This window comes from Loxodonta africana, chromosome 19 (genome assembly GCF_030014295.1).
Source record: "Loxodonta africana isolate mLoxAfr1 chromosome 19, mLoxAfr1.hap2, whole genome shotgun sequence".
Classification (NCBI taxonomy): domain Eukaryota; kingdom Metazoa; phylum Chordata; class Mammalia; order Proboscidea; family Elephantidae; genus Loxodonta; species Loxodonta africana.
Genome location: NC_087360.1, coordinates 62,421,980 through 62,543,875, shown reverse-complemented (window position 1 = coordinate 62,543,875; position 121,896 = coordinate 62,421,980). Strand labels below are relative to the sequence as shown.

The following is a 121,896-nucleotide window of genomic DNA, read 5'->3' as shown; positions in this document are numbered from 1 at the left end:
CTGTTAATAGAACATTTATAAAGCAAATTTCTTTAGAAGAATTCAGATTTCCGCATGAAGATTTCACAGCATTCCAGTCCTGGGCTCTGGAGAAAAGGGGAGAGAGATGTTTTTCTCCCCATTCCTGCCCTTTCTGCCGCCTCCGCTCCCCACAGGCAGTTGCGGTGTAGGAAAGGGGAAAACATCAAAGTGATGTAATTCGTGACTCCAAGATGGTTACCATGGTGATTATCAGACATATTACGCTATCAGTAGGGCAAGAGCTTCTTTAATCCAGCCCTCAATCAAAGGTTTCCAAGGAAGTTAAGCCACAGACTAAAGCGTGTGGACAGGCAGAAAAACATCGATCTTTGGGCCACCCGGCACAGATGCTCCCTAAACTAAGCCCGATAGAGAGGTCATTTCACCGGTAGGAACGAGACCCTTGCTGTTTTCTGGGGCTGTTATAGTCAAGGACGGCCCGGCCCGCCCCCTCCCCCGAACTTGAGAGCTCATTGGTTGATGATGTCGTCACTCAGAATGACGGTGCCGGGTGAGAGGAAAAGAGGAGGAACCATAGAGACTTGGCCTTGGGCCCTTCTAGCTTTGAGAGAGGGGTGTTCGGGGAAGGGGTGGCGCTTGGGAAGGGGCTGGGAGGACTGAGGCGGCCGTTCAGGGGAGGACGGCCGAGGAGGTAGAGGTGGGCGGGCCAGGTCGTCAGGCTGTTGTAGCTTGGCGGACCTCGCCTGCCGTGCTTCTCCGGAGCTCGCTCCCGCCGTGTCCTGCTCCTCCTATCAAGCGCCCAGCTTTTCCGCCACCTTCCAGTTCCCCACTGCGCTCTTCTCAGCCCTTGACCTCGCCCGCTCGCCTGTCTTCCCACCCCCCACCCCCCAAGCTTTGGGGCTCAGCCTCCATTCTCCCTCCTCCCGTTCTTCGCTTCCTCCTTTCTCTTCCGTACTCTGCGCCCTGCTTCTCCCGTTTTCCTTCCATAAACGTGGGTCACCAACAAGGTTCTTAGTTCCGGTGCCTGTCCCACCTTCGCACCAAAAACACAAAGAACAACCCCCCACCCCGACCCCACAAACACGGCCCACCAACACACAACGTGCACAAGACCCCCAACAAAAGCCACTGACTGAGGATGCTGAGGGGACATTTTGCACGGTGTCATGAAGTGTCAAAAGCAAAGGTAACCCCGGGAGCCTGAGTTACTGCACTCAGGGCGTGTGAGCCCCGGGCCCGGCCGCCTGGGAAGTGGGAGCCACAGCGAAGGGCAGGAGCCAAAGCGCAGATTAACCTCTGGACCAGGTCTTGCCTCCCTCCAGCAGGAGACCACCCGTCGTTTGTCTGGGCCTCCCGCTCTTTCAGATGGTCTGAAGTTAATTTGAACCCGTGTTGATATTTCAGTTCGTGGTTGAGGTTTCCATGTAGAAGAGACCCTGGTACTCCTTTCCTAGCTGCACAAAAGCAGAGTTGACAGTATGAGATACTCAAGCTGCATGCTGCCCCTTGCTGAAAGTCATGGAGAACGGTTTTGGTGAAGTGTATTAAAAGTAGAAAACTCACTTTGGGCTCTTTGGAGAATCACTGGCACAAGAAACCGGTTTACCTCTACTTGAACCTATTAGTAGGTACTGTATATATCTTCAACCCTGGTAGTGTAGTGGTTAAGAGCTATGGCTGCTAACCAAAAGGTCGGCAGTTCAAATCCATCAGGCACTCCTTGGAAACCCTGTGGGGCAGTTCTCTGTCCTATAAGGTCACTATGAGTCAGAATCGGCTCAATGGCAGTGGGTTTCTTTCGGTGTACATCTTCACTGCTACATAAATGAGATTAGGGAGTACTTTGGATCTTTGGGGTTTGGGGCAGCTTGGCCAAGTATGGAAAAAAACTAATTGAAACAAATCTAGTATATTCACCTTCTACATGCAGTTTTAGACTACAAACAAGTGTGTCTTCCTCAGCTTCTTAAATACTTGACAACCATTCAAGCAAATTACTAGATAATGTTGACCAGAAATCGAAGTGCCTTTGAAGGCCAGATCATCAAACTAGAGATAATTTCCATATATTGGGATCTCAAAGTACCACTCTTAATTCCAGAGCTAAGAAAATATTATTCACCATTGTTGGAAATGAACTTGAGGGAGTTTTTGTACCTGGATAGAATATGCACATTTTTAATTCTTGCAATAGTTAAAAATACTTTAACCCTAATATCTTTATAATTGATGTATTTTCAAAATACTAAATTACTCCTTCTGCCTAGGTCCCTATGTTGACTAGTTGAGACAAATATAAATATGGTCTTCTACACTTGTAATACAGTCTTAGCTATTGCCCGAACAAGGTAAGTAGTGGAATTTTCTCTGCCATATTTATATGAACTTCACTTTTCTAGATGGAAAAGATATGTGTAAACGCATAGGCTTAGTATGTTGGTTTTTAGTTAGGAAGCTGACATTTTAACGTATTTGAACTTATCCAGCACTTTTTATATGCTTTACATGGTAGTGGAGCCCTGGTTGCACAGTGGGTAAGAGCTTAGCTGCTAACCAAAATGTTGACAGTTTGAATCCACCAGCCGCTCCTTGGAAACCCTATAGGGTCTCTATGAATCAGAATCGACTTCATGGCAACTGGTTTGGTTTTGGTTTTACATGGAAGCATAGAACTTTATGCTTTAAAACTTGGCGTATTGCATAAAGAACTTTGTAGATGTATGGTATAGGTAAGATGTAGTCTTAGAGTGACACCTTTATAATTGAGGAATGTTACATGAGTCCTTTAGATTAAAAAAGGGCTAAAATGGAGAGCAAACCAATCCTTGAACATTGACTGGCCCCATTAAGATCTGTTAAACCAAACCAAACCCGTTGCCGTCAAGTCAATTCCGACTCAGCAACCCTATAGGACAGAGTAGAACTGCCCCATAGAGTTTCCACGGAGCGCCATTTTGACAACTGCTGACATTTTGGTTAGCAGCTATAGCACTTAACCACTAAGCCACCAGGGTTTCCTTAAGATCTGTTGTCATCTATTTATTCAAAGGAATATTCACCCAGAACTTACTATGTGCCTGATACATTGTACATTCTAACTTTTAGCCATTCAAAGAGTGGTTCATTCTTGGAAGGCTTCAAAAACAATCTGAAGGAATGGAAAAGCTATCACTTTTCCAAAAGAAGTCTCTTTGCCAGTAACTTTTTTACCTACATGGATCTTAGTTTTATTTTGAAGCAATCTAACGTGCTAGTTGAACGGGCGAGTGATCGTAGGATGTTTCAGAGCTAGTATGTAGAGATCTATGGCTGGAGCGCCCAATTCTAATTCTTATTCCTAAAATTCTTGAGGAATTTTAGGTGAAGGGCATTTTAGCTGTAACTGCTTCTCATTGGAGGGGGAAGTGTAGGCACTGTATTATGTGATTGGTTAATCACCACTGGGACTATAAAATGTTTCATTAAAACATATTCCTTTTGTCAGTAGGGTGGCTGACAACACAAGTCTTTCACCTGTTCTATGACAGTCTATAGAGACAACACTTTCAAATAGAACCACTGGTGAAAAAATGTTTGCTTTTAGACTTTTAAATTAGTAGTTGCAGAGCTTCCAGCTTCTAATATAGTCATTTATTCTTATGAATTAACTTATTAATATTTATCATGGAATATATTATTCACCCACAGAGCATACTGACCTTCAACTGAGGTAAAAAGTCATATTTCACTCAATAATGAACATTGTGTGCTCTTAAATACAGGCTTAAAAACCAGTTTTATTTTAGTCAGCTATAATATTTCTTTAAGTTTGAAGTTTTTAATAGCATGTGCTCAACTCAGAGGATGTTGCTCTTTATTCCAGATTCCCTAGCCTTTTTGTCCATCCTACCTGTTCATCTTATTCCCCATCTCTTGCATATCTTCAATTGCCAGATTCCCATTTAAATAAAAGATTTATGAAGAACTGTGGAAGCAAGAAGTACTCCCATTCTAGCCAGTCAGGCAATAGAGTACTTGACTTACAAACTAGAATAATACAAAAGCTACACACATCAACATGCTGGCTTCAGGAGGTCCCTGGTAAACCTCAGCCAGAGCAAACCACAGAACAGCCACAGGTGACAAGCCCTCAGCCCACAAAAGAAACTGGCATGAAGATTAAGGAAGTAAAGCGATCTTATAGACAGATAATCCTGGATGAACTTAAATATTATTACAATGGATTCCACTTGCTTTGGATTGACACCAAAGTTGCTGCCAGAATGGTTTGGAGGCTGTTGCATGGACAGGTGCTGACCAGACGAGAGAGACGAAGGGTAGGCAAGAGTCATATTTGAGAAAGAAAATGTGAAGTTAAAATTAATTATTTGGGAGCCAAGTTTTAAACTCAACTTAAAAGTCATTTAAAAAATCCCAAAGTAGAAATACTAACTGCTGGTGAGAACCAGAGTTGATTACTGCGATTCTTACTTGTCTGCGACTGACTTACTATACAACTTTAGGCAAGATTTTTAAAATTTGTATATATTTGCCTATAGAATGGTTATAATTGTGTTTTCTAATCTCTCCAAGGATTTGTGCTTCTGAAGTACAAACCGTTGTTAATGTATTTTTAAAACCAATTGTAACATACTCTGTTGTTAAAGTATGCATCCCTAACTTGGGTGAAAGCAAAGAGATGCCAATAACATGTTTTGATTATCATAGATTTCCTTGAAGATATCCCATAAATATTACTTCAGAGCTATGGTAAAGCGGAAAACCCTGCCCTTCCATTTTAAAAAACAGCTGCAGAAGATCTGACTTGGCTTTTTAACACTTTAAGAACCCAAGGCAGGCCTTTTTGGGCTTTGCTGTGGCATGCCCTACAATAATGAGTATCGCATATGCATTTAATTCTTTAGCTGCTGAGAACTTGCGCTGATCTCTTCCGGCTGCTTCCATTTCTGGTGTTCATAATTGTACCCTTTATGGAATTCTTATTACCACTGTTTCTGAAACTCTTCCCAGAAATGTTGCCATCAACTTTTGAAAGTGAATCCAAGAAGGTATGTAGGCTATTTTAACTTTTGTATGTGTGGTAAAATATATATAATGTAAAATTTGCCATTTTGACCATTTTTGGCATGTAATTCAGTAGCATTTATTACATTCACAGTGTTGTGCAAGTATCACCACTATTTCTAAAACTTTTTTATTACCCCAAACAGAAAACTACATACCTATTAAGGAATAACTCCGCATTCCTCCTTCCTTCAGTCCCTGGTAACCTCTAATCTACTTTCTGTCTCTATACTTTTGTCTATTCTACATATTTCTTATAAGTGGACTCGTACAATATCTGTCCTTTTGTGTCTGGCTTATTTCACTTAGCATGTTTTCAAGGTTTATTCATGTTATATATAGCATGTATGAGAGCTTCATTCCTTTTTATAGCTGAATAATATTCCATTGTATGTATACCTTGGATTAACTTCTTTTTAGCCATTAAAAACATAAAGAAAATAAAAATGAACTGCTACTACTGTGACTAGTTGAATAGTAGGTATGACTTATTCAGCCAGACAGACTCTTCAGTGCTTATGAGTGTTCCATGAAAGAGAGCGCCCTCATTGAGCATGATGGTCACTGTGAAGGTGGTGGGCTAGAAAATAGAGGCAGCTCTTTCATTCTCTCCATTCTATGCCACTCTACTAGACGATAGTATGAAGGTATAAACAAAGCATTATGAGAAGACAAAGGCGGCAACTTTTAACTCAATACCAAAAAAAACAAAACTCGTTCCTGTCGATTTTGACTCAGTGACCCTATAGGACAGAGAAGAACTGCTCCATAGGGTTTCCAAGGCTTTGACTCTTTATGGAAGCAGATTGCCACATCTTTCTCCTGTGGAGTGTCTGGTGGGTTCAAACTGCTGACCTTTTGGTTAATAGTTGGGTGGTTAACTACTGCGCCACCAGGGCTCCTATTAATAAGTTTGGAAAATGTTTCACAGATAACACCACGCAGTGTGGGAAAGACCTTCTGCATAGAAAGAATAGTATTTAAAATGGTTTAATGGTATAAAAGAATATGATACAGTCAGAGACCATTGATTGGCTCATCGTAGTTGGAACAGGGGATCAATGGCAGATGAGATAAAATGATATATGTTGGGATCAGGTTGGAAAGCTTCTCCACCCTAAGGAATTTAGACAGCCTTTGGCAGTGGTGACTCATGGAACTTAAAATTTTAAGAAAGGGGGGTGGGGGTGATATGATTAGATGTGTGTTTTCGAAAAACAATTTTGCTGCCAGGAAGGATTGAAGAGGATAGAGCCAAGGCAGGGAAATCAAGTGGGATGCTAATTGCAATTCCTGATGTATAACTCATTGGTCTTACAAAATTCTATCATGCAATCTCCACCACCATTCCTATTAGCAAGGCCGCATTTTCCAACTACTGATTCTTTATTTTTGTTTCCAACTTCCACATTCCAGTCACCAGTAATTATAGTGCATCTTGATTGCAAGCATGATCAATTTCAGACTGCAGCAATTTTTGAAAATCTTCACTTTCTTCATCTTTGACACTCTTGGTTGGTGCATAAATGTGAATATTAGTTGTATTAACTGGTCTTCCTTATAGGCATGTGTATACTAATGTCAGGATTAGTATACACATGCCTATACCACTGTCAGGATTGTACTTCAGGATAGATCTGGAAATGTTCTTTTTGACAATGAATGTAATGTTGTTCCTCTTCAGCTTGTCATTCCAGCTGTAGTAGACCATATGATTGTTGACAACATCAGTACATTTCAGTTCACTAATACCTAGGATATCTGTCTTTAAGCATTATATTTCATTTTTTACAACTTTCAATTTTCCTTGATTCGTACTTCGTACATTCCACGTTCCATTATTACTGGATGTTTGGAGTGTTGCTTCTCATTTTGAGTTGTGCCACGTCAACAGATAAAGGTCCAGAAGTCTTTATTTGATCCACATCATTAAGGTGTTTTGTGCTCTGAGGAGACAGCTTTTCCCCGGTTGTATTTTGAGTGCCTTCCAACAATATTCTATTGTACGTATATTTTGTATTAACTTGTTTTTAACCATTAATCTTACAGCACTATGTTGAACAGTGTTCTTTTGTTATCTATAAGGTTTTCATTGGCTAATTTTCAGAACCAGATCGCCAGGCATTTTTCCTACTCTGCCTTAGTCTCAAAGTTCTGCTGAAACTTGTCCACTTGGGTGACCCTACTGGTATTTGAGATACCGATGGTATAGCTTCCAGCATCACAGTAACACGCAAGCCACCACAGAATGACAAACTGGAAATACTTTTTTCAACAACACAAATGATGATTATACACGTGGATGTCGCCGTGTGGTTTAAACAAGAATCAAATCAACTACATGTGTGGAAAGAGAAGATGCAGAAGCTCAGTATTTTCCATTAAGATAAAGCCAGGGACCGGCTGCAGGACAGACCATCAATTGCTCATATGCAAGTTCAAGGTGAAGCTGAAGAGCATCAAAGCAAGCCCAGGAGAGCCAAAGTACAACCCTGAATGAATACATCCCACCTGAATTTAGAAACCATCTCAAGAACAGATTTGATGCACTGAACACTAACGACCGATGACCAGATGAGTTGTAGGACATCATACATGAAGAAAGAAAAAGGTCATTAAAAAGACAGGAGAGAAAGAAAAAAAACAAAAGTAATGTTAGAAGAGACTCTGAAACTTGCTCTTGAGCTCAGCTAAAGTGAACAGAAGAAATGTTAAAGTAAAAGAACTGAACAGATTTAGAAGGGCAGCTTGAGAAGATAAGCTAAACTATTATAATGAAATGTGCAAAGACCTGAAATTAGAAAGGTAAAAGAAAACCAAAAGGTAAGAGCATGATCAGCATTTCTCAAATTGAAAAAATGGGAGAGAAAATTTAGACCTTGAGTTGCAGCATTGAAGGATCCTATGGGCAAAAAATTGAATGACGCAGAAAGCATCAAAAGAAGATGGTAGGAATACACAGAGTCACTGTACCAAAAAGAACTGGTCAATGTTCAGTCATTTCAGATCAAGAACCACTGGCACTGAAGGAAGAAGTACAAGCTACAATGAAGGGATTGGCAAAAAACAAGGCTTCGGGGACTGGTGGAATACCAGCTGAGATGCTTCAACAAACAGATGCAGTGCTGGAAGCGCTTACTCATCAATGTCAAGAAATTTGGAAGACCACTACCCAGCCAACCAACTGGAAGAGACCTATATTTATGCCCATTCCAAAGAAAGCCAGTCAAACAAAACATGGAAATTATCGAACAATATCCTTAATGTCACATGCCAACAAAATTTTGCTGAAGATAATTCAGAAACTACTGTAGCTGTATATATCGACAGGGAACTGCCAGAAGTTCAAGGCGAATTCAGAAGAGGACGTGAAAGGAGGGACATCATTGCTGGTGTCAAATGGATCTTGGCTGAAAGATGTTTACACAAAACAATTTGTGTATAAATTTTTGAATGAGAAGCTAATTTGAGCTGCAAACTTTCACCTAAAACCCCATAAAATTAAATAAAATAATGCATGGTTGGTTTAAAAAAAAGAGAGAGAGAGTGTTCCAGAACACTTAGTTGTGTTCCTCTGGATCCTATACTTAGATCAAGAGGCAATCGTTCAAACAGAACAAGGGAATACTGCATGATTTAAAATCAGAAAAGGTGTGCGGCAGAGTTGTATCCTTTCACCTTACTTATTCAGTCTGTATGCTGAGCAAATAATCCAAGAGGCTGAACTATTCGAAGAAAAACGTGCCAACAGGATTGGAGGAAGACTCATTAACAACTTGTAATATGCAGATGACACAACCTTGTTTGCCAAAAGTGATGATAACTCGAAGCACTTATTAATGAAGGTAAAAGATACAGCCTTCAGTATGGATTATATTTGAACATAAAAAAATGAAAATCCTTACAACTGGACCAATAAGCAACATCATGATAAGTGGCAAGGAATTTGAAGTTGTCCAAAATTTCGTTTTACTTGGATCCACAATCAATGCCCATGGAAGCAGCAGTCAAGAAATCAAACGCCATTGGGTAAATCTGCAAAAGACCTCTTGAAAGTGGTAAAAAGCAAAGATGTCACTTTGATGACTAAGGTGTGCCTGATCCAAGTCATGGTATTTTCAGTTGCCTCATATGCATGTGAAAGCTGGACAATGAAAAAGGAAGACTGAAGAAGAATTGATGTATTCAAATTGTGGTGTTGGCAAAAAATTTTGAATAGGCCATGGAGTGCCAGGAGAACAAACAAATCTGTCTTGGAAGAGGTACAACCAGAATGCTTCTTAAAAGTGAGGATGGTGAGAATTTGTCTCTCTTACTTTGGACATGTCATCAGGAGGGACATCATGCTTGGTAAAGTAGAGGGTCAGTGAAAAAGAGGGAAACCCTCAACAAGATGGAATGATACAGTGGCTGCAACAATGGACTCATACATAACAATGATTGTGAGGATGGTGTAGGACTGGATAGTGTTTGATTCTTTTATATATGGGTTTGCTATGAGTTGGAGTTGATTCCATGGCACCCAACAACAAACAACAAGCTATTGCAATAGTCCAAGGGAGAGAGAACAGAGCCTGAATTGTGAAAATGGCAGTAGGAGTAAAGCCTTAAAGATAGATTTGAGATGCATTTTAGAGTTAAAATCAAACTGCAATATTTAACTGCTTGGAAATGATTTCATTTACGTTTAAGATAATCAGGATCTAGAGTTAATACTGTGGCATTCCAAAGACAGAACTAGTGAATGCAGGAAGGTGGAGGTAGAGAAGAAGTGAATTATCTAAATATTACCTTTTATTCTCAGTACTACCCATTCCCCAAACATTGATAAATACATCATGGCCACAGTCTTAGACAACACTTTCTTGTTTTGTCCCATGGAGAGAGACAGAGAGAGACCAACTGTTCTGTTTGTGTCAGATGACTGTACTGTGCATTTCTCTTTTGTAGCACTTACCCATAATACTTCTATATTAATTTATGCAGTCACTAGGTTATCATTAGTTACTAGTGCTTGTCTCTCCCACTAGACTGGAAGTTCCATGAGAGCAGAAATTCTGATTTGTTTTGTTCATTTTACCCCCGGCACCTAGCACATGATAGATGCTCAAGAAATAAATGGATGGCTAGATGGATATAGATGAATGAAGTGGAGATGATTAAATGGGTTCTAACCATGGTATTGCCATTGTGTGATTTGACTGCGTCTTTTAAGATCTCTCTAAAATCAGTGATTTGTGTAATTGGCTGATCATGAAGATCTCCTGTGCAATTTAAAAAAAATTTAGATTCTCAAAAAAAAAAATTTTTTTTTTAATTGAAATTATACATTCTGCTCCTCTCTACTCCCAAGTCCTGACCACGGTTATTCTGAAAATGGTACCACAGTGCATTTCTGATGATGAGCAAGGATTAAGAAATACTGATCAAGACACCATCGTAAAAGTATACGTTGAACTCTGTAGTGCTTTGTTCAAATATCTGTTATACCACTGAATTCTAATTAATTGTGTCTGATTTCTACTTAAAATTTAAGCTGCCGTAGGGCAGAGATAATGTTCTACTTATCTTTGTTTACTGTAAAGCACAATCCAGGGCGACTCATAGCAGGGGTTGGCTTGACTAGGAGCTTAGAGAGTTTGAAGTAAATTCGAAGTCAGTATGTCATTCTAAACAATGACAAAGTCTCTCATTGAGGGGACACTTTGGATCTATCAAGTGTACTAGTGAGAACTAAAAAAGTAAGATTAAAAAGAGAAGTTGCGTATAGAGGCTACTTCTTTTTTTTTTTTTGCTTTGATTCTCACAAAACCCAATTAATTAGTCCTGAAAATAATATTAATACATGAAATAAGGAAGAGCAATAACATGGTCATGGTTATTTTTCTCCCATCCTTATCTACCAAGTTGCAATCGTGAAGGATTGATTAACTTTTCCTCTTCTGCTATCCAGGAAGAAAAACAGAAAAAGAAAATGGCTGCAAAATTGGAACTAGCAAAATTTCTTCAAGAAACAGTTACAGAAATGGCAAGGAGGAACAGAGCCAAGTTGGGAGATGCCTCTACACGGTTCTCATCCTACGTAAAACAGGTGTCGGTCTTCCATACAATACCAAACAACTTCTGGTTTGGGATGATATGAAAAAAATGTATATCATCATGGATTTTCCAGATTGTTCTCAAATCACTGAAGTTGCAAATATCTAAGTTATAAACATACAACATGATAAGTGTTATATTTGGGTAACCCACTGTAGAAGTTTGCAGAAAAGTCTGTCTTAAAGGAATTAATGTGTTAAAGACACTGGTAACTTCTTGAAAAGAACAGAAGAATGAGGGTCAGATTTTTGAACTACTTCCGATTTTTCAGGTGATTGAGGCTGACTTTAGGTAGATTTCTTTACTCCTCTTTGTAGTACAGGGTCCATTTCCAGACATCAGATAGTGTCCATAAATGCTTTGATGTCTCTTTCAAATAATCAACTGGGAAAGCTAAATTAAGTCGGAAACCTATTTTAATTAGCCTCTGTGTCCCACTGCTTAGGTCCAGACAGGCCACAAGCCCAGCACAAAGGAGATCGTTGGCTTTTCCAAGCTGTTTGAGGATGAGCTGACCCTGGAGCACTTAGATCGACCTCAGCTGGTCGCCCTTTGCAAACTGCTAGAATTGCAGGCCTTTGGAACCAACAATTTGCTCCGCTTTCAGCTCCTGATGAAACTGAAGTCTATAAAAGAAGATGATGAAGTAAGAGCTTGACTGTAACCACAGGGAATTAGCAAGGCGTTGGGGGATAATAAGGGTTGATTACCATAAGGTAGCTTTGAGATGAAGTACAGTATTTTCCGTTGGGTCTAAGTCATTGACAAGTTCTGGCAAAGTGAGTGGTTTAAACAACCATTATCATGACAACTTGAGCCCTGATTACTGATTTGAGGAGTTGTTTGGTGTTTTTTTTTTTTTTGGTGTACCCTGACCCATTTTATTGAGATATATGGATGTCTTAGCTGGGACTCATCTAAAGCAGTTCGGACCTGCTGGGAAGGAAGTAGCAGCTTAGTAGGTTCCTGCTGTTGCACTGTCAAGGTAGCAGCTTAGTAGGTTCCTGGCATTGCACTGTCAAGGGCAGTGCTCGACCCCCACACCTCTGCTCCCACAGAGCGGAGTAAATGTTCTGCTGGTTGAGTTGGCCTAGTAAGGAGGGGTGACAAAGCAGAATGCCAGGAGGAAAAGCAGAGCCGCGACATCTTATAGGAGAAGGGCACTGTATGGACTATAACTACTAATCAGACTCCATAAAAACATGGAAAGAATATTTTTTGAATCAGAATCAGCTGCTTTAAACCATTCTGCTTGAGGGAGCAGGTTTCCCAGAACTGAGAAAGCATGACTCCATCAACCCCGTTTCCATTTTGGTTGTTCTTTCATAACTTTGGAATAAACAATAGCAGTCTCAGAAGTATCATCGTTCCTGGTCACACCAAGCAAGCATTGTGTGAAAGTATTCATGAGGGAGTTTTGGGGTCCAGAGAGTTAGGGTCATCCCTGGGGTGGTGGTAGGGGGACTGTGGGGGAAGAACATTGGGACATATAACAGATGGTACCTGGAAAGTTTTTCTAGTGAAATGTTTTTCTAATGAATCCTAAAGCTGCCATGAAAGAGAAAAGGAGCAGAGATGTCACAACCAGGCAAAAAAATCAAGAGGGAAATAATTACTTTGGTGACAGAATGTGGAAGGAGTTTTGTAAGTACGTCTGATGTTATTAGGACCTGTCGGCAGGATTCCCTCCTCTCAGCTCCTAAGCTCCTACCTTTGGGAGTCTCTCTGTTTTGTAAGGCACCTGGCCTTTGCAGTGAGTGGTGCAGGGGACAAAGAGTCAAAGCACAAGACCCTGTATATCCCCTGGGTTTACTGGAACTTGGGGATCACTTGAAATTGGCGCCAACAGAGCCAACACCATTCCTTACATTTTTTTTTTTTCAGGTGATTGCCAAAGAAGGGGTGAGTGCCCTGAGTGTGTCAGAACTCCAGGCTGCCTGCAGGGCCCGAGGAATGAGGTCACTGGGTCTCACTGAGGAACAGCTGAGACAACAGCTCACAGAGGCAGGTGGCAGCTTTTTACTAGCGCTCTCTCCCCAACACTTGGCAGAACTCATTTTGTGATTTCTACTTGGCAAGCAAATCGTTTTCCCTAATTTGCCTTATTTAATTGAGCTACTGACCAAGCAGCAGTGTGGGTTGGTGTGCAGTTAGACACTGAAGAGGTGGATTGATTTTTCACATTGATCGGGGTGGAGCACCGTATTAGTTTTCTATGGCTGCATAACAGATTACTACCAATTTAGTGTCTTAACACAACACCCATTTATTAGCTCACAGTTCCATAGGTCAGAAGTACAGCCTGTGTTCGTTTCTGGAGGCTGCAGGGAAGAATCCACTTCCAAGTTCATTCAGGTTGGCTGAATTTAGTTCCTTGCAGCTGTAGGACTCAGGTCCCCGCTTCCTTGCTGGCTGTAAGCCCCATGCCCCTCTCTTTCCTAGAGAAGGCCTGCATTCCTTACCTGCTGTGGCCCTCAGCAAGGCCAGCAGTGAAGAACTTCCTACACGCCAAACCCCCCACATGCTTCAGATCTCTGACTTCCGTTTCTAACTCTAGATTTCAGTGGCTCATGTGATTAGGTGAGGCCCACGCAGATAATCTCCCTATCTTATGGTCAACTGATTTGGGACTTTAATTTAAAAAAACCCATTGCTATCGAGTTGATTCCAACTCATATTGACCCTGGAGGACAGAGTAGAACTGCTGCATAGGGTTTCCAGGGCTGTAGTCTTTAGGGAGGCAAACTGCCACATCTTCCTCCTGTGGAGCTGGCTGGTGAGTTCGAACCGCCGACCTTTCGGTTAGCACCTGAGTACTTTAACCACCGCACAATTACGTGTACAAAATCCCATCATAAACAGCACCTAGATTAGTGTTTAGGAGCCCTGGTGGCACAGTGGTTAAAGAGTTAGGTGGTTAATTCCAACTATGAGTTGAAATGGCAAGGGGTTGGGTTTTGTAGTTTTAGATTACTGTTTGGTTGAATAACTGGGAGAAGGTGTGTGTACACTAAGAACTGGAATCTTACGGCCATCTTAGCATTTGGCCTGCTATACTGTAAGGGTCTGGGCAAAATCTGAATGAATTCTTCTGGCTGGCTGAACCTTCCCACCCTAGTGGCCCACCCGGGGCTGCTTTCCCTATTGGTGTCCCAAATCAATGTAAAGTGTTTGTTCTGGTAACAGATGTTTAATATTTTCTCTCAAATAACATATTTGTATTTTAACTAAGAGCTTCATTGCTCTAAACCAAAGGAGTAACTCTTATTAAAATTCTCATTCCTGGCCCAGCCAGGGCAGGGGGCAGGGATGGGAGAGTAACAAAAAAAAATCTTATTCCTATAATTGTGAAAAGTGGTATAAAGTATACACAAATTATTTTGGAATAGGAGCCATTGTTGTGACTTTGAAACCATGTTGTGTAGCTGTTACCTCTTACACCAGGTTGGGAGAGGAAGGTATTGTAGAGGGAGGTACTTAAAATCATCCCTTTTCTGAAACAAAGTATAAAGTGGGTTCATGGTCATATTGTTAAATTGCTTTTTTGGAAAGGTATATCATTTTACAATCCCACTATGAAGGAGTGATGGAGCCCTGGCGGTGCAGTGGTTAAGGGTGCAGGCTTGTAACCAAAAGGTCAGCAGTTTGAATCCCCCAGCCGGTCCTTGGAAACCCTATGGGGCAGTTCTATTTTGTCTTATAGGGTCACTAAGAGTAGGAATTGACTTGATGGCAATGGATTTGGTTTAGTTTTGGATGGGGGAGTGAGAATACTAATCTGGCCAGATAATATCCAGTACTATGTATTATTATTCAAGAAATCCTGTATTAGGGTATGAGCAGACAGTTCATAGCAAGGAAAATTTAAAAATGGTAAACATTTGAAACATCTTAACCTTACTCATACTAAGTGGAATTAAAACTATGAGATGGCATGTTCACCTTTTAATACTGGCAAATAACAGTTTGATAAGAGTGTGAGAGTGTGGGGAGAAGGGTACTCAGGCATTGCTAGTAAAAATTTCCATGAAGAACAATTTGGCAGTAGTCACCCAAATTTAAAATTGCATATACTCTTTGGCTTCGCAATTTCATTTCTAGGAATTTATCCTATATTTTTGTACATGTGCAAAATGACACATCTAGAAGATTATTCATTGCAGCACTGTTAATAGTAGCCAAAAATTGATGAGTTTAAAGTTCATTTTTGTTGTCATTGGATGCCATTGAGTCAGTTCCAACTCATAGTGACCCTATAGGACAGAATAGAACTGCCCCCAGTGTTCCCAAGGCTGTAAATGTTTACGGAAGCAGGCTGCCAATCTTTCTCCTGTGGAGCAGGTTGGTGGTTCGAACCACGAACCTTTCAGTGAGCAGCCAAACACTTAATCATTGCGCCACCAATTATGGTATTTCCAAAAAGCAGAATCCTTTAATGATTTAAACATTAAAGATAAAAAGAAGGCAGTTCTACATGTACGGATAAGTATCCACCTCTAAGATATATATATATCAGTGAAAAAAAGCAAAGGACAAGACAGTGTGTGTATGTCACCTTTTGTAAAAAACCAAAACCAAACCCATTGCCATGGAGTCCATTCCAACTCAGTGACCCTATAGGACAGAGTAGAACTGACCCATAGAGTTTCCAAGGAGCGCCTGGTGGATTCTTTGAACCTTTTGGTTAGCAGCTGGAGCTCTTAACCACTACACTGCCAGGTTTCCCTTTGTGTGAAGACAGCTATATATACATATATATTTGTAAAAACACAGGATATCTCTGGAAAATTAGGAAATGGTACAAGGAACTAGTTGTGTCTAGGGAGAGAAAAAGTAGCTATAGGGGTAGAAGGCAGACTTGATTTTTATTGAATGTATTTTATTTACTTTTTGAATTTTACATCTTCTGCCTCTATTACTGATTTAAAAATGTTTTTAAAAATGTTTGAAAACTTCATTTTACTGTTTTTTTTTTTTTGTTATTAATGAGGCTGGTTTATTCTTTGTTTTCAGGGGTTTTTTTGCCTATGAAAAGACACTTAGCTACTTTGATCCAGAATTGGTCATACTCTAAGGAGTTCAAGGGTTTAATTGAACACCTCCCTCTCCAACTCTGAGTGACCCCACTGTGGTGAGGGAGGCTGCAGGGTACAGCCATGGGTGCAGAGGTCAGGAGGCTGGCATTCTCCTTGTCCTGACCTTAGCTATCAGCATGAACCCGGGGAAGCGTAACGTGAGGGGAGCAGTAGATGATTGTGGGTTTCTTCCAGCACTAACATTCTGTGATCCTGTCATGTTTTATTCCCCTTCCACTCTCCAGTGGCAGGACCTCCACCTGAAGGAGAATGTCCCTCCTTCTCTTTTGCTCCTATCACGTACTTTCTACCTCATAGACGTGAAGCCAAAGCCAATTGAGATACCCTCAAGTGTGGAGGTGAGTAACTGGGCTCATGTGAATCTGGATTTGGAATTTTGCCCAACGGTCTTTAAAAATCTTTTTTAAATTCCTAAAAGGAAATTAAAGCCACTCAGAATACCTCTAGCCATAGGACTGTTGAGGAGCTCTGGTGGCGCAGTGGGTAAGTGCTTGGCTGCTAACTGAAAGGTTGGTGGTTTGAACCCACCAGCTGCTCTGTAGGAGAAAGATGTGGCAGTTTGCTTTGGTAAAGATTACAGCCTTGGAAATTCAGTGGTGCAGTTCAGTTCTGTCCTACAGAGTTGCAATGAGTTGGACAGCAATGGGTTTAGAGCTGGGAGAACTCTGTTCCCCCGTTCTGGAGTTCATTTCAACCATTTAAAAAATGAATAAAAACAAAACACACAAACCCATTGCCATCAAGTCATTTCTGACTTTCATAGTAACTGCACTTTTTTGATGTCTTTTGTAGTAATTTTTTTTTTCATAGTAACAGCACTTCATAGAATTTTCAAGGTCAATAATCTTACAGAGGGAGCCATGGCAGTGCAGTGGTTAAAGTGCTCAGCTGCTAAGGATTTGAACCCTCTGTGGGAGAATGATGTGGCAATTTGCTTCTGTGAAGATTTACAGCCTTGGAAACCCTTGGGGGCACTTCTATAGGGGCGCTATGAGTCAGAATCAACTCGATTGCAGTGGGTTTCTACAGGGCTCTTACTTCCTTTAATTCCCCCTTGATTTAGGAATTTTGCCAGTAGGAGTCCAATTTATTCTCTTTATCTATCTGGTCTTCTTTAGCAAACTTTTTTTTTTTTTTTTTTACCTCTACTCCTTTTAGGCCAGACTGAATGGTTCCTGTTCTTTGATGTTTGTTTCATTATCCATATTCCTACTAATTTTTTAAGCAGCAAATGGCTAATCTGCAATGTAAACTTGTCTTCCTTTACGCATTTCCTTACTCATTTATTGCTTCTAACTCAGCAACTTTGTTTCTCCTGATTAGTTACTGATGAACCCAGCAGTGGCCCGTGCACCAGAGCATCTTGCTCTGGGCCCATCAGAAAGGGCCCACCACTCTAACTTTGACTCAGAAGTTCAGGAGTAAAAAATTATAGAAGGTGCTGTCCATTTGGTTTAGTAGATTAGACAAAGCACTTCAGGGTGAAGACTAATGATTTTTAATTTGTTATGCTTCTGAGTCCTTGGGCAAACCAAAGAAAACCATTTGAAGTCCAGCATGAAAATGTACTTCAGGAAACACCATCTTGCCTCCTCTTTCCAAATTTCTAGAGACTAGTCTGGATTTGGGCTTAGGCCAGGAGTGATTCTAGGGAGACCGGAGACAGTTTTGGAGCACAGACCATGTTTTAAGAGGCCGGCTAGTGGTTTCTCACTCTGATCAAACTCCTGGGTCCATTTAGGAACAGACCAAAGTTGTCATTTTTAGACTGCTCTCAGGAACAAGGAAATCTTGGATTAGCACAATGTCTCAGAGCCAAATTTGGGTTTCAGAGTTATTGTAGATGGGCGTAAACTCATCATCCAGATGTTGCTTTCTGGGTAAGAAAGACCTAGGTATTTAGGACAGAGTGACAAGCTCCTAGGCATGTTATTGCTTTTTCATCTGTGGTTTTAAAACTTCTCCATGTATCCGAACTGAGAACAAGGTGCACACCAGATTCTGTAAAGGATTTAGAGCATCAAATTGAAGATGCTATAATTTTGGATTTATGTAGCCTCTTTCCTTTCAAAGTATGAAAGGAATTACTTCAAAACGGCAGTAATATATATTTATTTTTCAAAGGTAATTAATATAATTCTTAAATATAGGTTAGCTGGCTATTCTAAAATGCCATTGCCCTCCCCCACTACTTTCCTCTCGCTGCAGGAGCTAGTAAGCAACACCTACCATCTTAATAAATTAGGCAAGTTTATTAAGTATTATCAGACACTAAAAATGATGTCAATTTTGACTAAGCTATGTCAATGCTATTAGAAACTAATAATTGAGAAATGGCAACTTTTTTTTTTTGAGACTATGAGAAAAGGACCAGAATTGGCAAGTCTGTGCTTGTTAATGACTGAGGATTTTAAATACTGTTATCTAATTACAGTGCAACTTTTGTACATAGGGTATCAAAAGATAAATAATACTAAGTTGCTAATTCAGGGACATAGTTCATGTTACTCATAAAGGGTGTAGTTGGAGGAGTTAGGGATTTAGTGGAAGGCAAATTGTGGTAAAAACACCGACAACCGTAGAAGTTACTGTTTCAGGAAGAGCAGAGAGCTTGTTATATGATCGTATAAACCATTTCTCTTTTTTTAGGTTCCAAAGTCTGATATTCCTGTAGGATCATCTGCTTCCCCTGAATCTAAAGAGAACACGATGGATTTTGTGCCTCAACTGAAGGAAACTAAGGTTAGAAAATGATTTTTCCTTTGGTGAGCTAAGTTAAAAAAATGAAAATAACAAACCTTCTGTCTTAACCCCATTTATGAAGCTGGATTTCAATAGAATAGCGTTCCTTTATATTTCTTGCACCGCTGGATTTGTTTCTATGAAAGCTCAACATTCGCCTATATGTAGATTCCAGATTTGGCCTTTATTCCTTGTCCCAGAATACGAAGTATTTGTTAAAAGCTCCTGGTAATCTTGGACGTGACTGTAGATCTAACACAGATTCTGCTGGAAATCAGTAATCCAACTCTCGGTTATGTTTAAGGATGAAGAATTTGTACAACTGCCTCCAGTTACCGCATCATCACCGGTAACACCACTGACACCCATCTCATTACCTAAAGAGTCCATCTCTTCTTCAAAAGAAACTGTGAGTATCTAAAAAGAAAATCCTTTCCCTCTAGTTATCTTTAAGGGTAGTGAGAATCCAGAATTATAACTACTGCAAAACACTGCAATTTTCCTTACTTCCAAACAGGAAGTTGTAGGCTGAAGTTTAGTCATCTGACAACCACTACACTTTTTTTTCCCTTAATTATCCAAAAATGAAAAGGGGGGAAAAAAAAAATCAACCAATGCAATTGTGTATCAAACTAAACATGTTAAGTCTTGAGGCTAATTACAATATAGGCAGGTCCTTATTTTCTTCTGTGCCAGATGGAAATAGTTTCCATATGTTGAGTATCTTACACAGGCTACTGATGTCAGGAAATACCAGCAGGAAAACATTTAAATCTTAGAAGAAATGCATGTAAATAAGAAATTACTTATCTGTCCACTCTTCCCATTTGGGTGAAGGAATTCGGGGGCAAGAGCAGAAAGCATGACACAAGTAAGCAGTAGGGGGTCACAGAGAGTGGAGCTGTGTAGTCCCTCTGCTGGTTCCTGAAGGACCCAAAATCTGTGCACACAGATGGGGTCAATACCCAGAAAATGATCCCAAGGCACACAGGGACCTTGTTTGCATGCATTTATTTTTATTACTAAGGTAACTTATAAACTCAGATTTGACTTTGTGCTTTGTCATTATTTTAAGAAAAACAAAAAGGGGGACCCCTAAAGAATGTATATAGTCCCTGAGTGGTGTAAACAGTGAATGCACTCAGCTGCTAATGGAAACATTGGAGGCCTCGGAAGAAAGGTCAGGGGATCTACTTCTGAAAAATTGGCCACTGAAAAGCTGATGCCATGAAGCACACAGTTTACTCTGACACACAGTGGGGTCGCCATGAGTTGCGATCAACCGTAATTTTTTTTTTTTTTAAGAATTTATTCATCTAATTGTAATCAGTACCTAAAGTCCTTATGTTTTAAACCTAGACACTCCAGGCCAACTCACAAAATACATCCCAGAACAGCAAGGCTAATTCAAAAGGAGCCTAAAGACCACTTGAGGATGAAGCTTACTCCAGCTTCCTGCCTACAGCAGTGGCGCCTTCATGAAGGACATCCCAGCTAAGACTGTGTCTGGTTTGAGATATGTGCTCAGCCATTTAGTCCTTGGAGCAATCCTTTGAGGCCTTGTCACCATGTAGCAGTGAGACCAAGTTCAGACCATTTAGAGAAACATAGTTGCAAAGTTCATTCCCTCTGTAACACTGTCACCTACTAAGCTTTACCTACTATACATGTATAAAGCCAGCCCTCCCCGCAATTGTTTTTGAACAGCTTCGTATTTGTGCACGTGTCCTTTAAGGGAGGAACGTTTTTACATAATGGAATCAGCTTGGCACCTTAGATACCTCTGCCTCCTCTGGCTTGGAATCCCAAGTAAGAACTTGGAAACTCCAAAAACCATTGTAAGAGCAGTTGACTAACCAACTTCTTTAGAGTGATTCACCAGTAGGCACAGTGCCCTGGAAACCAAGTACCTATGAGGCGGACGGATATCCTCTCCAGTAAAGCCTGGAAGTTTCTTGGAGGAGAAAATAGAGTTAAACAGACTGGCAATCAGAAACGTTTGGCAGCCAGTCGGCTGTTTGGACCTCCTTTCTTGGGCCCACGGAGGCTGCAGGAATCTGGGAGTCTGCCACTACACTAGCACATATGGCTTTCATTAGCCACCATTTTGCAAAGAAACGTAACTAAGGGTTTAAGTCTTAACCATTTGTTTGTGCTGGGTGTGTATTTTTCTGGTCTGTTTGTCTTTCACAAATAAGGCTAATTGTTAGTCATAGGGGTTGTTAAAGTCTGATTTAATCCCTGTGCCACCCAGTAACGAGTATTATGCTCAGATATTTATGTTCGGTGTTTTCAGTACCGTCAATACCGAAAAATGTAGCTGACCAACAGCTCCTTCTCTTGGGAAGAGGTTAGAAGGGAAAAGGTATTCCAGGCTGTGGGTGATGAAATTAGATTTCTTGCTGTGAAATTGAAAGCAGTTAGATGGGAGCTGATTAAACGAAGTGAAACGTATATCTGCCGTCTGGGATCACCTATGTGAGGACTGTCACCGGCACTTCACGGAGCAAATATGCACTTTAAAACGTTTCCTAAGTTGCTGCTCCATCAGGAGACAAGCCTCACCCTGGACTGCAAATGAACTCCTTTCTTGAGAGATGAATCCCTTCTAGGCAAACGCAGCACTCGATGGAGACTTGCCACTGGCCACGCAAGGCAATTCACGATAAATTTTCCTTTTCAAAATGATAGGGTGTTATTTTAATTAGTTCACATTTCAGGGGTTGAATGTAGAAAGGGATTAGCTAGTTAACTTGCTCAATCCTGTTTAACTGAATGATTCATACGTGCAGTTGGGCTGACCTACAGTTCTTTCGGGCTTTCCCTTTGAGCAGAGTGGGAACAGTTAGTCAGGTCAAGGAGTCCCCGGTCACTTTTGGCCCCAGTTGGCCTTCACCCTTTTTTGCTACATCTAGGTGTTTAAGGAAGTCCCGCGGTGGTACAAATGGTTAATGCACTCAACTACTTACCAAAAAGTTGCAAGTTCGAGCCCACACAGAGGCGCCTCGGAAGAAAGGCCTGGGGATCTACTTCTGAAAAATCAGCCATTGAAAACAGTTCTACTCTGACACAGGGCTGCCATGAGTTGGGATTGACTCAACAGCAGTTGGTACTGTTAGGCATGTAAGACACTTCACACACCTCTCTTCCCATTCTTAGGACAGCAGGTCAGAAAAGGCCAAGACATTTCCTTGTTCTCATCACTTAGGGCGCCTGGCTGCTGGATCCAACCCCATGCTGAAACATAGCTAGTGGTGTTCTGGTAAATGGTTGTTAACCATCAGCTCACCGAGGTGGTAGGGGAAGCCTGATTTGTCGAGTTTGTGGATTCATGATGTATATACTCCCACGGTGGCCAACTTCAGGAGCCCTGGCCGTGCAGTAGTTTACTGCTTGGCTGCTGATGGAGAGGTCAGTGGTTTGAACCCCCTAGCTGCTCCGCAAGAGAGAGACGTGGCCGTCTGCTTCCGTAAAGATTACAGCCTTGGAAGCCCTATGGGCAGTTCACCTGTATCCTGTAGGGTCACTATGAGTCGGAATTGACTCAACGGCAATGGGTTTGGTTTTGGTACGGCCGACTTTAAGCTACTAACCTGAAATCACTAACAGAGAGTTAGGAAGAAATGGGTACAAGTGGCTCTTGAGAGCTGGCTCCAGCACCCCTGACCCGTCTTCCTGGAGTAACAAAATGTGATTAAACCTTTAGTTCACTAAATGTATCGCTCCTGTGTGCCGAGATATGCATCTAGGAGGCAGTATGGTAACAATGGTCCTGAACACTGCCAAGTGCCAGCCTAGGAAGAACTTGCCCCAGACAGAGTCACCCTAAATATTTGGGTTCTTGGAGATGTTTTGTGGGCCTGGCTCTCATCAGCTGAGGGAATGGAAAGGTCTGCCAGGTTGCCTCAAAGCTTCCTCCTTTCCCTGGTTTCTGCTTCCTACAGATATACATATATCTCAGCTCTGCCAGCTGCTGATAAACTCATCGGTTATAATTATCAGGGGTACTCCGAAACCCAGCCTCAGTGATGTTAGACTTGGCCTGTGTCTCATACACAAAAGCATGGGGCTGATGGGGTGACACTACACTTATGGAGCTGCATTTATGCCGTGTCTAATTCTACACTTCAGTCATTACTAGTCATATTGGTGATGTCAATAAATGCAATATAATGCCCAAACCTGAGGCTAAAGATTACCCATTCACCAATGCACACCTGTAGGTAAGCTCAGACTAACTTTAAAGCAGGATGGCACAATACCTAATGTGACTGAGATCTTAGCCAGCTGGCTCCACCCAGTGGTGGCTGATAAACACAGCAACTTTATTATCACTGACGAGGTAGATGGCTTGCACCATCTGATGTTCAATCTTACTTACCTGAGATCGATACATTACATTAGCGGTGCCGAGGGACTGACAATCCCCAGCCCATGGCAATTAGACAAGACGGAAAGGAAGGCAGTATTGATGAATGCTTTGGTGATCCCGTCCCTAATCTTTTAACCCTCAGGAAACAAGACAGATTCAGTACCTTGACAGTACGATGTCTTCATTAGATAAACTGGATTCCTTTCCTCAAGAGACCCAATCTGGTCGTCTAAGTGAAATGGCCATTTCATTTTCTCTCAGGTCAATCTCACTGTCTTTTATTTGACAGCCAGTTTGGCCTCTGGGGAAATTCATGGGTGATTTGAGTAGTAACAGCAAGGACATCACTGTTACGATAACAGTGCCTTGTATTTCTCCAGCACCTCTCCCCAAGGAATATAAAGCCCTTTATAGATTCTCTACCCAGTCACACAACAGAGCTTCAAGGCAGGGCCAAGGCAGAAGTTATCATCACTATTTTACAAGGAAAGACACTTCTAGAAGGTCTCAAAGCAAATGGTTTTAAGAGCTGAAATGCATTTCCTGGCTCTGTTCACCAAATTTTCCTTTTTTAGACATAAATGCAAATCGTAATATGTTGACAGTTGCGTATATACAGAGAAACAAGGATAAGAATTTTACAATAGCGACCAACACTGCAGCTGCCAAAAATCACCTCGCTCAGAAAGGAAACTTAAAGCCGCGATCCCACTTTCCCTACAGATACGAAAGCCTGTTGGACTTTCTGTTGTATTCAGCAGTAATCCAGCAAGAGTCGCAAAAAGCAAGCTCTAAGTATAGAGGCCGAGTAGTAGTAGGTTGAGCCATGACAGTCAGGAGACAGAATCCATTCGTGAGTACAGTGACAACCAGCAGATGGCATAAGTCAATTTCCAAGTAGTCAAAAAACAAAAACATTCAGAGAATTTTTTTCCCCCCTTTCCTGAGGGATGGGGTGGAGTCTGTACAGGAAAAACTATAGGAAGCCAAGATCTGTGATAGTCCCAACAAATGCCTTCTGGTCACATGGATGTAGGAAGAATGCTCTGGGGGAGGACAACGCACACAGAGTAAGTTAGGAAAAAAGAAGCAAGGGGCCTGACGGGTAAAACAAGTCTTAGGTGACCAGTTTTTTCCCTTCCCTCACATTGAAGTACAGGCAAAACCACACCCACACAGAGGGGGTAGACACACATCTGGGTTTGAGTTTCTGCAGACCCTTGTTGAATAATCCTTAGCTTCCCTCTTAATCATTTGTTCTCTACCCCTTGGCTTTTAAAGGTAGGCCCCAGCATCGTCTGACCCCCCAGCCCCCACCCGACTCCAACAGTTTCCTATGAGGAAACAATCCGTTGCTGAGGGTGGCTGCAGCCTTGGCTCTCTGCCCAGCCCCTCTGGTACACTGACAGGAGGTTCCTGCCCATTGTGCAGATGTCTTCTTTTCCTGCCTTTCCATAAGGCTGGAGAGGTAGGAAGTCTGTCCTAGGGGGCTCGGTGCAGGACCTGAGAGGAGAGGAAGCGGTTAGAAGGAACCTGCAGGACCATCGTGCAGCGCCCTCTGCACAGACACAGCCCCAGGGCCCGTTTGTCTCCCTTGTTTTCAGCTGGCTTCCTCTCCCTTTTCACACAGCCCATATAAAAATGAAGCAGCAGCAATTTTTATTGAGGGACCTAAACTGAAAATAGGTTTAGAACATAATTTAAAAAAATAAAACAGCAAAAGTAGCAAAAAATATATGACCTTTTTAAAAACATTTTCCTTTTTTTTTTTTTTTTCCTCTTTTTTCTTTGTTTTTAATATATAGCGACTGATGCCTCCCGGCCACCAGGAGCATCTTACCCAATGGGTAAATCTCTGGCAACAACCCTTTTAAAAAGACATGTAAATATATACTCAGATTTATACACTTTGTGTTTTCTTCATAGCTATGTACAAAGCCCCCAGTATGGGGCTGGGCCCCAGGGCCACAACACTGCTCCCAGCCTTTGCCTCACCATCCTCTGGTACCAGGTATTTGGTCAGCAAAGCAAATTAGTATTGGAATTAATAAGCCACTGGCACCATCTATCTGGAGCAGAGGTCGCCTTCAATTGAGGCCCAAAGCACTGACCTCCCTACTGCTGTAGCCCTGAGGACAAGGCACCTGCCACCAGAATGCAGGGGGCTTATGGGTCAAAGTAAAATGGACAAAACCAACCAAGAAAGCTCAGTAAGCTCTCTCTTGCACGCCTTCTCATCTCCCACTCCCCATCCCTCCAGGCAGTGCTAGGTGGCAGGGAGGGGTCTTGGTCCAACATTTGGGAGGGAGTGAAGTGGCCATCAGCAAGTACCTGCCACTCTGCTCCTCCCTCTCCCAAGCAGGTTGAGAGGAAGAGGAGGAGGAGAGGGGAGCTCAGTGGGGTGAAGGCAGACCACACAGGAAGGCCTCAAGTAGGCAGCTGGCTCATGCCAGCAGGGCAAGGAAAACAGGAAAGGCAGTGAGTCCAGCAGGGAGTGGTTGGTGAGGGTTACAGTTGATGATGGAATCCGGGGATGGGGACAGGTGGGGTGGTAGTCAGCGTCGTTTGAGTCCGCCATTGGCAAGCTGGGCTGGATGTCGGGGCAGACAGGGCTCCTCAGGCAACGGCTCGTGAGAGAAGACAGAATCCTCCCCTGAGGAACAGGTAGAGCTTCGGGTGTCGGGAAAGCTGGGAGAGTATTGGTCCAGGGGCATTGACAAGTCCAGATACTCCTGGGACAGGAGAAAAAAGGGTGATGGATTAAGCATTCTTCCTGCAACGGTATCGACCCAGAGCTGTACCTAAGGAAAATGGGAACACTGAAAGGTTCAACAAGAAAAGATGAGATTTGATGACGACCTTGAGGTCTAGGCTGAGATAGCCTTACCTGATTGGAAGTCAAGGCCACAATGCGGTCCAGGTCTTCCACCAGCTGCTTGAAGGTAGGTCTTTGAGAGGGTACTGCGTGCCAGCAGTCCCGCATCATCATATACCTGTGGCGGGATTGTAAGCAGGGCAAGGAAAGATGTAAGTAGATAGGTTAAAGAATTTATGGTGGAGGGTTTATGGAAGAAGTGACAAGAAGAGCTGTTTTATCTACATAATTGTGGTTCTGCCCCCACCAAACACCCCTTTTTCCCTCTACGCATCAGTCAAACCGGTTCTTCTCCCCATGCCCTGCCCGAGACCTCAGATACCATCTCACGCTTACAGCTCATTGGTGCAGTTACTGGGCTTGTCCATACGATGACCCTCCTTCAGCAGCTTGAAAAGCTCCTCCACAGGCACACCAGGATATGGGGAGCCACCCAGAGTGAAGATTTCCCACAGAAGCACCCCGAAGGACCACCTGTGGATACACACAGAGTCACTGGATCCATGGGCACAGAACTAGGCCAACCTATAGTCTTTTCCATCTGTCCTTCACCAGCAGGTCAGATCCTCATCCCAAACCTCCCTTCTCCCAACGTAAGTCCTTTCTTCGAAGGGGAACATTATGAAGTGCTGGAGAACAGAACCTTTCTGCAGCTGGAAGCAAAGTAAATGGATACATAAAAAAGGTTTTCTTTCAAGGGGGAATGCAGGACTCTATTGTGCTGGATATTCTCTGTCCTAAGTATTCCTGGCAATTGTTAGTTCACACTCACACATCACTCTGGTGGGTGTAGATCCGGTCAAACAATGCCTCAGGCGCCATCCACTTCACTGGCAGTCGGCCCTGCAAGCGGCACAGGGGAGAATGGAGATGGTTTGGCCAGTGGAACGACGGTCCTGGAAGGTCAGGGACAAGTAGGGGCACAGGGGGATGGAACTTGGTAATGGGGGGGATGCCCATTTTCAGCTTATCCTACCACACCATGTCTCAGGTAAATAACCCGCACTGGGTTACAGCGGAGAGATCTAAGTGGGAGAAAGCCTAGTGGAGGAGAGAGAGCGCCGGCAGGGGACAAGAGCACAGTGGTCTTGTCAGCACTTACATTGGTCGTCTTTTTATAGTAGTCAATGTGGTGAATGTCCCTGGCTAGGCCAAAGTCAGCAATCTTCATCACATTGTCCTCTGTCACCAGGACATTCCTGGCGGCCAGGTCTCGGTGTATGCACTGTGGGGTGAGGAAGGGAGAGATGGGAGAGAGGAGTGGGATGTGGGTGAGGGGCCGCAAGGCTTTAGGGCCTGACAGCCCTAAGCATGCACTATGACCCAGTGGTCAGGGTCACTCTCTACTCCAGTACTCATTATGCAGCTGGCCGGCAGACCTAATTCACGGGTCTTCTCCTTCCACACAAGACGCTGGCTCCTGAACATTCCATCTCCCTCCTGGAATGTCTGCTTGCCCTCAACCACTTTGGACTCCTCCCAGATCCCGGCTTCTCAATCACTTCAGGGAACCCTCTATCTGCCTCCTTACTTGGAACTCCCAACTCTAAGCTTTTTTTAGGTGAATTTATTTAATGTAATATTATACTTACGTTCTTTTTTAAAATAATTTATTTTAAAGTAACTTATTTGTTGTTGAGAATATAAACAGAACAAACCAATTCAACAGTTTCTACATGTATAATTTAGTGACACTGATTACATTCTTCGAGTTGTACAACCATTCTCATCTTCCTTTTCTGAGTTGTTCCTCTACAATTAACATAAACTCACTGCCCCAAAGTTTCCAATCTAATCTTCAAGTTGCCGTTGTCAATTTGATCCTATATAGATAGACCTCAGAAGAGCACAATGCTCAAGGCAGACATTCTTCTCAAGTTAAACTAAACTGTTGGGGTTCAACCAGCCTCAGCAGCTCCAGAAAATCTGGATTTCATGAGAATTTGAAATTCCGTTCTGTATTTCCCCCTTTTGATCAGGATTCTTCTATAGAATCCTTGATCAAAATGTTCAGTAATGGCAGTTAGGCACCATCCAGTTCATCTGGTCCCATGGCAAAGAAGGCAGTTGTTCACGGAGGTGACTCTTAGTACTTGGATTCACACTGCGGAAGGCTGAACTTTCACCCGTATGTTTAGTTTGCACAGGTAGGTATGTACTCTCAAGTCCTGGCTCCCCAGGCACAGCATAAGCACTCCAGGTTGGGGCACAAACAAAGCCACCGTTTACTAAGCTCCAAAAGCTGTACTTAATATTTTCATAGACTTGATTTCATTTTATTCCCATAACAATTCTATGGCACAGGCGGTACTATTCTTATTTTATATTTGAAGAAATGTAAACTGCCCAAGGCTACATAGAAAGTGGCATTAGGCAGATGGGAATGTAATTCGGTCCAAGCCCAAGACCACTAGGCTACCCTGGCTTTACTGACTGAGGTTCCCAGAGTACCTAAAGCAGCACCTGTACTTAGTGTTCAAGTCTACAACTCGATCAAAGGATTCAAAGTCAGAAGCTGGAGGACTGGGAAAGCTCTGGTCCCACCCAGACTTCATCCAGGGGAGCCTTTAGGTTCCACACCTTCTTAGAGGCAAGATACTCCATGCCTCGGGCCACCTGATAGGCACAGGATACCAGGTCCTTGGAGGAGAGCTGCTCCTCTGGGTTGTGGCTGGGGTTGTAACAGTATTCCAGCCCAGGAGGCCTTCGGGCCTGCAGATATTCCCGTAGGTTGCCCTTGGAGGCATATTCTACAATGACGTACAAAGGACCTGGGCAGCACAGGAATGAAGAGACCATTAGGGCAGGCAGGCAGGTAGGCAGGTTTAGCTTCACCTCAGGGAACCTATAACCCCCACTGCACACCATGCATTTGCTCTATACTCTTAACCCCTTCTTTTCTGGACCAGGATTCATTCTAGTACCCAAAGAAAGTCAGGAAGATAATTCTTCCCAACATAGTCCAGAGAGTTCCCAAGCAAAGTTGGGGGAACTTACCTGGATACAGTACACACCTGTTCACATCTACATACTGTGTGTGTAAATCTAAATGCCTGTAGTCTCAGTTGACACCAACAGGCATCAGCCCAGACCCCTATAAATACATTTGTCTCCTGTTAAACCAGCCTCTTTCCTTAACTCCCTTCCCTAAGTGTGGCTAACAGACGCCTCATCACTGTTACCCCCAGGTGGGAACACCCCCAGATTTGCTCCGAATCTTCTCCCTGACAGGTCCTATTGTTTGAACATGAAGCCCAGGTTCCTGTCTCAGACCTCACCCCAGATGGGCTGGGAACGCTAGCCTGGCCCATACCGTCTTGCGTGCAGGCCCCCAGCAGGTTGATGATGTTCTTGTGCTTGCCAATCATCTTCATCATCTCCATTTCTGAGATCAGGTCTGACAGGTCTTTCTCTGTTGCGTCCGCTTTACACACAAACCAGAGAAGGGGATGAGACTCATTTACTTGCGAAGGGAGGGAGGTGGTAGAAAAGCCAAAGGAGAGGAGGGAGGGCGTATGCCCTCTTTCCTTGGGACTTGCTTCTCTCCTCCCCACTTCCATGCAACTTCATTTTCCCTTCCCTCTTATGGGAGCAGCTGTTGGAATATGTGCCAATGAGTGGGGCAGAGAATATGGTGAGAAAAATCAGCTAGCAATGGGACCTAGAATAAATATCTGACCACAACCCAAGTTGACACCAAAGGAAACAAAATAAGACTATGGCAACCTCAGAGCGCAGAATGCCACCTCCATCCCCAGGTATCCCTAAATGGGCAGTGTAGCTGGTGTACACAATGGAAGAACACCAGAGAGGGTCCTCTTCTTGGCCTGAGGCCCACCATTTGCTTGGAAAGGGAAGGGATTGTTCTTGCAAGGACAGAAACATCACTCACACTTCAACATCTTCACAGCCACTTTGGTCACACGGTTGGGTTTGTCCTTGTCCAGCCCGATGGCTTCAGCCAACACCACCTGTCCAAAGCAGCCCTCTCCCAGGGGTTTGCCTAGAACCAGTCTTTTGGAGAAACAGAGAGTGGCATAAGTTGGGGCTGGCACAGTTCAGTTCTTCAGAGGATATTCTATCTCCGCCTCTCCATATTTCGCCCGACTTGAGAACACAAAGTGGGAATTATTTCTGGAGCCATCTCATGTACCTTCACTCCTTAGAAGGGCTTAGTACACACAATTTCCACAGTTAAAGTAACTACAGAGGGATTTTCTCAAATAAGTTGGCATTAGAGCACTACCTGTCTCGAGGGAGCTCCCAGCGAGGGTCTTCAGGAAGCTCATATTCAGAGACCCCAGCCAGCATGGGGGTTCCGCTGGAGGAGAGACGCGAGGGCCGAACCAGCAGAACCCCAGAGTTCATGGATGCACTGGAGTCAGCTGACACCTACAGGAGAGAGTGGGGTCACCTTTCTAGCAGGGAGAGGGGAGAAAGTGGCGGCACATTCTTTCCCATTCCTAGCAGGGGCTTTTCACCAACAGCAGAGGTATGTTTCCATGTATTTGCTGTTTCTTTCCCAACCCAGAGTAGTAGTAGAAGGACCTAAGGTCAGAAGACCTGAGTTCTGGAACTGACTCATTTCTGCCACCGACTAGTCTTTCTGGGCCTCAGTTTACTCACCTTTAAAACGAACAGACTAAATGATTGCTGAGCGCCTCTTCCAGCTTGGCATTTTATAACTTATCATTCCAGTAACTCTAGTCTTGTCCCAATTCTTTGGGAAAACCCTGCCTCAAATTATGGATTCCTAACTCCCCAAAGCACCTTCCAGAATCAGCAGTGTTCTGAGTGAGTGTTCACTTCTTTCACAGGCTTTCACCTGGTGTATCATTTCCTTCAATGAGGAGAGGGTGGGCACAAGCATAAAGAGGACAGGTATTCTGGGACCCAACTCAGGTCCTCTCCTCTGTCTACATCTTTGCACCTCTCACCAGCCCTCAGGGAGAGTTCAGATGCACACTATCAGTTCAGTCCAGGTGGGGCTTTCTCCCAGTCCATATGCCAGCGAGCAGGGGACTTCACAGTTAGAGCGTGCTGAGAGTACAGAACCCAGGGGCTAGAAGAACTGACTCTGGAACACTTAGCTCAGGAAGGTCCACTGACCCAGAAGCCACCCAACAAAGCCCAAAGTGGTAGGCTTGGGTCCGTGGGGAGGACAGGGAGCTAGAGGGCCCTAGAGAAGCCCCTGGAGGAGGCCCAGGGGAGAAGGCGGTGCAGAGTGTGCAAACCCCCCATCTACTTTCTGTTACCTGTCTGCGCAGAGGGATGCTCTTGGCCAGCTTATGCACGGCCATCTGGCTATGGAAGTCGCTCTTCTTGGTGCCACTCTTCATCTTGTAAATGATGACAGACCCCACCATGCAGGAGATGAGGAAGGCCCCCGTACAATAGATGATGATCTCCAGATACAGGGGCGAGGTCATCACTGCCGGTCTCTCCTCCAGGGCTGAGTCAGTGTGAACAAAGTGTTAGCAGGTTCCAGGGATCCAGACTACTACGGCACCAGCTCCATAAGAAAAGCAATACCCATCGAACCCCCTCCCCTGGGAATTTTTAGGGCAGAACCAAGGCAGGTCCTAGCTTGGACTGGGATTCTGGCACTGAGAGGATCAGGCGTCCTGTGATCTCTAAGGCTTCCTTATCCTGACTGAAGCCCAGCAGGAGGGATGAATTAGCCACAAGGAGCCCTCCTTGCTCAGCTGAACTGCTGGGCTAGGTACCCTGCAGGGGAGAACTGAGGCTTCACTTGAAAACCTCTCTGTCTCCTCATGGAAAGATGTCCCTTCTCTACATAGCCTCAGCGTTGTGTACAAACACCTATCACATGGGGATAGTCAGCTTAAAGTCTTCTGACCCTGACGGCCTATGAGTTTCTTGAAGGCAGGGATGGCACTTGGTTATGTCTATATGCCACAGCGCCTGGCACACAGTGGCACTTACAGAATGAGAACAAATGGAGGGAAATGGCCTGTCCTGAGTTTCCCACCTTCCGTTCATCATCATAAGTAAATATTTACACCTATCCAAACCACAAGCAAAACCTATTTAATTTCCAAATATGTCTGGACTGCTCTAGATGAAAAAAATAAGCTTTTCTGTGGTTCTTAAGAATTCTACTCACAGATCCTAACTCCTAAAATTTAAGAATTGAATGGGGGTAGAGATGAAGTCTTAACTCCTAAAACTTATGAAGGAAATGTGTGTGTGGGGGGGGTGCGGGGGATAGGGGCATGGGGCTTGTTTTATTCTCTTCTCCCACCTCCTATTTAGAATTCATCCTCATTCCCATCAGAAGCCACCTCAGTTCAATACATTCTTCCCTTCAACATGAGATGGTTGGAAGGGTTTACATCTCAGCACACACAGCAACCAGCTTCTTCGCAGAACGTTCTTTGCCCCAGCACGTGAATGCCCCTCTGCCCTCCTTGCGTCTCCTCCCACTCCTCCCCTTTCAAACCTATCAGCCTGTCAGAGGCAGGCACTCCTGGGAGTTCCCCAGAGAGGCAAAAGGGATGACCCCAGACTCAGCCTGAAAGAGAACTTCCCACAGCCTGACAAGGAGACAACAGAGCTGATAACAGCGAGAAGTGTTTCTGTTTTTTTGGTCCCTCCCACCCCCCATGTCGAGAAACAAAGACAACTGGTTGGGAAGCACAGACGAGACAAGGACAAGGACAATGACAAAAACAGAACTCTTCTCTGCCTCAAGTAGGGGCATTATCAGACCCTGTCAGGCAAGCAGGGCAGAGGGGGAGAGAGAGGGGAAGAGAATAGGGCGGTGTCGTCACTAACAAGAACAGAACAGCACCCAGATCCACATGCAGGATGCTCACAAGGCAGCACCAAAGAGCTCTGACCCCGCGGTCACCATCCCACCACCCTGAGCAGGCCACAGGCTCCTTCCTTCCCAGCCCAACACACACACCTTCCCTCTTGGCAGAGCAAGAACATCAGTCATCAAAGAGGATAAACTGCAGCATCGTCAAGCCCTCTGCTACCGCCCTGAGGCAGGCTTTGCTTCTAACAGCTAAGGCTCACCTGTCTAGGTAAACCTCTCCTCCTCCAAAATGGGAGGGTAGGCTAGGGCTGTTCCTTGCAAGCAGCAAGCCTCTCTTACTGAGTGTCTATATTCGGTTAGAGAAGGAGTGTGGTCTTTTCTAAGATTCTTGGGGTTGGCCAAAAGGATCAGACGGTTTCACTCCGTCCTCAGTACCAATCAGATGAGGGAAGGCTGCTGGACCCAAGGATGGAAGGAGGCCGCCCAGAGGAAAGCCAGCTGCAGGTTAAATCCAGGTCCCATGCATGCATTGCATTGGCCAGGGGAGAGCCAGATGCAGGTATACAGGTGGGAGGCCTCCATGCTCCTGCAAAACTAAGAAAGCTCCTGTGTTGGCCGAGAGGGTTCAGCCCTCAAGGTTGGACAAAACGATGGAGCAGGACGGGGCAGGGAGCCATCTGCTGGTCCATGAAACCCATTCCTCTACCTCCCCCAGCTCTGTGTCTCCTTGGCCCCGCAATGCATGCTCCCCCCGTGCCCATAGCGAGGGCAGGACACCGAGAGGAGAAATACAGTGTATACCTTCCAGAACGGTCAACCATGCAGAGTGATGGGAGAGTCCGATAGAGTTACCCGCCAAGCATGTATACTCCCCCGCGTCCTCAAAGGAGACATTCCTTAAGTGAAGCACTTCCATCTCTTTGTCGGTGGTATTAACTCCGGCAGTCTAGAAGAGACAACGGAAGCAAAATGGACAAGCACAGGACATGAGACCTCTAAGAGACAGAGAAAGGGAGGAAGAAAAGAAGGCGGGAGAAATCAGAGGAAGCAATGTTCCCCAGCGTCTCCTTTGCAAAAACGGACAAACAAAAACCACCAGGCAGCGAGACCTGTTATAGGAAGAGGGTGAGACCCTGAGGGAGGACCTCCGGCAGACCTGAGAAGAGGATGGCTGGTTATGACCCTTCACCACCAGACGCTGCAGCCCCTGGCCCATCCAAGCATGCGGGCAGTGGGCAGCATGGAGAAATGGGGCCCGGCGGGTGGGGGGCTGTTTGGTTTCAGGTGAAGAGAGTCAGAGGGCACACACAGGAGGGGTGGGAGGGGGCTACAGCCACACACACACACACACACACATACACACATACCCCCTGATCCTTTCTCTTGTCCACCACTCAAACTAGCAAGACTGTATACCCATGGGCATGCACGCATACGCATACACACACACACACACACACAAACACACACAGCCAAGGAACACACATAAGGCACAGAGGGAGCCAGCAGAAACCAACATAGTACCAAACCAAACCAGCCTCCCAGGCCAGGCATTTTTCCATGGCTCTGGGCACTAAAGATATAGTAGGATAACAGGGAGGGTTCGGCGCTGGCTTCCCCACCTGCCCCGGCAGCCGGGGAGCCTAAATCAAATTCCCAGCAGAGGGCCCCGTCCATCTCCCCATTACCTTTTGCCACTGGTCTGGTGACAGTGAGCCACGCAGACTGGTTAGCTTCACCAATATAATTGGAAACCTTACACACATACTCCCCGCTCTGGGCCTCTGTCACATTGAACAGGGTCAGCACCTCCGCATCCGAGCTATTAATCCCCGAATGCTAGAACAAACCAACGACACACCAGTCAATTGGGCAGACACTGAGATGCGGCCATACTTTGCTCCCAGGTAACTTTAAGGCAGGCCCAGGGAGCCTTAAATTTAAATGTCAGGCAAGGGAGACATTAAGTGAGATTTGGCGTCTTTTCCTTTTTAGTAGGACAAAACAAGTGTACTTCAAAAGTCCAAAAACTTTTGACTGAAAAAAAAAAAAAAAGCACTACCCCAAATCCAATGTTCTGTTAGTGTTGTACCCACTCCTCTGGGGCTAGGGCAGGCACTGTGAGTGAAGAGCGTGGCCATGGCCCAAGGCCACAGCCCCATTTTCTACAGAGCAGTTTCAGCACCCGTAGCGAAAACAAGGGATGGCCAGTAAATCTTGGGGACAGGCACACCAGGGGAGGATGAGGTCTAACTCTGGGACAAGGAGGTAAACCACTTTCCCAGCTCCTGCTTACTTCCTGTTAAAAGATCCACTGGAGATTTAGGCAATTACCTTCCCTGGGTTAATGGAGCATTCAGGGACAGTGAGAGTCTGGGAGTGAGAGGAAAAAGGAAGAGAAGGCCATTACTCTTGACCCTGCTTAGAATTTATATGTGGCATTTGCTTTTCCAACTTCACCTAACTATGCCTTTATTATGCACCCCACCTGCCAGAAGGAACATAATTCAGGAAGCAGGGCAGAGGCTAGGAAAAGTTTACCGGAAAGGTCTTGATCCTGGGCTACAAAAAGGCTGGCGCCCAAATGTTTTCCTGGAGTAGTTGACCCCAAAACCCCAGCAAAGTCACTCTCAAAGCTCCTTAGGAACCAGCATCGCACTGCCCACCCCCCACTCCTCTGTTCCCGTCTCACTTCCGCTTTGTGTCTCAGTCACTAGTCCTGGGGAATGTGGCCAGGCCCCTATGAAGATGGAGTGTGCTGACAGGTAAGGGATGTATCCCATTGCAGGCACTGTGCCTGACCCCTGGACTTGAGCCCTCCTTCCCAGCAGACTGGTCCGTGGAGACTGAGACCTGGATTACCTTTAAGATCTGGACGTAAGGCAGGTTGTCCGGACCGATCTTACTCCCATTCACCTCGATGTGCTTTAGCCACTGGATGTGGGGCTGTGGGTCACTGTACACCTTACACATGAACTCCACATTGCTGCCCAGGGCCACTGTCTTGTTGGCAGGCAACCCTGCCTGCAGTATGGGCCGGTGAGGGGACCGCTCTGTGGAGGAAGGGAGATGAGAAGCTCGTCAGACCCTGCCGTGGCCAGGCCTTGGCTGGGGAACAAAGACCACTCACTAAAAGAAAGTACTCCCACACCTAGCTCATCTGACTGAGCCTCTGAACGAGGCCCTCTGCCTTCCCCATTATGGGCAGTGCACTTCCCAGCACCCCTGCTGAGCCCTGATCCCACGAACCTGAGCTGGGAGAAGAGACTGGTCTTCCCCGGACCCTCCTCTCCTCAGGCCCTGCACAGCTAGTAGGAACCCCCTCCCCAAGGCAGTGCATCCATTTACAGGAATGAGAAGTCTCTCTTGCCTTAATGGAGATCCCTATAACTCAGCCATGCTGCCAGGCCCCAGCACGGCCTACCTCTTAACTAAAATAACAGAGTCACTTAGACTTTTCCTGATCAAAGTGTGGTCCAGGAGCACCAGTATTGCCCAAGGAACTCGAAAGGAATGCAAAATCTCAGGTCCCATCCCAGACCTACTGGACCACAATCTTTCTGGTTTTTTTTTTTTTTTTAATGATCCAAGACAGAATGCTATAGTGAAATTCTTTAAAATTTCCAGCTAATGAGAATCAGAAGGGCTAGGAGGAATGGGCTACTGTACTACCACTAAGAAGCCTGATGCTCTTCCCAGTGTTTCCTGTGATGCCCTGGGGTCAGCACAGGCTTGGAGTTCTCATTAACACATGTCTGACCTCTCTGAGCTTCCGCTTGCTCTTCCATACAGTTGGGATAATAGCGCCTACCTTGCAAGAGTGCCGTAAGAATTGCGTACTGTTGGAATTTTATGCTAAATTTAACTTCACTATTCCAGTTACCTTTCAGGAGAGAATATCAACAGTACCTTCCATTTTACAGTGTACAAATAGCTCATAACTTAATTTTACAGAAAAGAAACCAGGGGCTATCAAGTTGACTCTGACTCATGACGGCCCCATATATATCAGAGTAGAACTGTGCTCCATGGGGTTTCCAATGGCTGATTTTTCAGAAATAGATTGGCAGGCTTATCTCCTGAGGTGCCCCTGGTGGGCTTGAACCCACCAACCTTCTGGTTAGCAGCCAAGCACATTAACTGTACCACCCAGGGACTCCCGCAGGAAAGTGAGGCTCAAAAGGGGGAAGTGGCCTGCTCAAGACAACAAAGCAAATAAGTGCCGTGACGTTATCCCAAAGTAAACCTGGAAGCCATGGCTGCTCCTAACTAAACACCCCTGTTCTCTCTCCTCTAAGCTCTTTACTCCTGTGGCCTCTGCATTCTTACCCACAACGTCGAGTTGGTAGGTGTGGTTAATGCTGCCGTACTCATTCTCCACAATGCAGGTGTAGTTGCCTTTATCAGAGGGCACCACGGAATCCATTATGATGCTCCAGGTGGCATAACGGACCTGAGGGGGGAAATGCCAAGGGCTCCATTGAGGGTCTGGAGGAAAATGTAGGTAGAACCCACATGGTGTTGTTAGCACCTCCAAATCTGAGCACAGCAGCATATGACCCCAAACTTCAGAAAGTTAGCCAAACGAGGCACAGTGAGTTCTACCCTCAACCCATTTACAATCAGAAAGAACACATCAGGTGCACTGACGGGTGGGAGGAACTCTGGAAGTTTTCACCACGGCATTCAAGGCCACCCATGACCTGGACACAAGGTGCCTTTTACAAACTCTCCCAAATACACTAGGAAATTTCCCCGCTCTGTATTTCTGTACCTGAAATGATTCCTGCCAAGATTCTGGTCCTGTCTGCCCTTGCAATCTCATTCAAAAACCATCTCCTCCGGTCCGATCTCTGGTTAGAATCATTTTCATATTTCCCTCTGTACTTCTAACGTCCTGTCTGTATCTCTACTGAAGAATTTACTACAGCCAGCTTTTTATGAGAGTTGCACTTGTACATATTTGCCCTTCTATTAGACTAGAAATTCTTTATGGCCAGCAACGTTGTCTTGTACCATCCATAGCACAGTGCCCCACAGTCACCTTTCAGGAGGGATTATTAACAGTACCTTCCATTTTTACAGTGTACAAATAGCTGTGAGACTTATTACCCTCTCATCCTCATAACTCAACTCTATTTTACAGCCAAACAAGCATTCATTTAAAATATTTCCCCATTCTTTTCTGATGTCTCCTGTTCTTCTTGCATATGACTGTTGAGAAAAGAGCCAGGTGAGATGAGAAAGAAACAGAGACTATAAGCATAATCAGAGACGCCGAAGAAGGGGTTACAATGAAGCCGTTCTTCCTACAAATTTAGATGGGCAAAAGACATGGAGAGACAATTCACACTCAGGAGATGAAAATGGCTTGAAAATTTCAGCTTCATTAATAAGCAAAGGACCCCTGGTGGCACAGTGGTTAAGTGCTCGGCTGCTAACCAAAATGTCAGTTGTTCAAACTCACCAGCCATTCTGTGGGAGAAAGATGTGACAGTCCGTTTCTGTAAATATTTATCACCTTGCAAACCCTATGGGGCAGTTCTACTCTGTCCTACAGGGTCACTATGAGTTAGAATTGACTTCAACAGCATCAGGTTTGGGTTTTTTGGTTTGTTTAATAAACAAAATAATGCACATAAGAGAACAATGAGATACTATCAAACTTGCTAGCAAAGGTATAACGAGCACGTCATTTTCATACTCTGCTCTGGGAGAGTGAGTTAACTTTCAGGAAATTTTTGTGTAACATGCATCAAGGGCTTCAAAAATGCTTAGCCACTTAATCTAGTAATGTCACCTCTAGCAACCTGTCCTAAGAAAAAACATTTAAAAACACTGACAAGGATGTAAGTACAAAGATAGTCACTGCAACATTATTCACGACAGTGAAAAACCAGAAAATAGCTCATATTGTAAAACTGTTAATTCAATTATGGGATATCTTTATCATGGAATATTATGCAGCCATGAAAAATTATCTTTCAGATACATGGCAAAAGACTCATAATGTTAGCAAATGACATATGCATAATGTGATTAATGATGTAAAAACCATATACATAGGACAAAGGATTTTTTATATTTAAAAACATTTATATTTAAAATTTGTCTATAATGTCTTACTTGCATAGCCAGCAAACATTATTTGAAACAATTAAAGGCATACACTGAGGAAGCTCTAACTCAGCTTCTCCTGTTCCTCTTATTCCAACTTCTATATGTACACACATACCTTATAGCCTCCAATCCTGTGGTCAGGTTTGAATTCTTTGCCATTTTTCAACCAGCGCAGTGTGGGGTTAGGGGTCCCACTGGAAGGGCATTTGAACTTCACTGTCTTGGCAGCTGGCACTGCATGCAACTTCTTTTCCATCTTTTCTGGGGAAGTCCAATATGGAGCCACGGCTGTCCGGGGGGAAGCCAAGAGACAGGCAGAGAAGGCTGGTCAGGCTCCAGAGCCAGGATTCAGGCCAGGACCTGGAAGTGCCTCGCCCACCTGCCCAACACCTGTGCCCAGTGCCGTAACATCCAGAGGGACCACACAGTCAAGCAACATGACCAGCATTGCTCTCCTCTGTTGTTCTCCAAACCAAAGTCTAAGCCTCCCCTTCTCTCTCAAACCCAACACCCAGGCCCGGAGGGCAGTAAGGTAGGAAACAGTGTCTCACGCATACGGTTTGGTTTGGTGTTATCTGTCTCTTTCTCCTCTGAAGAGGAGTCATCATCATCGTCGTCGTCCTCCGAGGAGGGGAGAGCATCTATGGAAAGAAGATGGGGACACTGATGTATCTCCAAGGGAAAGGAGCTCTCTAGATTTCCATCCGTACCAACAACCACCCCATAAAAGGCCAGTCCAGTTATGAATGAACAGACTGACAGACTGACCCCAGTCCCACTTTTCCCTAAGTGACTGTCTCTGGGTGGGATAAAAACTGTTGTAAGAGCTGTAAGCTCCTCTACTTGTCTCCATCCCTACCCTACTCCATTCACTGTCCCTCTCGGCCCAGAAGCCTTTGCACGGCTCAGTTTCATCAGGGTCAGCTGTTCCTTGGTCATTTAATTCCACTCTGGATTCAGAGCCTCTCTCCCAACTCATAGTACCACCTGGATGCTTGAGGTCTCAGAACGAGCAGCCAGGCAATTTGTATCTTTCTTTGACCTGCCAACCACTGGGTAACCCAGGCAGAATTCTTCTAGCAGGTACTTGTTTTTAAAGTTTAGGAGCTGTCCTTTCCCAGAGCAGACAGGGAGCCTACCACACACTCTGCAGCTGCCAACACCTCTTCCCAACAAGCACCCACCCCTTTTAATAAATGGAAAGCAAAAAAGAGGCTCGACACACACTGTGGTCACCAACGAGGGTTCACGCCAGATCTTTTTCCAGCCCTTGCTAGTGCTTTTGGGGGGTTGGGAGGGAAATAAAGAAGCCATGTCCCTAAGTTAGGGGCCGGTTCTACATGATGCCTGAGGGAAGGACAGTTAGCCCACACCCCTGAGATGCACAAATGGCACGGAGAAAATTTCACTTTTTCTTTAATCCTACGCTTGTGAAAATCTAACTCCTGCACCTAAAAGTGGTAGCTTCGCAAAGTCACAGGGCTCCAAGGGTTCCCTAGCTTCCTTAACACAGCTCCGCAAGCTAGAGGACAGATGTGTTCCATCAAGCTTGTAGATATGGCGGTGCACCTGGATCCTCCCTCATCATAGAAGGGACCTCACCACATGTTCTGGGACTCTAATCACTAAGCTGAGTACCAAGTCCAAATGGCAAGGAATGACAGGATGGGAGCTGGCTGAGACCTCGTCAACCTGGAGATCTGGGTAGGCTGTGGTGGAGAAATTTCCAGGGTCTTCGTGCCCCTAAGAGCAGTAGCAATCACCTCCGAGACAGACCTTGGCAGCCCCAGATCTCTGCACAGGGGTCTGTTCCACTGGGTCTCACCCCTCTGAGAGCTAAGCCACGCGGCGGGCAGGGAGCAATGTTAGTGGGCAGCAGTTTCTGAAGCAGAGTGGGGGCAGCTCATGGAGGGGGAGGAGGTACACTTCGCCCTGAGACTAGCAGAGAGGGCTCGAGGGATGGAAGGAGAGGGTGAGGGCAGGGCTTTGCTACCAACCTGAGACATTGACGGAGAAGTAGGTGGTGTCGCTGCCCGAGGGGCTGCTGGTCACGCAAGCGTAGAGGCCAGAGTCGGCGGGCACGGAATCCCGCACCTCTACCTCCTCCCCCGTGATGCGGGTACGGTTGCTTTCCACCAGCTGTACCCCGTCCCGCAGCCAGTTGATGCTCTGTACATCGTCCCGCAGCCGACAGCGAAGCTGCAGCAGGTCACCAGGGTGGACCAGGAAGGACTCCACTTCCACAGGGGCTCCCCAGGGCTGAGCTGCAGCCACCCACAGGGGCCGGGAAGAGGAAGCAAAAGAGGGAAAAGGGAGGTCGGGAAAGGGAGGGAGGGGAGAGACAAAGGGGATTACACTAGCCACACGGAGCTGCAACGGCCCAGCCCGTTCACTGGGGCTACAGAGCTGGAGGTGGGAACTGGAATATGGGTCAGTTGGAAAACGGCCAGCTGCCTGGGAACCCCTGCGTCGTCTTCTCCACCCCACCCCTCCAAAGGTCAAAGGAAGAAAGAGGCAAAAGTTAGGAAGCAGCTGCAGCAGCATTAAGCGGTTCACATTTCCTTTCCCTCCATCTATGGGCGCAAGGTCGGCCCTCCCAAGGACTTCTTTATGTCGAGTTGCCCCCTCTCCACACACTCAGTGCTTTGCCAAGAACGGCCACTTCCCAGAGGACACCCCGTTTCCCTTTGGCTAGGTCAGCCGCACACCTTGCCCTAGTAACTGTTGAACATACCCGGCCACTCTAAAATCCAACAGCTCCCATCCAAGAGGAGAGAAGGCAACTTGTCAACCAGGGGCTCCGAGTTCAAGATTCAGTGAGGGTGGGGGTCTGGCCCCCAGCAAGTCAGATGCACATGTAGGAGAGACAGCCCAAGGAGAGGTCAGCTCGGGGGAACCTCCAGCTAACAGGTGTCAGGCCAGAGGATTCAGGGCTTTTGACTATGTTAGGAACGTAGGCCTGCAGCTGCCACAAAACCCACACTTGCTCTGGCAGCATAAGCTGTTGTACACAAAGCTCCTTTCTACTCAACTCATCCCACTGCCTGGGCTCACCCTCTCACTCTCCCCCTCCACCACCCTGTCCCACACATCGCATCAGCTCCCCTTTTGGCCCCCACAGCAGTGCTGGGCCGGCCCCAGGTCATCCATGGCTCATGAGATCTGTCCAGGAGTCTCCACTAGGAGCAGTGACTCCTTTCACACACCCACCCCTTTCAGGACCAGCAACTTCTCCCCTGTGCTAACAAGGTACACCTTTGAGTTCACCATCCTGGGCTGTTACACGTCTCTTGAATACCCCCTCTTTACTAACAAGGGGGCCATCAGTTTCCAACTCCTTTTGGGGCATCCACATGTGCTCCTGGCACCTTCAACCAACTGTCTACCTCCCACCCAAAGAACAAACATGGCACCACTCACATCGACTGCCTGACCATCTCTACCCCTTATTTCTCACCAAAGGTTCGCTAGCTCACCTGGAGCTACTTACCAGGTCCCTGAAGCACGGGGCTCTGAGACACATGCTCCCACTCACCCTTGGCTCTGACTCACAGCTGCTCCTTCTGCCTGCAGGGCCCACACTTGTCTTTGCCTATCTCCACTCTGCTCCACTCCTCAGCCTGGCTGGTAACTCCTTCTGGAAGCCTGTCTGGCTCCTGTCAGGGTTAGGTGGCCTTCTACTGCACTTATCACATTAAAGGATAGTCCCCCTCAGCATACCCAGTTCAGAGGGCTGGGGCATGTCCTATAGACCTTCACATCCCAAGCACCTAGTACAATGCCTGGCACACAAGAGATGCTGAACAAATGTCTGCTAAATAAATGGCATGTGCACAATCATACCATGCCTTCATTGTCTTCCTTTCTAAACTCCCTTTTCTCCTTTGCCACCCTCAATTTAATGAATGTCCTTCTGAAGTGCTAAACGGGTTTCAGCTAGAAATATTACCAAAAAAAAAAAGTGTCCTGAGCATCAGTGAGCACTAGGGACTAATGGTGATTTTCCTTTGAAGGACCTTGGGGGCCACGAGGAGTGGGCACAGCTGTGTGGCCAAGGCCACAGGCCCTGGCCTACTTCAACCCAAGGGCTCTATCTTAAATACTGGGCCATCAAAAAGGGGGTGCTGCTTTAAGTTTGGAAGCCACTTGGCAAGGACACTTTGTTTTTGTGAATCTAATCTGGTCACGGGGAACACCGCAAAGGTGAATAGACCACGCAACTGATTAAAAATAAGCTTTTGTGGGTCTTAAAAAAGTTATTCTTTCCATTTTTAATGGTTTGTGGTTTTGTCAAAAGAAGGTAGGAGAAAAGTGGTTCAGACTCAACCCTTAAGGAAAACAGCAGACACTCCTATTGATCAAGTCTCATTGCCCTCAAATGACCTCACTAATTAAATATTTTGCAGCTCGTGATCAGTACCAGCCATTGGTCAAACAGTAAACTCAAATTCTTGGTCTCTAGCATCATACAGCCTATTTCAACAGGTCCCAGAAACAAAAAATATCTCCCAAAGACAAAGAAGTCACCAGGTGAACACCCTTCCCCAAGAGAAGACAGCACAGGGACCTGGCCCTGCTGAGACTCTTGCTAGCTGACTTGGATCCTGCCTGTACCAACCAGAACTTGGAAGCAAAACTCTTCTACACAGTCACTGAACTGTACGTGTAGAAACTGTTGGATGGGTGCATGCTTTGCTTTTTATATTTTCACAAAAATAAACATTAAAAAAAAAAAAACAAAACTTTTCACATGATCTATAAAAAGTCTCAAGACCCAGTTTTCTTTTCTCCCAAAGTAATCATTTAGACAGACCCCAGTTTGCTTCCAAATGTATCTCATGTTTCCTCATCCTCCCTGTCTTAGTCATCTAGTGCTGCTATAACAAAAATACCACAAGTAGATGGCTTTAACAAAGAGAAATTTATTCTCTCACAGTCTAGGAGGCTAAAAGTCCAAATTCAGGGCGTCAGCTGCAGGGAGAAGGCTTTCTCTCTCTGTCTGCTCTGAAGGAAGGTCCTTGTCATCAATGTTCCACTGGACCAGGAACTTTTCAGCACAGGGACCCTGGGACATGCTCTGCTCCTGACACTGCTTTCTTGATGGTATAAGGTTCCCATCTCTCTGCTTGCTTCTCTATTTTCTATCTCAAAGGAGATTGACTTAAAACACAATCTAATCTTGTAGACTGAGTCCTGCCTCATTAACATAACTACTGTTAATCCCACCTCATTAACATCACAGAGGTAGGATTTACAACATATAGGAAAACCATATCAGATGACAAAATGGTGGACAATCACATAATACCGGGAATCATGGCCTAGCCAAGTTGAAACACATTTTTGGGGGACACAATTCAATCCATAACACTCCCCATTCCCAATGTTCCCTTAGGATAGCCTCCTCAATGGTCTCCCTGCCACTGGAGTTCAAACAGCCTGATCCCACACCCTTGGCATGCTTTGTCACATTATTCTCCTGACTGAGATCCTATACTGTATATAGGATATGATCCACATCCCCGTTAGGCTCTCCACATCTGCTCCCACCTTCTCCATCCAACCTTCTCCCTACTGGGAGCCTTCTACTCTCGCCTGGCAGCTCTCCTCACTATGTCCTGCCTCTATACAACAAAAGCTGACTTCTGCTGAAGACCACCAGCCATCTTTCTAGAGTCCCACACCCGAGACGACTCAAAGTAGCAAGATACATCAAAAACTTCCAAAAAGTCTTCTCTTTGCACTAGCATCTCTACCCTAATTCTCTGTAAAACAGTCACTTTTGAACCACACAAATTTGCAATTACATACCATCTTGTATTGATTCTCTTTTTAAAGGTCTTTAATGAGATAATTCACATACCATAAAATTCACCCATTTAAAGTACAGAATTCAATGGTTTTTAGTATATTCAAAGTTGTACATCACCACAATCTAACTTTAGAACATTTCTATCACCCTAAAAAGAAGCTCTGTACCCCAATCCCCCAATCCTCCCAGCCTAGGCAACCTCTAATTTACTTCCTATTTCTACAGATTTGCCTATTACAGATGTTTCATATAAATGGAAAATACAATATGTTGTCTTCTGTGATTGCCTTCTATCATGTAGCATATTGTTTCCAAGGTTTATCTATGTTCAGCATGTATCAGTACTTTGTTCCTTCATATTATCAAATAATATTCTATTGTATGGATATGCCACATTGTCTTCATCCATTCACTGGTTGATGGACTCATTAGGTGTATTGTTTCTCAACTATCAAAAGTGTCCATGCCCTTACAATGAAATACCATCTTAACCCATCTAAAATGGCACTGATAGAAAAAACAAATAGCAACAAGTGTTGGCAAGGATGTGGGGAAATTAGAAGCCTTATCAATTGCTGGTGGGACTGTAAAATGGTACAACCAGTATGGAAAACGGTATGAGGTTTTTCTCAAAAAAAACTAGAAACAGAACTACCCTATGATCCACCAATTCCACTCCTAGGGATAAATTCCAGAGACCAAAAAAATTAATGATACACACAGACAGATGCACACCTGTTTACAGATGCTTTATTCACAATAGCAAATAAATGGAAACAACTGAAGTGCCACTCAACAGATAAATGCATAAGCAAATTGTGGTACATACACACAATGGAATATTACATAACCGTAAAGAACAATGAATCTGCGAAACATATAACATGGATGGACCTGGAGGGCGTAATGCTAAGTGAAATAAGTCAAGCATATAAGGACAAATATTGCATGATCCCTCTTTTATAAGAAAGATAAATAAATAGAATAGGTAAATATAGAGTGCCCCAAGAATAGATAAACATAGAGACCAGAGTTCACTGGTGGTTTAGGCCATAAAGACTTATTATTTTTGGTGATGGGAAAAGTGGCACTGAATGTAGGTGTAATGAGCACAGTACAATCAATATAAAAATGAGTGTTTGAGGACGTATGGATGGGTATAGGCATACTGGCATACAAATAAGTACAGGTATACACATAGGTGAAAACAAGAAGTATCAAATACAAATATGTAGGTACAGGCCCATATATTCATTGAAGACACAAATATGGACACTTCTCAAACATAACCAAACACCTTCCATGATTGGTTTTCTGGGTTTGAAGGCTTAGGACCATAATCGTATGGGACAACTCAGTCAACTGGCATAATACAGTTCATAAGAATCATGATCTGCATCTTAGTGAAGCGAGTAGTGTCTGGGGTCTTAAGAGCCGTGAGCGGCCATCTAAGACACAAATACAGGTCTCTACTTGCCAGAAGCAAGACAGTGAGAAGGATAACCAAAAGCTCAGAGAAGAAACAGGTCTACCGAGCCACAGCCTCATCTACCACCACTGACTGTTCTGACCAGGGTCAACAGTTGGTCCCAGATAGACTAGGAGAAAAATACGGAGCAAAACTCAAATTCTTATTTTAAATAAATAAATAAATAAAAAGGCCAGATAAACTGGAACAGTAGAAAACAAAGGACTCCCTGAGACTATGGCCCTGAAACTCTCTTTAAACCTAGAACCGAGCCTATCCCGAGATCACCTTTTAGCAAAATAGCAGAGTGGCACGCACAATTAAGGATATTACCTGTAAGATCAGTGCTCTACTTAAAAACCATCTATATGAGATCAAAGGAAACCCTGGTGGCGTAGTGGTTAAGTGCTACAGCTGCTAACCAAAGGGTCGGCAGTTCGAATCCTCCAGGCACTCGTTGGAAACCCTATGGGGCAGTTCTACCCTGTTCTATAGAGTCGCTATGAGTCGGAATCGACTTGACAGCACTGGGTTTGGTTTTTGGTATGAGACCAAAAGGTCAACAACTACCAAAAACAAAGACGAGGAGATAAGGGCGCTGGGAAATTAAAGTACTGGAAATGGAACAAACAGAACACAAAGAGAACGTCGACACGTTGAGATAAATATAACTAATGTCACTGAACAATTCATGTGGAAATTGTCAAATGGGTACCTAACTTGCTGTGTAAACTTTCACCAAAAACTCAATAAAATATATTAAAAAAAGAAGTGTTCATATCTTGTCTCTTCTAAGGAAATAAAAAGCAACTTAGAGTAGAATTCCCTATTATAACTTTCCCATAGTGCCTAACAATGTCAGAAACAGAAAATATTCAAGAGGTCTTGAATGGAATTTAGCATCTGGCAAAGACTAGTTTCTAGAGGAATGAAAAATCGGCCTAGGGCTCTTGGCTTATAGCGGATTTTTTTTCACTGCTAATAGTGCTCTGGAAACCCTGGTGGCTTAGTGGTGAAGTGCTATGGCTCTTGGTTGTGTGTGTCAGATTCTCCCTCAACAAAGCAGGAATAACAATGACACTTTCTTCTAGGAGGTGATTTGAAAGTAACCAACTGCTTTCTTGTTTACTGTGTCCTGCCCTTTGTGTCACTGCCCTCAATAGCAGTCCTGACATTGGGAGTCCTATGTGAGGCAGGCTGATTCCAGAGCCTCCCTACTCACTGTTAGCCTTCAACAACCAACTCACTCTCTCCATTCTCTCTTGGTCTTTCCAGTGACCTCCCCCCACCCCCATTTATGTCCTTATTGGAAATGCTCTTGCATCTCTAGATCCGTGTCCTCTGAGTTGCCCTCTCTCTTGCCTCCTGGTCAAGGCCAATGGGCTGGGGCTATACGTGAGCTGACACCTTTGTTGGGCTGTAGTCAACACAGATGGTCGTGAAAGATGAAGAAAAGAAAGACAGTTTATTGCTCTGTCACTTGAAACCAACATTCCAACTCTTAGAGAACCTGATTAATTGAAACCAGGTACAAAGGTAGTCCTTAGTATGTAAAACAAGGATGCTGAGAGGGAAGTGGCAAGCCAAAACGCTTGCTTTAGCTTGCTTTATGAACCTTGTTTCCTGAGAGATGAGGTAGGGAACGGAGGTTGTAGGACATTTGGTATCTGGATTCCATGACGACTTAGCCTGAGGCTGAACATGTTTGGCTGTGAATCAGATTATGACCTTCACTATTACAGGCTCTGGGTGCAATGTGTTAAACATGTAGTATGGAGAACAAAGTGCACTGCGTGTTTCCATGCCCACAGTATACAGTCACCATTACCAATACCAGGAGTGGGCAAGTTAGAGCAAGGGTGTGACTTGAATATCCTTAGAGGATTTGGGCCATCCAAACTCATTTTCTTCAACTACTTGGACAACCCTCCAGGACACAAGAGAGAACAAAGGCCCCTGCTTAGCTGCCTGGATCTCAGAGACTGAGGAGGCATCTGGCGCTGTCGTTCTGGGGCAGGCCTGGAGGCAATGTAGAAGACAGGGAGACTGCAGAAACGTTATTCAGGCTGGGTCGAGTAAGTGCTTCAGGAAAAAAAAAAAAAAACCAAACCTGTTGAGTCGATTTTTACTCATAGCAACCCTATAGGACAGAGTAGAACTGCCCCTTAGGGTTTCCAAGGAGCAGCTGGTGGATTCAAACTGCCAACCTTTTGGTTAGCAGCTGAGCTCTTAACCACTGAGCCACCAGGGCTCCAGTCCCTCCCTCAGTGGTAGCGAAGTGGTATATTCACTGATCCCATCCTGCTTCTCTAACAGAGCTTCTCTACATGCTCAGGGGCAATTAAGAGCAGATTGAGGATCATATTTTTAGTAATCCTCAAGGAAGCAGCTAGAAACGACAGACAGAGAGGCATAAGGGTTGGTGTCATTTCCCATTTTGCTCCTAAGGCTAGGAACATAATTAATGTTAATGAATCTCTAATGACTCCTGCTCCCTTCCCACTTTCCCCCCAAATACCACAGCTCTGTAACCTCCAACAAGCCAACAGGTGTGGTGTTTTGCTTATGGCAGGGCTGGCCAGATGTCTCCCACCGTCATCCATCAGGCAGTTCTGCCCCCGGGACATCAGATCAGATGCAAGTTCTTGATTCCAAATCTCTGTTTTCTGCCAGCCATGGGCACTGCGCAGGGTGGGCGAATGGGGCCTTGAGGAGGCCTAAACCAACACAAACGTTGGTATTCTTACAAGAAGACAAGACCTCAGTTCCCAAAACTCCAAGGAGAAGATGGGGGACTTTCTTAAAAAATATCTACCATTAAGTGCCTATGTGAACCCTTGTCACTGCGTAAAAAGAAACTGGTCAAAGAAATGAGCAGAAGACATGCCCTGAACTAACCAAGGTGATAGGATTTACCTAACACCTTGATATGTACTGGAGCCCCAGTGGTGCAGTGGTTAAGAGCTCAGCTGCTAACAAAGGAGGTCAGCAGCTCAAATTCACCAGCCACTGCTTGGAAACCCTATGAGGCAGTTCTACTCTGTCCTTTGGGGTTGCTATGAGTTGGAATTGACTTGACAGCAATGGGTTTGTTTGTTTTTGATATATACTAAGCCCTTTATATTACAACATGTGACAACTAGAGAAGGCTATGAGAACCAAGTACTAATGGCATGGGAGGAGGGGAGCAAACGCAGGTGTGATGTATGCTGACCTCAAAGCACACATGTGTGAAACATGTATGTGTGATTTGAACATTCAAGCTCAAGTTGTAAACAATTAAAAACTGACAAATAACTTCTCTGGCATAAACAACTTCTAATCTTATCAGCCACTACCTTTATGTAGACAGAGGCTTTGTTGTGATACGGTGTGGTGTGACACAGAGCTTAGTTTACCTATGGTAAGAAACCTTTAATGTGCACCCCTGTTTATAAACCTATGACGTGAGTTACCCTGATGTGATGTGAGCTGGGTACCCCGGATGGAACGCTTACCACGCAAGACCAGAGGGACTAAACCACATAAAAAAAAAAAGCCCTGGGCTTTTGCTCTTCCAACAAGAGAGAGCTAGTTAGAGGCAGAATGACACTGTCAGTCGAATCTCTGCCAGAGACGCTGCCCACTGCCACAGCTGCCTTCAGACTCCACTATGAGGGACCTCCACCGAGGATGAGCTGCTGGTCAAGGCTTCCTCCTGAGATGGCTCATTAACGCTAAACGACTGAAGGCTGCAGATTCGGATGTCAATTATTGGACTAACTTACCCTACCTGATTCTCCAGGTCTAAAGGAATGTCTTCGGGTCTTACCTGTGTGCTGTGCCACGAATACCATGCCACAGACGAAATGAGTGTATGCATGATAAATCTGAACATTTCTCTACTTTTTAAAATAAGATCTCACAAGGCAATGGATTTAGATTGGGAATGACAATTGTGGAGTAAGGGGCATAAAAGAATAAGGTGCTCACGAGCAGGTTGTTTGTGCCTTGGGATGAGCCGGAGTGAGCTATGAGGCCAGACTATATGGCCTGCTTGGAGCAAAATGTTCATGGTAGAAAAAAATTAGATCAATAATGATTTCAACTTGTCAGGTGGGAAATGGAACACTAAAGAAACCCCAGGCAACACAACTCTGCAGAGAGAATGAATGCAAGCCATTCATGCCACATGCACAAATATACCTCAAAATGTATTCTGAAATATCACTTCACTGGCCGATCCTGTAACAGCCAATTTGGTCTGGAAGTTATCCATCCCCAAACCTCACAACTTAACATGAACCCAGTGAAGAATAACAACATATTTGTATAGCACTTTGCAATATACTGTTTGCCTTCCCATATATTATCTTGGGATCCTTTAACAACTCTGTCAACGGCAATATATAATGGCCAATATTTATAGCATGCTTACTATGGCCCATAAAAATGTGCAAGAACACAGACTATCTCATTTAATCCTCACTGCAACCCTATGAGGTTGATACAACTGTTATCTCTGCCTTACAGAGGAGGAAGATTACTATGTGCCAAGCATTGGTTTAATCGTCACAATGACCCTGTGAAGTAGGTACTATTATTATGTCCATTTTATGCAGAGGAAACTGAGGCACAAAGAGGTTGAGTATTTGTTCAAGACTGCATACCTAGTAAGTAAGGGACAGAGTTGGGATTTAAACCCAGGTGGCCCTGGTTCTCCAGAATTCACCCACATCCAGAGTCCAGCTCTACCGCATTGAAAGGCAGCGTCTACCTTCACTGTGTCTTTGCAGTCCTTGACTTCCAAAAAGTGATCCGAACCTCTATGTTCAGCCCACTGATCCTACCTATTGACACACATATCTTCTACTTCCTTGCATGGGATTCTGACGTTGGTTGCTTTGGCTTTATCCTTCCTCTTTCACACTTTCAATGTCCTCAGCACCATAGCTCATATCACAACCACTATCTTCGAAAATAGTACTTTTAACTTATAGATGTACATCCATGCTCATCTGCCCTTTCAAGTTTAAGCAGGTATGACTGTCCACACTTGGCAGGTGGAGAAATGGGATGAGGGGTGCACTGTCATAGTGGTAGACTCAGAACTAGTGATAATGCCCTACTTCGTAGAGTACTTTATACTTTATGAGGCATGTTTATTTGTGCTCATGTTATTCATGTTCACTCCCATTTAAAGATGAGAAAATGGAAAGTGAGAGATTTCTCCCAAAGTCACAAAACAGGGGTCAGCATTGGCCCTAAACTCTGGGTTTGCTGGGTCCTGGGTCCCTCCGAAGTGTCTCGCTGCTCACCCAGCAGTCGTCCATCAAGCACTGTGACAGCACAGCAGAACAGTGAAGAGGGGACGCATTCAAGGTACCTGTAGCGCTGTCTCAGCCAGAGGTAGGTAACACAACCCCTCCCTTCCTGAGTCCTGGGCTCAATCATCGCATCAGTCACCTGACACCTCTCTTCTCAAACCCCTCACCCTAGATTACAGTTTACAGCTGATGACCCCTGATGACCCCTGCTTGACTCCACTGAGAAGATTAAGAACATTAAGCACAGGGGCTGGTCAATGCTCCTCTCAGGCCAGCTCTCTTTATCATGCATCCTCTGAGAGATCCCAGCTCTCAAACCCTGAGCCCTCCATATCACTGCTCTGCATGCCATCCCCTCACACTCTTCTTCGAGAGCCTCCTCCTCCAGAACCTGGAGCTTCTCAAGCTCCCCTCCCCCTCCTTGTCTTTTTAATCTCCTGGTCCCACTTCTTCAGCCAAGCCAATACCCTCATTGCCTTGTACATTTTGCTTCCTCCCTTCCAAGAGACTTCCCTTCTCCTAAATTGTCCTTCTCTCCCTCGTCTCTCCAGGAAGCAACCATTTCCATCACTTTCCTTCACCTCAAAACTCACTCCTCTGAGACTTCCTCAACTACATTCTTCACCCCACTCTTATTGTGTCTTTTTTTAGACTTACAAATTTTCATGGTTTTCTGTTGTACTTATTCAGGTTGATCCATAAGCGTATGTCTTATCTACCTTCCAAGACCAGGAATGGTGGTGTCAGCTACATGTCTCTACTTTAAAGTTGCTTGAATAACCTGCCCCCAGCAAAATCTGGATATCAGTCCTTAACATGATGTCCCTGGGTAGAGATTCCTGCCATCTCTATTAAATCCTTTTGATTTTCGATTTCTGGGTTAAGAAAATTAGGGAAAAATGGCCTTCCTCTTAGGTAACATGGGGGAACTGGTGGTCTTCGAATGTTTACAGTCTTGGCACAAACTCCCCAGAGATAAATGAGAGGGCAATTGTGGGTGGGGGAGGAACTCAGGGTGGCTTTGAAAGCAACTTAAAAGGAACACAGAACAGCACAGCGGGGCTCCGGGAGCCCTCTGCGGAGGTTTTTTATTACGTTATTTTGCCTTTGAAATGGAACTGAAAACTTACTTTAGTCTGGCAAGGCCAGGCCAGAGGTGGTAATCTCACCGAAATCCTGAGTAAGAACTATCATCCGACAAGGGCTGGGGTGTGGAGAAGGGGCCCTAAAGATATGTCATTTACTGAACTAACGGGGTCCCCAAGAAACAAGGTAAGCTGCAGAAATGGGGAGCAAAAGTATATGTGGTGGGGGAGACAGGGACACAAAATCAATTAGCAGGGTCTGACACCCTCATCCAGCAGCATTCACCAGCGCCCCCATGCAAGGGATTTGGAGTATAGGGTTTTTTTTTTTTTAAATAGAAAAAGGGGAAAAAGTGGGAAGGGGCATTTTGCATGCAAATGGACTACTGCCAGAAGAGCCCATTAAAATGTAAAAAGTCCACATTCAGCCTGACAAAATGGTGCAAACTGCTGTGTTTGCCAGAGGGGCAGTAATAAAGCTCACAACAAAGGGGGCCAGGGAACAATGGCGGGCTGAATGGCCTCTGTCAGCAGGTCCTCTCACGCGTTGCCATGGGGACCCCACCAGGGCTTACTAAAGGTATTTCCTGAGGAGAAAGGCACTGCACACATGCCCAGGCAGCCTGGCTAATCCTGACAGGAAGCCATCGCCATTCAGCAGCACAGGGGCTTGGGGCTGGAGTTTTGTTTTGTTTTTATTAAAAAAAGATTTCAGTCTTTTGTGTGTCCCCCCTCGTCACTGTAATTTAGTGCAGAGCTGCCTGTGCTGGCCAATGTCGCAGCCAGGGCCTTGGGCCCACCCCGCGACCCCCCAAAAACAGCTCCCCTGTACCTGAACAGGAGGAGGGCCCAGCTGCCCTCTGCTGTGAGGAGGAAGCAGGCAGAACCCCACTTGGGAGACACAGGCTGAGAGGTCCCCCCGACCCCGTCCCAGGGAGCTTTGTGTAACTCTTAAAACGGCCAGTGGAGAGAGGGTGAGGGGTAACAAAGGGTCAAAATCGAGTCTGGGGTTCAAGCCTCTGGGCTCAGGTTCCAATTGATGCCTCCTCCGTACCTATACCTTGTCCCTAGGGATTCTTCCCTTTCCCCCTTAAATCAGCACCAGTGTCCCCCGCCCCCAACTCTCACAACTGGGACAGTGGAGCAGGCACAGGCTGGGAAAGAGGACAGTAATTAAGTGATTAACAAAGGAATTTGCCCAAGATTGTTTTAAAAGAAACTCCCCTTCACCCCAACTGTTTACTGGCATACGGGGGAACAGAACAGAAAACAAAACTCTGACTACATCCACATCTCCAAACTCTTCTTAACGTACTTTGTTCCCTCCCTCCTACCTCACTAGGAAGAATTGCTCTGGGAAGAGGAAAGTCACTAAAAACACACAGGAAGCTGAGAGTCCACTCATTCAAAACGAGCAAAGGTAGATGCCCTCCAGCTACTGGGGAGAGTGGTCTAAGCTCACAGTTCCTAGAAGTTGCTGTCACCATTTCACTTCAGGCTCCAGGAAGAATCCGGCCTTAGATTCAGGGAATAAAGCCAACAACACAGCTGGCTGGCCGTGGAGACAGAAACTCCTGACAACTGCCCCCTAGGACACAGTTTAGGGTAAATTAACATTTCCTGAGCAACTTATGTGTGGAAGGAGCCATTTCCAGTGAAAAATGAATGAGGCTCAGGTTGGTAAAGATTTCTACCCAGGTTTGTATGTTTGCAAAGCCCATCATCTTGCATCTAGACCTCCCCCTAAAAACGCTTTGAACCTAGCAGTTTGACAGGATAATGGAGAGTAAAACTGACAGTATTTCTGAAGCATTAAGACTGTGCCAGAAATTTTCCTGGATACCAGGGCAGCTTCTCAGGCCATATTACCAAAAACCAAACCAATTGCTGTCGAGTCCTGGAGTGGAATATGGAGTCCACTCTGGGTGGACTGGAATGGCCAGTTTTTCGGTTAGCTGCCCAGCGTGTTAACCATCTGCACTATCCAGGGCCATAGTACTAAACCAACCCAATCCACTGCCATCCAGTCATTCTGACTCACAGCAAACCTGTAGGGCAAAGAAGAACTGTCCCATAATGTTTCCAAGGCCGTAATCTTTAAGGAAGCAGACTACAGCATTTTCTCCCATGGAGTGGCTGGTGGGTTTGAACCACCGACCTTTCGGTTAGCAGTTGAGCGCTTAACCACTGCGCCACCAGGGCTCAGGCCATAGTAAGTGGGTCCTCTTTTGGGCAAAGGAGCAGGAGGAGCCTCTTCTCCGACGGCAAGCCCTCAGAAGGAATCCAAACTCAGTAAGGACCACTTATATGGGCCGTAAACTCGGAGGATGCAGACACTCATTGGGGAGGACGGGGGCGGGCTTCTGCCTTTATTAAAAATCACGTCCTAAACTCAAAGCAAGAGTAGAACTGGTCGCCAAAAGTCCCAACGCATACTGTAAGTAACAACATCTTCCACTAAGCTGTAAGGGAAGAGTTGGGCCAACTAGTTGGTGTGTGTGTGCACGCGCGGGCGCGCAAGGGTCCCGGCTAGAAGGGGCTCAGACCCTCCCACCACAAGCCCGCAGCGCAGGCCTCCCAGCCATGTGTCTGCAGCTGCGACCTGTCATGCACTTCCTGGTCTGGGTTCTGTAATGGAAAGATCATTAAGAGTGGGGGAGGGAGGAGAGGGAGATGAATCGACAGCGCAGAGGTAACCCCGGGCTCCCACTCTCCGCTGTGCTCTGACCTTAAAGTCCGGTCAGGTTCCTTAAAGAAAAGAATGCGTTGCCCTTCCCCCCACTCGCGCCCCTCCTTCGGCCTCTCAGCTTGTTTGGGGAAGGAAACACCGGCAACCAAGAGGAAAAAAGTCGCCGCCCCTAAACTTGCTGATGAATTAGTAGAGGCCTCAGCTGTTTTCAGATTTTGCTTTTTGGCCCTCAAAACCGCAGTGGATACTTAAGAGTACAATTCACTGGGTCTCTAAGCCTTGTCCCCTTCCTGTTCTGCTCTCATCGCTGAAATTGGGGGGGCTTGGTCACAGCACCCCTGTGAAAGGAAGGCTGGCCCACCCATTGCAGAGTGGGGAAAAGAATAGGGTCTTCATAAAGTTACATTCAAGAAATGTCCCTTGTTTTTACTTTACGAGAATAAAAGCGATAAAACATCCGTTTAAAATGAAACGGTAATGGTACTGGGTAATGTTTTTTATTTGTTTTAATATTCTTACTTGGCCCAAAATAAGTTATATAAATCCTATGTAGGTTCCAAAAAATGTTCTGGAAATTTTACTGACGCATCAAATCTAAAATTCTGACCACTGGTCTATTCCATAGATTTACAGGATAGCAAGGATCCAGAAAGTTGTTGGTTTATAATCCATCCATCTGACTACCACTTATTCATTCACTCTCTCACTTTCACACACACTATGCAAGTTGAGCATTTAGTCCCATGTGTTTTTTTTAAAGTTAGAGATTTTTCTACCTGAGATGGTATACTTCTCAGCTCTCAGGTAAAGAGTAGGTGGAGGAAGCTGGACGAGCTGCTTGGAGGAAGCTAATGGACATATCTATCTAAGACTTTGCTCAGACCACCTGGGGAGTAACTGTCCTCCAGAATTCTCACCTTCCATCCAGGAGACCCAGGCTCCATTCCTGACCGATGCACCTTAGGCGTGTAACCACCACCTGTCAGTGGAGGCTTGCGTGTTGCTCTGATGCTGAACAGGTTTCAGCAGAGCTTCCAGTCCAAGACAGACTGGGAAGAAGGGACTGGCGATCTACTTCTGAAAATCAGCCAGTGAAAACCCTAGGGATCACAATGGTTTGGGCCAGTTCACAACTGGGATGGTGCAGGACCAGGCAGTGTTTCATTCTGTTAAGCCTGGGGCTGCATGAGTTGGGGGCTGAAGGGGAAAGCGCACACTCTATCACAGCTAAGAACAACTCTCAGCAATGTCAACATTCCAAATGTCCTAAGGGAAAGCAGTCTAGTTTGAGGTCCTGCCCCAAACTCTTGCTTGAGCCACAGGTGGCTATAACTGGCTAGGTGCAGGTAAAAGAGATTCTGAGTGGAAATCAGGAGGCTCGGGTCTGGTTTCATTTGCCTTCCACTAACTGTGTGATCCCGGACAAGTCACCTCCCCTCTCAGGCCTCAGCTTCATCAAATGTGAAGTGGGAAAGCTGTCCGACTTGACAGAATCTAAGTCCCTTCCATTTCTAACCATTTACATTCCATGTATCGACTGGGCCACTAGATCAAGGGGCACCACTCACTGACACTGCCTGGCAGCACAGAGCTCCCTCTATTGTGGGGGAAAAGAAGAGCCCTCAATTTACCTTTCCTTAAAAGAGGGCATTTTGTTTTGGCTTCAGAGGCACGACCACCAGCACCTTCAACAAATGCTTCCCTCCTTCATTCCTTCTCCCTGGCCATAAGAAGCTTCAGAATGGCAAAGAAGGAACAGCCAAAAGGGTGTGGCTGGCAGAAAGCTGTGAACCCATGTATTTTTAAAGGACTTATTTTACTGTCCTTTTTTGATGCTCATGATATATTATCCCATGAGATTTAGCCAGGCAAATAAATTTTAAAAGTGGATATTTTCACCACAATTAAAAAAAAAAAAAAAAGTGGATTGGGAGTTTGAGGGTAGTAGAGAACAGCTAGCACTCAACTACTAGCTGAAAGTTTAGCAGTTTAAACCCACCCAGAGGTACTGTGTAAGAAAGGCCTGGCGATCTGCTTCTAAAAGGTCACAGCCCTTGAAAGCCTTGGAAACTCTAAGGAGTACTTCTACTCCGCACACATGGGGTGGCCATGGGTTGGAATCGACAATAACAACATGAGACAGACTAAAATTATAAAACAAACGCTGCTTGCAAATGTATACCCTTCAGGCAAATAAGGATAAAACTTCTGAATGGCAAAGAGAGAAGTTCACTCACTAGTTAATACGGGGACCCAACTCTCTTCTAAGGTTCAAAAGGTAATTCCTAAAACCTAAGGAAAATAAACCTTAATTCCAAAAGTAAACTCTGAAGTTTGGCAATAAAGGACCAGAGATTTCTGAAAGCAGAAGGCCCCTTCCACAGAGCTGGAGAGCTAATCAGCATTCCAAAGGTAGTGATAATTGACTTAAAGCCTGAAGCTACAGTACAGCAAGCAGGGCGTTCCAGGAAGTGTCTCCTTCCTTCCAAGGAAAGCTTTTAGACCGTGTTCCCACTCTCTGTCTTTCTCCTTTTCCTCCCCCATACCTCCAAGGCAAACTGACTCAGCTCGCTCCCATCTCCCGGCTTATTTTGTCTTCCTCTCCCTCCCTCCAACCAGTTGCCATCAAGTCGCTTCCTACTGCCGTACCTCAGAGTAGAACTGTGCTCCATAGTTTTCAAGGGTTGATCTTTCAGAAGCAAATCACAAGGCCTTTCTTCCAAGGCCTTGGGTAGACTTGAACCGCCAACCTTCAGGCTAGCAGCCAAGCACATTAACTGTTTGCACCACCCAAGCACCACTGTTTCTAGTCTCTTTGATATTCCTCTTTCTCCCCACTCCTAGTATATGGGTTAGAGTTGTAGTATTGGTTACCATAGACAGGATTCTGGACACTAGCTCCCTTGTTCATTAGCTGTTTAACCTTGGCAAGGTTTTTTTTTGTTTTGTTTTTAACCCCTCTGAGCCATTTCCTAACTGTTAAATGGGAATATGGTAATAATACCTATCTTCGTGGGGTGAGAATCTGTATCAGAGGTTCTCAAAGTGTGGTCCTTGGATGGGCAGCAACAGCATCCTTTGGGAACTTGTTAAAACTATAATGCCTGGGCCCTACCTCAGCATCAAAAGCTCTGGGACTGGAGCCCAGCAGTTAGCATTTTAACAAGCCCATGAGGTAATGCTGTTGATGTTTAGGTGCTGTTGAGTTCGTTCCAACTCATAGCAATCCTATGTACAACAGAATAAAACCCTGCCCAGTCCTGCGCCATCCTCACAATCATTGCTATGTCTGAGCCCACTGTTGCAGCCAGTGTCAATCCATCTCCTCGAGGGTCTTGGTCTTCCTCTTTTTCACTGACCATCTACTTTACCAAGCATGCTGTCCTTCTCCAGGGACTGATCCCTCCTGATAACATGTCCAATGTATATGAGACAAAGTCTCGCCATCCTTGCTTCCAAGGAGCACTCTGGCTATACTTCTTCCACGACAGATTTGTTTGTTCTTGACAGTTCATGCGATATTCAATATTCTTTGCCAACATTATAATCCAAAGGCATCAGTTCTTCAGTTTTCCTTATTCATTGTCCAGCTTTCACATGCATATGAGGCAATTGAATATACCATGGCTGGGGCAGGTGTACCTTAGTCCTCGAAGTGACATCTTTGCTTTATTTATAACACTTTAAAGAGGTCTTTTGTAGCAGATTTGCCCAAGGAAATATGTCATTTGATTTCTTGACTGCCATTTCCATGGGTGCTGGTTGTGGATCCAAGTAAAATGAAATCCTTGACAACTTCAATATTTCCTCCATTTATCATACTGTTGCTTATTGGTCCAGTTGTGAGGATTTTTGCTTGCTTTATGTTGAGGTGTAACCTATAATGAAGTCTTTGATCTTCATCAGGAAGTGTTTCAAGTCCTCTTCGCTTTCAGCAAGCAAGGTTATGTCATCTGCATATGGCCGGTTGTGAGGTGTAACCTATAATGAAGTCTTTGATCTTCATCAGTAAGTGTTTCAAGTCCTTCACTTTCAGCAAGCAAGGCTGTGTCATCTGCATATGGCCGGTTGTTAATGAGTCTTCCTCCAATCCTGATGCTCAGCCCTTCTTCACAAAGTCCCTGAATGGGCAGCATCAGGGTGATGTTCATGCTGCTAAATCTGAATGGACTCTATGGCAACAGGTTTGTTTTGTTTTGTGTTTGAGCTTGAATCCTAGCTCCACCCCTCACTATGACCTTAGATAAATTACTTAACCTCTGTTTCCTCATTAATATGGAAATAAAACCTATGGTCATGGGATTGTCCTAAAGATATTAAGAATGTAAAGTGTGTACTTATTACTATTTTTAAAAACATTTATGCGGGGGGAATTTTTATTGGTACAATTGTTCTGGCTGGTAATTTGGTTCCATGAAAACTTTTAAAATGTAAATACTCTTAGATCAAGGAGTAAATTTTACTTGTAAAAGTATGTTTGCAGCATTAGCTAATGTGTGGTAGCAATAACCATTCTCACCTACCTTCTTACCTGATGACACGGTGGAATTACTACTGAAAAGGGTTGTATTCCTAGTCTCCTTTTTTAAAACTAGAAATTTAGGTGTCTCTTTTCAAAAAGAAAATGGATTGTTGCTTATCTGTGCATGTGCGCATTCATTTAGTTAAAAAGCATTAATTGAGCACCTACTATATACCAGACACTATTCTAGGCGTTGGCATGAATAAAAGACAAAACAAAGCCCCTGCCTTCATGGCACATATGTACCAGTGGAGGCCCACATCCGATGGTCAGTTTGTCCCCCGGCTTTGGGGAACAGACCATCCCCTGTGGCTTCAGATGTTCTTATAATCAGGGTTTAATGTCCTTCTTTGATGCAATCTTCAGATGACTCTTCTTAAATGAGTCATGTAAGATATTTGTGTATCTCCAGTGACAGTAACATTGACCAGGCCTGGGCCTACCCTGTGGTAAGGGTGGAAGCAGGAATGGTATTTGTCCTGGGCCTCACATTCAAGAGGGGCCTCTAAGAATTTTGATGTTTTCTCCGAAACGATTAACAGATAGTCACTGAGAGAACTGAAAGAAAACATTTACCAAACAACTTTCAATCTGTGTTCTGTTCCTGGGGCATACTACAGATGGTATGTGAGAAATTAATAAATATATTTAAAATCCTGTAATTATTCTATGACTAGCCTAATTATACTGTTACATATACTTTTTGTTAAGAGCATTAATTCGTCAGATGTAAAACACTAAGAAGACCAAAATTTCAGAACCTTCCCCTTTTTTCCCTACTTTTTGGTAATATACCAGTAGCCTCAAAAAAATGATAAATGACTTTGGCCTCTCTCAGCCTTTCTGATATGTTTATTTCCCATTCATCAGACATTGCTGGACCACAACCATTTTAGAAGCCATTTCGGTGGCTTCCATCTGCAGGCCATACCAGTACATTGTAGAATAGATGTGACCTACAAAGTAAACTCAGGCGTGGTGTCTTACACTTTGGAGACTTTTGATCCTAGATCTTCTCCAAGTAGGAGTTCTCCGGTTAGAGCAGAAAAGGCAATTTCAGTGAAGTTTTTCTTCTACTGATGATTCTAGGCAGCTCCCAGACCTGTGGCCAATGCATAATCTGATAGTAAAGAGCAGAATGTCACACAAGAAATGACATAAAGCAAGCATCTGTACCTTCCTGTACCTCAAATCACACAAACGTACATACCATCCCAGAAAGGGAGGTGCAGCCAGATTCCTATGAGATAAAGGAGACTGGCCCAACAATGTTTAAATTCCAATGTTGGCCTGTCTGAACTGTGGGGAAACTCACTTTGATATGAAGAGGTAGTGCCACACAGTGGATAAAAGTACTGAAGTTAAGCCCTGGTGGCGTGGTGGTTAAAACTCGGCTGCTAACCAAAGGGTCGGCAGTTCAAATCCACCAGCCACTCCTTGGAAACCCCATGGGGCAGTTTTACTCTGTCTTATATATAACCCTGGTGGTGTAGTGGTTAAGTGCTATGGCTGCTAACCAAAAGGTCGGCAGTTCAAATTCACCAGGTGCTCCTTAGAAACCGTGGGGCAGTTCTACTCTGTCCTGTAGGGTCACTATGAGTCAGAATTGACTTGATGGCAATGGGTTTTTATAGGGTTCCTATGAGTAAGAATCAACTGTAGGGCAAGAGGTTTGTTTCGTTTTTGAGCTTGAATCCTAGCTCCACCCCTAACTGACTATACAGCCTTCGATAAGTTATTTAACTCCTGGAACCTCGGTTTCCTCATGAATATGGAAATAAAACCTATGGTCATGGGGTTGTTCTAAAGGTATTAAGAATGTAAAGCGTGCAGATGTGGTGATTTTTAAAAAAAATTTATTGTGCTTTAAGTGAAAGTTCACAAATCAAGTCAGTCTCTCATACAAAAATGTATATACACCTTGCTATACACTCCTAGTTGCTCTCCCCCTAATGAGACAGCACACTCCTTCCCTCCACTCTATTTTCAGGTCTATTCAGCCAGCTTCTGACCCCCTCTGCCCTCTCATCTCCCCTCCAGACAGGAGATGCCAACATAGTCTCATGTATCTACTTGATCCAAGAAGCTCACTCTTCACCAGTATCATTTTCTATCCCATAGTCCAGTCCAATCCCTGTCTGAAGAGTTGGCTTTGGGCTAACAGAAGATTTGGGGACCATGACCTCCAGGGTCCTTCTAGTCTCAGTCAGACCATTAAGTCTGGTCTTTTTACGAGAATCTGGGGTCTGCATCCCACTGCTCTCCTGCTCCCTCAGGGGTTCTCTGTTGTGTTCCCTGTCAGGTCGGTCATCGGTTGTAGCCAGGTACCATCTAGTTCTTCTGGTCTCAGGATGAGGTAGTCTCTGGTTTATGTGGTCCTTTCTGTCTCTTGGGCTCATAATTACCTTGTGTCTTTGGTGTTCTTCATTCTCCTTTGCTCCAGGTGGGTTGAGACCCATTGATGCATCTTAGATGGCCGCTTGCTAGCATTTAAGACCCCAGAAGCCACTTTCCAAAGTAGGATGCAGAAAGTTTTCTTAAGAGATTTTATTATGCCAATTGACTTAGATGTCCCCTGAAACCATGGTCCCCAAAGCCCCACCCCTACTTACGCTGGCCTTTGAAGCGTTCAGTTTATTCAGGAAACTTCTTTGCTTTTAGTTTTCCAGTTGTGCTGACCTTGCCTGTATTGTGTTGTCCTTCCCTTCACCTAAAATAATTCTTATCTACTATGTAATTAGTAAACACCCTTCTCCCTCCCTCCTTCCCCCTTTTCATAACCATATTTTCTTCTCTGTTTAAACTATTTCTAGAGTTCTTATAGCAGTGGTCTTTGTAGACAATATTTGTCCTTTTGCAACTGACTAATTTCACTCAGCATAATCCCTTCCAGATAAGTCCATGTTATGAAATGTTTCACGGATACATCATTGTTCTTTATCGATGCATAGTATTCTATTGTTTGAATGTACCATAGTTTATTTATCCATTCATCCACTGATGGGCACCTTGGTTGGTTCCGAATTTATTATTATTTTTAAAAACTTTTATTGGTATAATTGTTCTGGCAGGTAATCTGGTACCATGAATCAAAGCTTTTAAAATGCCAATACTCTTAGGTAAATGAGTAAATTTTATTTGTACAAGTATGTTTGCTGCAGTGAAAACTACTGAAAATAACCTAAATGCCTCAAAGTAGAAAAAAAAAAAACTGGGTAAATAGAGAATGCTCACCCATACAATGGAATACTATTAGGCAATATGAAAAAGATTTCTCTGCCTGGCAATCAACACACTTAAGTTACAGTATACACAGCAGAAGGTTATCAGTATATACAGTATAAACTCCATTTTTTTAAAAGTTGAATTTATATAAATGCAAGAAAAACTCTAGAAGAATAGATTCAGTTAATAGTGATTATCTTTGAATAAAGATAATAATAAAAGTTAGTCTCTTTGAAACTCTTAATGGGAATATAAGAATTTTTTCTTCCTCTGCTTATGGGTCTATATTTTCTAAATTTTCTAAGATGAACCCAGATTCTATATCAAAATAATAATGTTTTAAAGGAACAATAAAATGTTTTTTCTGATCGCATTGTTCTGGTAGAAGAACCAAAAAACTCATTGCCGTCAAGTCAATTCTGACTCATAGCGACTCTATAAGAGTAGAACTGCCCCATACGGTTTCCAAAGAGCGCCCGGTGGATCTGAACTTTTGGTTAGCAGCCGTATCTCTCAACCACTACGCTACCAGGGTTTCCGGTGAAAGAAGCTGGTATATATAAAACACATGTAAAAACCTCATATAAAGTTAGGCAAAGTAAGGGCTAGATTAGAAAGTTAAAAAGAAAAAGTGATTAATTTGGAGACAGAGGAAAGCTTCAAGTGGGAGGTGGCTCGTAAGCTAAGCCTCAAAGAATGGGTAGGAATTACCAAAAGTGAAAAGGATAGAGGCGGACATTTTGGGTTAAGAACCAGGATAAACAGTGGTCCTACATGAAAGGAAAAAAGTCTGGTGTGACCAGATGAATGAATGAATAGTGAAGGGAACATTAGCCAGAGGCCAGCTTTTGAGCCTGGAGAAAACCGAGGAAGGGCTAAGCTCTGAATTCCACTTTTGTTTGTTGTGTATCTATTTGAAACTTCAGTGTCGATGCTTTTCCACCTCTTTCCCTGACCAAGCTTATAACCACTAAGTCCATTCCTTGCCAAACTCATTGACCCTCTCACCCACTTTAGCCTCAATGCGCCTACACATCCAGGGCCTGGGAAACACAGACGCAGTCATCGGCAGGGCTCACTGCCCCGACGTTCACCTCGCTTTACACAACCCATCCCAGGAGGTTTGGCTGAGCCACAACATGTGGAGTAAGGAGACAGCACTGAGTTTCAAGCTCTGCCAGAGCTGATCCTTCTCAGTGCCTGGAACTGGACAGACCCCTCACCCCAGCATTCCCCAGTTAGTGGGGCACAAGCCTTTAAATGAAATAACCAGGCACCTTGTTTGGCAACAGAAAGGTGGGTCAAGAACCAGGAGAGGGGAACTCTGAGGGTGGAAGCTCAACATCTTGGTGCTGTATTGGAATCACTAAGAGGCAACAAGCCTACCACAGGAGTTTAGGCAACTGTCCCCCTACTTGGCTGTTACTAGCTGGAAATCAGAGCAAGTTCCAGGATCAGGAGCAGCCCAGACTCCAGAAGGCTTCTCCTAAGAAGCTGAACCAGTTTGAGACTTACCCCAGGTCCTTGAGAGGCCAGGTAGGGCCGTGAACTCTCACCTAAACCACTCAGGCCCCGGGGTGGGGGCTGGGACGGGCAGAGGGAAGAGACCATTTGTGGTAAGACTGTGAACGAGAGCCATCTCTCCAGAATGAATAGCAAGGCCAAGGCAGCTGAATCCAGGAGATCAGCAGAGCCAGAGCAGCTGGGCTTTCCCTGGTCAGCAGGGAAACAGTTGTCTCATTTCCAGGCTTCAGGGAAGGAAGAAAGAGGCAAAGGTGGTGTCCACAGGGTGAGCTGAGCTCCCAGCGGCCCCAGAGGAACGAGGCAATGTAAAAACAGGGCGCAGCTGCTGGTCAGGCTCTCTGACCCCAGGCTTCGGCCTCCCGTATAATGACTCCCCACACTCACTTCTCCCAAAGCCATCCATCACCAGCCCAGACACAAGCCATCACTCACTGCTTCTGGCCTGACCAGGAGCAAGCACCCCAGCTGAGCCCTGCTGACCCACCTCCAGGCTGGGGCCACAGGCTCCAAAAGAAGCCCTGACACTCTCTCCAGTTCCTGCCCACCCTGGCCTGGGTCTCCTGGCCTCCAGGTAGTCACAGAAACCAGGTGACAGAATCATGGCCAGGTTTTTTTTTTTTTTTTTTTTTAATAATTTGGGTACCCTCCCTTCCCCCACTCTCTGCAAGCACTCTGGACAGCCATTTGTTCTTCCCTGAGAAATTCCTCCTCCATGACTTCGGGGAGCTGGCTGGCAAAGCCAGAGTGGAAAATCAGTGAAGCTAATGGTGTAGCAATGCAGAAGCCAGAGCCAAGAACGCAGCCCTGGAGTGGCTTTGCTGCACGGCCCCAGTGTGGTCAAGCAGGACACGTGGGCCCTTCCTTCACATGCGGAGATGTGGGTCCCTCCTGCCCCCACCCAGCCCTGGAACACTTGCAAACACACCCCTCCCAAAGGCACTCTAACCACCCCTCTCTCCGGTGAGAGATCTGGGACAGAGCGGGTCCTCTGGGGAAACCTGGTAGCAAAGCACCCTCCAGACTTCTTCCGGCCTAAATCCTCTGTCCCTGTTCTCAAGTGGGTCATTCAACATCACCTTTTGCTCAACGTAATTCCACTCACCTTGTGGCAGAGGGTGAAGACACTCCTCTTACCATCATCCAGTGTGAATGAGAAGCAAACAGTTCTTCACAGGAAGGAATTACGTTGGGGGGAGAGGTGCACTCCTGCACAGGACACTGGTCCTCAGGCCAGGCCAATTGGCTGTAGCCAGCAGGCTCACGGCATGTCAGGTGCTGGTAGTGGGACACCTTCTGGTACCGATTTGAGGCTCCACTGAAGCCAGACTGAAATGCCTATCCCACTGGACTGAAGAAAAGGAGCCCTGGTGGCATAATGGTTAAGCACTCAGCTAACCAAAAGGTCAGCAATTCAAACTCACCAGCCGCTCTGTGGGGGAAAGATGTGGCAGTCTGCTTCTGTGAAGATTACAGCCTTGAAATCCTATGGGGCAGTTCTACTGTGTCCCACAGGGTCACTATGAGTCAGAACTGACTCAAGGGCAACAGGGTTTGGGCTGAAGGCAGCTGCAGGACCCCCATGGGGGAGCTGGCTGTCTGGGACAGCCAAGACCCTATAACTTGAGGCCGCGGCAATGCCTCTGGCACCACTCGTGGCCTCTTCCCCACGGGCGCAGGTTTCTGCAGAACACAAAGCCCTGCTTTGTGGTGCACGGCATCCAGGGGGCTTGCAGCCAGAAATGGAAACGTGCGGCTTTTCCATTAAGTGTAACCTCTCCCCCTTCAACCGGCCACCACACTCCTTCAAATCTGGGTGGGTGGGAGGAGCTGTAAAACCCCAGCCCATTAAATCGTTTATTAGTTGCCGGTTTCTGAGCATGCAGTTAAGTATTTTGAGACTGCCAGTCTCACATACTATCCCCCCCCCACCATGGGGTCTGGAGTGTCTAACGTACAATACTGCTGTAGAGGGGGCGGGACCCCACCTCTAACTTTAACAAGTGGCCTTGCAGGCCGTTTTGAATTCATACACTTGCCATCCCCCAAGGCTTCTTCTAAAAGAAAAAATATATGAAAACACCCTCCCTGAGATCAACATTTCTTTCAAGTTGGTGCTTATCTTTTTTAAGGGCATTCTACCCCTTGGCCCATGACCCGACTTACTTGTATCCACACAATCCCCTCCCCCTCCAAGCCTTATCTGAAAGAAGCTTCCAAAAACCAAAACCCAGTGCAGTCTAGTCAATTCCAACTCATAGAAACAAGCTTAGATTCTGTTAAGATCCCAAACTAGAGAAGGGAAAGGAGAGGGAGAAAGAGAAGGAGGCTGGTTTTCCTGGAACCCTTATTAAATAAACTTTCCAAGAGAGCAAGAAACTCCAGGCCCCTCCCCAATCCCTCAGGAGTGTCTGCAAACTGCTAGCATTGCATTAAACTGGGGGAGGGGCTTCCGACACACTACAGTGAAGTTTTTTTAAAGGGGAAAATCTCTCTGAGTGTGAGCAGAGTTTTTGGTAGTTTTCTTTAAACTTGTTGATAAAACCTTTATACATAAATTATACTCTTTTTTGAGAACAGTAGTAGCAGTATGATTTAATAATTGGCAGGGCCAAGCTCATACAGTAACACTTAACATTTGTAAGACAGCTTATATTTTACCAGTACCGGCTACCACTGAGTCGATTCAGACTCACAGTGACCCCATGTGCTGTCTCAGGAAAATGTACCAAACAACCGCCATTTATTGCTCACTGACTATACACCAGACAGGGTCCTAAGAGCTTTGCATACATTATCTCATTTGAGATTCACAGTGACCTAGTGAGCAGAGGTATTCATTATCTCTATGTTTTATAGAGAGGCCAAGGAACTTTCCAAGGAGCCAACAGTAGGTAAAAAGTGGAGCCAGAATCAAAACTAAGGCAGTTGAAGGAAAACATGCCTACGAAGACTTGAACGTGCGTGTTCAGTGCAGTTTTATTCGTAATAGTCAAAGTGGTTAGGCGAATGGACGTAAAGATCTAGATACATCCATACAAGAGACTGCTACTCAGCAATGAGAAGTAACAGACTGACACAGGCAACCACATGCGTGAATTGCAAAAACATTATGTTGAGCAAAAGAAGTGAGACACAAAAGAGAACATGCTGGACGATTCCATTTATATGAAATTCTAGAACAGGCAAAACTAATCTATAGTGATATAAAATAGGTTGGTGGCTGCCTTGGGCCAGCAGTGAGGAACATTACCTGAAAAGAGGCATGAGGGAAGTTTTTGGGGTGATAGAAATGTTCTATATCTGGATTGGGGTGATGTGTGGGGTGTGTGCATTTGTCCCAACGCATCAAACTGTACGTTTAAAACTGGTACATTTTATAGTAGATAAATTATACCTCAATTAAGTTGATTTAAAAAAATCCAGGCAATCTAACTTCAGTCTTTACTGCTACACAGCTACCTCTCCTAGTCCTTCCCTCCTAGGCTTGGAGCCTGTACTTTGTCCTCATCATGACCTTCAATTCAGCTCCCTGGCTCCACCTTCCACACGTGGGTCACTGCTTCTGGCTTCCTTTTCCTTTCTGGATCCACAACCAGCCACTTAACTGACCTCCTCCACCCACTACCACCACCTAGAATATGCTCCTCAGCCTGCTACCTCCCCTTCCTGCTTACGAGTGCCTGCCCTAGATCTATACTGTTCACTTTCTCTACCCTCTGTTCTTGGGCTGCAAAAGATTTTGTTGGATAAAAAATAATAATTTAGGGCTCATCATAAACTCATATTCTCAACTCTTATCCATTTACACAGTGGCTGTAGTCTCACCCCATCTTGTCTTTGTCCCTACAGTCACCCAGAGTCGACGTGCAACCTTCTTAAACCTCTAGATTCAGTTTCTAGAAAACTCTATTATTTTTTTCTCTCCCCTTTCCTCGTGGCCCCCACCCTATTTCATATCCTCACTTCCTCTAGCTGGACATTCAAAACAACCTTCTAATTCATCTTTCTGGAAACAGTGGTAGTAGCAGTAACTATACAACTAACACTATACTCCTAAGGGCTTTATCCGGGTTATCTCCTTTAATCCTTTACTATTGTTCCCATTTTACACATGAGCGAACTAAGGTGTAATGTGTTCAAGTAAACTGTCAAAGCAAGTAAAGCAGCTATTAAGTGGCAGGGCCGGATTCAAACACAGGTGCCTCTGACTCCTTCCTCCCGCCCACTCAAATTCAGCTGCCAGATTAATTTTCTGAAAAGATGAATCACATCACTAACTGTAAAACTTTTTCATGTTTCCCAGCATCTTCCCATTTAAGTACAGTTTCCTTAGCAGGGCCTTAAGGACTTTCATATGCTAACTCAATCCAACTTTTCCAACCATCATTTCCCAGAACTACTCACCTCACCAGGCAAGTGCTCTCCACACACCTTACACATCGTGCCTCAGTGCCCTCACTCAATATGTTCCACCTGAGATACCCTTAATTTCCCTCTTCCAAATCCCTTCCCATCCTTCAAGACCCACGTTCCTGCTTGACCCTGTATTTTGTTATAACTCTGCTATATAGTTTAAACCCAGTCTACTTTTAGTTACGTCTGTGCTTGTCTCTCCCTTACCTGATTGTAAGCTCCCTGTGGGGGAGAGACAGTCTCTCCTTGCTTTGAGTCTCCAGCATGTTCTAGCTCAGGTGTTGCCTTATTTATTCAGTTACTGAATAAAACATTAATCTGCTTACTTCACTCTTTGTACCTTCTGGCAAGTCTCACACACCCTTTCTTCCCCACCACCACACAAGTGGACACATTTTCTCACTCACCATTCATCTTTTAATTAAGGTTCTGCCATCCAAGACTGATGGACGGCCCTTTATACACAGCCACCATGTCACATGCACACCCGAGCCTTTTACCCACTGCCTGCCAACCTTCTCTAAGTGACCAGCCAAGGAATCACAAGTCACGCTGCATCTGGCAGTAGAAATGCCCAAATACCAATTCTCAAAGATCCTTGAAAGCCACCAGGTATGCAGTACCTGTAATCGCCATGAGGTGCTTTCTCAATTCAAGCAAGTTCCATAAGCAGCAGGACAAGTCCTTCCTGTTACTAATAATCCCTCTGAATTTTCAACACCAGCTCCCATACCCCAGTGTGCTCCCAGTTCTCAGTCTCTGGGAAATACCACAAACAGTACAAATCCAAAGAAAACCACTTAGCAGACCCCCAAACAGTACCCATGAGACATGGTCAAGGAGGGCAAAACAGCAGGCTCCTGGCCATAACTGCTGACTGTTACATGTGTCTTTAGAACCATTTTCTAGAACCCAGAGGCCCTTATCAAGCCCCACATCCCACAACGTCCCCTGTAGTCTGGTCCAAGTTCTAAATTCGTTTTCATAGGTCACTCACTTCCCATTCTACTCCGCAATCCCATTTTATACATCACCTAGGTTATGGAGCCAGTTCTAGGGTCCCAGCCAGGAGCTCTTTTCTCAGGAAGAGAAATGCATAAAACCCACCCCGAGCCTGTCATCTCTGGCAAATGGCTGTCAGCAGCCTTCATGAACCCAACCTTGATGAATTTGGTTATGTTTGTAACCAGATCCAAGCCAGCTTAGATGGCTTGAGAGTGTTTCCACCTGAAATGGAGCTTTCCCAGTGACCATATCACCTCTGTTCAACGCACCCTGTTTCTGAGGTCTAGAGTCTGGGCTGGCCCTCAGCCCATGCCTTACCTTGTTCAGGCAAGGTTGGGGCCGGCCTGGCAGTACACAGTGTGGCTGTGACCAGCACAGCCCAGAAGAGGAGGCACTTCCAGCTCCACATCCCAGTTCTGCAGTTAGAGGTTGGTGACAAGGCTCCACACCTCCATGGGGACTCCACCTGGAGCTCGATCCTCCTTCTCAAGCTGACTCTGGGGAAAGAGAACACCAAAAAGTTAGGAGGGTCTGGGCGGGAGGGGAGGCAAGAAGTAAGGAAGGCAAATCAGGTCACATTGCCACCTGACCAGAAAGATGCTTAAAATACTAATGTACCCCTTTAGGCAAAAGAAAACAGCTAGGATCCTACCCAAATGTTGAATTAAAGGTTACAGGTCTTAATTAGACAAAACCAACCAACCAGTTGCTACAGAGTCAGTTCCAACTCACGGCGATCCCATGTGTGTCAGAGTAGACCTGACTCCATAGGGTTTTCAATGGTTGATATTTTGGACTCAAACTGCCAGCCTTTCATTAGCAGCCAAGTGCATGAACTGTGTGCGCCATCAAAGGACTCCTGATTAGACCAAGAGGTGCTTTAATTCAATTCTACAACTATTTATTGATTGTAGACTATGTACAAGCCCTGCTGGGAAAATCCTCACGAAGTTCTCCAAAGGGTAAGGTATAAGGAAAACAAGTTAGAAGGAAAATGAAGGGCCTCATCAGAGTCCTAAGTAGCTCTGCCACTGTGTGAACCATCTGAGTTATTCAGAGAACCAACTTCCTGGAACATGCACTAATGCAGTGATTCACAAAATATGCTGGGATCTCAGGGGACAAGTATGCTGGTGCCTCCACCAGTCTTAGGACTTCACTCAGTCTTGGACAAGTTAATTAATCTCTTTGGTGAGGAGGAAAAGAGATAAAGAATTATGGAAAGAGCCAAGGACCAGGAAATGGAAGGCGTTGGTTCTAGCCTCAGTTTGGACTCAAGTAGCTGTGTGACTCAAATAAGATGCTGAACTTCTCTGGGCCTATGCCATGAGGAAGTTGAAACAAACGATCCCCAGGGTTCTTTTTACCTATGAAACGATATGAATCACAAGGATCTCTAGTTCTATCAGCCTCCCTAACAGATGGACCCTCACTACTTAAAAGAGCCTCAAAGTGTGGAACCCTGAGGCGGATTTAGTTCTCCTCCCTGATGCTGAAAGGTGACAGCTGATATGGGGCAGAAATGAGTTCAGAAGGGCGAGAGGGTCCTACTGAAGAGTCAAGGGCTCTTACAAGGGCTGACTCAAAGGTGGCTCATGCCAGCCCCAGTTAGAAGCACAGACTCTACAGCTCTTCACCCTTCTCAGGGCTGGAGTGGTAAAAGTTTAAATTCCTTGGGGTCTTAAAGAACAGATCATTGCTTCTAAACATTTACCAAGTGACCAGACATTCTGGGCACTGTTCGGGCTACGCGGGGGTGACCACCTCTGTCTTCCGGGTGGCTTTTGTCCTTAATGCTCTAGGGAACCATCTGAGTTATTCAGAGAATCCACTTCCAGGGTCTATGTCCTAATGTGCTGCATTAGCCCTGCCTCCCCGAGCCAGGCTGGGCCCCTCGCGAGTGGCAGCAAACCCCATGGATTCCTGGCTCTGTCCACATGTGCTCACTAGCAGGCGTGTGCAGGCACAACCACTAGCTCCCTCCCAAGGAGTACGAATTTTTTTTTTCAAATCAAAGGAGAAATAAACATTTCTCTTTTGTTTTTCTAAATTTAGGAAAAGGGCTGGAAGGACAGAATGGAACTCATGTTTACTGAATACTGACTATGTGCCAAGCATGTACTACGACTATTTATAACTATAAAATTTCCTTTATCCTCCACGACAGACTTACGTGGCGTAGGACTAATTATGAGGTGGACTTGACAGCAATGGGTTTGGATTTTTTTTTTAATTTAAGCAATGTAGAAACTGAGACTCAGTGAGGTGAAATAGTTAGTTCAAAGACATGCAGCTCAGAAGCCAACACAACTAACTCTCTTCACCCAGGTTTTCAGGCGCTAGAAGACACACCAAAAAAACAAACCAAACCCGCTGCCATCAGGTCAATTCTGACTCATAGCAAACCTACGGAACAGGGTAGAACTGCCCCACAGAGTTTCCAAGGAGCTCCTGGTGGATTCGAACTGCTGACGTTTTGGTTAGCAGCTGTAGCACTTAGCTGCTAGGCCACCAGGGTTTCCGCTAGAGGACAGGGTGGGTGGGAGGAAACACATAAGGGATTCATCAAAACCTGGCTCTATCTGACTCAAACTCATTTTTTTTCCAAAGGACATCCCTGTGCCATGAAGAAACCGGGTAAACAAGAGACAAACGAGGCGTAACTCTTGGAACATGAGTTATCTATTCTCAATTCTTTTGATTGAAAGAAAGAACCCCAGAAGCAGATCACAGCCATGCCGCCTAGGACATGAGATGGGGCACAGCCCCAGGCCTGGAGTAGAAGTGATGCTCGTGAAGGACACCCCTAAACCACATGCCCCCATCTAACTATATCCCAAAGGTACACTGTGCTGTGCAGGCCCGTTACCCACAGAGGGGCCGCAGGTTAAGAGAAACTAAGCACCACAGGAAGTACCAGAGTTAAAGATGAGTTTCTAGTATCCAACAGGAAAGGGTGGTATCATCCTTAGATGATTAAGCTTGCTTTCAAATGTACCAGATAAGCAGCTTCCACAGCCACTCGGTCACTCTGTCCCCTGACGAACCCGCCCACCACCTCAGAGGCACACTGCCCTGTTTAGCTCTGTGATCCACGCGCTTCAAACTAATCTGGCAGCTTCCCTCCGACTCATTCTCAAAAAGGTACAAAAGTCTCCTCCTCTGCTATAACTTAACCTCTCTGGGCCCTAAGTTTCCCATCTGGAAAACAAAAGGTGGTGAGAAAACTCAGCATCCTGGGTTTTTTTCTGGAGGCACCAACTCCTGGAATAAGAAGGTAAGTGGGTACACACTCCATTCCACAACCCTGCAGAAAACACAACTCACACAAGCAGCTACTCCACATACTATCTGGAACCCTGGGGATTGCCACCTTCTCCTTTACCTTCTTCTCATTTTACTAATTAATAAATTCTTTAAATTCCCTTCGGGATAGTCTCCTTCCTTCACTGCTTGACAGATGTGACCTGTAGCCTCACAGGTGTACCCAGCAGCTTCCTCAGAAACCCTGCCATGGCTCTACCCTCAGTCTCTCCAGTATCAGTCAGGTCTCCAGAGACATGCAGCCCAACTCCACCTGGGTGCAGAGGTCCTCTCTGGGGAGTGGAGGGGGTAAAAAGACATCTCCATTTCCCACTCATCTCAGGCAGCTAAAATATTTGCCCAGCCTATTTGCATATCACAGGTGGTCATGAATATCAAACGGGTCATTTGGGTCTAAGTGCCTGCTCTTCCCTAAGAACTAATTCAATATAAGATGGGGATTGTATCTGCTGAGAAAGCAGAGGCTAGGCCATATGACCTTGCATCTCTCCCTAATTCTATGACATAAGATTCTATGACAATAAGATCTCCTTATCCAAAAATGATGTAAGGGAAATTAGCTGATGAGTTCAGGGCAAGCCTCTTTCTGTTCTCTGAAGAAAGTAACAAATGAATTATTGCTCTTCCATTTATGAGCCTTCCACCCTAGGACAAGTCACTGAACCTATCTGAGCCTCAGTTTCCCACCTGTTGGCAGGGGCCAGAATATTTGCCCAGCCTACATCACAGGTGGTTATGAAGATTAAATGGGCAGCCTGGGTGTAACTGCCTACTCTCTCCTCTCTAAAGTACTAATCAAATGTAAAGAATTATAAATGTGCTTTGGGCCACTCCCTAATAGCACTCTCTAGAGATTTTGGTAATTGGTGGCAGAAGGACATGTACTTCCCTTCCCAAAGGTATTTCTCACCATTCTTAGTTGTCAGGTGCTGTCAAATTGGTTCCAACTCATAGTGACCCTACGTTCAACAGACTGGAACACTGCCTGGTCCTGCACCATCCTCATAATCATTGTTATGCTTGAGCCCATTGTTGTAGCCACTGTATCAATCCATCTTGTTGAGGGTCTTCCTCTCTTTCAAAAATGAAAGGCTGGTCCCTCCTGATAACATGTTCAAAGCACATGAGATCAAGTCTCACCATCCTCACTTCTAAGGAGCATTCTGGCTATACTTCTTCCAAGACAGATTTCTCACTATCCACCTTCACAACCTGTACTGTAGACCTAACTGTCCCACTTGGGACCACTAGCCACATGCAGCTATTGAGCACTTGAAGTATGGCTAGTTGGAATTGATAGGGTTGCTACAAGGTGGAATTGACTCAATGGCAACAGGTATGGCTTTTGATTTGTCAATGTAAAAAACCCATTGAATTCTGAAAACTTGACATTTTAAAAAAAGAATGTAAAGTATCTCATTATAATTTTTTTATATTGACTGTATGTTCACACTGGTCACCAGGAGTAGAAATTGATTCAACTGCAACTAACAACAAACATGTTCCAATGATAAGCTTTTTGATATACTGGGTTGTTGTTGTTAGGTGCCATCCAGTTGGTTCCAACTCACAGCGACCCTATGTACAACAGAACAAAACACTGCCCGGTACACTGCCCGGTCCAGCGCCATCCTCACAACTGTTGCTATATTTGAGCCCATTGTCGCAGCCGCTGGGTCAATACATCTCATTGAGGGTCTTCCTCTTTTTTGCTGACCCTGTACTTTACCAAGCATGATGTCCTTCTCCAGGGACTGATTCTTCCTGATGATATGTCCAAAGTATGTGAGACGCAGTCTCGCTTTCCTTGCTTCTGAGGAGCATTATATGCCTATATTTCTTCCAAGGGAGATTTATTTGTCCTTTTGGCAGTCCATGGTATATTCAATATTCTTTGCCAACGCCATAATTCAAAGGTATCAACTCTTCTTTGGTCTAGCTTCCACATGCACATGAGGCAACCGAAAACACCATGGCTTGGGTCAGGCACCCCTTAGTCTTCAAGGTGACATCTTTGCTTTTTAACACTTTAAAATAGTTTTTTGCAGCAGATTTGCCCAATGCAACGCATCATTTGATTTCTTGACTGCTGCTTCCATGGGTGCTGATTGAGGATTCAAGTAAAATGAAACTCTTGACAACTTCAATCTTTTTTCCATTTATCATGATGCTGCTTATTGGTCCAATTGTGAGGATTTTTGTTTTCTTTATGTTGAGGCGTAATCCATACTGAAGGTTATGATCTTTGATCTTCATCAGTAAGCGCTTTAAGTCCTCTTCACTTTCAGCAAGCATGGTTGTGTCATCTGCATATCGCAGGTTATTGATGAGTCTTCCTCCAATCCTGATGTCCTGTCCTTCTTCATATAGTCCAGCTTCTTGGATTATTTGCTCAGCACACAGATCGAGTAAGTATGGTGAAAAGATATGACCCCGACACACACCTTTCCTGACTTTAAACCACCCAATATCCCCCTGTTCTGTTGGAACGACTGCCTCTTGGTCTAAGTACAGGTTCCTCATGAGCACAATTAAGTCTTTTGGAATTCCCATTCTTCCCAATGTTATCCATAATTTATTATGATCCACACAGTCGAATGCCTTTGCACAGTCAATAAAACGCAAGTAAACATCTTTCTGGCATTCTCTATTTTCAGCGAGGATCCATCTGATATCAGCAATGATATCCCCGGCTTCACATCCTCTTCTGAATCCGGCTTGAATTTCTGGCAGTTCCCTGTCGAGGTTCTGCTGCAGCCACTTTTGAATGATCTTCAGCAAAATTTTACTGGCGTGTGATATTGGGTCAAGTCAAGTATATTATGAAAATCTAAAAAGTTAAAGGATAGGTTTTACCTGTTTCTTTTCAATTAATTTTAAACATGGCTACCAGAAAATTTTAAATGACATGTGGCTCACATTACATTTCTATTGGACAGCACAGCCCTAGACAACATCCATGCCTCTGCACAAGTGTTTCTTCTTTGCTCTTCATCTTCAATGGACCAAGTCTTTCCTATTCCTCTGAGCTCCACCTAAAGAAGCCACCTTTTCCACAAGCCTTTCTTGAACCTTCTGGCTGGAGGATCTCACTCCTCTGAAAGTACAAAACAGATTACCAACCCCTCACACGTGGCGCTCATTATTTCATCTTGTTATTTATGTACCCCCCCCCTTCTTCATGGGACTGCAAGTTCCCTGAGGGCAGGGTCTGTACCTGACTGATCTTCGTTAATCAGCATCTAATATGTACACAGTAACCAAACCAAATCAGCTCCTGTGGAGTTGATTCAGGTTCACGGTGATCCCAAGTATTTCAGAGTAGAGCTGTGTCTCAAAGTTTCTAATGGCTGTGGTTTTTGGGAAGCAGGCCACCAGGCCTTTCTTCTGAGGCATCTCTGGGCGGATTCAAGCTATCTTTCTGTTAGTAGCTGAATGCTTAACCATTTGCCCCACCACCCTATTTGTTAACTGGATGATGAAGAGATATATAAAAAGGAAAAAAAAAGAACAACACTGATACAGTCTTCCAGAAAAGAGGTTGAGAAAGAAAAGCACAGCCAGTATTCCTCAATTAGTCAGCCAAACTCTGTAGTACAAGGAATACCAACCGGGAAATTTTTTTAGATGTCTTGATTCCTCCAAATTGTGGAAGTAACACCAAAACATTAACTCCCTTTAGATGGGAATGAAACTTACTTCTTAACAGAAATAAATGGTCACTGTTGGGAGTGGCAGGACAAGTACTTCACAAACATTTGAAAAAAGTTATGCAGCTCAGCTTGCAAAATTTTAGTTGGCCCAAGGAAAACTAATTTTTATTTTATTTTATTTTAATTTTGAGTCTCTCTAAGAAAGTGTCCAAATATCTTTGGGAGTGAAAGGTATATAACAAATCAGTAATAATAAGTGAAACACTAGCAGCTCCACCATAATCTAGGAAACCTTGCTAGAGAAGACAGGATATGCTAGTGGAACATCACCAGCCGTGGAGTTGAACATATAGGTGAGTGTTATTTACTGGAGTGGAAGAGCAAACACAACCTCTTCAATTGCATGGGGGAGGAATGGAGGAGAGATGGATTAAGAATTTCTGTTTAAGTTGATATAACTTTGGGGAGGAAAATAAATATCTCAGCCAAAGTCCTGGTATTTAATCCTCTCTGAAAACAGCAGAATCTTCTCTAAAGCTCTACATCTGGACTCTAATGAGAGTCCAGATGTATTTGGACCTTTTACAGAGCTCTTCGGAAGACCAGTTCCCAAGAGGAAATTAAACTCATCTGAAGTGATCAGAGGCCGTTTCAGAACAAAACTTTTGAATCCATTCTATTCTATCTCTTTTCCCCCATCAGCCAACAGGCTCCAACTTTCCAAGGGAGCTCTTTAACTCACTCTCTATCCAACAGCAATATTGATGAGAGACATTAAAAATGGAGGCAAGAAGAAAGTACTCAGAGAAGTGGGCTGCTGAAACCCCAAGCTCCCGAGAGCAAATCTCCCATCTTACGAGTTTTGTTTCAGGTCAATATCCAAAGCAACCAACCAAAAAGCACACAACTAAAAGCAAAGCCCCATGGATTTTCCTTGGTCTCCATGGCTGGAGTCTGCCTACCTATTGCTCAATTCAATTTTTCTGCTCTCTTGATTTCACCAGGAATAAAGCTAGCCCAGGATTAGGGCCTCCTAGATATAGTCTTATCTTTTCCCCTACATTGGGTGGGACAATAGCATCTTAGATGCTCCTTCTTCATTTCTTCTTGTGCCTTTGCTTCACTTGTTATTCAAAGGGCGCCTGACAAAACTTTCTAACATCCTCGATGGCCAGAGGCCAAGGAAAATAAACACCCTAAGACTGTGTACTTTGGGACCAAAGGAAATGAGAGGGTATCCTATCCACTTTGGCCCATGGTCCCATTATGAAAACTGCCGGCATCATAAAAGCAGGCAGTGAATACACGTGTCCAAGTCATTCTCCACCCGGATGGTGCTCATTAAAAAGCTGACACTCAGCTATGACTAAGAGTAAATGCAACATATTTCAAGGAGCTCCTCACTGATGTAGTACACAAACATCCCAGCTGGAACCAGGCCCCAGCAGCCTCCCCAGTTCCGAACACCCAGAACACCCAGCACTCCGAAGGTCAGCGGCAGCCCTGGAGCCTCTCCCAACCAACTGGGGAGAAATGTGTAAACAAGTCATTAGAAAGGCCACCAGGACAGACAGTCTGCAGTGACAGAGTTTGCTCTCTCTGGTCACTGAAAGGAAGAGAGATGACCCAGGCTTGGGGGTAATTAGCTAGACCCAGGCACATCCCACGGGACCCTGCTACTTAGCTTTTAAACTAGCCTCAGAGAGGAAACTGGGATATTGGCCCAGGGGGGGAAATGGCTACTTTCTGCTAAACCTTCTCAAGGCTAAGGTTCTACAATTTAAACAGTATTCCAAAAAAAGCACGGGTCCGGAGGTGCACAGGGCATAGCACATCTGGGAGGGAAACAGTCACCTTAATTACCATGTCTAGAGAAAGTGCGATTTCATTACAGCCTCCAAAACTACCGCCCAAAGAAGGAAACCAGAGAAGTGTTTTCAATTTGAAAGAGACTGCAAGGGAGAGGGCGAGAGAGACCAATTCTTCCCACCTTCTCTCAAGTTTGGACCAGAAGGTGCTTTCCTGCCTCAAAGGCTGTTACAAAAGGACAACTCAACAATCCAACCCCGGCTTTCAAACCTGTAGCCTGTAGCCGTAGCCGTTATTTATTTAAATGGTCAAGTGCCCCACTTTCGTTTCCGGGGGCTGCAGCCCAAATAACTCCTTGAAAACACACAGGGAGCGCCTCTAGCAGCAGCAGTCCCACCGCCTTCGCACGCCCCCACCCTCGGCCACTGGACACTGAGTGCAAAAGGGACGTGTGACTGCCATCGCTGGGGCAGCCCCAGACCGGCTTCTCGGAGGGACCGCGGGCTCCGGACAGGGGCAGACAGTTTCGCAGCTCCAGCGATAACTGAAGGAAGCAGACAGCAATGCTTTGGTTCCAGAAACTTCCATCAGGGCCAATCTTGGGTCAGACCCACGGCCAAAGAGGCCTTCTCTGGCAGATGAACCATTCGTAAGTGCCACCCCCCAAAACCTTGGCCCCATCTCCCACGACGTCTCTTTTTTCTACACAATCTAGAAAGCATCCCAACCATCACCAACGGCTGAAACTAAAGAACGTGGGATCCAAGTCAACTTTCTTTTCTCCCCGAATCCCACCTCATTCTCAAGTCTCTAGAAATTTTAAGGGCGGAGGTGGCAAGAACGTGTTGAAGAGTCCTAATTTTCATTTGGGGGAGGGGAGGAAGAAGGATGGTAATAATGTGGCTTCGGTGTACCCGTGTGGGGTGAAACGGAACCAGATGCGGCTGCTACATCTGGAAAACGGAAAAAGGAAAAAAAAAAAAAGTGTTGCGGGAGAAAGACACCGCAGAACTGTTTTTTGTTTTGTTTTGTTTTTAAAGGGCTAATAGCTCTGGGCCCAGAAAGGACATATCGGTTTCCCTCCCACTCCACCCCATCACCCCAAAAAGAGGTGCCTGGCTGCCTTCTCATGGTGTGTTGTATGAGCCCCACCTAAAACGTCAATAAATTCCTCTGCAAAAAAGGGTTCTAGCCCCCCTTCTCCCCACCCCAAACATAACGTGAGGGGGCAGCGGGGAGCAGAGGGGTCTGGGCCAGAAAAGTCACAGGCATCGCTACGGAGTGAACCTCACAAGACAAAACCCTCATCCCTTCCCCCACCTCCAAGAACTAGATAGGAAGTAAACGTTCCCCTCTTCCCCCCATATGGGATGTAACATCACCCGCTGGGTGCGCTCCCCTTCCCCAAACTAAGTAGAAGATAACCTCCTCTGGAAAGAGGAATTCCTTCCTCGCCCTTCGCTAAAGCAGATTCAGCCATTTGGTGACGACACCTCCTTAAAACCTATTCGAAGAGAAGCGATCCTGCCCCCTCCCCTTCCTTCCCTCTTCAAGGCCTTACCCACCCACCCCCAACTCCGACCCCAGGCTTTCCCGGAGGAAGAAAAGGACTTAGAAATAGCACAGATTTTTAGCGTTCAGTCCAAGGCTACCTGCTGGATTGGGGTGAGTCACCAGGAAGGGACCAAAATGAGATGGAGTGGAATGCAACGCACGCACACACACTCACGCACACACACACACACACCCCACCTCGCTGCCCACTCCCGCCCTCCTCCCGGGTCGAGCAGCCCCAGGGCCGCCGCAGCCTCGGCCCTGGCCCTGGCCCTGGCCCTGGCCCTCTCCGGACTCACCGCCGCGCCGCCGCCGCCGCCTCGCCAGTTCCAAAGCACAAGTTGGCGGAAAAGTTGAGCAGCAGCAGGAGCGGCGGGACCAGCGCGGGGAGGGGGCGCAGAAGGCGACGCGGGCGGAGGGGGAGACAAAAGAGGGGCGCAGAGCCCAGAGGTGGGGGGGCGGGTAACGAGTGGAGGGAGGCGCCGGACCCGACTGGGCTACAGTGGGGGGAAGCGCGCAGCCAGCAAGCTCCAGCGCCGGGGGCCGCTCGGGACGCCGAGCCCGCCCCGGATCTGGGGGCGCCGTGGCTCTTACCTCACTCGGCGCTGCGGTTCCGCCTCTGGAGAGTCTGCCGTGGCTTGTGCGGGCGGGCGGGTGCCGGCGTCCCCCGCTCCGGCCCGCCGCCCCCGGGCACCGCTCGGATTCTCGCCGGGCCGCAAGAAACCCGCGGCCGGCGCTTGGCTCCCGGTGGCGCTCGGTGCTCGGCGCCTCCAGCCCGGGCGGGAACAATGGAGCCGAAGCTGGTGCCCCGGAGGCGGGGAGGGGGGAGGGCTCCTGTCCGCCGCCCGGGGTCTCCAGACCCTACGCCCCCCCTCCGCCGAACCGGGCGGCAGTGGCTCACGCTTCTTGCAGCCCGGGCTCCATCGCCCTGCGGGGGCCGCGGCGTGCCCGACTGCAGCACTGGTACGGTGCGACCTGCGGAGCGCCCCCTCGGACCGGAGAAAAGTCCTCGGTCTCGGCTGCTTTTCCAGCTGCGGCGCGAGCTCGCCGCTGGGGTAGGCGAGGTCGCCGCAATGCGCTAAGCAGAGTCTCGGTGCTGTCCGGACGTTGCCGCCCCGCTCCGGGCACGGCCCGGGTTCCTCCGGCGCTGCGGCTGGACCGGGGCTCCCACTCTTGCTCGCCGCCGCCGGCTGCCGAGTCCTCCGCACCAGTGCCCGCAGGAGCGCTCCGAGCGCTGTGCGCCGGCGAGGCGCGAGGGCTCTCACACTCCCACACCCCGCTAGTCCCACCTCCTCCTCCGCCCCCTGCAGCTGCCTGCTGGGCCTTGTAGTTCTCAGCCGCAGCCCCGGAGAAGGGGGCAGCGGGACTGAGCTGGCCGGCACTCCTGCCTTCCTTTTCTGAAGTCTGGTTTCCTTTGGCGCCCGCGCCCTTCCAGCTGAGCATGGGGAGTAAGGCGCCCGTATTTCAGGCTATGGGCAGACTGGCAGTTTGGGGAGTGAGGTGGTTTGACGGGATAGCCCTGAAGTTGTCCCTGACAGCATAGGTTTTGGAGTCTGAATGTGTGACTTGGGGAAATGATTTACTCACTCTAACTCTCGATTTTCCCATCTGTAAAAGGGGAAATAATAACAGTACTTTACATATAGAGCTGAGCATTAAATGAGATGTAGGTTTTGAGCTAGGAATCCTGGTGATACAGTGGTTACGCGCTCAGTTGCTAACTGAAAGGTCGGCGCTTCGAACCCACCAGCCGCTCCGCGCAGGCTGCTTCTGTAAAGCCGAGAAAACCCTACGGGACAGTTCTACTCAGTCCTATAGGGCCACTCCAAGTCAGAATCAACTTGATGGCAAGGGGTTTGGTTTTAAGTTTAGAGCCTAGGACATAGCTGTGTGCACATAGTTAACACTCAATAAATACAAAACTTTTTTTTTTAATTCATGTGAAGGTCAATCCCCGCCTTCCCTTCAATCTCACTTTCCCCAATCACTTCCCTTCGGTTTTGTGGCCCACGGGAAGTTGGCCCTGTAAACTCTACAGCGCCATTCTTGGGCCTGCTGGGAATGTTAGAAAGCAAAAAATGAGTGTTGTTTTGGAAATTAATCAGAGCTCACCCATGCCGCACCCTGCATTGCTGTAAGGAACCCCAGAAAAGGTGGCTAAAACGTTCTTTCCCTTGGGTTCTGCAACAGAGTGATACAATCTGCTGTGTGCCCTCAAGTCGCTTCCAACTCATAGTGACCCTATAGGATGGAGTAGAACAGCCCTATAGGGTTTCCAAAGCTATAATCTTTTACGGAAGCAGACTGCCACATCTTTCTCCTGCGGAGTTGCTGGTGAGTTCAAACTGTCGACCTTTTGGTTAGCAGCCGAACGCTTAACCAATTCTGCCACCAGGACTCCTTTGGTATTATCTAGTAGTTGCCTAATCCAAATGTACATGAGTTCTCTGAGGAACTTTTAAAAATATAAATTATTGGACCTACTCAGAGGCTCCAAGGAGTCAGGAATCTGTATGTTTTTCTGAGGCTCCCATGGTGCCTGTGATGTGAGGCCAGGTTTGGGGGCCACTGGGAGGGTGGAAGGTAGGCCTTATTGGGTATGAAGGAGACCTGATTTCAGGTCCTCCACTTGTGAACTATTTGAGCTTGGGCAAGTCAGGTGTCTGAAAAAAATGAGACAGAGGTATCTGTCGGGACTCCTTCACAAGGTTGTCACGAAAATCAAATAAAATAATGACAGTCAGGGCACCCAAAGTGTTACACAAATAGAAATAACTACGTAAGTTAATGGCAGGGCCTGTTCTCTCACCTCCACTCCACCCCAATCCACAAGGTCATTAAAGGTTCGGATATAGAGCGAGATTGGGCTTCCCAAACAAAGGAATGAGTCCCTAGGTTATTTCTCCATTTGACCAGCAGGTGAAAGAATAGTGACCAACACAACATCATCTACATAGTAAAAAAAAAAAATTAGGCACTCAATAAATGTGTACTGACTGACCGAAGAGTAAATATTCAGTACATATTTGTTAAATAAATGAATAAATCAAAAACTAAATGGCAGGAAAGCACCTATTGGTGGAATAAATGGACTTCAGCCATTGTTTACAGGTTTTTCACCCCTTCATCCCTTCAGCCCTCCAGCTCCTGGACAGGTTACATTTACTTTTCCATATAAGCTGTCCACCCATTAGTCCTTTGGCTTTTAAAATAATGCTCATCCATTTGTAAGAAGGCCAAACTCACACTCCTCTCCACTCAGAGACACCTCCTTTGCCGTTCCCAGCCCCATTCAATCCTTGGCACTCCTACTGACCTTCCGGTATAACCCACTCATTTGATACTTAAAATAGCCTTTGTTAGTTGTCTTTTTTTTTTTTTTTTTTTTACTCTGTGTTCTGTCTAGCTAGCTTCTGAACTGTTCTAGAGCAAGGATCCCTTTTATGTATCAAGTCTAGCTTAGGAGTCTGTACTCAGGAGACTTTTTATACATATTTGTTGTTGCTGGACTTGATGAGGGTAACAAATCTGGGTTAGCACAAGAGGAAATACAATTTGAGGGAATATGATCGAGAAGATAAGTCATGGAAAATCCAGAATTTAATATTAACACACAACTACTATTTTCCCACTTTATCCCTGAAAGAGAGAGTATCATCCTTCCTCCTTATGATTCTTTTAAAACAAACAAACAAAAAAAAGCTCATGAGATTTTAAATCGAGCTCTTTTTTTTTTTCTTTCATTTTAATTTGGAAGCGTTTGGGGAGTGCTTTGAACCCAAAAGAGGAGGCTGAAGAATGAGTCCTGGATTTAAACAGAATGATCTAGATGTCTTGTCTGATTGGTGTTGAGGCACATAGGCCTGCTGCCCAACAAATTCCTCTACAGTTTTAGCAAGAAACCAAAATGAAGCAAGTAGCCAACTTGATAGCTCTCTCTCCCCGAGTTTTTAGGGGAACAGTCAGATACGGCTGGAAGGAATGGAGGTGAAGAATCCAGAAACTAATGGAGGGATACACTGACCGCAGACAGGGCTCCTGAATAATTGAGAGCTGACTGCTTTTATCATTCTGGTCCCGCTCCTCATCCGTGCCACTCCCCTCCTTCTCTTTCTGAAATGCAGACCCTGCACTTCAGTCCCAGGAAGAAAGGCCCCGGGCCAGTGGAGGAGAGCATCCCCAGGGCCGCTTGAACCGCTCCAGGCAGCACGGGTCAGACAGCAGCTCTGCCCGCCTGTCCTGCACTGAGGGTTCCTGGCACCTTGCCTCCCCACACAGAAATGTAATCTTCCCTCTGAGATAACAAAGAGCTGGGAGGGTCAGGGAGGATTTGTAGGCCCCTTGCCCTGCCAGCTAGATGTCTGAGGGGGAGACAAAAGGCCCTCACGCTCGAGGACCTGATAACCAGTTGGGGGCCTGTTGCCTCCCGGATCTGAGGCGGGAGGGGAACGGTGCTGAATGAAACCAAGGGAAAGAGAGCTCTCCCCAAAGCCTGTTCAGTTCTCTTTGTTTGGGAACACTTGCAGAAAATCCCTCCCGTCTTCTTCAGGCTACTTGTGTCCTCGAAGTTCTTCCACCGAGAGGTAGTTCTCCTCTCTCGCCATACTCCCACTGTCCCAATGCACCCCTGCTCCGAGTTTGGTTATTTCATTAGGCTCCAGCAGCCCCCATCAGGGATGAGCACCCTACTACACCGGGTGGGTACTGCAGAGTGAAGACCTCACCACTAAGGAGGTGGGGGGAGGCCAGGGACATCTGTACTGGGCGAGGTTGGGCCATGGTTCTGCTCTAGCCCAAGGCTAGAGGTTCCTTAGACAGGTTGGCAACTGGCAGGCTCAGCTCTGAGAGCGGGTTGCAGAAGGGGATTCAGGAGGAGGGGACTGTCTGTGTTTTCCCTAAGAAGTGGATCATTCACAGGTCCCTGGGAGCAGGTGGGCGGCAAAGGCTTTTGCCCCAGGCCCCTGGAGTTAGGGAGCAGCCGTCAGTTACCATCTGGCCACCATTTGGTGACCCCTGGCTGTTCCTAGCACAGCTTCAGCATGTCAGGGAAGGGAGGGTCTTGTTTGGCTTGGTGTTTTTGTAAATAACATTTCACTCTCTCCTACCAACTGGAAGCGGGAAGCGGAGCCAGCAACAGCAGCAGTTCAGCTTGTCTGATCCTAATGGTACATTTACTCACCAAGCATGGGGAGGGGGAACACTTGTTGTGTGTCAGGCACTGTGCTGGGCACAATAGATCCAAACATGTAAGAGACAAGGGCACCATCTCAAGGAGGTCTTGTTGGAGAAACCAAATGTTATAGGTAGTGCCACCCAGATGCACGTGCAGGGTTTTCTGGGAGGAGAGGTCAGGAGGCCTGGTGGAAAAGGAGATGGCTCAGGGGAAGTGGTGTCTGAATCCTAAAGGATGACAAATGATGTGAAAATCTACAAACTCATCTTGGATAACTGAGGAAGGCAAGACTAGAGAGGAGTCCCTGGGTGGTGCAAACACTTAACATGCTCTGCTGCTAACCAAAAGGTTGGAGGTTCAAGTCCAGCCAGAGGCTCCTTGGAAGAAAGTTCTACTGTGACACACATGGGGTCGTCATGAGTTGAAATCAACTGGAAGGCAACTGACTTTAAGACTAGAGAGTACGTGTGGAGGGATTGAAGCTTCTGAGTTGTCTTCCTCTGAAAGGATGAACTTGGTCTCTGGAGTCAAACAGATTCTGGGTATCAATTCTGATTCTGCTTCTTCATACTGACTATGTGATCTATGGCAAGTTACTTAACTCCTCTCAGTTTCCTGGATGGTGAAACGAGGATAACAATAGTTCTGAATTAAAGTTCTGAATTAATCAAAGAATTAAATGAGATAATGCATGTAACACACTTGGCACAGTGACTGGCACATAGATTTTAAGTGCTCAATAAGTGGTAGCCAGTTGTTATTTTTTAGCCCAAGAACGTTGCTTTGGCCCGAGAGACCTTGTCTGGAACCTATTTTCCAGTTGTCTTTGTGGTTTTACTATCCATTCACTCCCTTGGATTCTTTGTCCCCAGAAGCCTGTGACAGAAAAGGGTGTATTTTCCCACTTAGTGTCCCTCTTCCTTGCTGCCCCCCAAGATAAGTAGTCCCTGTTGTTGTAGATTTTACTAGGAAACAAGAACACATATGGAGAGGCTAACAAGGTTTATACAACCTCAGCAAATCTTTACAGCCATGATCTTCAATCTAGGATTTGGAATCCCTTCAGAATGCTAACTACAAGCGAGTGCTGCATTTTTGTCTTCTGCTTTTCTTCAGTGCTCCCCAAACTCCCCTCCTTCTGACCCCACACTTCTTCCACTGAAAGCCACTCATTCATAGGCTGAGGACTGGAGAGGTGATGGAGGCAGTGACAGCCCAGTGGAGAATTTGCATTTCTGAGGATCCCCGGGAAAGGGAGGGGGACCCAGTTCCTTAGGTTTCTGCTCTGCCTTGGGATGAAGATCAAAGTGTCAGGGATAAACTTGGATGGTTGAGGACTCAACTTTGAAGTGGATTCCATCCAAGGATATGCTAACAAGGTTGCAGATGACCTCTCCTGGGTTGTTAAGAACTTTTGGTGATATTGAGGGTGGAATCAGAAAGGAAGGCAATTTAAAAGTAGACAGTGTTCTCCCATTTAAGTTAAAAAGAAAAAAAAAGATATATGCATTTTAAAAGACTGGAGGATACTGCTATTGGTGAAGGTGTGGGAAAATGAGCACTTAAAACCACTGTGGGTGGGAGTGTTGATTGGGGGCCATTTGATAACATTTATAAAAATTTTAAAGGTACTCTTTGACCCTACAATTCTTCTAGGAGTTTATTATACAGATGTCCATATATATGTACGGAAGGACTGTACATAAAAGGATAAGGATCGCAGCTTTGTTTGTGGTTGTAAAACACTGGAAACGAAGGTCCATCATCTGACCAGTCCATAGAGGACTTGGTGAAGTAAATCATGGTGCCTCCGTAAATGCAATACTGTGCAACAAGATATCTATCTGTATAAATATGGAGCAATCGTCAAGTTACATTGTTAAAGGTAAAAAAAGCAAGACACTTTGTACTGTGGATATAATAGATCTCTCATGTAAAAAAAGAGGGAAATATATAGACATACGCATAGCCATATGTATGCCTACAAGCACGCACACACACACACACACACGTACACATGTACATGGAGCCCTGGTGGCATAATGTTTAAGCACTCAGCTGCTAACTGAAAAGTTTGTGGTTCGAACCTACCAACTGCTCCACGGGAGAAAGATATGGCAGTCTATTTCTGTAAAGGTTACAGCCTTAGAAGCCCTATGGGGCAGTTCTACTCTGTCCTATAGGGTCACTATGAGTCGGCATCAACTTGATGGCAATGGGTTTTATATTTATATATGTATATAAATATATATAATACTTGGTAGGAAACTCACATATACAAGTCATAAATTGAAGAACTAAGGGGTCAGGAGTGGGAAAAAAACTTACAGACTATATTTCAAAATTTCACCATGTCGCTCTATTTTTTTCCCCGCAATTAAATTTCACTATTCTGTTTAAAAAACAAAACAAAGGATCTGTTAACCAAACTTTAACAGTGGCTTTCTCTGGGGGTGTGATTACGGTGAGGCTTACACTTTCTTGTTTACATACCTTTGCACCATTTGGGTTTTTCACTAGGAGTGTGTTTACAGGGCTGCCTGTACGGTTGAGCAGGTCATGTTCCGCATAGGGCCCAGAAAGTGATTGGGGCTAAAATCCAGTGTGCTGCCGCAGAGCTACATCTGCCCAGAGGATCTGGTGCCTTAGCATGTAGTACTTTATAGTCAACAAAATAATAATAATAATAATTGCGTATTTAAAACAAGCAAACATACATTGAGCGATCTGATTTTAGCTTTGGGCGAAAAGAAAGAATGGTGAAGAAATGCCCTGCCAGACGCAAGTCCATTTGGATCATATTAAACTGGCCACTCTCAAGCCTTCACAGCACACTCCTAATCCCTCACCCATCAAGACTGCAACCCCAACCACCCCACAAAATGACCCCTCATCTGAAGAGAAAGAGGGACAGCATGAAAGCTGGTATTCTGAAATCTCAGATGACTAAAGGATGCCTTGGGTCCAGGAAGGGCTGAATATACCTCTGACCATTAGTATTTACTGAAATCTGGTTTCCTCATGCCAGCTAGGGCAGGGACCTCGAAGGGTACCTCTTGGACAGGGTACTTGTCCAGCCAGGAGAAGGCGGGCACTTTCCCATCGTGCCCTGTAGCCCATTCATGGTTTCAATCAGCAGCTGAAAGGGTTTGGTCTGTAGGCACTTTTTGCTAAATCAGCCAGGGTGGATTTCTCCAGCGTATCTAGAAGTCAGCCTGGATGAGGTGTTAGGCCCCATTAGTTCTTCTAGGAAGTTTCTTGCTAAGGCTAGATGTTGTTAGGTGCCATCAAGTCATCTCTGACTCATGGTGGCCAAAGGTACAACAGAACAAAATGTTGCCTGGTCTTTTGCCATCTTTACACTCATTGATATGGCCAAGTTCATTGTTGCAGCCACTGTGTATTTTGATTGACTTCCAACCTAGAGGGCTCATCTTCCAGACAATGTTCTGTTGTGATCCATAGGATTGGTTTCCATTGGCTTATTTTCGGAAGTAGATAGCCAGGCCTTTCTTCCTCTTCTGTCTTAGTCTGGAAGCTCCAATGCAACCTGTCTATCATGGTTGACCCTGCTGGTGTTTGAAATACAGGTGGCATAGCTTATGACAAACTCACAAACGGGTGTGGGAAGCTGCATAGAGGGCAATCATTCACGGTTGTGTTCCTAAAGCCACTTATTAGTCTCTGATATCTATATTTTACAGGGACAGATTACCCAATAAGCAAGGTACACACAGGCTTACTTGTGTTTACCTGCTAATCTGTAGTGCACAATTGTGCAAGGGTTTCACCACAACTTTGATGTGGTGAAAAACAGGTGAAACTGCGCACTACAGATTAGTAAGTAAGCACAAGAAATCCCATGCATACCTTGCTTACTGGTCAATCTGCCCCGTCTACATAGCTTATAGATTTCCTAGCATGTGACCTTATTTTCTAAGAAGTATGTAGAAAATACAAATACAGTGTTAAATCTGATCTCTTTGCTAAAGGCTTTTTTTTTTTTTTACAAGGATGTGGGTGAAAAGATTCCTTACACATGGTATCCCGCCCACCTCCTGTCCTCTCCAGTTTCGCTTAAAAAAAAAAAAAAGGTGTTTGTGTGTGTATAACAAATACATGGCGAGACTTCGTCTCACATACTTTGGACATGTTATCAGGAGGGACAAGTCCCAGGAGAGAGACATCATACTTGGTAAAGCAGAGAGAGGGTCAGCGAAAGAGAGGAAGACCCTCAACAAGATAGGCTGACACAGTGGCTGCAACGATGGGCTCAAACATAGCATTGTGAGGATGGCAGAGGACTGGACAGTGTTTCGATCTGTTGTACATGGGATCGCTATGAGTCGGAACTGACTCAATGGCACCTAACCACAACAACATGTAACAAATAGCCATAATAGCTAATAGTTAAATGAATGAACGCTTATTATGGGCAGGCACCACTGTGCTAAACGCTTTTACACAGATTATCTCATTTAAGCCTCACAACAATGAGGTAGATAACTATCGTTTTCCCCCATTTCACAGGTAAGAAAAACGAGGTTTAGAGAAGCTAAATAGTCTCACAAGTGGTTAGATAATAGAGCCAGGCTACAAATCCAGACACTCTGACTCCCAGAGCCTTGGTTGCCAACCATTTCACTGCGGGAAAAGAGGCTGCTCTTGATTAACAGTGCCTACAGGAGGGAATCTAAAACCGCTCTTTCTTTAAAAATTCAATTATTAAAAAGAAGCTTGAACCACAGAATTGTAACAGTTTGAATGTGTGTTTTTAAAGAAATCTTGTTACTGATTTGCTTGAATCAACACCAGCGCCATTTTTCTAAAACCCTGTTGGCTTGTAGGATCGTGTGACTCTGTGTGTGTGTCTGTGTGTGTCTGTGTCTGTGTGAGTGCATGTGTGTGTATTGGGGGGTGATAGAAAGAGGAGCTGAAAGTAGACATCTGTGGGTCCCAAATCTCAGAGCCATTTAGGGATGTCGCTAGGTTTTTGGGAGAATCACTCTGTCTGCTCAAGTTCAGTGGTCCTGTTGGAGGTGCTGTTCAGGAATTACGAGTTAATGCTGAAGTGGGGGCCATTGAAAATACGGAAGGCATTTTTAGGAGACTCAGCCAGCCAGTGCCGAAACTGTATTTTAAGAAACCCTATCTATGTTATGAATAGGCCCGTAGAGAGTTGAGATGAAAAGAATCTTTCAAATCCAATGTGCTTTCTGCTAGGTATGTTTCAAGTTTATTTTTCATTTTTATCTTTTTCCATGTTCCTGCCTGCTTATAATTCCATCTCCTTCTGTCTTTCAAAGTTCTCAGTAGGGGAGCAAGGGGCAGTATTCTGATTAAAGAACTGGTTAAAGAAGCCCTGGTGGCATAGCGGTTAAGTGCTATGGCTGCTAATCAAAAGGTCAGTGGTTCAAATCCACCAGGTGCTCCTTGGAAACCCTATGGGGCACTTCTACCCTGTCCTGTAGGGTCACTATGAGTCACAATTGGCTTGATGGCAATGGATTTTTTTGTTTTTGGTTTGTGTTTTACTCCACTGTCAGTTTAGCTTCGCCAGAAACTTTCTTGTTTGACTGTAGAGTTTCATCGCCTCCATAAAAGATCCCAGCAGCAACCGCCCGCCCCCCACCTCCCACTAGTGACCTCCCAGGATAATGTGGGTCACTAGTGGTGCAAATTACAGATGTTCTTACTACCATGGCCCAAAACCAAGGTTGTAAATGCACTAAACATTAAAACACAAGGACAGATGGTTTTTTTCTAGCCAAAAGTTGAATATGGGAATGAAGAAAGAGAATAATTTGGGAAGATGAACGCCCAACACATAATTTGTCTTCCTGTCTGTCACTAAGAGCCCTGGTGCTGCAGTGGTTTGGAACTCGGCTGCTAACCCAAAGGTCGGCAGCTCGAATCCAACAGCCACTCTTTGGAAGCCGTATGGGTCAGTCCTACTCTATCCTATAGGGTTGCTCGGAGTCAGAACCCACTTGACGGCAATGGCGTTGGTCTGTCACCAAGCCTGTCCTTCCACTTGAAGGGCTTGGGTCATCTTCCACAGCAGCAGCCTGGCAATCATCATCGACGTGGCACAGTACTTTCTGAATGAGTTAATGGAGACTCAGGAAAGGCTGGCTGATGCCAGCTCAGCTCTGTGACTTCTTTCTTCCTGGATTTTTACTGAAGCCTAGGGAAGGGAGCCAGGACATTTGATGATGTTTGTTACAGATACTCCACTCCCTTTTTTTCTCTTCCAGATCAGACTATCAATCATGTGTTGGCGGCAGCAAAAACAGAGTATTGATGACAGGTAGGAATTTGCAGGGGAACACACTGGCACAAAACATACACTCACGACTTTACCCAGGGGGTTTTGTTGCCCTTGGCCCTGGTTACAGGTGCTTCATCCTGGGGCTGGTGAGCAGAAAAGCCTGCCTTCCTACCCTCCTTTTCCTGTTTCTGTTCCAGGTAACCCTTTATTTAAACCCTAAAGCCAATTGGAGGATCTAAACAAGACTTTCTCTAGCCTTGATCACAAATACAGAATAACCAGAGACCTCCTTAGCCTTTTGCTTCACTGACTTTCCATTAGCCCCCTGTGGGCTAGATAGGCATTTTTCTGTCCAGCATATGAATTTCGTCTTTGTCACCTTGGCAAGTTCGTCAGCCTCTCCTGGCCTCAATTTCCTCAGCAGTAAAATGGGTTTATAGGCGTTTGAGAATTTAAAAAACAACCTATCTAAAGCCCTGAGCTTGGTGTCTGCTATGTAGGAGGCGCTCATTAAAGGTGGGCTGCCTTTACCTGAGCTACTGTGTAGTGTTCCGGAACTCCCATTCTTCGCAGTGTCATCCATAGTTTGTTATGATCCACACAGTCGAATGCCTTTGCATAGTCAATAAACCACAGGTAAACATCCTTCTGGTATTCTCTGCTTTCAGCCAGGATCCATCTGACATTAGCAGTGATATCACTGGTTCCACGTCCTCTTCTGAAACCGGCCTGAATAAACCTTTACATAGATCAAGAGGCAGTTGTTCGGACAGAACAAGGGTATGCTGATTGGGCTTCAGGGTTGTATTCTTTCACCATACCTATTCAATCTGTATGCTGAACAAATAATCTGAGAAGCTGGACTATATGGAGAAGAATGGGGCATCAGGATTGGAGGAAGACTCATTAACAACCGGCATTATGCAGATGACACAACCTTGCTTGCTGAAAGTAAAGAGGACTTGAAGCACTTACTAATGAAGATCAAAGACCACAGCCTTCAGTATGGATTACACCTCAACATAAAGAAAACAAAAATTCTCACAACTGGACCAATGAGCAACATCATGACAGACGGAGAAAAGATTGAAGTTGTCAAGGATTTCATTTTACTTGGATCCACAATCAACAGCCATGGAAGCAGCAGTCAAGAAATCAAAAGACGCACTGCATTGGGTAAATCTGCTGCAAAGGACCTCTTTAAAGTGTTGAAGAGCAAAGACGTCACCTTGAAGACTAAGGTGCGCCTGACCCAAGCCGTGGTATTTTCAATGCCATCATATGCATGTGAAAGCTGGATAATGAATAAGGAAGACTGAAGAAAAATTGACGCCTTTGAATTGCGGTGTTGACGAAGAATGTCGAATATCCCATGGACAGCCAAAAGAAGGAACAAATCTGTCTTAGAAGAAATACAAACAATTCTGCTCCTTAGAAGCAAGGATGACAAGACTGTGTCTTACATACTTTGGACACGTTGTCAGGAGGGATCGGTCCCTGGAGAAGGACATCATGCTTGGCAGAGTACAGGGTCAGCGGAAAAGAGGAAGACCCTCAACGAGGTGGATTGACACAGTGGCTGCAGCAATGAGCTCAAGCATGACAACGACTGTAAGGATGGCTCAGGGCTGGGCAGTGTTTCATTCTGTTGTGCAAAGGGTCACTATGAGCTGGAACTGACTCGACGGCACCTGACAACAACGACAACGCTGTATAGTGTACCAGAAGGTGCCCACAGGCAGGAAATCTGAACTATGCTCTATCTTTAAGCCAGATCCCCACTGAGCAATTCTAAAGCTATTCCCCAGGATTATCCCAGTTTGAGTCTAAAGAGGCAGAGAGGTTCCTACTTCCTTGACCTTTTTTATTCTTCCTTACCACCATGAGTGGTCTTCATTTGCCCCTATCCTCATCAGTATTTCATCCTGAAACACCCCCCTGTCACAGCGCCCAGGTTTCATAGACAGATAACAAAGCGATTGAGGCTGAGGGGGGAAAAGGTGAGCCATCAAAGAGATTGAAACAGATTGGTGACCCTTTTTCTCAATAACCTCCTCGGTAAGTCTGTGTGTGTGTGTGCATGTGTGTGTGTATGTGTGTCTTCTTCATGCCTCACAGCCAGGTTTTAAATGAACGATGTAAAGCTAAAGATTTATGGAATGTCCACAATGTTCCCAGCCCTGGCTTCTGCTCTCTGCCTCACTTCTCTTCCCCTGGACAAAAGCTGCTTGCCCTTCTTCTCTCTCTTCAGAAGGCCCCTTTCAATCCCTCCTCAATTGCATTATCCTTCTCTAGGGAATCCACTAGTGAACTAAGGGGGACTCTCAGGATTTCCGGACCACAGTTTGTAAAACACAGAACCCCATAATCCACATCCATCAAGGCCGGTTCTCCACCACTCTGGTTCCTAAGAGGTCAGGTAGGAGCCGGAGTGCAGGGTGACTAGAGAGGAATGGTGAAGAAAAGCCATTGTGGCAGAGGTCTAAGAACTGACCCTCACCAGCAGTGGGGCTTCTTACAGACAAATTGGCAGCCCTAGGCCAGCCAGCCAGACTGTAGGGAAGGCACCAGGAGATGCTGTAACCTGGGCTGGCAGAGGCTCCTCATGCCCATGATTGGATCAGCTGAGGCTGCCCATGGTCATTTTCACTGCAAATCAAGGAAGTGAGAGCAGGAAGACAAATGCACCCCACTGAATACCTTCTAGATCAGACTTTTCCAACTCTTCTTAATGGCAGGAAGAAGAAGCCATGTTGCTTGTGCCTGGGAAACTTTAAAATAACTTAAGGGACTGGCAGCGCATGCAATTAACTTACATGACAAGAACTTTTTATTTTCAGTCACTAAAATTTATTGACTCTCCCATACTCCCAGCAGCAGGGAAAGCATGATTTAAAAGCAGTGTTCTTGGAATGGTGGTGACAGGGAAGGGCAAGGTGGTACGTGGGTGGTGGTATCATTGTCCAGCTATGAGACCCAGGAATGGGGTGACCGCATGGCATAAGGAAGGGTGATTTTGTGTCTAAGAGGGCATGACAAAAGAGAGGATAGAAATAGGAGGTTTGGGGAAAAGGAAGAGGTCAGAAGGAATGAGAGAATTAAACTAGATAAAAGACAATGACGACAAGAAAGAAAAGAGAGAAAAATGCAAGAGGAGAATGAGAGGCAGTTGCTGCCAGCCACAGTTACCGCTAAGAAGAGAGAGACCTATTCAGGGAGCCTCTAGTGCTTGGCCATTGTGGGATCCCAGGAGGGACTCATTAGGGTCTGTCACATGGGCACCCTTATCTGCAGACAACAATTCCACCAGACAGTCCCACTACGGTGTGTGCAGCCAGGATAGCTGTCCATTCACTAGCCCAGGCTTCCAGTTCCCCAAGTTGTTTCTGTAGCCAAAGTGACACTTTCAGGGAAGTGCAACCCCCCATTCTCCTTGGCTGATCTGGTGCTAAATTCCAGAGCCTGTAGCTTCCTTGGGATGGGGTCTATTAAAACAGTGCACGTGCAACTACTTCCATTTGTAAAGATCTTAGAACCTCTAGACATCAGAGTTCAGAAATTAAATTCAGCATCTATGAATCGAAAGACGTTACGTGTGAGGCTTTAAAACGAGTGCCACAAGGGGGTTCAAGATGAGTGAGACCCCGCCCCTCCCCTTGAGTGACTGATGGCCTCCAGTGGAATAAAAATGGGTGTCTCTCAGCTTTCTGTCTGCAGCACTTTGCCAGGACCTGTTACCAGGACGCTGAACCTCAAGAGGAAGCTTCCTTTGCATCTCAGGAGACAGGAGAAAAATGATGGCTAAAGAAGAGAAATGATAACTTGCCTTCTAGATATCAGGGGTCACCCACGCAAAGAGTAGTAGCTACCATTTATTGAGGATTACTGTGCTTCAGGCTTTGGAAAGCGTCAAGTGCAATCCTTATGTTCTTGCATTTAGCCACCCTCATTGTAAAGAGGTTAAAGGAAGGTGAAGTGATTTGTCTAGTTAGATTCAAATCATGGAATCTTGGAACCAGGAAGCTCTTTAGGAGTCATCTGTTAGTTCCCAAATTTCCCTCTGTGATGAAGCTTCCAGTAATCTGCACTGAAATGAGAAATACAAATTCATGTAGTGGGTTTTCCATATAGCTAGATTTCTTTAAAGAACTCTCCATAGTATTCTAAGGTGAAGTCTCTTCTGTTTTAGTACCAAAATGTGCTTTCTTTTCTAAACTGATGGTGAAAGTCTCCGGCGATATTTCAAAAATATTCCTATTTGGCAATAGAAAAAGTTACCCCCCAAACTTTTAGGTAGGTGAGAAAATCGAGGTCCGGCAAGCTCAAGGGACTTGGCCAAGGTCACGAGACAGCCTCTAGTCTCTCTGTGGTCCCTGTTTTGGGGATTGTGAGCTGCTGGGCCTGGCGAACCTTTGAAAAAAACACTGTAACACCCCTGAAGGTGGGATGCCCTCCCTCTGCTAAATCTCTTCCCCCTCTCTGTCTCTGTCAGGCATTATGTGCTCAGCCCTCCCTTGTCACCAGCTGCCATGGCTCTGCATTCGCTCCAGCCCTTAGTTGGCCTCCCCTCCCTTGTGTGCAGGGCACACCTCTCTCTTATTCACCAGAGTGCCTGGCATTCCCCTTTGAGACTGCTAGAAGCTGGCCTCTGCCACAAGAAAGCCATCCCTAAAAGGTAGGCATTAGGCTCCTACTAGGCAGCTGTCTCCGGTCTGACCTGCTCTTTGTGTCCTTTGTGCCACACACTGGCTCAGAAATTCTGTCTTTAACTCGGTTAACTTTGTGCTCACCTGATCCAAATTAAACTTCCTGAGGGAAAAAACCGTTTCTTCCCTTTGTTCCATAACTCTCCACCCCTTCGGGCCTATTATCTATAACAATGCAGTGAATGTACTCTGTTCTGAGTTCCACAAAGGTCAGTTGGATTGCATAATATGACAGACTGAAACATGGGGGTGGGGGAGTGGATGGGAGGGTAGGAGACATGAAGGAGGGAGTGATTCTTGAAGCAAAGTTGGAGATGAGTGAGGAAGGCTTAGCTTCAAAAACCTTCCAAGAGCTCATAGAGGCCCCATTCTTGGGTTCTAGGACATGGCTGCATCCTTTGGGAAGGACCCAGGTTCTAGTACTTCCACACATGGAGGAGGGCATTGAAGCCCCCAGAAAGGCTGATGGGGAGGGCTCCTGCCTAGTCTGGAACCTTCCCAGATTCCTCTCACTGACAGTCTACTGAGCTGAGGAGTGGATTTGTCTAGCTCACCAGTTCCTAAGCAAAAACAACCATCCTATTCCTTCCCCTCAGCATTGCTACTGTCTGGGGGAACACTGCCAGCTTTATGTTCCTGTGTCCTAACCAAGGAGGGTGGGGCGCAGACTAAAACAGAAGTTACATTTTGCCTTGGGGCAAAAAAAGAAAAAAAAAAAAACAAAAAACAGAACACTAAAAAGATGAGCTTGGATCACTGCCTGTTCTGAGGCAACTACCCCCCCTTCCACCCCCTGTCAGTTTAAAGGGCTCACAGCCCAACTTGCAGATCAATGAGGGCTGAATAGTTTGAGATGGAGCCCATTCCGGCTTTTGTGCTGTGACCAGTGGTCCTGCCCTTCACTTGTGAGAGTTTCTGCTAGAAATGGGCTCCCGTATCATCTGGAATAAATGTGTTCAGAGAGGGAAGGAGGAGCAAAGAGCGCTCACTACAGAAAGACACGATAGTTATATATTAGGCGACAATTTCATTGTGGGAGCAGTTTAAGGGTGACAATTAGGTCGGAAGGCAGGGCTTGAAGCACTGTACTTTACCTGAGATTGAGAAAATGCCAACTGTCTGAATCAAAGAATTATGAAGGACGTGCCCTGTCCCCTCGACCCCTCTTGGCACATAAATCCTACGCCGGATGACTTGTTTATTTCAGGTTTGCTATTCAAGGACAACAGCCCAGATTTACAGAGGTAAAAACCAAATTTTTTACATTCAGTTACCCAGCAGGCAACAAGATGTGATGGGTTTTGGAATTAAGCAGGTTTTGTCTCAAATATGGAGGTTAGGGAATTTGGCCAAGGTCACTGCTGGGATTTGGCTTTGTAAGCTTGGGCGTTGGCTTAGCCTCTTTCAGTCTCAGCTTACATGTCTGTGAAATGGAGGTAAAGAGTAATATTACAGGTGAAATTAACGCAAAGGATTAAATAAAGATATGAAAGACGTGGTGCTTAGTGTTGTTGTTGTTAGGTGCCGTTGATTTCAACTCATAGCGACCCCATATGACAGAGTAGAACTGCCCCATAGTGTTTTCTAGACTGTGATCTTTAAGAGGACAGACAGCCAGGACTTTCATCTGTGTAGCTGCTGGGTAGGTTCAAACAGCCAACCTTTTGGTTAGCAGCTGTACGCTTAACTGTTGCATTACCAGGGCTCCTTTGGTGTTCAGTAGGTTCCCAAAATTGCTTGTTCTCTACTGCTTCTGCTACCTAACTTTCTATAACCAGACTTCTGAAAAGAGGCAAAACCCGTTGACTCCTTGCCATCGAGTCGATTCCAACTCATAAGGACCCTATAGGACAGAGTGGAACTGCGCCGTAGGGCTTCCAAGGAGTAGCTGGTGGATTTGAATTGCTGACCTTTTGGTTTGCAGCCATAGCTCTTAACCACTGTGCCACCAGGGCTCCAAAAAGAGGCAAGGGAGTAAATAATTCTCTCATTTCAAAAGCTGTATAGACCCCTTATCCATGCGTCCTATTCCCAGGCAGCTGAGTGAATGCTACCATCATTAGAACTCATTTGTCAGGCCACTAATCTCTTTAGAGGTTGTTTGGTGTGATGGAAAGACTAGAGAATCAGAATCCAGAAGACAGGCTTTGCTCCTGACCTGCCATTACTAGTTACCTGGTCTCAGACACATTGCTGACTCTTGGGATATGAAGGAGACTTCAATGTCATTTCATCCAACCACATATCTAAAGTTTGAATCCCACCTCCCTACACTGCACACACACACACACACACACACACGCATGCACGAATGCACACACATACACACAAACACAACATGCCCCCCTCCCCGTAAAGTGGTTGTCCAGCTTGTATAGGGGCACCTCACTCCCCTCCAATATGCTGCTACATCTTCAGACAATTCTGACTCTGCAAATGTTTCTCATTCTATTCAAGTGAAATTTGCCTCCCTGATGTTTCTTCCTCCTCATCATATTCTATCTCTTAGGGCCATAAAGGAAAATCGAATCCCTCTCCCACGTGACAGGCTTTCTTATATCTAGAGATGAAGATCACATCTGGGTGAGTTTTCTCTCCACCATATGACTGTTTCCAGTTCCTTCACCATCCTAGTTATCCTTCTGTGAACTCACCTAAATACCATGAGCCTCAGTTTCTTTATTTTAAAGGTGGGGATAGTTCTTCCTGCCTTAAAAGACTGCAGTGAAGACTTAACAATGAAACATGCCCTTAGACCCAGTGTGCACTTGATTAATATTTGATGATGAATAAGTAGATGAAATGAGTAATTGGAAGCACTGTGCAAACTGTAACATGCTCTCCAATGCATTGGTAGCAATTTTATTTATTGTGACATCGTTTAGAGATGGCATTTGTGTGCTTTGGGGAGGAAAGGTAGGGCCCTTTGCAAATGGGTAAGGTGATATAGCAGGCCTACATAAATGAATATGTATTTTTAAATAAGTAATATATTTACATGGTTCAAAATTCAAAGGGTCACAAAGGAGAAAACAGGAAAGGGTAATACCCAAACCAAACCAAACCCAGTGCCGTCGAGTCAATTCCGACTAATAGCGACCCTGTAGGACAGAGTAGAACTGCCCCATAGAGTTTCTAAGGAGCGTCTGGTGGATTCAAACTGCCAACCCTTTGGTTAGCAGCTGTAGCACCTAACCACTATACCACCAGGGTTTCCAGAAGGCTAATAAACATGGGAAAATGCTCTTAACATCACCAGTAACCAGACAAATGCAAATTAAACTCATAGTATCATACCATTTTAGACCTCGACTGGAATTTTTTTTTTTTCTTTTTTAATCTGTTAATATCAAGTGTTGGTGAGACTGTAGAACAACAAAAACCCCTGGTGCTGCTGGTAGGAATATAAATTGGTACAACCACTTTAGAAACACTTTGGCAAGTGGTCAAGCTGAACACGTGCCTATCCTGTGACCCAGAAGTACCACTGCGGGAGTCAGTGGTGCTACTGAGCTTTGCACATGTGCATCAAAGATGGGCAGGAGAAAGCTCATAGCAGCAAAAATGGAAAGTACCCCAATGTCCATTATCCAGGAAAATGGATAAATCAAGTGGGTCCGTTCACTCAGTGGAATGTTAGATAGCAGTGAAAACTTATGAATTAAAGTTGTAAGCACCAACATGGATGAATCTTAGAACCGTATGACTGAAACTAGCTGGTCATTGAAAGATATACAGACTTTGATGCCATAACTTTATAAAAAGTTCAAAATCAAGTAAAATCAAATAATATATTACTTAGGGACACATATGTTTGTGGCAAGCAAGGGGGAATTAAAATTGATGATGATGATTACCTCTGTGGGGTGCTGGAGGGGTGGGTAAGGGATGCAGAATCGGGGAGGGGACACGTCTTGTGTCTTGGTGTTCTATTTCTTGATGTTCTGTTCTATTTCTTGATGTTCTATTTCTTAAAGTGAATGGTGAGTTCACAGGGCAGAATTATTTATTATTATATTTCAATATACATTTTCATTTCAGATATTCTGTATATGTATCAAATACTTCATTATTTTAAAAAAGTTTTAAAAGTTCAAAAGGTAGAAAACAGTGTTGTTGCTAGGTTCCCTCGAGTTGATTCTGACCCATAGTGACCCTGTGTACAACCGAATGAAACACTGCCCGAAACACGCCATCCTCACAGTCATTGTTACGCTTGAGCCCATTGTTGCAACCACTGTGTCAATCCATCTCACAAAGGGTCTTCCTCATTTCTGCTGACTGTTTACTTCACCCAGCATGATGTCCTTCTCCAACCACTGATCCCTCCTGATAACATGTCCGAATTCTGTAAGATGAAATCTTGCCATCCTTGCTTCTAAGGAGCACTCTGGCTGTACTTCTTCTAAGACAGATTTGTTCGTTTTTCTGTCAGTCCATGGTATATTTAATATTCTTCTTCAACACCATAATTCAAAGGCATCAGTTCTTCCTGGGTCTTCCTTATTCATTGTCCAGCTTTCACATGCATGTGAGGCGATTGAAAACACCATGACTTGGGTCAGGTGCACCTTAGTCTTCAAAGTGACGTCTTTGCTTTTTAACACTTTAAAGAGGTCTTTTGCAGCAGACTTGCCCAATGCAATGTGTCATTTGATTTCTTGACTGCTGTTTCCATGATTGTTGATTGTGGATCCAAGTAAAATGAAATCCTTGATAACTTCAATCTTTTCTCTGTTTATCATGATGGTGCTTATTAGTCGAGTTGTGAGGATTTTTGCTTTCTTTATGTTGAGGTGTAATCCCTACTGAAGGCTGTAGTCTTTGATCTTCATCAGTAGGTGCTTCAAGTCCTCTTTACTTTCAGCAAGCAAAGTTGTGTCATCTGCATATCACAGGTTGTTAATGAGTCTTCCTCCAATCCTGATGCTGCATTCTTCTTCATATAGTCCAAATTCTTGGATTATTTGCTCAGCATACAGATTGAAAACAGTATATAATAAAAATCTTCCATTCCTTTCTCCAAAGACAACTGATATTTTCAGGTATTTTGTTCAATCATTCAGAGATAATATATACTTACAAAGATATTTTATACATACTCCATTCAGAGATAAGTTTTATACTTGACAGCAAAGGGCATACATATATACATATATTTGCATGTATATATATATATTTTTTCTATATATATATATATCTTATATATGTATATGTGTGTATAGGGAGCCCTGGTGGTGCAGTGGTTAAAGGGCTCGACTGCTGGCCAAATATGGGTGGTTCGAACCCACTAGTGGCTCCACAGGAGAAAGGTGTGGCAGTCTGCTTCCATAAAGATTTACAGCCTTGGAAACTTTATGAGGCAGTTCTGCTCTGTCCTGTGGGGTCACTATTAGTTGAAATCAACTCCACAGCAGTGGGTTTGTTTTTTTAGGTTTATATGTGTGTATGTGTATATATGTCTAAATGTGTATGTGTACATATATGTATTATGTACATTTATCTGTCCTCTGTCTATCTGTCTATCCTATCTCCCTTTGTTTTTAGACAATAAAGGGTAGAAGGTTCTCAAAATTACTGTAGACCCCTCTTAAATGCTATCATTAGGTAGTGAAAGTCTGAAGAAGAAAAAAGGACTTGTCCACTTGTTGTCTAGTTTGGATAAAAAAATCAAAGATGGAATTGTTGCTCTTGAATAAGAGTCTGCCTGGATAGCAGGAATTGAATTATGCAGCTGAAGCTGATGAGATATGGAATGCGGACCTGTTTAAAGCACTGGGAAGGGTCCAGTTACCTCCTGATTGAATCAACCAGAGCCGAGGCAGGCACTTCCTTCATTCTTGATAATGAGACCCCTGAGTTATAAGTGTCTCAGACACACAACACAGAAGTGTAGAAAGAAGGAGAGGGCACGATCGTGACCAAATAAAAGCAGGAGGCGAATACATCAAGACACAATGAAGTATTAACATCAAATACGTGTCAAGCACATGACTGGAATTATGACCAACTGGCGAGCAGGAGAGGCTGGGCAGTGTTCTTGCAGAGAAGCCAGGAGAGGAGGCAGGAGCTTTGGCCTCACAGCTGGAGTGGAGGCCTAGGAGAAGTGCCCACTGAGGTGGAAAGTGGGTGAGAAACACCCAGGGAAGTACTAGGTTCAGACAGGGCCAAGCCACAGAGGCTGCCAGTAGCTTAGTTGATCTGGGAAGACTTCCCAGAGGAGACAGGCTTTCAGGAGCAGCTTGAATGAAGGAAAGAAACAGGTTGGTGAACAGATTGAGGGCGGGAGTTTCAGGCATACTGCCGATCCACATTGGCCAAGCTCCAAAGGAACACTTGGTTATCATCTTTCTGTTGTGTCTTTCACTCTTTTGTATTTCCTTAAAGATCCCAGAATCTGGCATGAGTGTTTGGTTATATGATAAGTTGGCAAGGAGTGGGTGTACACGAAAATGCAAATGAGGCCATTGAGTTCTTGGTGCCTGACATGAGGCAAAGACGCTCAGCGCCAGAAGAATCAGCCCGGGCAGATGCAGAAGCAGTATGGTGTGGTGCACAGTATGGTGTGGTGCCCTGTATGGAAATCAGGAGCGCTGGGCTATAGCCTCGCTTCAGATACTAACTTGTTCTGGGACCCCCAGGAGTTTACAGATTCACATGCTGTAGCTTTTCTCAAGGACAAGATGTGTGTGTTGGACTACATAACCTGTGAAACTCTCCCCAGTCTAAGCCGCTTAGTGTTGGACAATCAAAAGAAGCCGAGGCTCTCAGTTCAATGGGTCTCAATGAACATCTCAACAGCCTCAGGCTTTATAATATAAACACCATACACAGTCATGCCTGCAAGTACTTTACCCACATATAATTTCATCTACACTTCACAATAACCCATGAGGTAGGTTATTGTTGTGGCTGTTTTTGTTAGGTGCCATCAATTTGGTTCCAACTCATAGTGACCCTATGTACAACAGAACAAAACACTTCCTGGTCCTGCACCATCCTCACATCATTGCTATGTTTGAGCCCATTGTTGCAGCCACTGTGTCAGTCCATCTCATTGAGGGTCTTCCTCTTCTTTGCTGACCCTGTACTTTACCAAGCACGATGTCCTTCTCCAGGGACTGGTCCCTCCTGATAACAAGTCCAAAGTACTTGAGATGATGTCTTGCCATCCTAGGTTCCAAGGAGCATTCTGGCTTTACTTCATCCAAGAGAGATGTCATGGATTGAATTATGTCCCTCCAAAAATGTGTGTATCAATTTGGCTGGGCCATGATTCCTGGTATTGTGTGATTTTCCTATATGTTGTAAATCTTGCCTCTATGATGTTAATGAGGGAGGATGGGCAGCAGTTGTGTTAGCGAGGCAGGACTCAACCTACAAGATTGGATTGTATCTTGAGGCAATCTCTTGAGATATAAAAGACGTGTGCAAAGAGACAGGGGGACCTCATACCACCAAGAAAGCAGTGCCAGGAGCACAGCGCGTTCTTTGGACCCAGGGTTCCTGTGCAAAGAAACTCCTAGTCTGGGAGAAGATTGTTGAGAAGGCTGACAGGGAGAGAAAGCCTTCCCTGGGAGCTGACACCTTGAATTTGTACTTTTAGGGTACCCTACTGTGAAGAAACAAACTTCTCTTTGTTAAAGCCATCTACTTGTGGTATTTCTGTTACGGCAGCACTAGACGACTAACACAACAGACTTGTTTGTTCTTCTGGCAGTCTACAGTATATTCAATATGAGGTAGAGCACGCATATCATTAGCTTCATTTTACAAATTAACTTGTTTAAGATCCAAGTGCTGGATATTGATTAGCTGAGCTAGACCCCCAGGGTTCTTCACTCCTTCCACCTGTATGTCAAGTGATGTTTAGAGCATGCACAGCGTTGGCTCCGGGGCAAGGGCCCAAGGGCCCAATGCCAGGTCTACTCTCCCAGCCTCAACTCAAGGTCATGCTGTGCCACTTTCACCTGAGTACTGCCCAGTGACAGTGCTTCTGCCCACCTGGCAGAACCCTGTTGCACTTGGGCTTGGTCAGGGCACACCCTTCACTTCCACAAAGGTGTGCTCCACTGTCCCTCAGACAGGAGTGGATTCTCTGGGTCCCTGAACTAGTGGCAGTGCCTGCCTGGCAGCTTTTGGGCTCTAGCCTGAAGGGAGTGTCTTTGCTTTTCTCTCAGCCTGGCTTCCTGTCTAGACATCGCGAATGGCCCACTGGATTTAGCAAGCTGAGTTTGCCTGCCAGCTCTGTCAACCCACACAGTTCAGTGCCCCGTGGCTGCCTCCCCCTCACCAGGGCTGAGTCCTAGGTGGAGGGGCTGATTACTGAGGACTGAGGCTAGGAAATTATATAATGAAGGGAGCCAGAAGAGGGTAAAGATGACATCACCCTTAGAGACAGCCCAGCATCCCAGAATCCTGTCCTTTTCAGAACTCACACACACACACTCACCCTCTCTCTGCCACATCTGCAAGGATGGGTTGTCAAGGCAACTTCTCCCAGACCCCAGTAACCACAGTCCCCTTGGTCCCCACGGACCCCACTGAAGTTTGCTATGGAGGAAGAAGGCTGTCCCTCAGATCAGCTCTGGAGAGATGAGAACAGAGACTTGTCCTCATGAACATCCTATCCCAAGTCAAGACTCGGTCCCTCTTGGATCCATCTTTGCTGGAGGCTGAGCCTCCTCACAAGAGATGAAGCTGAGAGAAACATCAGGTCCTGCACTGCTGAAGCTAGGATGCCAGGACTTGCTCTCTGAATAGCCACATCCTCCCCAGCAGCACAACTGTACCCACCTGCCCTGTCTCCTCAGTTGCCCTGGACACACAGTCTTCAGAATTAACATTTCTTTACAGGTTTCTCTGTTTGTGAGATCTTGACTAAAAGATTTGCTTGTTGTTGCTATTGTTGGTTGCTGTCGAGCCAATTCTCTGATGTAAACTGCAACCTCATGTGTGCAGAATAGAGCTGCTCCATAGGGTTTTCAAGGCTGTGACCTTTTGGAGAAAGATCACCAGGCTTATCTTCTGAGGTTCCTTGGGGTGGGTTCAATCCTCCAACCTTTTGGCTAGTAGTCGAGTGCTTAACCATGTACACCACGCAGGAAACATCTATGGACACAGAGTCTTCATAATGGAGGGAAGTGGAGGTGCCTCCCTTCTTACCTGCCCAGGCGAAAGGAGTGGTTTTAGCCTTATGGGCCCTACTTTGGTTCTAAGTGACTTGAAATCAAATTGGTAATCATGGGATGGAAAGGGATTAGCACTGGACTGGGGGTTGATTATTAATGCTATAATGACTGTTGTTGGCAGAGTGCCTTTACAGTTTTAAAGCAGAATTTTTATTTTAGAACAGTTTTAGATTTTACAGAAAAATTATAAAAATAATACAGTGAGTTCCTGTTAGGGAACTCAAAATTTGTGTTGGATTCCCAACTCCTATATCTGCAGATGTAATCTAACCTAATGTAATGCAATCCTTTCCATAATGTAATGAATTGTAATCAGTCAGTGGAGGTCATACAAGTTTAGGGTGGGTCCTAAACCTGATCACTTTTGGGTTACAAAAACAGCAGATTAGACACAGAGGCCAGCACACACTGGGGAAGACAGAAGCCATGCGAGGATTGCCAAAGAACCAAGGGAACTTGGGGCTACCAATAAGGGAAGAATCAATGTCACTGTGACCCTGATTTGGACTTGTATCCAGAACTGTGAGAAAATTAATTCCTACTCTTTAAAGCTTGTGGTATTTGTGTTATACCCCCACCCCCAGTGTTATACCAGTACTAGGTAATTATGACAGTTCCCTTATATCCAGCACCTATTTTCCCTAGTATTAACATTTTATATAGGTAGTGTTGTTAGATGTCATCCAGTCAGTCCCAACTCATAGGGACCCTGTGCAAACAGAATGAAACCTTGCCTGGTCTTGTGCCATCCTCACAACTGATGCTATATTTCAGCCCATTGTTGCAGCCAGTGTGTCATTCCATCTTGTTGTGGGCCTTCCTCTTTTTTGCTGACCCTCTATTTTACCAAGCATGATGTCCTTCTCCAGAAACTGGTCCCTCCTGATAACATGTCCAAAATATGTGAGATGAAGTCTCTCAATCCTTGCTTCCAAGGAGCACTCTGACTATATTTCTTCCAAGACAGATTTGTTTGTTCTTCTGACAGTCCATGGTATATTCAATATTCTTCCAAAACACCATAATTCAAAGGGATCAATTCTTCTTTGGTCTTCCTTATTCATTGTGCGGGTCTCACATGCTTATGAAAATACCATGGCTTGGATCAGGTGACCTTAGTCCTCAAAGTGACACTTTAAAGAGGTCTTTTGCAGCAGATTTGCCAATTGCAATATGTTTAATTTCTTGACTGCTGCTTCCAAGGTCATTGATTGTAGATCCAAGTGAAATGAAATCCTTGACAACTTACTTATTAGTCCAGGTGTGAGGATTTTTGTTTTCTTTATGTTGAGGTGCAACCCGTACTGGAGCCTGTAGTCTGTGATCTTCATCAGTAAGTGCTTCAAGCCCTCTTTTCTTTCAGCAAGCACTGTTGTGTCATCTGCATATTGGTGGTTGTCAATGAGTCTTCCTCCAACCCTGATGCTGTGTTCTTCTTCATAAAGTCCAACTTCCCAGGTTATTTGCTCAGCATACAGATTGAATAAGTATGGTGAAAGGATACAACCCTGACACATACCTTTCCTGATTTTAAACCATGCGGTATCCCCTTGTTCTGTTAGAACGACTGCCTCTTGGTTTATGTACAGGTTTCTCATGAGCACGACCAAATGTTCTGGAATTCCCATTCTTTGCAATGTTATCCATGATTTGTTATGATCCACACAGTCGAAAGCCTTTTCGTAGTCAATGAAACACAGGAAAACATCTTTCTGGTATTCTCTGCTTTCAGCCAAGGCCCATCTGACATCAACAATGGTATCCCTCATTCTCCATCCTCTTCTGAATCCCGGTTGAATTTCTGGGATCTATCGAGGTACTGCTGCAAATTTTTGAATTATCTTCAGCAAAATTTTACTTGTATGTGATATTGATATTATTCTATAATTTCCATATTCTGTTGGATCACCTTTGTTTGGAATGGGCACTAATATGGGTCTCTTCTAGTTGGTTGGCTGAGTCTTCCAAATTTCTTGGTATAGTCGAGTTAGCGCTTCCAGTGTTGCATCTGTTTGTTGAAACATCTCAGTTGGTTTTTCTTCAATTCCTGGAGCCTTGTTTTTCACCAATGCCCTCAGTGCAGCTTGGACTTCTTCTTTCAGTACCATCGGTTCTTGATCATATGCTGCCTTCTGGAATTGTTGAACACCGACCAGTTCTTTTTGGTACAGTGACTCTATACATTCCTTCCATCTCCTTTTGTCATTCAATGATTGTCCATAGAATCCTTCAATATTGCAAGTCAAGGGTTGAATTTTTTCTTTAGTCCTTTCAGCTTGAGAAATGCCAAGCATGTTCTTCCTTTTTTGGTTTTCTAATTCCAGATCTTTGTACATTTCATTATAATACTTTGTCTTCTCAAGCTACCCTTTGAAATCTATTCAGTTCTTTTACTTCATCATTTCTTCTGTTTGGTTTATCTCCTCTATGTTCAAGAGTAAGTTTCAGAGTCTCCTGTGACATCCATTTTGGCTTTTTCTTTCTTTTCTGTTGTTTTACGACCTATTTGCTTTCTTCAAGCGTGATGTCCTTGATGTCATCCCTCAATTTGTCTGGTCTTCATTCATTACTGTTCATAGCATCAAATCTATTCTTGAGATGGTCTCTAAATTCAGGTGGGATATATTCAAGGTCATATTTTGGCTCTCATGAACTTGTTTTAATTTTCTTCAGCTTCAGCTTGAACTTGCATATGAGCAATCAATGGTCTGTTCCATGGTTGGCCCCTAGCCTTATTTTGACTGGTGATATTGAGCTTTTCCATCATCTCTTTCCACAGATGTAGTCAATTTGATTCCTGTGTATTCCATCCAGTGAGGTCTATGTGTATAGTCACTGTTTATGTTGTTGAAAAAAGGTATTTGCAATGATGAAGTCATTGGTCTTGCAAAATTCTATCATGTGATCTCTGGCATTGTTTCTATCACCAAGAACATATTTTCCAATTACTGATCCTTCTTTGTTTCCAACTTTTGCATTCCAATCACCAGTGATTATCAATGTATCTTGATTGCATGTTTGATCAATTTCAGATTGCAGAAGTTGGTAAAAATATTCAGTTTTTTTCATCTTTGGCCTTAGTGGTTGGTGTGTAAATTTGAATAATAGTCTTTTTAACTGGTCTTCCTTGTAGGTGTATGGATGTTATCCTGTCACTGACAGCTCTCTATACTTCAGGACAGATCTACCACTTGTACGTCAGTTTGTCATATTGTGGTGACTTGCATATTATTGTGATGCTGGAAGATATGCCACCAGTATTTCAAATACCAGCAGGGTCACCCATGGTGGACAGGGTCTAGTGAGTTTTCTAGAATAAGACTAGGAAGAAGGTCCTGGCAATCTACTTCTGAAAAAATTGACCAGTGAAAAACTTTATGGACAGCAGCAAAACATTATCTGATATAATGCTGGAAGCTGAGCCCCTCGGGTTGGAACACACTCGAAATATGACTGGAGAAGAGCTGCCTCCTCAAAGTAGAGTTGACCTTGATGAAGTGGATGAAGCCAAGCCTTCGGGACTTTCATTGCTGAGGTGGCATGACTTAAAATGAGAAGAAACAACTGAAAGCATCCATTAATAATCAGAATGTGGAATGTAAGAAGTAGGAATGAAGGAAAATTGGAAGTTGTAAAAAATGAAATGAAATGCTTGAAGATTGATATCCTAGGCATTCGTGAGCTGAAACGGACTGGCATTGGCCATTTTGAATTGAACAATCATATAGTCTACTCTGCTGGGAATGACCAATCGAAGAGGAAGGGCATCACATTCACTGCCAAAAAGAACATTTCAAGATCTATCCTGAAGTACAACGCTGTCAGTGACAGGATAATATTCATATGCCTACAAGGAAAACTGTCTTACATTATATGGCACATGTGTTATAATTAATGAACTACTATTGAATAAATGGCCAATTATGAACCATTATCATTAACTCAAGTTTATACCTTGTTCAGATTTCCTTAGTTTTTGTCTGATGTTCTCCTTTTGTTCCAGCATTTCATTCAGAGTACCACATTAAATACAATCGCCATGTCTCTTTAGGCTCCCTTTGTCTGTGACAGTTTCTCAGACTTTCCTTGTTTTTGATGACTTTGAGTTTTGAGGAGTACTGGTCATGTATTTTGAAGAATGTTCTTCAGTAAGGATTTATCTGATTTTTTTTCATGATTAGACTAGAGTTATGATTTTTGGAAGGAAGATCACAGAGGTGACGTGCCATTTTCATCACATCATATCAAGGGAACATGCTATCAATATGACCTTCCAGTGGTGATATTACTTGGATGAGATCATGTTTGTCAGGTTTCTCCACTGTAAAGTTACTTCTGAACACATATTTTAATGCACGATTTCTTTCAATCTCATCTAATCACCTTTGGAAGTTTTCACAGTCATTTAATATCTCTGGCTGCTGGCTATGAAAGGAAGATGTTGAACAAGGCCTCTGAGGTCCTAGTTCTAAGATTCTAAATTGCACTCCATTACTACCTTCTGGGAAACCCTGGTGGCATAGTGGTTAAGTGCTACGGCTACTAACCAAAGGGTCGGCAGTTTGAATCTGCCAGGCTCTCCTTGGAAACGCTATGGGGCAGTTCTATTCTGTCCTATAGGGTCACCATGAGTCGGAATTGACTCGACAGCACTGGATTTGGTTTTTTTTTTTGGTACTACCCTCTGACCTACAGAGTAAAGTTGGCAGCCCCAGGACTGCTCTGGTGACATATCAACCTTCCCTAGAAATGCCACCTTCATGTAGCTAGGAGTAGGCTGGATGTGGGCTCCCATTCTTCCAGGGGTATGGCAGCATTCTAGAAGCTTCACCAGTCAGCAGGCAAGCATGTAGGTGCTGAATGAACGAACAAGATAACAATTTTAGTGAGAACTTACTACAGGTCCTATCCTCTGCTAGGCATTATAGGGGACAAAGAGGTATGAAACATAATAAAAAGTTTAGTGTGGGAAACGAGGTGTAAGCTGGTGAACAGTGAAGTAACAACACATTCAGCCTGTCCTTTCAGGCCCACCTTGATCACCACCTCCTCCATGAAGCCTTTCCTGACTGTCCTGCCTGGATAGTGTCTCTTCCTTCTCTGAGCCCTTACCATACTTAGTGTTAAGAAATGGCATTTACATCACTAGGGCTACTAGTATAAAAAAAAAAAAAAAAAACTAGTATAGCTGTTAGTTTATATGACCTCCCCTAGTAGACAGGGACTCTGCCCTTTACATCAGGGAGTTATCATAAAAACTCACTATATACTCAATTTGAGTCCATATGACAATAAAGTTGTAAAGACAACAAATGTGCTGAGTTCTGAGGAGCAAGATCTTGGGTGGCTTCCTGGAGGAGGTGGGCCTGGAAGCATGGCTGAAGGACAGGTAGGGCCTTTCTTTTTCAGATGAGGCAAGGGTGAGATCAAAACCAGGCTCTAACCTGAGTGCAACCCAGGCACCAAACCCTTAACATGCTATTTCATCAAGGATGGCTCTCACCCCACATCTTCCATAGTCCTTCCTTTCTACCTGTAATGTTCTTCCCTTTCTTCCTTCCCTGATCACTCCAGCCCACCATGACTTTGCCCTTGTCTGACTGCCCAGATTAGCATTTAAGGTCTAAAAGCCATTGTTTGACACATTATCAACTGCCCTGGGTTGTAGGTTATCTTTTGAGAACTGGCCTGGTGTCTCCCCCGGCAAGCTGACTTGGGAATCATGGGCGCCCAAGCATAGCTCTAACACGTAGTAGATGCTCAGTCAATAAGGGCTAATGAGTTTATTAGTTTTGCACTCCTTCAAGGGCTGATGTCTCTCTTTCTCACCTGGCAGGTTACCATACCTCCAATGCCCAATTGAGTCTTCCTGACATTGGGTGGTTTTTTTTTTTTTTTATATCAGGTTTCTTGTGCCTCATTGCCTAATTGTCTTTCCATTGGTGGAAAGACAATGTGGAAGGGAACATGGCTCCCACTTCCCCAATCAGTACTCCCAAGGAACCTGGGAACTTGTCTATCGTTGTTCCATTAACTCCCACAGTCTGTATCCTAGTGATTCTGGAAAATTGCATCCCCAGACTTCCATAAATGAAGGAAAATTTACTTCTGTGGCCTCAGAGGGTATACTGGTATGTGTGTGTGTGTGTGTGTGTGTGTGTGTATGTGAATTAGTGTGTGTGAAGTTATGAGTGTGTGTTGCATGTATGTTTGTGGGTGTGAGTGTATGTGGGTTATGGGGCCGTGTGATTTATGCATGTGGTTGTGGGTATGAGTATGTATGTGTATGAGTGTGTGCACTGTGTGAGTGTGGTTTTGTGAAGGTGTATGTAAGGTATTTTTACAAAAATAACGTGTATTTTTTATGTTTATTTGCTCTCTCCCCCAGGGGGTATTTTTGTAAGCGTGCTATGCTAATTTTTTTTTCTCACAGTACCATGTATATGTGTTGTATGTGCGTGGGTTTTTGTAAGTGTGGGAGGGTAGTGAATGTGCTTGTTGTGTGATGTGAGTGTGGGTGTGAGTGTGTATGTATTTGTGTATGGCGCTGTGTGTGAGCGTACGCCTGTACATTGTATCTATGTGAGTGAGGGTGTGAGTGAGCGTGTGCAGGATGTGAATATGGTATATGTGTTGTATGTGTGTGTGAGTGTAGGAGGTATGGATGGATTGTACTATACATATGTGTATGAATGTGAATGTGTGTAGCAGTATGTATACATGTGGGTGGGTGTGAGTGTCTATGTGTGAGGGAAGAAAATTATTCTAGACTGTGATTCTGTTAGAAGACTCAGGGCTTTATTTACTCTCATGGGTAAGAGACTGGGTCCTCCCTTACTGACATCGGTGGCCTTGGTGAAAGCCTTCGTTCCCTCTTCTCCCTCCCAGCCCAGGCCTCTCTCTCCCACCACCAGTGAATCATCCTTTTCCAGTGAGCTCGGGAGTATCTCCACAAGAGGTCAAGTTGCTCCAGCTCCCATTGAAACAGTCCCAAGTGTGTAGGTCTGTCCTCTCTTTCCCATCTTAACTCTGCCACCTTGTAGCAAGGGCAGGACAACCTTAGAGGATGCCGGGAAGTGGTTTCACACTCCACCCAGGCCTCTTTCCAAACCTTGGGAGTCCCCCAGACCCCAGAGCAGAGGGAGATGAATTTGGCATCAGACACCAGATATAAGAAACTGCTGACACAGGCTTGCAGTTGTGCAGGCTCTGCCGGGGTGATGGATGATGGGTTCCCAAGTGAAATCTAAAAGAAAGTCCATGCATAATACATCATTATGGGAGCAAATTCCAATTTGCATACCATTAGGCCGCTGAAGTCTCAGAGGCCCAGCAATGCAGCTCAAGAGTCCAGAGCAGGGGCTGCTGGAGCCAGAGGAGGCAGGGTCCCTGCCTAAGGCCCAACAATAAGACTTGACGTCATGGGAGGGGCTGTGCTCTCTCATGCTAACTCTGGTGCTGTCTCAGGAGCCCCTGGCCTGGCCCTGGCCAGTACTTCTCATGTTGTCTGCTCCAACAAGCTCTTCACAACTGAGATCAAAGCAGAGCTCTGACTTCCCGGGGCTGCTGTTTTTGGTATTTACTGTCTTGCTATAGGTCAAGAATGGGCAAGACATAATGTGTGCCCCAGTTTCCAGGTCAACGGGGCATGAAGAGGGGACAGAACATTCCTGACAAAGGCCAGGGACTGTAGGGGCAGTGAGAGGAGTATGGAGAGGTATGATGTTGCTGTGAGAGAGTGCTGAGCTAGAGACCTATGACCTGGGCTCAATTCCACTCAGGTCATAGGTCACCTTTATAGCCTACGCACTTAACCTCTCTGAGCCTCAGTTTCCTTACCTGTGAAAGAGATAGTATTACCTGCCCTACAGGGCTTTTGTGAAAAGGGAAAGTGTACTTGACATTTTACAGTGCTTGCTGTGAAGGGTACTCTCCAGACTCCCAGTAGCAGCTGGGTGGGAGTAGAGGATGGTGTGGACATCTGTGGGGAGTGGGAAGGAGAAGGGAGAGATGGAATATAGTTCCTGGTCCTCAGTCTTCTGATTTCATCTCCTATCAAGCCTCAGACTTTCTCTGAAGGCAGGGGGGCAGATTTGGTGTCTGGCAGTGGGGGTCTCTGAGGTTTGGTTTTCCTTTCAAGAGCAGGGCAAATATGGGAAGGAGAGCCTGAGGAAGGGGGCAGTGAAACTCAACTGAAGCTCTTGATATTTTAACAGCAGAGAAGAATTCTGGAAAATTTGAGAGACGAGCCAGGTTTAGGGGTGGGTGGAGTGAGATGTGGTCAAGGAGAGCCCGGTAGAGGAAGGCTTAACCAAGCTCTGTGGCCACACAGCAGAGCAGGCACTTCCCACTGGCAGCCACTGGGAACTGTGGCTATTCCTCCCCAAAATGCAAATGTTCTTCCCACAGTTGCCATAGAGATGACTCCAACTTATGGTGGCCCCCTGTGTGTCAGAGCAGAACTGTGCTCAACATAGTTTTCAGTGGACTCGAACTGCCAATCTTTCGGTCAGCAGCTGAGCACATTAACTATACCACCCAACGACCTGTTCTTTCCCCCAAGACCCTCTAATTACGCATCAGAAACTCTGGCTTAGGCTACAGGCCACACCCACTGCCCTCCAAAGAGGCTTCCATCTGGCTTTTAAGGTGTTTTCTAGAGGGATGTGCATATGGGCAGGGGTCTCTGGCCCTCGGCACAGAGCCACACCCTGGGCTCATCACATTTCCTGTTTGGCCCTCTGCCCTCCTGGCCACTGGCTTTTCCTCTTCTGCTCTGCAGCCCAACACTGACCTGACCCGAGGCCATGAACAGGCCTTAGCAGTTCTGTGGGGCCTTCCCTCCTGGTGGCCAGGTTGATTGACACTCCATAGACCCAAACTCCTAAATTACTCCTTTAGTTCATGGAGAGGCAGAGGGCTGTGATTAGGTGAGTCAGAGCCCAGGACGGCATTGTCCTTGTGGGATGTGTGTGCCACTGGTGATGTGGCAGGGCAGGGGATGGCGTGGGAAGGAGTGCATCTTCTATCAGGTCTCAGATCCATATTGATTGGATGGATAGATTACATGGTTCTAAGTGAAGTGGAGAGGGCAGTGGTGGTTCAGTTGTAGAATTCTTGCCTTCCATGACAGAGGCCCAGGTTTGATTTCCGGCCAATATACCTCATTCCTAGCCACCACCCACCTGTCAGTGGAGGTTTGCGTGTTGCTACGATGCTGAACAGGTTTCAGTGGAGGTTCCAGACTAAGACAAACTAGGAAGAAAGGCCTGGCAATCTACTTCTGAAAAATCAGCCAGTAAAATCCCTATAGATCACAGCTGTCCAGTCCCAAAGGATCATGGGGGTGGAATAGGACAACATTTCATTCTGTTGTGTATGGGGGTCTCCATGAGTCAGGGGCCAACTCAACAGCAGCTAATAGCAACGAGTGAAGTGGAGACTTTGCAACTGTCCAGCAAATTGGGCCCCAAATGCTTCTGTTTTCCCCTTGAGATTATTGAGATAACACAGAGGAAAGCATGTGAAGTTGGAGTGTTTCATATGAGTAACACACCATGACCTGTAGGGTTGTGTACATAAGGGGATAGATGTTCCAAAGTAGCTAAGGGGCCTTGGTGGTGCAGTGGTTAAGCACTCTGCTGCTAACTTGAACTCATAGCCATTCGTTGGGAGATATGGCAGTCTGCTTCTGTAAAAGTTACAGCCTTGGGAACCCTATGGGGTAGTCCTACTCTGTCACATGGGGTCCCTACGAGTCGGAATTGACTCGATGGCAATGGGTTTGTTTTTTTGGTAGCTACAGTAATGGACCAGACCACAAATACAGGTCTGAAACCACTGAATGTTTTTTGACACTGGTAAGCCCAGCTGTGCTTCAGTTTTCTTTCCTGTAAAACGCTCCTTCACCTAGCACCACAGTGTTCTTGGGATCATAAAATAGGAGAATAGAAACAAAAATATAAATTAGATAAAAGATAGGATACCAAAGCCCATTGCCGTGGAGTCGATTCCAACTCATAGTGACCCTATAGGACAGAGTAGGGTTTCCAAAGAGCAGCTGCTGAATTCAAACTGCTAACCTTTTGGTTAGCAGACCAGCTCTTAACCACTGCGCCACCAGAGTGCCAAAAGATATGATAACGAAAAGAAAACAAAACCCGTTGCCATTGAATTGATTCCGACTCAGCGACCCTATAGGACAGAGTAGGACCACTCTATAGGGTTTCCAAGGAACAGCTGATGGATTCGAACTGCCGACCTTTTGGTTAGTTAGCAGCTGTGGCTATTAACCACTGCGCCATCAGGGCTCCGCAAAAGGTATAATAGTGCTCTGAAATTATAAGATATACTTGTTAAATGATAAGGTTTAACATTATTGCCTTTATATAACTTATTACAACGATCTCTGTTGTATTAGCCAAGAACGTGAAAATAATCTGTTGTTGGGACAGGAATGTCACACTGATATGGCAATTGTCTCAATGTACTGCCCTTTGAATCAATGCCAAAGCCTGTTAGGTCCTGATACCTGAAAGATGGGCAGCAGGTGTCTGGATACCTCTCCAGTTTCCAAAGGGACAGCAGAATTTGCTATAATAGTTTCTCAGGTTCCATAGATAGTCCGGAGCTGCTCTGCCAGGGACACACATTGTTTTATGTTTTTAAAATAGGCTTTTTGAGGTTTCTACCAAGACTTGCGTGCATCTGTCAATAACTTCCACAGTAATTATTCATTTTCGCCAACAGACAGACTGTTTGCTCAGTTGGACAGGATTTTTTGTTCTGCTGTTACAGCTCAATCCCAGTATGTTTTGCGGTGGTTATTTTCCAAAGCATTCTTCAGTTTGTGCTATCATATTGCAGAGATCCACCTATCAGCCCACATTCGAGGGCTAAGTACTGCTGTGTGATCCACAGCAGGCAGGGTGGCATGTCCTCCAACTATACATGTAATCGTTTTGCCAGGTGGCTGTTCTCGAGCAGGTTTTCATTTCTTATATGCTTGTCATAATGCTTAGTGGTGAGTGCATGATCCAGATCAACTAAACAAATTTTCAGTTCTAGCCAAACACCTTACTTAGCTTGGTCACAGGTAAGACATTACTTTACCCATATAATTTTGCTCTAAACTGCTTCAATAGGTACCCGAAGTTTTTTTAGTTGCCTGTTTACATTTGCTGCTGGTTCCTTATACGTATATATATGTATACGATCATGCATAGCTTAATATCCATGATATGTTCTGTGAAATAAGTTATGTGATTTGGACACTGTGTGAACACCTTCTTATATACTTAGAAAAGCTACACTGGATACCTTTTGTTTCACTTCCAAATTGATAGAACTTTGCCTCTTGCTGCTGCTAACACTAACACTGGTTTTGCTGTGTTTGGGAACTGTGATGCACGTCATGGTTTTATTTTCGAAAGAAAAGTAAACAGAGAGAGAATGCTACAACACTTAAGAGACAAGCTATACATGAGATTGGATGCTGCTGCCTACGAGTTGAAGCATACATGGTTATATGGTAAACTTCTTATTTGTAACAGGGAAAGTTCACTTGAAAATAACGATAGAAAGTACATACATTAGCGAGCAACATAGGCATTTATTATGCCTATCAAGACGTACGTGTTATAGGTTATGTATGGTCTATGCCATTATACACCTGGCAGCACAATTGCTTTGTATACAAGAGACATGAGATACACGTGTTGCATGTGGGAAGCTGTTCCCTTTGCTATGTCTGGTTAGGTCTACCATATCCTGTTCTCCTATGGAGACTTCTGCACTCTGTTATAACCTTATGGGACCGTGGAGGTCTATGCGGTTGGACATTGCCTGCAAGGATGTTGCGTGGCGCATGACTGTATATAGGGCTTTTCTAGCAGATTTGACTGTTAAGTTTTCAGATTTTCATACAAAACTGCCATAATTTTCACAGACCAACCTGGTTGCTATGAGACTCACTGCAGACTTGCCTCTGTTTTGCAATCATGAAGCGGTATCTATTGTCAACGTGAATTACTTCCTTTCTACCTGAGAGATGGGGAGGCGTTCAATAGGAGCATTTCCACAGTTACTCATTAACACTCTGATGTTCTGCATGATGTCTGCATCAGATCACTTTATAACACTGTGAATATGTTAGAATGGACTCAACCAGTGGCAATGATGGCCTAAATCTCAGTGCCTGTGACAGGCAAGTACTGAATATTCTTTTTCTCATGGAGATTAGATGCTTTTATCAGCTTTTCTTTACTATCTCAATCATTCAGGTAGTGCCTACTGTGTGCAAGGCGGTATGTTAAGTGCTGAGGATATTAGGTGAATAGAGGTCGAGCTGCTCTCTGCACATCTGTAGATGGACAAGACAACAGATCAGTTACTACACAAATATGTTTTGAGGTGGTTATTTTCCAAAGCATTCTTCAGTTTGTGCTACCATATTGCATCAATTCATTTATCAGCCCACATTCGAGGGCTGCCTATTGCTGTATAATGGTTACATACCTGTTTTTGTGATCGACAGCAGACAGGGTGGCATGTCCTCCAATTATATCTTCAATCATTTCATCACTGAAGGTGAATAGAGGTGAAGAGTACTTTACTTTTCTTTGTTATTGTGCTTTAAATGAAAGTTTACAAATCAGGTCAGTCTCTCATACAAAAATTTTGTATATACCTTGCTATGTACTCCTAGTTGCTCTCCACCTAATGAGACAGCACACTCCTTCTCTCTAACCTGTGTTCTCCGTGTCCATTGAGCCAGCTTCTGTCTGCCTCTGCCTTTTCATCTCCCCTCCAGACAGGAGCTGCCCACATAGTTTCATACATCTACTTGAGCCAAGAAGCTCATTCCTCACCACTATCATTTTCTATCATGTAGTCCAGTCCAATCCCTGTCTGAAGAGTTGGCTTTGGGAATGGTTCCAGTCTTGGGCCAACAGAAGGTCTGGGGACCATGACCTCCGGGGTCCCTCTAGTCTCAGTCAGACCATTAAGTCTGGTCTTCTTACTTTGGAAATCGATTTGGTGCTTCCTTAAAAAGTAAGAAAAAGAACTACCATACGATCCAGCAATCCCACTCCTTGGAATATATCCTAGAGAAATAAGAGCCTTTACACGAACAGATACATGCACACCCATGTTTATTGCAGCACTGTTTACAATAGCAAAAACATGGAAGCGACCAAGGTGCCCATCAACAGATGAATGGATAAATAAATTATGGTATATTCACACAATGGAATACTACGCATTGATAAAGAACAGTGAGGAATCTGTGAAACATTTCATAACATGGAGGAACCTGGAAGGCATTATGCTGAGTGAAATTAGTCAGTTGCAAAAGGACAAATATTGTATAAGACCACTATTATAAGAACTTGAGAAACAGTTTAAACTGAGAAGAAAACATTCTTTTGTGGTTACGAGAGCGGGGAGGGAAGGAGAGGGGGAGAGGAATATATTCACTAATTAGTAGATAAGAACTACTTTAGGTGAAGGGAAAGACAGCACACAATACAGGGGAGGTCAGCACAATTGGACTAAACCAAAAGCAAAGAAGTTTCCTGAAGAAACTGAATGCTTCGAAGGCCAGCGTAGCAGGGGCAGGGGTCTGGGGACCATGGTTTCAGGGGACATCTAAGTCAATTGGCATAATAAAATCTATTAACAAAACATTCTGCATCCCACTTTGAAGAGTGGCATCTGGGGTCTTAATTGGCAAGCAGCCATCTAAGATGCGTCAATTGGTCTCAACCCACCTCGATCAAAGGAGAATGAAGAACACCAAGGACACAAGGTGATTATGAGCCCAAGAGACAGAAAGGGCCACATGAACCAGTGACTACATCATCCTGAGACCAGAAGAACTAGATGGTGCCCAGCTCCAACCGATGACTGCCCTGACAGGGAACACAACAGACAACCCCTGAGGGAGCAGGAGAGCAGTGGGATGCAGACCCCAAATTCTCATAAGACCAGACTTAATGGTCAGACTGAAACTGGAAGGACCCTGGTGGTCATGGCCCCCAGACCTTCTGTTGGCCTAGGACAGGAACCATTCCTGAAGCCAACTCTTCAGACAGGGATTGGACTGGACAGTGGGTTGGAGAGGGGTGCTGGTGAGGAGTGAGCTTCTTGGATCAGGTGGACACTTGAGACTATGCTGGCATCTCCTGCCTGGAGGGGAGATGAAAGGGTGGAGGGGGTTAGACGCTGGCAAAAAGGACACGAAAAGGGAGAGTGGAGGGAGAGAGCAGGCTGTCTCATTAGGGGGAGAGTAATTGGGAGTGTTAGCAAGGTGTATTTGGGTTTTTGTGTGAGAGACTGACTTGATTTATAAACTTTCACTTAAAGCACAATAAAAATTATTAAAAAAAAAAAAGCCTGGTCTTCTTTCAGGAATCTGAGGTCTGCAGCCCCCTTCTCTCCTGCCCCGCCAGGGATTCGCTGTCAGAATGCTGCACTTTATGCGGCTTTGGGGGCATAGACCCCCTCATACCACCAGTTGCAGTAGAGTTGATTCCGACTCGCGATGATCACAGGTGTTCAGAATAGACCTGCTCTTTCGGGTTTTCAAGGCTGTGACCTTTCAGATTGCTAGACCTTTCTTCTGAGGCCCCTCTGGGTGGGTTCGAACCACTCACCTTTCAGTTAGCAGTCGAATGGAGTGCTTAACCAATCGCGCCACCCAGGGACTCCCAAACCTATTGTGGAGTTGATTCCAAATCATGGTGACTCCACAGAGGAACCCAAATTGTTGCAAGTCTTTTGGGCAGAGACTAAATCTTTACATTTTTCTCACAGAACTTTCCAGTTGATTATAATTAAAAGTTTAAAAGTTGCTCCTTGTGCTGAATTTTCAATAATCTAAGCGTGTGAGTCTCCTTGGAGTAGAGGTGTCGGAGGCATATCAAATTGGGAGAGTGCTGTGTAGTTTGAAAATGCTTTTCCTCCATTGTACTGTAATTTAATATTTATAATTTTTTTTTTTTTTTTTTTTAAAAAGAACCTATTACTTTCAGAGTGTAAACCAGAGAAAGTAAAACATCCTCTGGGAGAGTAGAGAGATATGGATTCAGTATCAGTTATTCTCAGGGGAGAGGGAGGCACACCAACTCGTTATCACAAGTTGTTCTTTCACAATTTGCTTCAGTTTACATTTATCTTCGGCAGAGTCCATTTGTTCCAGCTAGCGTGGGGACCTGGCTGATCTGTCAGGTATGCCTAATGGATGTGGAATTGAACCATTCTCTGGCAGACTGGAGAAGACTGGGGAGCCTGGAGTCCTGTCTCTGCTGTGTTGCCTGACTTTGTGAAATAGAGCCTGCACCCCACCCTCTCTTTAAAGATGGAAGGAGCCACAAGGAGGGCTAGTCCTTGGGCTCTAGAAGGCAGAAACTGTTTGATTTAGGAACTAGGAATTAACACAGTGAGACCAGGAAAAAAAAAAAAAATCAACCATGAATACAGAAAGAATTCCTTCGGAGAGGAGGGACGGGTGGGGAATTGCAATTCTATCCCCTGGGACTCTGGCTCAGGAGCCGAGCGAGAGCGAGAGGTTCAGTGAACCCGTTAGTAACATGAACTTGGTCGCCGTATTTCTCAGCCCGAGCTCATGCATTATTTACCTGGAGTAAGTAAACCTGCTTCCCTCACTGTTGCTGGGGAAACCACTTTGATTTAGTGAGTTCCATCTTACGCTCCAACTGAAACCCTACAGACTGGGAGAAAGAGAGAGGAGCAAGACCAGGCCCAAGAGGTTCAGGGAGTGGATCAATAAAGGGGAGTCCCTGCTTGTCCGTGGGGATCCCAATGAGGAAAAAATGTAGGTTTCATGGTCCTCAGTCCCATGGCCATCATTTCCCGATTCTCTGAGTGTCCCCTCTCTTTTGCACTCTCTGCAGGAAGAGGGGGGATGAGGAGCAAATCCCAAAAAGAAAGGTCTGCTCTTCTGAGGCTGGTGCAGGCCACTTGCTGGTCTCACATTGACTGCTTTCAGAGAGATACACATCACGTTTG

The 121,896-nt window shown here is 45.0% G+C and overlaps 2 protein-coding genes across 5 annotated transcripts; one reads left to right on the top strand and one right to left on the bottom strand.

Moving 5' to 3' along the window:
- Nucleotides 1-3,823: 3,823 nt before the first annotated feature.
- LETM2 (leucine zipper and EF-hand containing transmembrane protein 2) lies at nucleotides 3,824-20,742 on the top strand. The gene is made up of 9 exons (XM_023551106.2): nucleotides 3,824-4,298; nucleotides 4,887-5,030; nucleotides 11,000-11,137; nucleotides 11,591-11,791; nucleotides 13,030-13,149; nucleotides 16,466-16,579; nucleotides 18,891-18,983; nucleotides 19,288-19,392; nucleotides 20,343-20,742. Exons 1-9 carry the CDS (start codon nucleotides 3,939-3,941, stop codon nucleotides 20,403-20,405), a joined length of 1,338 nt encoding a protein of 445 aa, XP_023406874.1. The 5' UTR covers nucleotides 3,824-3,938; the 3' UTR covers nucleotides 20,406-20,742.
- Nucleotides 20,743-24,089: 3,347 nt separating this feature from the next.
- On the bottom strand, nucleotides 24,090-81,713 carry FGFR1 (fibroblast growth factor receptor 1). Of its 4 annotated transcripts, none has more exons than XM_003412524.4 (18): nucleotides 81,118-81,713; nucleotides 70,502-70,680; nucleotides 41,132-41,398; nucleotides 39,686-39,775; nucleotides 39,250-39,422; nucleotides 37,344-37,467; nucleotides 35,877-36,067; nucleotides 33,816-33,960; nucleotides 31,486-31,682; nucleotides 30,477-30,622; nucleotides 30,123-30,244; nucleotides 29,544-29,654; nucleotides 28,811-29,001; nucleotides 27,333-27,455; nucleotides 27,003-27,073; nucleotides 26,567-26,704; nucleotides 26,243-26,348; nucleotides 24,090-26,087 (listed from the first exon to the last, which is right to left on the bottom strand). In XM_003412524.4, exons 2-18 carry the CDS (start codon nucleotides 70,590-70,592, stop codon nucleotides 25,911-25,913), a joined length of 2,463 nt encoding a protein of 820 aa, XP_003412572.1. In that variant the 5' UTR covers nucleotides 70,593-70,680; nucleotides 81,118-81,713; the 3' UTR covers nucleotides 24,090-25,910. The 4 variants fall into 4 exon arrangements, with proteins under 4 accessions (XP_003412572.1, XP_023406873.1, XP_010590746.1 ...); XM_023551105.2 differs by having other exon boundaries at nucleotides 39,692-39,775; nucleotides 81,118-81,712; XM_010592444.3 differs by lacking the exon at nucleotides 41,132-41,398 and having other exon boundaries at nucleotides 81,118-81,710.
- Between the last annotated feature and the right edge of the window lie 40,183 nt (nucleotides 81,714-121,896).

Excerpts from the sequence above, each read along its gene's own strand:
- LETM2 (XM_023551106.2), top strand. The coding sequence starts at position 3,939 with ATGAAGAACTGTGGAAGCAAGAAGTACTCCCATTCTAGCCAGTCAGGC. Across the intron at positions 11,138-11,590 it reads TCTCATCCTACGTAAAACAG|GTCCAGACAGGCCACAAGCC; the intron begins GTGTCGGTCTTC and ends CCCACTGCTTAG. Across the intron at positions 13,150-16,465 it reads TGAGACAACAGCTCACAGAG|TGGCAGGACCTCCACCTGAA; the intron begins GCAGGTGGCAGC and ends TCCACTCTCCAG.
- FGFR1 (XM_003412524.4), bottom strand. The coding sequence starts at position 70,592 with ATGTGGAGCTGGAAGTGCCTCCTCTTCTGGGCTGTGCTGGTCACAGCC. Across the intron at positions 39,423-39,685 it reads CACCAAACCAAACCGTATGC|CCGTGGCTCCATATTGGACT; the intron begins GTGAGACACTGT and ends CCCCCCGGACAG. Across the intron at positions 30,245-30,476 it reads TGGGAGCTCCCTCGAGACAG|ACTGGTTCTAGGCAAACCCC; the intron begins GTAGTGCTCTAA and ends TTTCTCCAAAAG.